General features: G+C 39.8%; 1 protein-coding gene across 2 annotated transcripts; it reads right to left on the reverse strand.

Moving 5' to 3' along the window:
• Positions 1–25,992: 25,992 nt before the first annotated feature.
• Positions 25,993–111,769, reverse strand: TLK1 (tousled like kinase 1). 2 transcript variants are annotated; one of them, XM_081313328.1, is made up of 21 exons: positions 110,250–111,769; positions 81,713–81,831; positions 80,341–80,412; positions 75,412–75,487; positions 74,011–74,057; positions 67,035–67,121; positions 62,689–62,778; positions 60,170–60,262; positions 59,722–59,832; positions 58,811–58,947; positions 58,069–58,257; positions 56,567–56,633; positions 50,472–50,569; positions 40,232–40,313; positions 39,085–39,176; positions 38,909–38,998; positions 38,594–38,763; positions 37,009–37,144; positions 32,122–32,233; positions 31,544–31,651; positions 25,993–27,188 (listed from the first exon to the last, which is right to left on the reverse strand). In XM_081313328.1, exons 1-21 carry the CDS (start codon positions 110,434–110,436, stop codon positions 27,012–27,014), a joined length of 2,340 nt encoding a protein of 779 aa, XP_081169454.1. In that variant the 5' UTR covers positions 110,437–111,769; the 3' UTR covers positions 25,993–27,011. The 2 variants fall into 2 exon arrangements, with proteins under 2 accessions (XP_081169454.1, XP_081169455.1); XM_081313329.1 differs by lacking the exon at positions 110,250–111,769 and adding an exon at positions 83,649–85,681.
• Between the last annotated feature and the right edge of the window lie 32,410 nt (positions 111,770–144,179).

A 144,179-nucleotide genomic window follows, 5' to 3' on the forward strand; every position in this document is an offset into this window, starting at 1 on the left:
CAGGGGCATGAACGGCGGTCGCGTCTTCCCATGTGAAGTCCTCCGGCCCGTACCCTTTCCACTCGATCAGGTACTGGAAGCGATCTTTCAGCCAGCGGGAATCCCTGATGCTGGCGACCTCGTACTCGGGGGTGCTGCCTCCATCACGAGTTCCTGATGGGGGAGGTTCCGCTTGGCGAAGTGGACAGGCCGGTTGTTCGGGGACCAACAAGGACCGATGGAAGACGGGGTGCACGCGCAGGGAACGTGGCAGAGTTAAACGATAGGCGACCGGGTTGATGACGGCCTCGACTGGGAACGGTCCAAGGTAACGGTGGTCCAGCTTCCTCGCCGGCCGAGTGGATGGTAGGTTCCTGGTGGACAGCCAGACCCGATCCCCCACCGATAGTGGAGGCGTATCCCTTCTCGACCGATCGGCGAACCTCTTGTAGTCGGCCTTGGCCTTCTCCAGCTGCCGTCGCACCAACCGATGGATCGCCTGTAACTCCGCCATGAATTCGTTCGCTGCCGGCTCCGGTGAGTCCACGGGAGAAAGAGGGAAGAACCTGGGGTGATAACCCACGTTGGCCAAGAACGGTGTCATCTGCGTGGAGGTGTGTTGCGAGTTATTAAAGGCAAACTCGGCTATGGCCAAATAGTCCACCCAGTTGTCCTGCTGCAGGTTCACATAGCAGCGCAGATACTGCTCTAAGATGCCGATGACCTTCTCGGTACCCCCGTCGGTCTGAGGATGATGCGCGGACGAGAGGCAAACCTTAATGTCCAACGCCCGCATCAACTCCTGCCAGAAGCGGGCTGTAAACTGGGCCCCCCTATCGGAGACGACCCTGTCGGGAAGGCCGTGCAGCCGGAACACCTGTTGGATGAACATGCGACTAGTGGCGCGAGCTGACGGTAAGCCGCGACAGGGGATGAAGTGCGCCATCTTGGTCAACATGTCCACCACCACAAACACTGTCGTGAAGCCGGAGGATGGGGGTAGATCCGTCAGAAAGTCCATGGACACAGCCCCCCAGGGTCTCTTGGGCGTTGGCAAAGGCTGCAGTAAACCAGGCGGGGCCCCTGTCGCTGACTTGGCCTGCCTGCATGGGACGCAGGAGGTGACATAAGACTGGACATCGTGTCGGACTCGGGGCCACCAGAAAGTACGGGAGACCAGGTTCAGAGTCTTGAACAGGCCAAAATGCCCCGCAGCCGGGTTATCATGACATTGGCTGAGGACGAGTCCCCTGAGTGGCCCTCCTGGAACATAGAGCCGGTCACGATAATACAGGAGTCCATCCGTGACCGACCAAGGCGAATCTGGCCCCACCTCTTCCTTCCGCTGAGCCACCCACGCCTCCTGCTGCTGCGCCTCCCGGATCCGAGCCCGTATATCCACCGGCTCCCGTACCGCAGCAAAAGACTCGACGGGGATCACTGTCCTGGGCGGAAGCTTGTCTTCCACTCGGGTGTACTCGGGCTTCCTGGACAGAGCATCCGCTCTCTGGTTGTGCCCGCTTGGTATGTACCGCACCCGAAAGTCAAACCTCGCAAAGAAGAGGGACCACCGGATCTGGCGTTGGTTCAAATTCCGAGCGGTCTGCAGGCTTTCCAGATTCTTGTGGTCCGTCCGGACCTCGATTTGATGCCGCGCCCCCTCCAGATGATGCCTCCAAGCCTCGAACGCCGCCTTGATGGCCAGCAGCTCCTTCTCCCAGATGGTATAGTTGCGCTCCGAGGGATTCAATTTCCGAGAGTGATACGCGCAAGGGAAAAGGGTACCGTTGGGCGTCGCTGCCTGGAGTAACACGGCCCCAATGGCAATGTCGGAGGCGTCCGCCTCCACGACAAACGGCCGTTGCGGGTCAGGATGCTTCAAGATGGGCTCCTTCATGAAGGCGTCCTTCAAAGCTTGGAACGCCTGTTGTTCGGGGGCGTTCCACTGGAACCGAGTCTTCTTCTGCAGGAGCCGGGTGAGGGGGGCTGTCAAGGCAGCAAAGCCAGGGATGAATGTCCGATAGTAGTTGGCAAATCCAAGAAGTCGCTGAACATCCTTCACGCGACGCGGGGGTTGCCAACTCTGCAACGACTCAACTTTACTTGGGTCCATGGCGATGCCCTCAGGAGAAATGCGGTGGCCCAAGAAATCAATGGTCACCTGATAGAACTGGCACTTCTCCAACTTGGCAAACAGCCGATGTTTCCGGAGGCGCTGCAGGACCTGACGGAGATGCTGATGATGCGCTTCACGCGACGGGGAGTAAATCAGGATGTCGTCCAGGTAAATCACAACAAACTGGTCCAACAGATCCCGAAAGATGTCATTCATAAAATGCTGAAACACAGCGGGGGCGTTGGTCAGGCCAAACGGCATCACCGTGTACTCGAAATGTCCATAGCGAGTACCAAACGCTGTCTTCCACTCATCACCCGGCCGAACCCTGACGAGGTTGTAAGCTCCACGCAGGTCCAGTTTCGTGAAGATCTTAGCCTCCCGGAGTCGGTCCAAGAGCTCGGGGATGAGGGGCAGCGGGTAGCGGTTACGCACCGTGATAGCGTTGAGTTTCCGGTAGTCACAGCAAAGCCGTAACTCGCCCGACTTCTTTTTGACGAAGAGCACGGGCGCAGACACTGGCGAGGACGAGGGCCGGATGAATCCACGAGCCAAGTTCTTTGTCAGGAAGTCCCGCAATGCGGCCAACTCGGGCTCCGACATGGAGTACAAACGCCCCACTGGGAGAGGCGCATCAGGGACTAGGTCAATGGAGCAGTCGTAGGGCCTGTGCGGGGGTAATTGGTCCGCCTCTGACTCGCTGAACACGTCAGCAAAGTCGGACAGTACGGGAGGCAAGGAAACCCCTGAGGAACCCTCCACCTGGCCGGCACAGATATGGCGGGTGTGGTCCACGCACTGCAAACTTGGGAAGGTGACCAAGTTCTGAGACCAATAGATCTGTGGATCATGCGCCCGGAGCCACGCCAGTCCCAAGACCACGGGGAAGTGCAGATCCGAAGTGACGTAAAACTGAATGGCTTCCACATGGGTACTGATGGCCATACACACGGGTTGCGTGGCGGCCGTGATAGGCCCGGACAGGAGCACTCGACCATCGATGGTCTCCACAAGCATGGGCGGATCCACCGGACACTGGGGAACAGCCCATTTGGCCACAAAGGCCGAATCCATAAAGTTAGTGGTAGCCCCAGAGTCAATTAAGGCATGGACCGGAATCCCCTCTGGCTTGCCAGGAAGGATCAGTCGTGCCTCCAAAATCAAATGCCGTGGAGGTTCACAGGCACCGTCGGAACGGCGTCGCTCGGCGTGATCGTTGTGGGTCGCCCGATCTTTCACACCGTCTAGATCGGGCTCGGGCCGTTTCCCGATAGCAAAGCAGGGGACTTTCTCGGAGCAGGCTTGGTCACTGACGCCCGCTGACGCTTCTTTGGGCAAGAAGCAGCCAAATGTCCAGGGTCCCCACAGTAAAAACACAACCCCTCCGATCGTCGTCTGTCCATTTCCGTCACCGATAGACGGGACCTGGCGGCACCCAGCTCCATTGGCTCCTCCCTCTGGACTGGGGGCTCACGCACAACAGGGGCGGCAGGGGTCTGTGGGGTGGCACGGCGACTCTTACGCTGCTGCAGCCGGGCATCGATCCGCAGACAAAGATGGATCAGCCCATTCAGATCTGAGGGAATGTCCACGCGGGCCAGCTCATCCAACATCTCCTCTGACAAGCCATCCTGAAAGGCATCCACGAGCGCAGCCTCATTCCAGGCGGAATCCTGGCTAAGCAGCCGGAAATCGCTGATATAGGCCTGTAGGGGGCGCTGACCCTGCCTCAAAGCTTTCAGACGTCGGGTGGCGGTCTGCGCCTTAATCGGGTCCTCGTACATGAGGCGCATATGGTCACAAAACCCCCCAAAGTTATCCAACAAAGGGCTAGGCTGTGCCAACAGAGGCGTGCCCCAACGAGCTGCATCTCCCGACAGAAGGCTCAACACGAATCCCACCTTATCTCGGTCAGTGGGGAAATCAGCTGCTCTCACGCTGATATAAAGCTGGCATTGTCCCAGGAAGGCAGGAAACAGTTCTGGTTTACCAGCAAACTTATCCGGCATAGCTAACTGACATTTCCTCCTGGGTGGGGGGGGCAGCATGTACCTGAGCCTGCAGTTGTGCCACCTGAGTGGCCAGCAAGGTGAGTTGCTGGTTGAGCTGGGCATTCTCGGCAAGAAGCTGCTCCATCGTAGTATTAAGGGGTGAGTGGCTGAAAGCAAACTGTTCTGGACCAGCTCTCTTCTCCCAACCCCTAATTAAGAGACGAGTCTGGAAAGCGTCCAAGGCTAAAAGGCTTCTGCCAAGGTTTAATGACGCAGATAACAAAACACAAGAGCTTGTCTTCTCAAACGAAAAAGTTGCTTTCAGCAACTAGCCCCTCCCCAAACACTTCTTTTATAGAGAGCTCAGGGCGTGGTCTCCCTGTGCCTCCTCCCGAGGAGTCCCATAGTCTTTCTTTGTTTGTCCCTGCTCGTCTGCCTCCTACGTCGGGCGTCCTTGAACAGGGCCAGCTGTGGGTCATCATCCTCCGCACTCTCGGGCTCACACAGCTGAGAAGAGGTCCCCGGCTGAGGACTCTGCAAAGCCTCCAAATCATCATCAGCCGGTTCGTTTCCCTCCTCCCCCACATCTGAGTCCTCCGATACATCGGACCCGGCTGTCGGACCCACCGGCTGGCCCTGAGTCACAACAATATGTTTGGTGTGGGGGGGTTGATGACTTCTTGCTTTGCGCTTCACCCTGCAAAATTGAGACATCATAGTGTTTAAGCTTAATGGAAAGAGGCCTAAACATCTGATACAACTGCTTTATGGGATCTCATTGATCGGAATATGATTGCAGATCTAGATTCACGCCTCTGAAATATTCATCCCACTAACTGAAGTAACGTCATCCTGTTACTTTTAAATGAAGCATACAGGCTAATTTTAACAAGGAGAAAAATCTCTCTTAATAAGCTGCCATTCCCCTTTTAAAGTTTTTAGGGGCAAAGGCTTTACCGAATATCTGAAAAATGCTCAGTTCAGCATTAGCGGGTGAAGATGGACTGGATCTCCTTTTTTTGCCAGCTGAGAAGCATCTTGATTCAGATAACCCAAAACTGGGCTGCAAAAAAAGTTAGATAAATAAACAAACAGAGAGCAGAGGGGGGGGGAAGAGAAAAGAAAAAAGGGAAAAGAAAAGTCTCATGGTTGCCACTTAGTGATAGGTTGTCTTGGTTTTTGTGGTTTATATGATAGAGCTACTCTTTAAAAACTTCTTTATACAAGGGAGCCATGAAGTTGATCAAACTTTAATTTTTTAAAATTTGGGTTATATACACTGCTGGGCTATGAATTCCCAGGATAGCTTCAAACCATTGTTTGTTTGTTTCTTTGTTTGTTTGTTTCTGTCCATCTCAAATATGGGACTCTATCACCATCGCCATCATTTCAGTGTATTATGGTTGATCGCACAGTCAGCCAGATGTTTAGATTGGGTCTGGCAGTTTTGCCCACCTATCAAGTCCTTCCCAAGGACCTGGGATAGGCAGGTGTTGCTGTTTGCAGGTGTTAAAGGTATTGTCACAGAGCAGTTCTCATCTGTCCTATTAATACTTTCCTTCCAGATGTATAATAGCAAAGGAAATCAATTGCCCAATCTTTACCATGTTACTGAACTTCATTTTAAGGCTTATCTTTCCTGAGGGGAAATATGCACAAACCTCTCCCCCCCCAATACAGATTTTGCTACAAACTTTTTAAAAAGACCTTAATTAATTCAGAAATAGAATAAATGGAAGCTAAAATTGAAGTTGAATAAGGATAAAATGACTTTGACAGATTTATTCCTGTCCTTTGCAACCATCTGCTCTTTGGCCAGGCCTTCCTTTCTTGAAAATCTAGGGTCACATGGTTCTCTGCAAAACCATGGGGAAAGACAGGTGCTCTGCTGGAAGAAACCACCTTAAGCTGGTGATTTTATTCAAAGCAGTTGTCTATTGTTATGACTCAGTGAGGTTTGTGGAATTTAATGTCACAGTTCCTCTACTTCTTTCTCAAATGATCTTCGTAGGCTAATGTGCCCATGCAAATTTGTGTTCTTCTGCCTTAGAAGGCAGAAGGCAACGCGTACATTGGTAAATGTGCAGTACTTGTTTTCAATGTTTATAGTAGGTCAAAATGCAGAAGAGAGCCTGTGGGAAATAATACGGATTAAACTGACGAGATTTATTCATTTACTTCTTAGAGCTGGAATTGAGACCTAGTAAGTTCAAAGCAATGGCCAGTTATATTATTAGGTGGTCTGAGTTCACTATTGCAGGCCTAGGATTGTTGGTCAGGGTAGCATAGTAGCATTATTAAGTAATTTGGGCTGTGTTTGTATGTGTGTCGGTGTTTGTGTGTGTGGAAAGATGAGTTCCATCTGAGGATGGAAGATGAAATTGAGAAATGTTCTTCTTTATATATCAAACAACGTGGCTAGTGTTTGGCTCCATACATTTTGACTTGAGAGAACAGAAACCATTTGTCTTAAGCAATTCTGTAAAGCAACGTTCTTAGATACTGCCCCACTATCACATTCCATCTGTGGCTTCTTTGCTCAAATGAGGACTGTTGTCTTTCCACGAAGCTTGAATTTGGGGGCCTTTCTACCCTGAGATTCCAATAATGACATCACAGGGTTTCTATGTGCATGCCTGTTTACATGCTTCTTGTTCAACTCTGTGAATCAATCAGTTGCATGGATTTGTTCCAAATCTTGTACTCCTAGGATTATGCCAGATGATTTGTCAGATGTTTGATTTGCCTTCCAGGATTGAAAAATTATTACCCAAAACTAACATAAAAGGAACAGGTGGAGATAGGGTGAAATTTATGCAGTTTTCATATGAATGTAAATTAAAATTAAAACAAAAGACAATCAGTCTCTAATGCCATTCTCCAGAGTTTCCACAGACAGCAAGATGGGTAACATATAAATTTAATAAATGAATAAGTAGTAAACAAAGTAATAAAAAATTCATATTAAATGAAGACACACACAGAGAAAATGTGAAATCTCCTTCGCCAGTATTAACAAAAGTTTTAGGAGTAATTGACGTGAAATTGTTATGCAGTCTAAAGAATAATCACAAATATAGAAAGAAATCAAAACAAATTTGACAATAGAAGAATAGCAAAATGGAAAATATTATAATGGTCAGATCTTTTTAATTTTAAGGAATAATATGCTGCCAGGAAAAATAAAGCTCCTAATTAGACAATATTTTCTTTTAGGACCATTCAAATTTCCCCAAATAGTGAGCAAATTCTCAAGAACTCTTATTCAGGTGAGATGGTAAACCAAATGAATAAGAGAAAGAGAACAACATGTAAAGCTCGTTTGAAGCTGAAAGGGCAAAATGCACCATTATGCACCATTATGTTCTTAATTATGAAGTGAAACTCAAATTACAGCTGGGGTAGCTGAGATAAATAAAAAGCTAACACGCCCTTTCTACTCTGAAAATATATGAAATAATAATAATAATAATAATAATAATAATAATAATAATAATAATAATAATAATAATAATAATAAACCTTTATTGTCAAAGTGCAACATGTGTACATTGAGATTAGCTGAGCCTCCCCCCGTGCTCTCTCCCCCCAACACACAGTGACAACAAATGCAGCTTCAGTCATAAGCCAAGTATAATCCTTCTATATGGGGTAGACAATATAAGAGAAGAGAAATAAAGTGGCTTCCTGTTAGTAAAACTAGAGATGAATGGAAAAAACTTCAGGAGAAAAATAATTATCAGTATGCCAAAGAGCAGAGTTGTGTGACTGCTTTTTTGTCCAGTCAAAACTGTCCAGTTTAAACATGCTGTTAAGAGTTCAACAATAAAACATTTACAACTTTATTGTCACTAGAAAAGGGATTGAGGATCTACAGCTATTCATGGGATATGATGTGGTACAGCAGGTTCATCTTCATCCCTTTGCACTGTCCACACACTGAGAAGTCAGGAGAGCGTATCTAATTAAAATCTAGGATTTTTAAACACATGAAGAGCCTACATGAATAGAGTTATCATAATATCCTTACAGTTCTATGCAAAAGTAAAAGGCTTTCAGGGTCATAACTACTAACAGGGTGGAAAAATGTATGTTTACAGCTAAAAATCAGCTGTCATAAATCTACAGATAGCAACCTGGGTACATTTTGCAGAAGCAATGTATTTTGCTTTTATAAGACTATGCTTTGTTCTCTAACTGTGATTTTTTTACTCCTGAAATCAAGAAACAAAGAGCCTGGCTTTCTAGCAGGAGAATAGAGTGAGGAAATTAAAAAGATGGCTTTGAAATCTCAATATGCCGATGGATGAAGGACCCAGGGTGAGAAATAACTTTCCTAAAGAACAAAAATTTTGCTAAGAAACAGATTGATTATGGTTGTTTCTGTGCCACCAAGTTGTTGTCAATTCTCGGCAACCATATAGATAGAGCTTCTAATAGATGATCTGTCCCCAGCCTGGTCTTTCAGGTCTTTGTTGAGTGCAACCACTGAATCTATCCACCTTGCTGCTGGTTGTCTACTTTTTCTCCTCCCGTCCATTTCCCCCAACTTTTTAAACTAACCAAGAAAGGTAAGGTCTTTGCATAACATGTCTAAAATTGTCTGATCAGAGGTAACTTTAGAGAAGACAATTGGAAACTGAAACTCTGTACAGCATCCCCTGTTGATTATGAGGGTTGTTGTTTTTTTTAAAAAAAGGATGGAATTCAAGGAAATCTAAAAGAAGATACATTAATTAACAGGAAAAATATAATAGGAATAAAACCCTAACATTTCTAATCTGTGATGCTTCTCCAGCTCACTATATGAGAAGTAATATAACCAATTTGTAAAAATTAAAATCTACTTGAGAGCTTTTATTAATTACGGGCTATGTGCTGACACTCTCTATAAGTGGGGCAAAACACCATCACCAAATTGTGACACTGGGGCCAAAAAACAAACTATCCAACATATAGTGACAGAGTGCCAAAACAAAGCCTACAATGGAGACCTTGCTTTCCTGGCTGTGACAAAGGAAGGGAAAAAAATACCTCTAATCTAAACATACATTTATAATATTTTATATTTTTGTCCCATGTGTTTTCTTAATCAAAATGTGATATGAATGTGCCATACAATACAATACAATACAATACAATACAATACAATACAATACAATACAATACAATACAATACAATACAATACAATACAATACAATACAATACAATACAATACATCCATCTATCCCTGAAAGTGTAAGAAAAGAGAAAAAGAGAAACATGTAAGAAGCCACAGAAATCCATGGCCTAATTTCAAGACCATCACAAGATGCAAGAGAAGAACTGAATGCTCAGTCAGTTGTCTTTAACAGAGCAATTATTAGTTATTTTTGCGTGTATTATTGTTGCAAAGAAACAGTAGAAATTAGAGAAAGCTGAAGAAATCTCCTCTACACATGTGTGGCTCAACACCTTGATAGAGGCTAGATAATGAATAGCCTAAAGGTCCCACTAAATTGGTGTCTATAGCAGGGGTGTCAAACTCAATTTCATTGAGGGCCGCATCAGCATTGCGGTTGCCCTCAGGGGGCCGGGTGGGTGTGGCCTGGGTGGGCGTGGCCTACTGGGTGGGCGTGGCTAGAGTGTGTATGGCCTACTGGGTGGGCATGGCCAGCTCTACATCGTTTGCATCAAGGGTGCCTATGGGGGCCTGGGCAGGAGTGGGACAGATCTGAGGGTCTCTGGCAGAAGGAGGGTCTCTGGGCCAGGGTCAAGGCAGCGGGGGCCGTTCCCTTACTGTTTCCAGGATGGCTTCGCGGGCCGCATGAAACCACTTCGCGGGCCGGATCCGGCCCCCGGGCCTTGTGTTTGACACGTCTGGTCTATAGCCTCTATTTCAAGTCATTGCGGTCACCAAACTGCTCCCCAAGTAATGGATAGCAGAGATTTTACACATCATGGAGATGTTAGAAGCTGGTATAATTAAGGAAAATGTAGGCCTAGCTCACTGGTGGGTGAGGGTGTCAGAACCCTAATTTTTAAATTCTCCTTAATTCCTTTGTTTAAACTGTCCCGGTTCTGCCATTCCCCTAAGGGGGGAGGGGGAAACATGTATCGCATGTAGGAAGCTTCCTCTATCTGCTTTGATGTATTCTCTTCAGGGTGTGAATGGAATGCCTCGGGCCATCTGCCTTATCTCAGTGTGGGGGAGGAAACAGTGAAGATATAACAACCCTGAGAGAGGCACCTTATCAGCTCGTTTCCCACAGCATGGTGTCACCTGTGGATTGGCCTATTTAAATCGTCCGGATGGACAGTTGGGGTGGGGTTTCTATTGCGTGGTTTTACCTATTAATTTGGGCAGGAAAGCTCTCAGATCCTGCCTAGATCTCCTGCTGTCTGCACCTGCCAATAAAAGTTCCTGTTGAAATGATGCAAATTTCGAGAGTTCTGCTTTCTTGGTAGGGGCAACGGAGGCAGTTCCTTACATTGGGCAAGAATGAAATATTACAGAGACACGGTAGAAAAAGAGATTACAGGCAGTCCTCAAGTTATGATCGTAATGGAGCCTGCCCGTTACAGTTACAAGTCGTGATGGTTGTTAAGTGAGGTACCCACTTGTTTGCCTTGCTTAATGACCCCTACTCTCCCCAATGAGGTTCTTAAATAATTGTGTGGGTCACTAAGTGGGGCATGGGGTATCTCAGGGTTAAAATAAGGCCTGGGAAACCTAGTACAGGCCCAGGTTAAGCTGTCCAGGGCATCCCAAAGCTTCTGTCACCCAGGAGGCCTCCCATGCTCTGCTTCCCATTCCTCCGGGTCTTTGCAAAATTTGAGCTTCCTTCCCACCCAACCACTCAACCATCAGGGGAGCTCGACCAGCTGCGGAGCACACAAAGTGGCTGTAGCTTGCAGGCCTTCAGCTTTGTTCCCACTCAGCCACACGGGGACTTGCAGGATTTGGCCTGCTCTGGGACCCAGCAGCATCCAACTTACCCTTCTATTTTTTGCAGCTTCTGAGATAGGAAACCCAGCCAATACAGGCCCAGCTTTCCTACAGAGACAGACTCATGGCAGATTTGTGCTACTCGGCAACCAGGTGCTATTCTCGTCATCCTGTAAGTCCTCCTTAAAAAGGGAGCCCCCTTCAGGACCTGCTTGCTGAATAGCACAAAGTTGCCACATGCACTGCAGCCAGCCTGAGTTCCGCTGGGTGAATGAATGGTTAGGCGGGAAGCAGGCCAAGAGCCTGCAGGGATAGGGGAGATAAGTAGGGGAGATAGGTGGGGGGGCACTGCAGTGTCCCCAGGGTTGGTCATAAGGATGAATGACTGTGGGGGTGCTGCAGTGACACTAACATTTGTTGAAAGAAAAATCTTCAGGGTCCAGTCCAAGCTGGGAACAAACTAAATGGAGGCTGCTTAGGAAAGAAGGTTCAGTTTATTGAAGAACAGAACAGCAACAGCATGCAGTTCTGGGAAAGCTGACAAAATGGAACTAGGAGTGGTGGGGTTTTATACCTTCTTTGGGCTTTGTATTTTTTGTTCTTCCTGTTCCTGTGGCTTTGTATTTGAGAGGTTCTTCCTGTTCCTGTTTAATGAACTTTGACCTGAGGTTGAGTGTGCCCTTTTGGTATTTTAATAGTGGTGGGTTAATAATCCTCCTAAAAGTCATGTTCCTTGGAGTCTTTGTTTTTCTAATCCCATTAGCACAAACCTTCTCGGGCTATGGCTGAAGGCATTTTGCTTATGAATAGGTGGCCCAGTCTTTCTGAATAGGATTGTCAAATCTGCATTTCTACAGAGCTGGTTTCTGCTTGGCGCAGGGAGAGGGGGTTGGGTTTCTGGGGGCTGATTTCTGTGTAAGATTTTCTATTATTCCTTTGGGGAAATATAATATTCTGCTTTTTTTAATATCCCCCAAAATATTTCCTTCTCTGGGCGGGGGAGGGTGGGAGGGTCTGACTTCCTACACATTGAAACAGGATTGTAACTAATTTGGTGGGGGTGTCTGTCATAACTTTGAGTGATCACTAAGCAACCGCTCATAAGTTGAGGACTACCTATATTAGGAAATCTCAGTGCCATGGTTAGGTTCAAGTGGAAAAAGACCCTGAAACTTTAGTAGTAATGCATATTGCACAACAGTAGTCTCACCAAGAATAAACATATTAAGAGGTGTTTTTTTAAAAATTCCATTTATATCCCGCCCTTCTCCGAAGACTCAGGGCGGCTTACAAGCTTAGCAGTAGCCTTCATTCTATGTATATGCCTGCTTATTAGGGCTTTCACCACCACCCCAAGCGGCATTATTACAAAGTCAGCTTAATTGCCCCCAACAATCTGGGTCCTCATTTTACCTACCTCGGAAGGATGTTTGCCCCATTTGCTCTAATCAAGACATATGTTTCCTGTCCTTCCCCAGCTGTTTAATCTCATCTACATTACTTCTGAAGCATCTCACGTTCAAGATTTCCATCCTGGATTAAATTTTATTAATGAAAACATAAAGGTGATACTTGCCTTTTCTGAATTTCCCCCCCCCCCCAATCTTTATATGTAGTTATCAGATTATTGATGTCTTTGCAAATGTGTAAATATTGAGTTTTATTTCAATTCTTTATGTTTTAATTCTAATATATGATTTCTTTCCAACGTCTTTACATTTCTGAATAAAGTTCATGTCCAGCAACCAATGATTCAACATTTAAAGGTGTCACGCCTATATTCTGGATTTACTTACGAATGTACCACACGTCGCAGTATAGATTAGGCCCTGATGTAGATTAGGCCTGGAAAGATGGTGACTTCTTATTCATTTTTTTATTATGTACTATGAATAGATTGACATTTCTGTGGTTTATATTGCTACACACTTTCCCTATTTGTTTCCATAGCTGCTTCGGGTATTCCCAGAATTCACTGCTTCTAAGCACATCCATAAATATCTGAAACCCCTGCTCAGTTTCATAGTTTGAACAGAGCTGAGTTTTCAGAATTTTCAAACTATGGTTAGGACACTATAGCAGCTGGGTTTTTGCAATGGTCTTGATGGAATAGCTTTTCAGACTAAAAATTTTAGCTCAGTAGCCAAAACCAAGGAGGCTTTCATCTCACAAGTGGCTGCTATTACTACAAATTAAGGACTAGGAAGTCCCTCAGCAAAAATCAAGTGGCCACTCTGAGCAGTTTACAATCTACATTTAGGAGAGAAATAAAGGAAGGGAGAGGGAAGATGGAGCCCACCATAGTAACAAAGTAAGATTTGGGGTGCATTTATTCTTACCCCATAAAATAGGTTAAATGACACCAATGTCACATTAATAATGAGCTGTCAACTGAGTGCCAGTAAATTAATGATTACAATGGTTACATATGCTAGCTGGATCAACTATTCTATAGGTATTTTATCTTAGGCCACTAATTTATGGGGGGAAAAATGAACCAATGGAATAGCTCAGGGTCCTAGTCTTTGTACAGAAGCGGGCAATTTTCTCTAGATGAATTCTGTAGACAGATAATCTTGCCTTGTCAGTGAGAGGGGCGGCATATAAATTTAATACAGGCAGTCCTCGACATACGACTATAATGGAGCCCAAATTTCATGTTGCTAAGCAAGACATTGGTTCAGTGAATGTTGCCCCATTTTACAGCCTTTCTTTCCAGTCGTTAAGTGAATCATTGCAGTTGTTAAATTAGTAGCATGGATGCTAGGCGAATCTGGTTTTCCCACTGACTTTGCTTGTCAGGTCGGAAAAGGGGATCACATGATCCCAGGACACTACAACCGTCGTAAACGTGAATCAGTTGCCAACTGTCTGAATTTTGATCATGTGACCCATGGGGATTGCTGCAATAGTTGTAAGTGTGAAAAATGGTCACAAGTCACTTTTTTCACTGGCATAACTTTGAACAGTCACTAAATGAACTGTTGTAAATCGAAGACTACCTGTACATAAATAAATAAAATAAAAATTAATATTTTTTTTCCTGCAGAGATTTTGAGTACAGCTGTCAGTGCAGAATTGGCTCTATATAGGAAAAGATCCTGAGGTTTAAAATGGCTGGAAATCACTTTTTTTAAAAAAATCCAGAAGTTTTTTCTTCTCATTGTACTTTTGGGTTGATTGATTTGAATATTAAGTGATGAGGAAAAAGGGGATCAGACCGTGCTTAGGGCCATTGCTCTCCATCCAACCTGCAGAAAAAAAAGAAAAAAGTCTCATCAGAGAGATATTTGGAAAAAAAATCTTTGTAAATCAGAGCATTGACTTTCACTTATTATCTTATTTTCACAAAGATAAATTCTGCAGCAGCTTTTCATTTCCAATTATATTAAGACAAGTCTAATTACAAACCAAAACCCGCTGAGTGGGGAAAGCATTAGTTTAAAAGGCATCATTTCAGTATTATATTTGTTAAGCATTTAATTATCAGAGATTTCACAACCAATTTTGCTGATTAGTTGTCCTGCCATCCAAGCAGATTATTGCCCAATTCATGAAGTCTGAGTTTCTCAAGTCCATTTACCTTAAAAGGAAAAATGCACTGCTGGGTAGGATGATATTCTCTATGTATTATTAAATGCTTCACAATAATCAAGTTTAATGTTTTAATTCTTATTCCTGACCATTTTAAATGTTTTTCATGGATTAGTATTGTGTTTTTATTATGTCAGCTGCCCAGAGTTTCCTGGTAATGAGATGGATGGCCTATAAGTTTAATAAATAAATAAAACTATCAGAAAAATCTTTGTGCTTTGTAGATATCACTTCTGATAAAACATTCCATTATTTATGCTAACGTGTGTACTTTAACCTATTCCTATACCTAATCATTCTATTGAAGCCTCCAAGCTATGATGCCCTGAAATGACAAATTTGTAGAGCCGTGATTAGAATGCAGAATTGCAGGCTAAATCTGCCAATTGCCAGCAGTTCGATCCTGACTGGCTGAAGGTTGACTCAGCCTTCCATCCTTCCGAGGTCAGTAAAATGAGGACCCAGATTGTTGGGGGGCAATATGCTGACTCAGTAAACCCCTTAGAGAGGGCTGTAAAGCACTGTGAAGCGGTATGTAACTCTAAATGCTATTGCTAAATGCTATTGCTATTTGTGGAGAAGGGATTTAATCTATCTAAAGCAGAAGCTGAGTTCTCAATTTACCTGTCTATTGCTGATCTGTGTCTTTCGAATCAGTATGGCAGAGTACTAAGTAAGGCTACCAAATCTCTGTTGCAAAATTGTGAATGACTGGGCGATGGTAGCAAAGGGTCAGAAGGAACTCAATTCTCTGCATCATTTAGCAGCAGTCATTGCAATCTTTGTAGCACATTATGGTAGTCCTAAATCTTGCCTAGTTGCTGATTTTCAGTAAATAGTCGTGCAAATGTCAGTGACTATAGACGAGATTATAGTAACTGAATAATAAGCAAAAAACAAGATGAAAGGAGAAATTTAAAAAATAGATTAGATTATTTCCTGAATCATAGTCAGAAAGTTAATCAGTAAAATAGAACTTTATTTATTTATGATGTCCCGTTGCCTGGAGGCGGTCCAGGTCTGGATGGGGAGAAACAGGCTTCGTCTCAATCCTGCCAAGACTGAGTGGCTGTGCATATCGGCATCTTGGGCTAACCAAACTATTCCACCTTTAACGATGGGGGGTGAGGTGTTACCCCCCATTGATAGGGCTCGCAACTTGGCCGTCCTCCTGGACTCACGGCTCAATTTTGAAGATCATATAGGAGCCGTGACCAGGGGGGCTTTTGCCCATATTCGCCTGGTGCGCCAGTTGCGACCCTATCTGGACCGAGATGCCCTACGCACAGTCACTCATGCGCTCGTGACCTCCCATTTAGACTACTGCAACGCTCTCTACATGGGGCTGCCCTTGAGGACCACTCAGAGGCTTCAACTGGTGCAGAATGCGGCCGCGCGAGTTGTGATGAGGGATTCCCGATACTCCCATGTAACACCTCTACTCCGCGAGCTGCATTGGCTTCCGGTTGCCCTACGGGTGAGATTCAAGGTGCTGGTGATGACCTATAAAGCCCTGAATGGCTTGGGTCCGGGATATTTGAGGGAACACCTGCTGCCAGCATCAAGTTCCCTTCGTCCAGTGCGCTCCCACAGGGAGGGTCTTCTCAGGGTGCCGCCAGTAAAAGATTGCCGGCAGATAACACCCAGGGGGCAGGCCTTCTCTGTGGGTGCGCCTGCCCTCTGGAACCAGCTGCCCGTGGAGCTCAGGACTGCCCCTGACCTGCGTTCATTCCGCCGGGACCTGAAGACTTGGCTCTTTGAGCTCTCCGGCCCAGGCTGAGAATTTTTAACTGGGGTTTTTATTTTCAGGGATAATTTAATCTTTTTAATTGTTTTTTAACTTTTGTATTTTGTATTGATGTGATTTTAAAATGCCCTGTAAACCGCCCTGAGTCCTTCGGGAAAGGGCAGTATATAAATCTAATAAAATAAAATAAAATTAAATTAAATTTATTTTAAAAAAGCAAGCTTACTACAGGGTTAACTTAGGAACGTATCTCATTTCAACCCCCTTCCCGCCCCACAAAAGGGATATTTCACAGTTGGAATTCTTTCCTGACTAAATGAACCTTGATCCAGCAACCATACTGCAATAATTAATTTACTTGTACTCAGAGTTAAATTTATTTACTGAGAGGTTTTTTAAAGAGAAATGTTCACCTGCATGGAATAAAAATAATTCTGATTAAAATAAAACATGAAAGACCGTTATGACTGGAAAGTTATCAAAATGATAAATATAGTTTTAGGATGTAGAACGGCTATGATTTGGTATTATTTTTTATTTTATTTTATTTTAATCCCATTTATATCCCGCCCTTCTCCGAAGACTCAGGGCGGCTTACAATTTAAGCACAAACCAATGTGCTTAGCAATAGCCTTCATTCTATGTATATGCCTGCTTATTAGGGCTTTCCCCCCCCCCAAGCGGCATTATTACAAAGTCAGCTTATTGCCCCCAACAATCTGGGTCCTCATTTTACCTACCTCGGAAGGATGGAAGGCTGAGTCAACCTTGAGCCTGGTGGGATGCGAACCTGCACTAATTGCAGGCAGCTGGTGTTACTTAAGGAGGCATTAGCCCACTGCTCCACCAAGACATTATCAAATGTCTTACATTGATTAGGGACAGTTTTATATGTTTATATACTGATTTTCAATTTGTTCTCAATGGGATTTTTATTTTGTAAGCCTCTCAGAGTTGCTTAGCTGATATGGGTGGCTTTATGAATTGAATAAATAACATAATCCTTCCATGGATACTCTCTTGTCATGAGGGAGAGGCTTTGGATGCATCCATCAACCTATTTATTATGTTAAGAAAACAGGGAAAAAATCCTATACTGGATTGGTCAATAAGGACCATATCAGGTGTTAGAATTCCTAGGGATCTGTCAACAAATGGATAATGGGATTCAGGAGCAGGGCAACCAGGGCTTAGCTCTGTAAGATTACTGGAAGAACAAAAAAACTATAGAAAAGACACAAATTTACAAATGTGGCTTACTACCTGAATAAAAAAGATTAGGATTAGGGTTAGGATTAGGGAACTGAAGGCTTGATTTTGGCTGCACAAGAGCAAGCTATTAAAACTAATGCCAGAATCAACACCAGAATTGAAAAATCATCAAATGATTCAAAGTGCAGATTGTGCCAAGAAGCAGAAAAAGCAGTAAAATCATAAACTTAGCTCTTGCAAGAAAATCACACAAACTGATTATAAACAATGACGTAACGCAGTCACCAAAATGATTCCCTGGAACACGTAAAAAATTTGGGCCGGTAATAAAAAAAAAGTGGAAACATAAGAGTTGAAAAAGTAATCAAAATTGAACTGGTTAAAATATTGTGCTGTTTCCAAGCCCAAACCGAGAACGTCTTGGCTTGGAACTACACCAGCTTTAACTGTGATTGAAAAGAAGACACTGTGATTAATTGATGTGGCAATATCAGGGGACAGCAGGGATCTCCGTATTTGACAAACTGATCATTCTCACTCCCTAATTTATAAAAAGCCTCAGTGTTTAGTCAAAGGAAACTTTATTGTACCAGATATGCCAATAGGAGAGAATATTTGTAGCTCGGGGTTGCAAGCGCGGGGTCCTTGCTGCTCTCGTAGTATCAGGTATAATTGCAGAGCAGATAAATTGCATAATTAATGAAACTGGGAAGTGCTGGACAGTTCTAAAATTTGATTTATTATGCAGTTCACTTCTACCCATAAAGTGCACTACAACAACATTTGGACAGGAAGCCAGCTGTGCCAAAACACTTGGTGTCAACCTTTCTAGCATGGAGCGTTTGGGGGGGGGGGAAACCAAGGCTCACCTTCTCACCTCTTTATTCCTAGTCCTCCGCCGTTTCTGCACTCTGTTTATTTGGCATTTGCCTATGGAGTGGCTGTACAGAGAATACAAAAGCTTGCCAGTATCATTCCCCTGGTGCGCCAGTTGCGACCCTACCTGGACCGAGATGCCCTACGCACAGTCACTCATGCGCTCGTGACCTCCCGTTTAGACTACTGCAATGCTCTCTACATGGGGCTGCCCTTGAGGACCACTCGGAGGCTTCAGCTGGTGCAGAATGCAGCCGCGCGGGTTGTGATGGGGGTTTCCCGATACTCCCATGTAACACCTCTACTCCGGGAGCTGCATTGGCTTCCGGTTGCCCTCCAGGTGAGATTCAAGGTGCTGGTAATGACCTATAAAGCCCTAAATGGCTTGGGTCCGGGATATCTGAGGGAACACCTGCTGCCAGCATCAAGTTCCCTTCGTCCAGTGTGCTCCCACAGGGAGGGCCTTCTCAGGGTGCCGCCGGTAAAAGATTGCCGGCGGGTAACACCCAGGGGGAGGGCCTTCTCAGTGGGTGCGCCTGCCCTCTGGAACCAGCTGCCCGTGGAGCTGAGGACTGCCCCTGACCTCCGTTCATTCCGCCGGGACCTGAAGACCTGGCTCTTCGAGCTCTCTGGCCCAGGCTGAGAATTTTAATTCTAATTTTAATTGGGGGTTTTTACTTTTTCAGGGACTGTTATAATCTTTTTAATTGTTTTTAATTTTTGTATTTCTTGTTTTAATTACCCTGTTAACTGCCCTGAGTCCTTCGGGAAAGGGCGGTATACAAATCCAATTAAATAAATAAATAAATAAATTTTAACATGATGGAGTCCTAGAAGAAAACTACTGTAATTTTATGGAATTAGGGCGAATTAAAATAAGAGATAAAATCCACTATTTTACATTTTAAAAAGCCTGGGGCAATAGAAAGATCTTCAGTTGCTGTCTGTGTGTATACCAGCCTGGTGCTACGGGAGCCTTTCTAAATACAACCTCTAAATCATCTTTTTCCAGATATGTTCCATCTTTTAAAGAGAAAGTTAATTCAACTGTTAACATTACTTATAATTGATCGTTCGCAGAACGTTTACAATGACATTAACTTTATGGGAATTTCTCCTAAATGTCCATATTTTTTCATGAGTCCGACATTCCCCTTCTCAATAACTTGCATCCTAACTTCAATCCTATAAAAATCCTTCCTCTCCTTGTGCAATTCATTCTACTGTCTTCCAGTTCTCTGTAAGTATATAAGCGTTTGCCTTGAATCCAACTTTCATATGCTTGCCTTTGGTCTCATTCTACAGTTCATGCGAACAAGGATTAAGTGGATAGCTTCCTTGTCTCCTTCGGCATGGTCTGTCTTTAGTGTCTGTCACTTGCAAAAGAAGTGATGTATCGAAACATGGTGAAATATTAATTATTCCAAGGTTGACACGGTCAAGCTAAGTTTGTCTGGTAGATTTTTCCAGTCTATCCTACAAGGAATGCAATAAGATTAAGCCTGCCTACATGCTGCTGAGTCAAGTCAACCAAAAGTGAAAATGACATAACCAAATGGCTTAGTTTCTCTTCTAAACTGTTTTGTGTCCTAATTTTTCTCACCTGTTACAGGTAGGACATAGGATCAGCAGAACACTAGGCATCAAGAAGGGGAGTTGAAACTATAAGCCTGCCTAAATGCCACTTAGTGGGCAGAATTCCCTCATCCCCATGCTGATCAAAGTAAAGAAATAAAAGGTAAAGAATGAGTAAAAACAAAATGCATGTTTGTCAATTACATACTGTGTGTGTCTGACTTCGTCAGTTATTTTATGACAACAGGTAGGCCAAACTTTCTTTAGGGAAATGGGCATTTACTTCCTTGTAAAAAGGCTATTCAGCTATGAAACTGGATGACTGGATAATCTCTGGATTGTACGGTAATCCAAATTAAGAGAAAAAGAGAGATAGTTGTTGGATACCTGCTCCCAACTATCAGGCTATAAACATAAAATATTTTAAATTCTGTAATTGCCCTTGGTCCTAAATATGTCTGCCTCCTCAACAGGAAGGGTGTTCTTCAAATGATGTTCTTGTTAGTAAGATAGGCATACAGTATATTCCTATCCACCATAATAGATTCTCCATGCTCATCCTGGAGATTCGTTTGGAACTGTATCTTTGCCTCTTCCATCTTCCCAACAAAGCATACTATTTCATATAAAGTGGAGGCTGAAGATACATTGCAACTCTTGTATATCGTTACTGGATCCCAAGCTAAAGATACTCAAGGGTGACAATGTATATGGAAAACTGGAAAAGAGTATGGCTGAGGTAGTATTGCTTGTATGGAGTCTCTGGACCAATTAAAGGACATCAGGAGTCTTGGCCTTCCATGTTTACCTCTGTGGACAGTATGTTTTGCTGCAGTAGTGTCTTGCCTGCAGAACGTGTTCTCAAAGAAGCACTCTGATGGGCAAAGATGCTTTGCTTACTTTCATAAAGCAGTGGCTGTGCATGGAAATAACAGCAAAGTATCCTGCAAGGTCAACAGTGGAGACATCTATAGATTGTGGTGCATAGGACCACAAAGCTTAAGGCAAAAGTTGGCAACTTCATGAACACTGGGCATCATTGTCAGCCACTTGAACAACCAAAATCTTGTGAAAGAGTCAAGTCTCATGAGATCTTGGTGATTTGAGTCATTGCACGAGGTGGAGCCACCAGAAATTATGGAACAAAAGGAGTGACAAATATAGACAGAAAAGTCGCATAGGAGAGCAGAAAAGCAATCAAAACCACTCAGTTTAAAGATATTTTTTTTATGGTTTCTAATTGCTGCAGTGATTAGAACAAAAGACTCAAAAGCAAATAGAGTGAGAAGCTTCTATCATCAGTTAAACTTCCAAATATTGTCTGTAGTATGCAATGTACAAAAACGCACATACACTTACACAAGACAGAGATACACACATACTGTATGACAGTAAACAAAACTGCACAATAAATAGAAAATTCCCATTCTAAGAAGGCGATATAATCCAGGCGAGATGTCTAATGTCCCATCTGGCCTGACTGTTTGGGAAAAGACATGCTGCTGAATTGGAGAGATGACAGATCCCTAAAAATCGGACAGAAGGGCAACTGTGCTTGATAGCAAGACAAAGAGAAAAGTCACGGTAGTTGATGACTCACTGTTACAAGGTAGTGAAGCAAACAAATGTGAACCAGCCCCCTCAGCTTAGGAAGTGTGCGGTCTGGCAGGAGAAATTTTAATGCTACGAGTACAACTTCCAAGATCTATCACGTCCACTGGCAATTATTTCTTACTGCTGATGTACGTGGGGACAGTGCTACAAAGAACAGCCATAACAATGTCACTAGCAACTCTGAAAGTCCCAGATGGAAGCTCAAAGTGCTTCCATCCAGTTCATTGAAGAGGAAAGAATACCACAGCCCACCACTGTCTGTGTAAGTGGTGGTGACAGAGAGATTTGTTTCTGAGACTACGACCTCCCATGAGCTGAGTTTCACCTCACAAATAATGACAAAAATGCATCTGACCCAAGCAGAATGAGGTAAATTAGAAGAAGGCGGTAGAAACAAACTTCTTAGTAAAGACCTGAGTAAGAATCATAAAATGAAGACGTTAATGAAATCTAAAGCCCTAAATGGCTTGGGTCCGGGATATCTGAGGGAACACCTGCTGCCAGCATCAAGTTCCCTTCGTCCAGTGCGCTCCCACAGGGAGGGCCTTCTCAGGGTGCCGCCGGTAAAAGATTGCCGCCGGGTAACACCCAGGGGGAGGGCCTTCTCAGTGGGTGCGCCTGCCCTCTGGAACCAGCTGTCTGTGGAGCTGAGGACTGCCCCCGACCTCCGTTCATTCCGCCGGGACCTGAAGACCTGGCTCTTCGAGCTCTCTGGCCCAGGCTGAGAATTTTAATTCTAATTTTAATTGGGGTTTTTTACTTTTTCAGGGACTGTTATAATCTTTTTAATTGTTTTTAATTTTTGTATTTCTTGTTTTAATTACCCTGTTAACCGCCCTGAGTCCTTCGGGAAAGGGCGGTATACAAATCCAATTAAATAAATAAATAACTGCTTCTGAAAATAAAATAAAAATGCCCATTTAGGTTTACAGCCCTCATTATCTATACATTAATGCTCAGAATATGGGAAATAAGCAAGATGTTTTTGATCGATGCACACAGAAGGGCTTCCATGACCAAAATGTAGAATTCTGCCATTCTCAAAAGCATCAGGAAAAAAAAATGCATGGGAGGAGTTGCACCAAATGGTTTCTTTCCTGCTCAGAAGTTGAAATGAACGATTGGGCAATGTTACAGAGTATGAGTTAAAAGAAATGGCAGAATAAACAAAAGCAGTATGCACTCCTATCAACTATCACCCTTCCAAGGAAGAAGATGTAGATTATGGATCTTTCAAAGAGGCAAGAAGTTGCACGAGGGGAAGGGGGAAGTTATTTCAATTTTCCTGAGATCTGTTAGAAGACGAACTCCACAGAAGATAACCTTAAGGAATCCCTCACTTTTCAAAAAAGAAAGAAGCTTATTAAAGATCTGCAAAGGATAAATGCTGGAAATGGATAGTGAGATGAGTCACAAAGGAAGAAAACAGAAAGCTATTTGTGAACTGTAGAATTGATGAAGGAACTCAAAAGACACTCATAATGAACTGAGTGAAGGGTGCGGAGAATAGCAAAAAGGACTTCCTTAGATATACTTGTAGTCCTCGACTTACAACCATTCGTTTAGTGACCGTTCGAAGTTACAACGGCGTTGAAAAAAGTGACTTATGAACGTTTCTCACATTTATGACCATCGCAGCATCCCCACGATCATGTGCTCAAAATTCAGATGCGTGACAATTGATTCATATTTATGACAGTTGCCCTATCCCGGGATCATGTGATCACCTTTTGCGACCTTCTGACAAGCAAAATCAATAGAGAAACCAGATTTACTTAACAACCGTGCTGCTAATTTAACAACTGCAATGATTCACTTAACATCTGTGGCAAGAAAGGTCGTGAAAGTGGGCCAAACTCACTTAGCAACCATCTTGCTTAGCAACAGAAATTTTGGGCTCAATTGTGGTCGTAAGTCGAGGACTACCTGTACTCCAAATAAAAGAGGTATTGGCAGATCAGCTGCTAAATGAAGAAAGCAAAATGTTGACAGGCAACATAGCGTAGAGCTCCTGAAGTACTAAAGGTTGTTTCCTCCAACAAAAAACAGGCATGTTACTTAAGGAACTAGTGAAGCATAGGACGACTAAGATTGAACCTGGAGATTTATAGAAATGCAATCAGGAACTATTTACTTAGAAGGAATTTATGTCTCCAGGCACAGATTAATTGCATCCTAAGGCAGGGGTCCTCAATCCCAGGTCTGTGGACCGGCACCAGTCTGCGGTATGCCAGAAACCGGTCTGTGCAAACAAGTGACGCCCCATCTGCAGGATGTAACAGCATGCAAAACCACTCCCCCTCCGGTCCGTGAAAAAAAATCTCTCCATGGAACCGGTCCCTGGTGCCCAAAAGGTTAGGGTCCTCTTTCCTAAGGGACCGAAGGAATTAGAAGGTAGTACTGTTTAGCTGAACTCTTACCTGTTATCTTTGAGAAAACTTTGAGAACAGATGAAGTGACAGATTACTGGAGATGAGCAAGTATTATCTCTGGCTAAAACAATGAAGATATCCATATAATTACAAATGAGAGACTTGTGTGCAAAACTTGAAAAGGTAAACAATGGGACGTTTTAGCTGTGAGCTGTTGAAGAAACTGAATTTAGCCTGGTTCACGCTAAAAGCTGGAAAACATGCTTTATATGAGCGCTAGGTACATACTAGTTACAGCTTATTATGCTGGCCAAATAACCTAACTATTGTTTCTTAATACTTCCCCCCCACACTTCAGCTTAGGCACTACACTCTTTTGTGCCGATGTTCATTTTAATTTCCGCAGAAAAAATAAAATGAGTTAATGTGGAGCAAGTTGTGAAAAGTAAGAAAGGTTAAAAAGCAATAATACAAATGCTGAAAAACAGAACTGGTCACAAACCAGAGGATTTTCAATGTTCTTGAATAACAGGAATCATTTCACACATTACTTAGAAGAGATGTAACCCTGTAGGTGCACTGGTATGATCAAGCACACATACGTTTCACCTATTTTAAGATGAAGCTTTTAGAACTTGTGGCAAAAAATAATGAAATCTTCCCTTCATGTGCCATTGCAAAAATTATGGGGCTGTTGCTCTGATTGGGTTGGATAATGTCAAGCACCAGAGAAATCAGGTGATTCAGGCAGTTCAAATGAGTATGAAGATTTATTTTAAGCTTAAGTTCTCTACAAGAATCTGACAAAAGAGTCTGTCAAAGGAAATGAGTGGGAGATTAAGAGGCCTCAAGGGGGGGGCGGACTTAGATCTCTTGTGGGCACATAGGGACTCATGACTCATGACACATTTGACCCCTCCCTCGGGCTCAGCCTGGTCATCTCCTACCGATAGTGTGTCACAATAAAGCAAATTTTTCTTAAATCCCCCCAATCCTCCTAGGACTGCATTGGAGGACTGTAGGGCCCTCTAAAATAGTGTAGGGGGCTTCAGAGATAAGGAAATAAATATACAAAATAGACTAGATTGCTTTTTCATCCAATGGGATGCTTTTACTAATTTATTTTTTCTCTCTATTAGCAGAAAGAATCCTTCAATTTGTGATTAGGCAATTCGAAATTTGGTGCATTATCCTACATAATAGATGGACTGGTTCCAAGACAGAATGTAGTGGTCTGATTAAACACAATGGACAGAAAATAATTGGTTTTACATTGAGTGACTTAGGGAAACTATTCCTTGCATTATGAATAAAAGATATTGTTACTGTCTTTTATATTCCAAAAGAAGACCTTGAAAACCAGTTTAAATGTCAACTCTCATTATTTTATTACTGTTTTGGCTACATTCTCTACAATTTCAGCAGCATTTTGAAGAGACAGTTAATGTATCCTTATGTACAACAAAAACAAAATGGCTTGCAACATCAGAAACAAGAGCCACATTTTAACTGTACAATATTAAATGAAAAACCGGTGGTAATGCAGCCTCCCCTTCTGCAACATGAACAAAGTTACATACAAGTATTCAGTATTATGAATATGACGAGAGGAATCTTGTATGGAAGAGAGATACTGCATTCGGAAAAAGAAAAAACCTTACCATACAAGGCAGTTAGAAAATGTTTCACATTTTAAAATATCTGTACAAGCCACAAGAGACATCTCTTTAGAGGAACATCTTCCCACCTTGTAGACAGTACTTCCAGAAACCGAGAATAACCATAAACAACTTCTACATCTAGTATCCACGTGCTCCAGTTCAGGAAACTGACTTGAACTGTACTGTACAGTTCCAACACAGATCGGTTTGACATGCCTTGATTGTTAATGAATTATCTACTTTCAGTCTCTCTAGGACTTTCAGCTGACTTGCACCTTAAGGAGGTTGTTTTGATTTTTTTGTTTTTGTTTTTTGCAAAAGCAAAAGCAACATCATTTAGCAGCAATTAAAAGCGCCTTCAATGAGACTTAAAAAAAATACAATATCCAATTAGAAAAAGCCATACTTTTAAACATTTGTACAGAAATAAGTTGCTGAATTTTTTTAAACTGAAAATATGACATCTGTACAATACATTTACAATAAAATTAGAAGGGAATTTGTCATTATCCTGCATAGAAACATTAAACACGACCAATTTGCTTTTGGTTACATACATGGCCTAGTAACTCCTCCACAGAAAGCCAGGATAGCAGAGATCAGCTGACAACTCTGCTAAATATCAAAATGCCACTTAAATAGTTGAGCTAGTTTCAAACTAGATTTTGCTCCCTCACTGGAACTGTTATTTTTATCCCTTTGAAAATACAGTCATTCAATCAACAAACACATTTTTAAAAACTTCGCACCAGCCCTACCCCCATCCCACCCCGATATTAAATCCCTTCTATCCACTGAAATTAAGAAACAAAGCTGTGTCACTCAACTTGACTTTGGTTTTTGAAATGTTGACTTCTTGGGAAGAAAAGATTCTTTTATTTAAGCTTTTTTCTTTATCTTGTCCAGGCACTGAGTTGTTGTTCTGTGCTCCATTTTCTTCTTTATTGAAATAATGAAAACTACACCCCTCTTTATAAGAACTCTCCAGTATCAACCAAAAGGGTTTTTTTTTAAAGTAAAAAGATTATTTACAGTATTCCCTCCCTAGAAGTCCAAACACACATTTTCTTCAGTCTTAATAACACAGTACATCTGGTTGGGAGGCAGCGGGCAATGCTGTCCTTCCAAGTTTTCAAAGTGAACGTCTAAAATAAAGGTAACCCTTCTCAGATCATGATCCAGTCTCCTCAGAAAAAACAACTTTTCTTTGAAGGACCACAGTATAAAGACACCATTGTTAAAATTGTCCTGCCGTAAACAAGGCTAACAGGATGCTTTCAGATGAAAGTCCACTGCAGCTAAATATCATGAAGGTGTCAAGCAAAACCATCTCGGTGAAGAAGCTTCAGTAAGGAATAATGCTTGATATAGGTGGTGTGGGAGAGGCTGCCAGTCCAGTCATATGCAAGTTTCCTGAAGAGTTTGATCTTCTCATGTGCGGAAGTAGGTAAGCATCGTTAGCCAGCTGATGGACATCGAATCGATCCTCTTTACGATATGCCAAGCAACGCCTGATAAAGGCCTAGAAGGGGGAAAAACAGACAGCATGGTTGTGGAATTAAATGCAGTTTGCTGATGGAATGTCAACCAACAGCTTGTATTCCTCCTTTTTCTTCCATTTCCCAAATGTGTCCTAGAGGTTGGGCGACCTCAATTTGAAGAACATGTAGGTGAAAATCCCACTGTTCTAATGGAAACCCATTCTCATAAATGATGAAGTAGCATAATATAAAATTTGAAGTCTCTGATTCAAATTTCACTTTACATTAATTTAGCAGATGTTTTCAATAAGCCATGCTTGGCTAGATTTGTTCAGCACCTCCTAACAAATTCAGAGCCTGTGTTTCATTTATAGTTAAGTATAATATGTTAAGTAATCAGAGATGCTAATTATCAGCAACATTTTTTAAGTAGGAAAATACAAGCAGGCCATAAATGAATTGCTCAACAATGTCGTATTAGGTTATTTTCAACAGCCACATTATAATAGTGGGAGTAACGTTGTTCTAAAATCTACTGAATTCTAATTTAAGATTAAATCATTGCAAAGGGATGAGAAATCAAAATCAGTTACTGACGTACATAATAATATATATTGCCAATTAATTTTTAAAAAACGTTTAATTCTGTGCCATTTCTCCCTGATCTTTCCTTTTAAATGTATAATCTTGTTATTGGAGACAGAAATTACTTATTTCTCCCAATCATTAGTATTTGCATAATAATCTTCGATAAAAATATAGAAAACAAACTCAGAATTAGTGTGCATCTAATGATCCTTCCATTTACATAAATCTCTTTGATTCAGGAGAGGCATCAATATGTACCCAGGGAGAAAAGTGAATACGCTGATTCACTTTCCTCTCAGGAACCTCACTTCCTTCCTGGAAGATTTCCCAACCCCTAGAAACAAATATGGAGAGGCAAAAGAGAAGATGAATGGATGAAAATAACATTTATTTAGATATTGGGCTACTTGATGCCAAAGCAACTCTTTTCTTCCTGTTCTGTTAATAACGTTCCAGTTTTCTAGCTGAGGAGCTATGGCAGGTTAGACATCCCTGCAAGCATCCCTATGAGCAAGGAGAGCACTATGGCCAAGCTTGCCAACCAGATAGCAAGTTCTAACCAACCAAGTTCCCTCTGGAGAAGGAGATATTGGGAGATTGCCCAGTTATAGTCTGGATAATTGCTCCTCACAAACAGATCACAGAAATTGAGTTTCTTGTGGTCAATCACGATTTTAGTGGCTTAGGAGACATTGTGTTCAAAACTACTGTGTAGTCTTTATGGACATATAACCAGCCAAAGTCTCACTTTCTTAAACCCTTCTGGGTACAATTAATGTGACCTCGGCCTAGTCACTCTCTCTAAGCCCAATTCAGTTCACAGAGTTGTTGTGGGGAAAATAGGAGGAGAAAGGTGTGTTAGATATGTCTACCTTGAGTTATTTGTAAAAATAATGCAGGGGGAATACAAAGCAACAAACAAGCAAACTTAAGAGGGATCTTTGGAAAGACAGGGAAGAACAAAGGCACTTGGTAAGTCACCTTTTTGCAATTAAGATGAAATAAAAGCAGCTTAAAATATTTTGACTTAAAAGAAAAAGAAAACAAAACAAAACTGTCAATAGTTTGGATGCTTTTAAAAAAGTAGTGGAAGAAGGATTTACCAGGATTGAAAAAGGATATGAAAGAAGTTAAGAAGACTGAGAAATCTGTAGGACAACTGGCTGAAAAATGTAAAACAAATTAATGGCAACACAGAAGTTATAACTAGAGAGGTGGAGAAAGATTTAGACAACATGGCACAACTGGAAGTGAGAGAAAAAGATTTTTGTTTAAGATTTAGAGCAGATTTGGGCATTCTATGGCCCACAGGCCACCTCTGACTTTGGGTGTTTCTACGAGACCCGTGATAATTCATGGGGAAGATATCAAAGAAAAAATGGTTACATTTCTTACTTTTTAGATTGGGATGATGACACAGAAGCAGAGATTGATAAGGTTTACAGGATCAACACATGATTTGCAAAATGAAACAGTGTTCTAAGGTATGTGCATGTTATCATGAAGAAGGCTAGAGACCATGTTTTGCAGCAGCATTGTAATACTGAAGATTGATGATGATAACACAGATATAGTTAAGGAAATTCCAATTAGAATACTATGTAAAAAATGAAGAATTTGGGAGGGAGGGAGTTTCTGGTGTGATTTATAGTGAATTATATCTTCAAAGGAGTGGAGATGGCATTGTGGCAGAAATCAACACCCAGAAGGTCAACAACGAACAATGAAATCTCTCTGAATAAAGGAGAGATTGTGAGATAACCCACTTGTTATCTCACAGCTGTTCCCTCATAGGTAATCAGTGGGAAGAAATTTTTTTGCATTTTGCTTGCTGAGCTAGCTGAGCAGCTGGAAGGCATGAGATGCATGTGATAGAAAAGAGAGAATCATGATGTAATCTTAAGACAGGTTTGGTTAGAATTGTACTATAGCTGCCAAGAGGAAGGTTGGAAGCCATTTATCTGTATTCTCATGTTTTCTGTTGTTTCTCCCATCTCCTTTTTTTCATAGTTCTTTTTTCCATGGTCACATTTACTATACTCGTAATTATATTTTGCTTTCTTTGAACGTATTTATTATCAATGTAATTTTTTTCTATAAAAACTATGTTTTGTTTTGTTTTTAAAAAGTCTCTGCATTCCATCAGCACTGTTTTTATTAGATGCAAGTCTCCTGTAGTGATTGACTTAAGAACTGCATTTTCTTGGTTCAAAAACCTTACTTTTTTCTAAAACCTGAAAGGTTTGATTCATTAAGAGGTTCTGTATCATGCTCTCTTTTATATGTATTAATATTATCTTCAGAATTTCTCAGCTCCAAAAATCTATCCAATCAGTACAATTATTCAGCGATTTGCATATAGTTTACTTATTGAGATGGGATAATGTAAGTGTGGGGTAAACACAACTCCAAATATCAGCCTGTTTTTACTTTAGATTATGATCATTCTGGACTAGTAAATTTCCAAATTTAGCATTCACTATACTTTACATGTTCTTAGATGTGGAAAGTTGTTGGTGATAGAATACTAACAATTTTGTCAGGAGCAAAGAAACTATAGAATGAAAGAATGGAAGTATGGATCAGGTTAGATAATAGGCTACAGTGAAAAGGATGACGCAGTTGGAAAGAAGTAGCACTATACAATATAAAAAATATTTAATCCAAGCCCAGAAGCACCAGGCAAGCCCAGTCTTGCTAAGCTCACAGAACTTGTTTAACTTGGATGGGACTACCAACAAAAATAGCGTTCCTGGACATATTCTTCTGTGGAAAGTAGAGAGAAAATGCAGTATTCTCCCTTCATGTGTAGAGGCTTTATTAACATGGAAAATTAAGCTAAATATGGCAGAATTCTACGAAGAAGTTTCCACTTGACTCCACACAAGGACTAATGGTTAAACAAGCTAGAAACAAACTATTTCTATTTAGTCAGAAATTATGGCTAAACCAACCAGAAATTGTCTCCGAATGCCATGGCTGATGTTTCTTTTCAACATAAACACCATTAAAACATGCCATTTCATTAGGTTAGCTTGGAGGAAATAAAGCTTGTTCTGAACTATTTACATAAGCACATCAATGAGCTAAAACAAAGATTTAGATTGGATAATCCCTTCTTTCTATTTCAGGAAATTTGCAATTTTTTTTAAATCAGAGATTTTTGAAATAGTCTTATGATTAAATTTTAAATTAAATTTTAAATTTAATTAAACTAAGATTTATAATGCACTGCTTGAAGCTGGCTTCTTGGGAAAGTAGTAGTGTTCATTTTAACCACATGCTTGATTTAACATTACATAATGCCTAGTTCACAATAGCAAATATAATTTTAAACAAGTGACAGTGATATTGTAATTTAGGATTTAGGACAATATAACTGTACTTTAGGATTTTTTTTCTAGAATTGAAGATTACAGAACAAAACAAATTGGCTTATCTAGTTAAGACTTCTGCAATTATTGATGTTCAAAGTATTTTTAATGCCGCTCATCTTAACATTTAGTTACATTTATTATTTATTCAACAAGATCAATGTTTCAGGATTCCAGAGAATCATTTTCAGTATCTGATAGGTTTTTTCCAACATGTGATAACAGATTTACATAAATTGGGGAAACACAGAAACTGTTTGGAAAAAAATGCATTTGCTTTTAAATCTATGAATTCCCATGTGAAATTAAAAAACAATTCTTACAAAAATTTAAATACATTTTGTTTGTAGTTAGCTTTAAATGTCTTGTCTGACTAAACCTCTTGTGTCAAATATATTACACTCTTATCAAAATTGATGGTTGAACTCTTTTACCTTGGCTTCATTGCTCACAACAGGCTTTACTGGGAACTGTACTTCAGTGGCTTTTAATATTGTGTTTTCTTGAAGTATATCTTGTTGTGATTGGTTATGGCCAAATGGCTGGAAAGAGGTTAAAAAAAAGTTCAGAATTCATTATACCATGCATATATTTGTTTGAAAAAAGAAACCTTATTTTGTAAAATCTAAAATCATGCTACATTAAAATATTTTGAAGTATTTCAGAACAATGGGAAATGAAATTATGTGTAAGTTGAATGGAGAGCCCTTTTGGTGCAGTGGTTAAAGCATCAGGCTAGAAACTGGGATACTGTGAGTTCTAGTCCCACCTTAGGCACAAAGCCAGCTGGGTGACCCTGGGCCAGCCAACTTTCTCAGGTCTAGGAAGCAGGCAATAACAAATTATTTCAAAAAATCTTGCCAGGGATTTGACCAGGAAGTCCCCGAGATTTGGACACGATTGAACAGAAGAAAAAATAATAATTGTATTTGCCTGTACATATTCTTGATTAATGGAATTATGCTAGTCAAACTTTTCTGTATGGAAAATTGCAGTTACCGTGCATGCTTACCTTTCGGCCATACAGACACTGGAAAAAGATTACTCCAACTGACCACACATCCACCTTGTTGGAAATTTTTGGTGGTTCTTTTCCTACAACAAAGCACTCTGGAGGCAAATACCTGAACGAAAACAAGAAAGGAAAAGATTCATTCAGGGTAAACAGGCATGCTGTCCACTAGAAGATTGATATGTTAAAAACCTAGTCAAGAATGGTTAAGCCCAAACGTAAAAATGGCATGTATGTTGTTAATGCAATTCATAATAACCCTAAGTTATTTACTTGGTTGGTTTATATTAAGTTTATTAAAAGCTTTCAGGACCCAACATTGTTGATCTAAGAGTTTATTTTAATTATTATAAAACTGTCTTAACATTAAAACCCTGAAAATTTGCATCTTAGGATCAGTTATATCTTTCTTCTCTGACTTGTGAACTACACTACTACATAAAATTTTGCTACTTTTATACATATCTCAATGTCCGAGCTATAAAGTAAAATGAAGCAAGCAACTCTTCAGTCTCACCCAAATAAGTTATGAAATGTGGCAATTAGTATGGTGAACTAATACTACACTATTGGTTGCAAGGCTAACAGTACAGAACTTTGGAGCACATGGTTTACTGTGCTCTACTGCTCCAGATCCACAAGGGTAGACACTCTAATTGAATGGAAATTTCCTGTTTTCTGTACAGCCTTGCAGAGGGTCAGCCATTTCATCTTACTAATGAGTGTGCTCTTCTATGTGTAGGAGTTGTTAAGACATAAACACACTGTTGGTTTATGGCAGCAATTTATTTCTTCGAAAGCAACTCAGAAGCAAAGAGGTCTATTTGGTGCTCTGAATTCCTGACTCAAAACAAGAGTCATCCTGATTAAAAGCCATATGAATGAACATCATGAAGGAAAACCAGTGTTAAGGAACCAAATTCATATGGCTAGACTTAACTATTCTCAAGCTATTCTCTAAAGCGCCCGAAGGCAGGACAAGAAGCAACGGATGGAAACTAGTCAAGGAGGGAAGCAACCTAGAACTTAAGGAGAAACTTCCTGACAGTTAGAACAATTAACCAGTGGAACAACCTGCCTCCAGAAGTGGTGAATGCTCCAACACTGGAAGTTTTTAAGAAGAGACTGGACAGCCATCTGTCTGAAATGGTATAGGGTTTCCTCCCTAAGCAAGGGGTTGGACTAGATGACCTCCAAAGTCCCTTCCAACATCATTATCATCGTCACCACCACCACTACAACTACAACTACAACTACTTTAACAAACATAAGCATACAGTCCAAATCCTCAGCTCTATCTTCACTAGCCTGGATGTAAGACAGCACTTGAAATGCATCTGGGGTCTTGAAAAAAGTTCTTACAATTCAGATTGGACCAACAGAGAAGTTAGAATATAAATCACACTGGGCTCCACAGAGAAGTAAGGTTGCAGGAATGTAGGAGCCACCTCTAGTTGAAAAGAAATCCAGTACTACGGCACTGATGTACTGTACATTTTGACTCACATATTTGATATGTTTGTTTCAGACTCTAGAATGAAGAAAAACATTCCCCAGATGCTTGAAGGTTTGGACCTGTACAATATCTACTTCATTTATAAACTAGTAATGACATTTAGGTCTCTACAAAAAGGAGTGCTACTGATTTTGAGTTATTAATCTCCATCTCAATATCTGTACTCCATTGTGTAAAACCATTTAACTCCTCCAAGTAATTTCTGTTCTACTACAAATGATATTATGAGTAAGGAATACGATTGCAGCATATTTAATAGCGATTTTAGCGGAACAAAAATCCCATCTTTTTAATTTTTCTGGAGTACAAAGACAAAAATGCATGTGTTTTATTCTTCTCAGTGTAGGAGGACTAGTAAGGATATATCATACTACCTTATTACAAGTATTGGTTTCTAGTTCTGGATTAGCAAACAAACTCAAATTTACTGAATTGTAACAAATTATGGTAGACCAAACTAGAAATTGAATTGATACAGAATTCAAAACCCAGGTGGGGAGTTGGTAAGATACATAACTGAGATGAATACAAGCCACTCTGAATGCTCACAAATTACAACTTTACAGACCAAATACATTCAAAACATGGCCACATCTTCATGCACTTGCAATCACACACTTTGCTTTTTTTTTCCCTATGAAGGGAAATGGCTTGGCCTGCACATCTCGTTTACGCACAGCTTACAAAGTTCTAAAGTCACAATGCAATGCTGCTTTAAGGATCTGAGGAAAAATCCTGTCCTTCATATACTCGTTTGTTGCAAAGCATTTTTCCTGAAGTATCTGCAGAGTGCTAATACTGGTGAAACTTTGATGATTTCAGCAGTGAAACATTTAATGATCACCACAATTCACAAATCAAATGTATGTGTTTACCTTCTTTTTTTCAACAGAACCAATGTTTTACATTTTAAAAATACATAAAAAGAAGATGGCTATTTGTCAGCCTGAATGTATATGTTGAATACTGAAATGCCTTCAGTGAATACTTCTCAGTTTGTATATGCATATCAGGTTTTTATTAAGCTCAGCATGATAAAAGATAAATTCTATACCAGGGGTCGGCAACCCAAAAAAGGAAGAGAGCCACTGGGAACCGGTTCCATCACACACACATAAAAGTGGGAGCCGCATGCGTGCGTCCATGCACGCGCATGCGCAAAAAAACGTCTTGCGCATGCGCAAACGGTTTTTCTTGCGCATGCGCGGACACCCACGGTTGCCACCTTCCTGTGTGTGTGATGGAACTGGTTCCCAGTGGCAGCGGCGCCGCCGCCTTCGGCAGCCTGTAAACGTGCCGCAGCAGCTCTCCCAAAGAGAGGAGGGCGGCGGCCTGCAAACGGGCCGCGGCGGCTTTCCTCCTCTTTGGGGGAGCTGCCGCGGCACGTTTGCAGGCTGCCGAAGGCGGCAGCTCTGTAGGCGGCCCGCGGCAGCTGTTGCGGCCTATGGGCGCGACATTCGGCAGGGCCCCTCTTCGCAGCACGGCGCGAGGCCCTCACCCCCCACGGACACGCCCTCCTCGCCACGGGAGCCACCCCCGCCATCCTCGCACACCACTAGCGCAGGCCCACCTCGTCTTGGGGGCCTGCCCTCCGCACGTCGGCTGCATCCTCCGATCGACCGACGCCGCCAGGGAGACTGCCCGGTGTCGGGCTCGACACGCCCGACACCCGGCGAGGCCGCGGAGGGACTCACCGGGTCCCGTGACCAGCTGCCGGCATCTGTATGCAGCCCCCACATTACTGCGGCCTTCCACCGAGCCGGGGAAGAGCGCGGCCGCCGGGACGACCCAGCAGCCACCGGCGCCTCTCTCGATGCCCCAGCAGCCACCGGGGCCTTCCGGCAGGCCGGGTAACAGCCGTGGAAACGCGCAGCCGGCTGACATGACCCAGCGCCGACGCAGTGGGCCGAGGAAGAGCGCAGGAGTGGGGCAGGAGCGAGCGTGCCTGTCCTGCTCCTTTTCTCTTCCAAGCGGCGCTGAGATCTCGCTTTCCCCCCCTCTTCCTCCCTCTCTCGTGCTTTACATACACACACACACACACGCACGCACACACAAAAGCACAGAGTTCCCCTTCCCCCTTGTACAGGAATGAAAGGCCCCCCGAAGGAAGCCCGGCCTCTTCACCGGACCGATCAGCTGAGGAGGTTTTTGCAAGCGGGAGACGGGCAGAGCAAGATAGCCAGAGACTCTTCAGACGGCGCCGTCTTTTTCTTCCCCTCCAGCTGAGTCTGGCGGCCGGGAACTCTGCTTCCCCTGTTTGGCAGAGCGGACTCGCTCGCTCCGAGGCGAAGTGGCGTCAGAGCCAGGCTTCAGCAGCCTGCGCGGCAAGGAATACCCTGTGTGGCCGCGGCTCTCGGGGAAGCCCTGGCTGTCCGCTTCCTCGCTCCACGCTGCCATTTGGGGCCCACGCGTTCCCCGGGCAAATCGCGGCGCCCAGCAGGCGAGGAAACACGCCCGCTCCAGTCGCCCCCCCTTCCCTCAGGAGACGCAAAGCAAGTGACCGCCCGGAGCGCGGGCTCTCCGGGAGCCGCCTCTGCTGCCCCAGTCCTTGCGGTTCCCGCTTGCTCGGTAGGGATCTTTCCCGGGACTGGCTTTTCCCTCTTAGCCAGACATTGTGGAACCGCTTTCCTCCTCCTCCTCTTCTCCAAAAAGGCCTGTTGGAAAACTGCACAGAGCAGAAGCGGCAGCCAGGAGCCCACCATCTCTCCTCTCCCGCTCGCTCTCGCCGGAGCGGAGCAGCCCTGGAGCAGCCCTGGAGCAGCCCTGGTGAGCCAAAGAGACGAAAGGCCCCGAGCGATAGGAAGGGGATCTCTGCCCTAGAGCGGGGGGGGGGGGGAGGAAAGGCCCGATCGCTTTGTGTTACCTGCCATGAAACCAGTCCTTGCAGGCGTCGCACTCGATCATGAAGCGGGTTACGTCGTAGGGCAGCCAGGCAGCGGAAAGAAGCAGGCAGGCAGGGCGCCGAGGTACGGAGACCTGCCGATGTTTGGGGAGGTTTGGGGAGGTGCGCGCGCACCTCCCCAAACCTCCCCAAACTTCGGCAGGTCTCCGGACGGCGGCGGCTTGGGAGAGGTGCGCGCGCACCACTGCCCGTTCGAAGAGGTGCGCGCGCACCGGGCGGCTGGGAGCCGCAGGAGACGGCTCAAAGAGCCGCATGCGGCTCCGGAGCCGCAGGTTGCCGACCTGTGTTCTATACCATTAAGATGTAAACTGAATTAGGCGCGATACCTGTCTTTTTGCTACATTTGTATGGCAGCTGTACATAAACTTTGTTATTCATGAGAATAACTAAAATGTCATGTAAAAAACTTTATTTCATCTTTTTGTTTAACAAAAGAAAAAAAAAGTTTGTGAAATGGAAAATAACATACCAGTAAGTCCCAGCTCCTTGTGAAGTTAGGTCCATTCCATCAACACCATAGCTATCATCATCCATTATTTTGGACAGGCCAAAATCTGTGATTTTTATTTCTCCACATGCTGTTCCATCAACCAAAAGGATGTTTCCTATCAAAAGAAGAAAAAACAAGTCTAGCCCATTATAGTTTCTCAACAACATTTCATTCAGATGATGAGAATGTAATCGTTTTTAGGGCTGAACAAAGGAGTAAAGATGTGTTTCATGATTTGCAGGAGTATGAACAAAGCACCTCTCTTTGAATCATTCAAACACCCACATCTTTTGTAGAGCTCATGTGGCTGTTTTAAAAGTTGCTCCAATTCTCAATGCATATACATACTTGCTTAGCTCCTTTGCTTCATTGGTGGACACAGGGAAAGTGTTGTCTATGCTTACCCATACCCACGGAGTTAACAGAGCACAGCTTTCAAAGCAACCAATGAGCTTTACAGCTTCAGTGAATTGCTTATTCCAATACTCTGCTTTCAATTGCATTGCACAGACCTAACGATTTTACAGAACTGAAATATCGTTACATATTTATAGAACTATCCCATGTAGCACTTGAAACCTGTGAAAGGCAATTTATTTACTTTATTTAATATATCTGCTGCCCATCTCACCAGTCAGATGACTCTGGATAGCTTACAACTGGTAAGCTTAATACCATCTTAATGGTATAGATAAAAGTTCCTGTATCTCAAACATATTTAAAGTCACAGAATGCATGCAGACTTAAGTTAATTTACAACTAAACCTACACAAACTTTACATAAAGATTAGTACACATTTCACAAATTCAAATCCAAATGATAAGATTTTTAAATAAAGAATGCACTTTGGGGTATTATAATAATGTCATGCTATTTGTACTGAATTTTATAGTTTTCATGTATTAAATACTTTATAGAAAAACAAAAGCTTCAAGAATTGGGCAACAATGCCTGCAATTACATTTGCATTATAATTTTGTTGTATTTCAGTTTTTCTTGATTGACTAAGCTCTGTAGCTGCTGTATTTTGTTATTTCTATTTGTACATTATACTGAGTATCCACTGAGAATCAACCCAAAAATAAAGCAAGAAAATAACATTATTTCCTGCCTATTCAAAAACATACAGAAATTAATAAGTTTCTACGCAGTGGAAGCAAATTAGACTAGTTATTTTATATTCCAGAATAAAAACCGTAATGTTGAGTGTATTACACAATAAAATAAGCAATACATTAACTCTATATATACATTAAGTATTTCAATTTAGATCATAATTTCACTCAGCAGCCCCTTCCAATTTTTTCCTATTACAACTACTCTGCATGGTAAGTTGGGTTGAGAAAGAAGGATAGGGCCACGTGAGGCTCAATCTGCCTCTTCTTGTCCTAATCTAACTTTACTTAAGCTTTACTCCGTGCTACCTCTTTTTAAGCAATGCAAATCTGATGGATTTAATAAGGACAAAAATAGAAAATTGGCTTCTTAATAAGCATGAAGTGAATGATATATTTTACAGAAATGCTATATAAAAAGGAAGTTGTATTAGTATTTCTGACTTACCTGGTTTAAGATCATAATGTATAATGGGCGGTTTAATTTCATTGAGATATCGCAGTGCATTTACAATCTGCATTACAATGGACCTAGCTTCCTTCTCTGTCATTAGTTTATGTTGTTTGAGATAGAAATCCAAATCATTACCTTCACAATATTCTAACACTGTACAAAACCTATAAGAGAAGAAACAAAGATAGTCCAGGAAATAAAAAACGATGTATTTATTTAAGCACAAAAGAAAAATGTGAAATTAATTGGATATTAAAAGTATTAATCCAAACTGCTCTTAAACAAAGAAGCATGATTTTATATACTTACGTATCTGTATCCAAGGAGAAGTAATCATAAAGTTTTACTATCCGTGGATGATCCAACTCTTTGTGTATTCTGTACTCTCTGCAGGCATGCCTTTTGAAAAAAGGGAATCATTAATCGTGGGTACTGGAGTATCATTTTAACTTGCCACCAGAAGAAGCGTTTTTAAAAATGCTTACTTGTGGTAGTTTTCCTTTTTCTCATCTCTCCAGCTTTTGTTAAGTTGATGTATCTTCACAGCGGCATATCTTTGCTCATAAAGATCAAATGCCTGCAAGACCCGTCAGATGACGTTAGTAAAAAGAGAAATACTGTTTAAGTTTCAAGTAAACAACAACTTCTAACACTTCCCTGTGTCATGTGAGTCTATAGACTTTATTAATTGAAACATGTAAAACAGAGATAAGTAAAGCTTGAGAGGTCATGTATTATGGGATTAACATTTGAATTTGGGATGTTGAAAGTGCTTGAGATATTTTCGTCCAGCAATTGCCCAGGTTGACAATTAGCCTTTTTTTTCTCCTTGTACTTATGGTGATTCATCATAAAACACAAGTTTTTCTAAAGAAAAATTGATGGGGTTAAAAAAAAGAAATGTAGCACAAAGTTGGATGTAAAAAATACATTCTAATTTCTGTAAATATTCTGGGAATTATGCTAAAGGCAGTCAGTTTATTTGAAGCATGACTACTCCGAAGTTTAGAAATATTTTTTTAAAAAAATCACAAGAACTAGGCAATTCAGTGGACACTATTTGAGTTTTCTACCAAGGAAACACTAAATGATGTTTACAATTTGATTTTATTTATTTATAGGCCCGGTTTTGTAAACTACTTTGCAACTATGATTTTTTTCCTTTTAACGACCCTGTAATCCCTTGCATCGGGGTGGAGTAGGGGTGACTTTGCAATTACCATCAATGTAACGTTTTATCCAAGATCATACATAACCTTAACTCTAATTAACTGAAACAAGGCAATTTTATAATCTATGGTACACCACTTGTCTTAACAAACCATAGCTATACCACTGATAGCAGAAACAGCATGTTGTTAATACAAATAAAAGTAAAAGTTTCTAAACTTCGCACAATAGTGCTAGAAGAAACGTATTGCTTTAAACATATTAACAATGCCTTAGGTCAGGGGTGTCAAACTGCCGGCCCACGGGCTGGTTTCATCATACCAAAGCTGTGCCCACCCCATTGCCGGCAATGCAAAAAGAGTCGCGATACGCCGCGACACATATCAATGACACCCATGCCTTAGGTGGATTTCTTTAGAAGTGTGTTGGCAATCAGTGTATAACAAAAAATAAATAAATTACCTTATATACTTCACTAAATCCACCTCGACCAAGTAAATGAAGTAACAAATATCTCTCATTTAATGTTGGATGGTCTTTGAACCTTAAAAAAATGAAGCACAAAGGTGGTTTACATACAAGACAGAGCTTTAAAGTTAGCGCTATCTACAGTAAGTGTTTAAAGAAGCAAGGGGGAGAAAAGAAAAAAAAGAAAGCTACTTATTGGAACTATTTCAATTCCTGCTAGCAAAGGACCATGGTAAGATGCATGCCCACATTCTGCCCATTTCCTCAAGCACACAAAATTTCCCCTGCAGAGGGATAATCGGCTCCCATACTTCAATACTTCTAAAACGGGGCCCTCGTGAGCATATATATTTGAAGTACTGAAACCCCCAGTAGTTCAGGCAACTCATCTTGGGGGGGGGAGAGAGTCAATATGAATTCATGTTAATGAATACGTTTTTTAAAAAGAACAAACAAAATGAAATGAACAGAGAAATTCAACTACTGCTTGAAAGGAACTTTCAGAAAATACTTGCAAAATTACTACTATTGTGGGAATCGATGGGAACTGAGGAGACAATAAAAGGCACCCCTTACCCAGCAAGTGAAGTGGAATGAAAGAGCACTACCTTCAACTAAGAAGGACAAATTGACAAATAACTATTTAGCTTCTGTTTAAACATTTTGAGTGAAGGAGAGTTCACCACCTCCCAAGACTTTTTTTTATGTCATTAACTGTGCACTTGGTACTTTTTTAAAAAACAAAAACAGATTTTTAAAATGAGCAAGTCAAAGTCAATTCAGACTTGTTTCCAGGCCAGTAAGATTTCTAACTGGACTTGAATGGAAACATTTAAGACACTATGGAAGGGGTCCCAAATAATTGCTTCATGAATTACTTCTACTCGTAGAAAAAGCACTGAACTTTGGGAATCCAAGGATGACTATGTTCACGTTATAGAATAACCAAGGTTTATCAAGACGTACAATGCCTGTAGATTTGACTGTTTATTCTAAAAAAAAACAAAAACCACCCCACCTTCAGATAGTCATTGCTATGGGTAATCCTTTCTACAAAAAGAACAGGATGCAAGTTTGTGGAATATACCGTATATACTTGAGTATAAGCCGAATTTTTCAGCCCACTTTTTGGGCTGAAAAAATCCACTTCGGCTTATACTCCAGTCAACAAAAAAAAAAGAACTTACCGAGGACTTGCGCGCGGCCGAGCTACTTTGCCTGACGCTGCTGGGGTCGCCCGGGCGCCTCTGCTCGCCCTCAGCAGCACCTGGCCCGGAATCACATGCGAAACAAGCCCGGCAGAGGAGCCGGAGCGGCGAGCAGAGGCGCCCGGCCCAGATCCTGCAAGGCCCGGCCGAGACGCGCCCCCAGCAGCGGAGCTGCTCCGGCTCCTCTGCCGGGCTTGTTTTGCATGTGAGCTACTTTGCCTGACGCTGAGAAGACCCGCTTGGGCACTCGGGTTGGTGTCAGTCTCCGCAGGCCCTTCTCGTTTCCAGGAACGTCAAGCGCGCTTGGCTCCCCACCCCCACGGCAGGGCAGGGCAGGGCAGAGCAGAGACTTGCTCGCCCTTCTGACGGCCCTGAAGAGAAACGAAGGGCTTGCAAACTCCCCGCGAGAAGCTGGGCGAAGCGCGCGGCTGGGCGAGTGTGTGCCTGCGCGCGTATTTACGAAAGAAACGCTCCGAGAGTTCTTCTTTCTCCGCCCCCTTGGGGGGAACTCTAGCGACTGCTGTAGCCGCGCTTCTCTTCTCGGCTCCGAAAATAGGGATTTCTACTCTCTCTCTCTCTCTCTCTCTCCCCTCCCCACCCCGCATTCTCCTGCCTCTTCGATTGCGACAATAAAAGGGCGAAGGGTGCGCTGGTTTCTTCCTCCTTCCTCCCCCCCTCCCCTCCCCTCCCCGATTGTCAGGTGAGGCAGCTGGAGGTCTGGCCGGGAGATTGTAGCCGTTTTGAAACGCCCGATCAGCTGATTTTCGGGTGGAAGAGCCGCGGCTTGAATCTGTTTGCATCTGCCTGAATTAGACCGAAACGGCCTGAATTTGACCAGAGTTGCTTTGTAATGGCTGAAGGAACTGCAGAGGAGGTCTTGCCGGGAGATTGTGGCCGTTTTGAAACGCCGCGGCTTGAAACGCCCGATCAGCTGATTTTCGGGGCGGAAAGAGCCACTGCTTGAATCTGCTTGTATTTGTTTGAACTTAACCAGAAACGGCTCGTAATGGCTGGAGGAACTGCGGAGGGAGTGAATGCTCCAGCCTGGAATATTTGGAAAGGCTGGGGGAACCGGATGAACTGCAGCTTAAGCGACTGTTGCCGGAGGAGCCATGGCTTGAAATGCCCCAGTTTTGGGGCAGCGTTTGCTTGTTCCCTCCCTCCCTCCCTCCCTCCCTCCCTCCCTCCCTCCCCTCTAAATCCTTCCTTCCTTCCTTCCTTCCTTCCTTCCTTCCTTCCTTCCTTCCTCCCTCCCTCCCCTTTCCCTCCTCTCTAAATCCTTCCTTCCTTCCTTCCTTCCTTCCTTCCTTCCTTCCTTCCTTCCTTCCTTCCTTCCTTCCTTCCTTCCTTCCTTCCTTCCCCAGCCCTAATCCGGAAAGTGGAAGGAAAGAAGAGTAAAGGCTGGGCGGAGGAGGAGGGGAAGTTTAAAAAGGGGGCGGCGTTCCCTTTAAAAAGCCGCCCGCCACGCCGCGCTCCCTCGCAGCACTCGCGGCGGCTGGCTTCTTGGCTCCCGGTCTCCCCCAGGCTTCCCGGCTGTGATTGGCGAGCGAGCCTCCCGAGCTCCGGCGGCCGTGACATCAGCAGAAGCGGAGCAAGCAAAAGCGAAGGGGGAAGTCTCCCCTCGTCCCGGGAGACTCTCGCTTCCCCCCACCCCCCACCCTCCCTACATCCCGAGCCTTCCAGATCTTCGCCTGCCTACTCGCGAGCAGGCATGTTTTCCAGCCAATCCGGGCCTGGGAGCAGGGCGCCGGCGGCACGTCCACTTTCCCCGCACTCTCCGTTCAGACGGCGCCCTTTGAGCCTGGAGTGATGCGGACGTCGGAAAAGGGCGCCGGGCGAAAGCAGCGAAGCGGGATCGCCGCGTGCCCCCCACTCCTCCTCCTCCTCCTCCTCTTCTTCTTCTTCCTCCTCCTGGTCGGCTTGACACCCCCATTTCGGCTGCTTCGCAAACTGCTTCCTCCACCCCACCCCACCCCACCTCACCCCTCCCCGCAAAAGATGCCGGGGTCGACAGCGTTTTTTCTACCCGGAACAAGCAAACACGCAGGCAACCCTGCACTATTCAGCTCAGTGAAGTCACGCTTGAAACGGCTTGAAACGCCCGATCAGCTGATTTTCGGGGCGGAAAGCGTGCGGTGTTGTTGTGTTTTTTTTCCTCCCCCCGAAAGTGAACGGCAGCTTTCCGTACTAGTGTATTGGCATGTCAAGACACCAGCACAAAGACCAAGGTACAAGGAGCCCTCCTTCAGTCATTATTGAAACATTTGATCAGCCCAACTTCTTCTTCTTATTATTATTATTATTAAATCTGTTTTTTAACCAAGCGTGACTTCACTGAGCTGAATAGATGCCGGGGTCGACAGCGTTTTTTCTACCCGGAACAAGCAAACACGCAGGCAACCCTGCACTATTCAGCTCAGTGAAGTCACGCTTGAAACGGCTTGAAACGCCCGATCAGCTGATTTTCGGGGCGGAAAGCGTGCGGTGTTGTTGTGTTTTTTTTCCTCCCCCCGAAAGTGAACGGCAGCTTTCCGTACTAGTGTATTGGCATGTCAAGACACCAGCACAAAGACCAAGGTACAAGGAGCCCTCCTTCAGTCATTATTGAAACATTTGATCAGCCCAACTTCTTCTTCTTCTTCTTATTATTATTATTATTAAATCTGTTTTTTAACCAAGCGTGACTTCACTGAGCTGAATAGTGCAGGGTTGCCTGCGTGTTTGCTTGTTCCGGGTAGAAAAAACGCTGTCGACCCCGGCATCTATTCAGCTCAGTGAAGTCACGCTTGGTTAAAAAACAGATTTAATAATAATAATAAGAAGAAGAAGAAGTTGGGCTGATCAAATGTTTCAATAATGACTGAAGGAGGGCTCCTTGTACCTTGGTCTTTGTGCTGGTGTCTTGACATGCCAATACACTAGTACGGAAAGCTGCCGTTCACTTTCGGGGGGAGGAAAAAAAACACAACAACACCGCACGCTTTCCGCCCCGAAAATCAGCTGATCGGGCGTTTCAAGCCGTTTCAAGCGTGACTTCACTGAGCTGAATAGTGCAGGGTTGCCTGCGTGTTTGCTTGTTCCGGGTAGAAAAAACGCTGTCGACCCCGGCATCTTTTGCGGGGAGGGGTGAGGTGGGGTGGGGTGGGGTGGAGGAAGCAGTTTGCGAAGCAGCCGAAATGGGGGTGTCAAGCCGACCAGGAGGAGGAAGAAGAAGAAGAGGAGGAGGAGGAGGAGGAGTGGGGGGCACGCGGCGATCCCGCTTCGCTGCTTTCGCCCGGCGCCCTTTTCCGACGTCCGCATCACTCCAGGCTCAAAGGGCGCCGTCTGAACGGAGAGTGCGGGGAAAGTGGACGTGCCGCCGGCGCCCTGCTCCCAGGCCCGGATTGGCTGGAAAACATGCCTGCTCGCGAGTAGGCAGGCGAAGATCTGGAAGGCTCGGGATGTAGGGAGGGTGGGGGGTGGGGGGTGGGGGGAAGCGAGAGTCTCCCGGGACGAGGGGAGACTTCCCCCTTCGCTTTTGCTTGCTCCGCTTCTGCTGATGTCACGGCCGCCGGAGCTCGGGAGGCTCGCTCGCCAATCACAGCCGGGAAGCCTGGGGGAGACTGGGAGCCAAGAAGCCAGCCGCCGCGAGTGCTGCGAGGGAGCGCGGCGTGGGAACGCCGCCCCCTTTTTAAACTTCCCCTCCTCCTCCACCCAGCCTTTACTCTTCTTTCCTTCCACTTTCCGGATTAGGGCTGGGGAAGGAAGGAAGGAAGGAAGGAAGGAAGGAAGGAAGGAAGGAAGGAAGGAAGGAAGGAAGGAAGGAAGGAAGGAAGGAAGGAAGGATTTAGAGAGGAGGGAAAGGGGAGGGAGGGAGGAAGGAAGGAAGGAAGGAAGGAAGGATTTAGAGGGGAGGGAGGGAGGGAGGGAACAAGCAAACGCTGCCCCAAAACTGGGGCGTTTCAAGCCATGGCTCCTCCGGCAACAGTCGCTTAAGCTGCAGTTCATCCGGTTCCCCCAGCCTTTCCAAATATTCCAGGCTGGAGCATTCACTCCCTCCGCAGTTCCTCCAGCCATTACGAGCCGTTTCTGGTTAAGTTCAAACAAATACAAGCAGATTCAAGCAGTGGCTCTTTCCGCCCCGAAAATCAGCTGATCGGGCGTTTCAAGCCGCGGCGTTTCAAAACGGCCACAATCTCCCGGCAAGACCTCCTCTGCAGTTCCTCCAGCCATTACAAAGCAACTCTGGTCAAATTCAGGCCGTTTCGGTCTAATTCAGGCAGATGCAAACAGATTCAAGCCGCGGCTCTTCCACCCGAAAATCAGCTGATCGGGCGTTTCAAGACGCGGCGTTTCAAAACGGCTACAATCTCCCGGCCAGACCTCCAGCTGCCTCACCTGACAATCGGGGAGGGGAGGGGAGGGGGGGAGGAAGGAGGAAGAAACCAGCGCACCCTTCGCCCTTTTATTGTCGCAATCGAAGAGGCAGGAGAATGTGGGGTGGGGAGGGGAGAGAGAGAGAGAGAGTAGAAATCCCTATTTTCGGAGCCGAGAAGAGAAGCGCGGCTACAGCAGTCGCTAGAGTTCCCCCCAAGGGGGCGGAGAAAGAAGAACTCTCGGAGCGTTTCTTTCGTAAATACGCGCGCAGGCACACACTCGCCCAGCCGCGCGCTTCGCCCAGCTTCTCGCGGGGAGTTTGCAAGCCCTTCGTTTCTCTTCAGGGCCGTCAGAAGGGCGAGCAAGTCTCTGCTCTGCCCTGCCCTGCCCTGCCGTGGGGGTGGGGAGCCAAGCGCGCTTGACGTTCCTGGAAACGAGAAGGGCCTGCGGAGACTGACACCAACCCGAGTGCCCAAGCGGGTCTTCTCAGCGTCAGGCAAAGTAGCTCACATGCAAAACAAGCCCGGCAGAGGAGCCGGAGCAGCTCCGCTGCTGGGGGCGTGTCTCGGCCGGGCCTTGCAGGATCTGGGCCGGGCGCCTCTGCTCGCCGCTCCGGCTCCTCTGCCGGGCTTGTTTCGCGTGCGAGCTACTTTGCCGGCCGCTGCTGAGGGAAGATCTCTGGAGAGGAGCATAAGGTGAGCTGCTGCATTTCCCAGCCTCGGCTTATACTCGAGTCACCAACTTTTCCCACTTTTGGGGGGTAAAATTAGGGGTCTCGGCTTATATTCGAGTCGGCTTATACTCAAGTATATACGGTAGTTTTCCCATAGTCTCCTCTGCAACCTCTACAATCTGATGACGTTTGGGAGCCCTGTACATGAAATCGGAGGAACTTAATCCAGTCCTTACATGAAAGAAGGAGCCATTCCTACCAAAATCAAACACAGATGGCAAAATGCCAAACCAGTTTGGCAGTAAACGAGGACTATCTGAAAATAAGATATTATTTTCTACTACTTCAGAGGACTCTTGAGATGCATGAAAAAGAAATTGGAAGCCTTTTTTAATTACTATGAACTACCACACAAACTTTTAGGCTATAAAGAATTTAATGGGGTAAGGGATATTACAAGGGGAAAAGGAATGAATTGGCTTGTTAAATCTCCTAATAGGGGATTTTCAAGTATCTTGAAGGAGGGAGGATCGCGAGGTAAGAAAAGCCTGCTCCCTGCATTATTTATTATTATTATTTTAAGATTGTAAGAATACAAATGAACAAGAGCACATTTTCCATTTTTTAAAAAATCAGCATTAATAAGTGCATTTTGCTTTTTTAAGATAAAATCCTCAGAATTACCTTAGGAATTATACATATATATATATATATATATACACACACACACACCTAGAACCCTCAGAACAGAGTTCCGGCACCTTTTTTTGATGGACTTTTTTCAACTTATGCACAAGCTATGCTACTCCCTCTACTGGCTTTTGAAAGCCAATAAGAATTGCTGCTGAGCGCGCCAAAAGACCCAGCCAGTAGTGGTAGTCCTGAAGATACCTGGAGGAGATGGGAGCGGCAACACCACGGTGCTGTGGGAGCCGCGGGGCCTGCTCTACACGGCGGGGCTGTGTGAGGCGGGCGGTGGGGCAGAGGCGGCGCTGGTGGGGCAGCTATGGATGCTGGGCATGGAGGTGACATACATGGGGCGCGGTGAGTGGCTGACCTTCCATGGGCAGGCCAGCTGGTGCCCTACCCGGTACTGGACATGCACCACCGCCTCGCCCTGTGCACCTACGTGGCCGCCCTGGAGCACCTGGCCTGGCTGCCACCTATGCCCTCCTGCTGCCCCGCACCAGCATCTGGCTCAGTGACTGTAAGCTCTGTGCCATCAGTGTGCATTGCGGCTGGTGCTGTGGAAGCCGCGGGGACCGCTCTACACAGCGGGGCTGCGCAGGGCAGGCGGAGGCAGTGCTAGCGAGGCGGCTGCATGCGCTGGGGGTGGTGGTGTGCGTGGGGTGCAGCTGACCTTCCATGGGCCGGGCCAGCTGGTGGCCTACCTGGTGCTGGACCTGCACCACCACCTCCTCCCCCTGCGTGCCTACATGGCCGCCCTGGAGTGCCTGGCCCGTGATGCCTGCCACAGCCTCAGCCTCCCACCGCCCCGCCCCGGCATCTGGCTTGGCGACTGCAAGCTCTGCGTCATCAGTGTGCATTGCGGGAGACATATCACCTTGCACAGATTGGCCCTGAATTGCTGCACTGACTTAACCTGGTTTGACCACATTGTCCTGTGTGGCCTGGAGGGGCTGGGGTTCACCTCCCTCAGTCAGGAACTGTGTCTCATGGCTACTATTTTAGTGGTTATCTGGATTCTTGCAGATTTTGTATGTCTATCTGAAGTGGTAATCTTAAGCATTTTTTTCATGAATTACTTTGTTGTTGTTGTTAGCTGCGAAGTCGTGTCCGACCCATCGCGACCCTATGGACAATGTTCCTCCAGGCCTTCCTGTCTTCTACCATCTTCTGGAGTCCATTTAAGCTCACGCCTACTGCTTCAGTGACTCCATCCAGCCACCTCATTCTCTGTCGTCCCCTTCTTCTATTGCCCTCAATCTTTCCCAGCATTAGGCTCTTCTCCAGTGAGTCCTTCCTTCTCATTAGGTGGCCAAAGTATTTGAGTTTTAGCTTCAGGATCTGGCCTTCTAAAGAGCAGTCAGGGTTGATCTCCTCTAGGACTGACCGGTTTGATCGCCTTGCAGTCCAAGGGACTCGCAGGAGTCTTCTCCAGCACCATAGCTCAAAGGCCTCAATTCTTTGGCGCTCGGCCTTTCTTATGGTCCAACTTTCACTGCCATACATTGCAACTGGGAAGACCATTGCCTTGACTATACGCACTTTTGTTGACAGGGTGATGTCTCTGCTTTTTAGTGTGCTGTCTAGATTTGCCATGGCTTTCCTCCCGAGGAGCAAGCGTCTTTTAATTTCTTGGCTACAGTCCCCATCTGCAGTGATCTTGGAGCCCAGGAAAATAAAATCTGTCACTACCTCCATTTCTTCCCCATCTATTTGCCAGGAATTGAGAGGGCTGGATGCCATGATCTTCGTTTTCTTAATGTTTAGTTTCAACCCAACTTTTGCACTCTCCTTCTTCACCCGCAACAAGAGGCTCTTTAGTTCTTCTTCACTTTCTGCCATTAGAGTGGTATCATCTGCATATCTTAGGTTGTTGATATTTCTTCCGGCAATCTTAATTCCAATTTTTGATTCATCTAGCCCTGCCTTTCTCATGATGTGCTCTGCATATAAGTTAAATAGGCAGGGCGACAGTATACAGCCTTGCCGGACTCCTTTCCCAATTTTGAACCAATCAGTGCTTCCGTGTCCAGTTCTCAATGAATTACTTAAGGATATGCAACTATATTTTCTCATATTTATCTAATGTTAGTTTTGGATCTACTTTTTCCAATCCATTTTCTTTCTGTCATTAATTCCCCAAGAATAAGAAATGTAAATTGTAAGCTCCTGATAGCACAGTTCTATATCATTGTTAAAATACACTGGGCAATTATGGACATATTCATTCGTATTCATAAATAGATTGAATTGTAACACTTTCTCCCTCACCTAAGCCTGTTCTGTTGTGTGTATAATTTGAACACAGCCAGGCCATTTTTATCAGCAGTTGTAAAGAAATAAAAACAAAATGTTTAACTTATGTATTAATAACAATTTCTTTACAATTCATTATCTTGTCAGTAACATGACTCCATCAATTAAACACATATATGTTGAAGGCAGCATATGCACTTGTATTAGACATCTATTATCTCCCACTGCTAGTCCTTCCAAAAGGAACTCAATATATGTCATACTATATATGCAAAAGTTGTCTCCTCTATTAAAGTGCAACACATCATTTTCCAAGTAGACAAAAATAATTTTCTATCTTTACTATACCCACCAGCTATCCCACAATTTTTCACCCCTATGGCAGCCTACTATGCTGTCTTCATGATAAATTTGATAAAACAGAACTTAGTGTTATAAGTTCATCATGAACTAAGTCTGATGAAAATAACTATTTTGGCAGGGATGAATTAATAGCATGCATTTTGAGTTATAGGAGCATCTCACTCACTTGAACCAATGTAATCATATCTTTAAAATGGTATGTACAAGCCATCAATAATGTGTTTGCTAATATAGGTAGGTCCGGCTTATGAGCTATTTGTATTTAAGGAGATGCTCAGAACAAATTCTAGTTTATTTGGTGAATGCCTGAAAGATGCATTACTTCATCTAAGCCAAAAACAGATGAAAAAACTAAAGGCAATTATGAACTAAACTTGGCTCAAAGCTCAAAAATTTGCCAGACGAAAATTGGACAAAACTTTGGAATTTACTATGTACATTTGCCCTAAATACAATAAATTAAGTTCATGTTAAGAATTGAATATATAATTTTTTAAGTGTATTCGAGTCTTTTACCGTGTAGGAAAATCCCACATGGGAAAAGACCTGAATACGTCAAGACACACACACACACATAGTTTTTTTTATTTTTATATATATGTGTGTGTGTGTTTGTGTGTGTGTCACATTTTACCTGGAGCCAGTAAAGATTGAGAAAATGAATATGTGAGATTAAAATCTAGAACCTTACTGAGAATTATCTTCATTGTTTATTCTTTTGAGTTCTCGTATATGAAGATTTCTAACTCTTTCCAAACGTTCAAGTTCTGCTTGTATCTCAGCTTCTTCCTGCAGAAAATATGTTACAAAAGTGAACAAGGGAAAAAACAACAATTATTTTACCCACCTCTCAACTGTAGCGATAATTTTTTTTTAAGTAGCAAATTTCTACTTCCATTTGTTGGATCCATTTTTTTTACTGATCCCAAATAACAGCTTTCAACCAATCACAGGACAAATTAATGGCAATATGGACTAGAGGGGAGCTGAAGTTCTTATCTTCAGAAAAAAAAGGTGGGAGAAAGTAGGACAAAGGAACTGTAGACATCTCTGCACTGAGACCCAGGAAGATTCTAAAGTAAATAATACTAAAATGGTTCTGTCAGGAACCATCTTGTTTTTTAATCAAGAGGGAATGCTGGAGACATAATATAACTGCCTTTAGCCAAACTTCTGTCAAATGCATATGACATACTGATTAGTAGACTAAGGAAGCTGGTTGACATAAGATTAAATGGATATAGACATCTTAGAAAAATATTATATTTATATTTTACATAAACACACACACAATCATGTGTCACGTATTTACATTGAACTGGAACAAAAAGTGGAAATGAAGTGCCACAAGATTCTATCCTAGATCCAACACCCTTTAATATTTTTATGAATTATATGCAGGTGGTTGAAAAACCTCCTGTCTTATTTACAGATGGCATAATTTTTGGTGGAATAGCTAATTTCTTAGAAGACAAAAATAAAACTTAAAATTGTAATATGGGTAAAAAAAATAGATTAAAGAGTTCAAAATAAAACAAAAATAAAATAAATGTAAATAGCAACTAATGCAAAATTCCTTTAGGAAACAAAAATCAAATGCATGGTTAGAGAATAAAGTTAAAGGTAAAGGTTCCCCCGCACATGCGTGCTAGTCGTTTCCAACTGTAGGGGCCAGTGCTCATCTCCGTTTCAAAGCCGAAGAGCCAGCGCTTGTCCGAGGATGTCTTCGTGGTCATGTGGCCGGCATGACTAGACGCCAAAGGCGCACGGAACGCTGTTACCTTCCCACCGTAGTGGTCCCTATTTTTCTACTTGCATTTTTACGTGCTTTCGAACTGCTAGGTTGACAAAAGCTGGGACGAGTATAGGGGATGCTTAATAGTAAATTACAAAAAATATTGAATAAAGAAAAATATGATTATAAAAAAGGCAAAACCAATTTTAGTTGTATCAAAAGAAGCATACAGTGTATTCAGAAAGTATTCAGACCTCCTTCACCTTTGTCAATTTTGTTATGTTGCAGCCTGATTCTACAGTTGAAATTCTTTTTTTCTCTCACTAATCTACACTCAGTAACCCCATAATGACAAAGTGAAAACAGAACTGTAGAAATGTTTTGCACAAGTTGAGCTGCACGTCCGCGCTCCGGCCAGCCACTCACATGGCCCAAGTCCAAATAGGCCACGGCCTGGTACTGGCCCATGCCCCAGGGGAGTGGGGCGCATGTTCTAGTTTATTCTGTCTAGATCATTCCTCCCCCCCCTATGAGCTTTGAATATTATCTTCAGTTCTCAGGATGAAACTTGCAAAGGATTCTAGATAAATAGATCTAGAAACTAAGGTACATGACAAAGTGAAGAAACCGAGAATGTTGATAAGGAAAGAATGAGAGGGGATATGATAGCACTTTTTAAATACCTGATAAGATTGTTACATAAAAGAAGATCAAGATTTTTGGGGAACATGGAGTAATGAATTTATCTAGATAAAGCTAAATTGCAACAGATTGTTAGTAAATGTTTTCTAACAATAAGAGCAGTTTTACTTTTGAGCAAATTACAGAGAAAGAGTAAGGCACTTGTTCACTAGATGTGTTCAAGCAGATGTCAGACAGCATCTGTCAGGAATATCTTAATTTAGATAGCTGCATTGAACAAGAAGGTATATTAAATAGCTTAAATTATTTTTTCCAGCTGTATGGCTTTTTTTCATAGTACAAACTGAAATGTAGCTAGTTGTAAATGAAAAGCTTCCCTGACCGACCAATCAAAATTAGTCCTACTCAATGACAAGCATATATATACATCGCTATATGTATCAATTTCTCCAGCATATTTCTCATTTACAATCTTGGTATGACAGAATTGATAACCAATATCTACTTTGGACCTCAATCCAGATAATACTGTAGATATACAGTACCACTCACAGCTTAAAATTAATCAAGATTTCTTTGAGAAACTAAAAATTAATCATTTTCAAACAATGAAAAATATAATTGATCTCTTTTAACTATTTTGTTTAACCTTTTCTTTGGATGTTGCTGATTTTAAAGAGCTCAGATAATATAAAAATGTAACATTAGTTAGCAACCTTTTATTCTTTCCACAAGCAAGGATACTGTGATGGCCACAACTTTAAGGTCAGGTTATAAGTAGCACTCATTCAGCACCAATGTAACCAGTCGCTGAACAAGTGGTTGCTAACTGACTACTATCTGTAGAGCAATGCACATATCTATTGTCAACAATATAGACCAGGGCTTTTCAACCAGTGGTAGGGGTACCACCTGTGGTACATTGGCACCTGGCAGGTGGTCCGCGACCATACTAGAAAAGTAGTAGTGGGGGAGGGGAATGAGCTGAAACGGTGGCAGCACCGTACAAGCCTAAGCAAGAGATGGCTGGAGCTGCAGGGCTGTCATGGCTCAGTGTAAATGCCAGGATCAGCGCCAGGCTCCAGCTGGAGCTTGGCACTGATCCCGGCGCTTCTGCTGGGCCCAGAAGAAGCGCCAATCAGCTGGAATGTTGCAGCATCTCCAGGGTCTTGTGATTTACATTCAGATGCTTGGCAACTGAGTCATATTTATGACGGTCACAGTGTCCCAGGATCATGTGAAGTGACCAAAACCTGCCACAAACACCCAGCAAACGGGGGGAATAAAAACCAAGCACCCCCACCCCACCCCCGCTGCCAATCCTCAACAGAAATGCTCACAACAATGAAAACCTCGGACAGGAGGAAGAGCGCTGCGGGGCGGGCAGGCAGGTGTCTTGTTCGGCTGTGGCTTGGGGGTCACTTTTTTCAGTGCCATTGTAACTTCGAACAGTCACTAAGTGAACTGTTGTAAGTTGAGGACTACCTGTACTTCATCACTTTTTTTTTGGGTCATCAAGTTTTTGACACCTTGCTAGGCAACTGGTGGTACTCGGATGTTGCCATATCCTAAAAGTGGTACAATGGGTGAAAAGGTTGAAAAGCCCTGATACAGACTACATCTGCACCTACACAGAAAACATTTATGCTCCATAATATTAAGTGGAGAGAAAAGGGTTTAGTTACTCTGCAAGTTAAAATCTTAAGCAGCTGTGCCTTATCTAGGAATGGGAAGAAGGAGATCGATGAACCCAAGCCTGCTATTCCAACTGTAAATAACCATGCCAGCTCTGCTAAGTAATGTGACTGGGAACTGGGAAAAAATACAAATAAATGCTAAAGAATTCTAGCTTTTCTGACTCTTTTGTATAAAATCTTGAGAACTTACAGTAAACCCTTATGATAAACTGTTTTGTGTTTTTCAGTGCTGTACTATGTTCACATCCATCCTTTATTTAATTTCATGTATTCAGGTACCAATTCTCATATTTGAATATATTCATATTAAGGATGATTTGTGTTATCTATCATTCTTAGTTCTGAATATTCCAAAATGTTATTCTAACATTAAAGATCATTAAAGATGTGCTTTGGAGGCCTAGAATATCATCTACAGCACATTTGGGATATACATTCAAGTTGGAGGACAGGAACAAAAGAAAACATGCAAATTAAAGCCCATTCAAACAATTTAGTTGTATATATCAGGGACTATGGAACAGGTATACAATCACCATGATTATCAATGGTACAGGTATACAATCACCATCATTATCAATGGTACAAAGAATACCAAACAAATCCAGCATGATTAGTTAAATTCTGCAAAACGTTTCATAATTTATTTATTTTAAATATTGAAGGAACTTTAACAATGCTTATCCAGCTGCCTGCAATTAGTGCAGGTTCGCATCCCACCAGGCTCCAGGTTGACTCAGCCTTCCATCCTTCCGAGGTAGGTAAAATGAGGACCCAGATTGTTGGGGGCAATTAAGCTGACTTTGTAATAATGCCGCTTGGGGTGTGTGTGAAAGCCCTAATAAGCAGGCATATACATAGAATGAAGGCTACTGCTAAGCTTGTAAGCCGCCCTGAGTCTTCGGAGAAGGGCGGGATATAAATGGAATTAAAAAATATAAAAAAAATAAATGTGTAGTGATACAAAACAGCAGAAAGAGAGCGGAAAATGCACAAAAATCCATTTTGATTTGGTTTGTGCTTTTTCTTGTTTTGTTTTTTGGTTTTCTGTTAATTCAGATTAACTACACCAGCAACTACTTTTCTGCATTTTTGAAAAATATGCACTACCCAGAGACTAAAAATCAACTAATACAAATGAGACTTTTACTTAAAAGAAAACTGATATAATTTGAACAAATGAATATGAAGTAGAATATTAATATAAATAAAATGGATGTAAGAAATCACTGATATAAAATTATGTAGACACACACACATACACACACAGTATAGTTTAGCAGTGTAATAGTGGAACTTGTAAAATGGCCCTTGATTTCTTCTCAGACAGAAAACCCTGAACAAGATTTAGAAGCATGCTTTAATGGCAAGTAATAAGAACAAAAAATATTACTAATTCAGTAAACTGTTCAATTTTGGGTATTTCATGAACATATCCATGTACTTTTATTGGCATGGATTTGGTTTGTCATTGCCTTCCTCCAGAATGCTTCTTGACCTTGTAATCTACTTTATAATCGGAGTATTCCTTGGTAGTCTCCTGCCCAATCCTAGCCTACTTAGCAACAAAGCCCATAAAAGAGGACTTATATTTTGCCAAACTGGAAAAGGTTTTATGTATGCTAGAGGCAGATCTGTACTAATTCTTTGATTTATTCTAATACTTATACATAATTATTTATAAAACAGAATCCTGGAACAGTAGCTGTGGCTAGGAACACACTGGATCTCCTTAAAAGAGATCCATGCAAATATACTGAAAAATGGACTGTCTGAAGTAAAAATACTTATTAAGAAACTTTCAAAGACCAAAGGAAGGCAAGTCATAATGAAACCATTATGAAAAATTAAATCAATATGATTTTTACATACTTAAATTTCTTTTTATTATTCTTTTGAAGCAACTGGACAACTTACAACAGTACAATATTGTTATATTGTGATTTTACATATATATACTGGGAATGAAAATAATCATAGATCTAAAAAAAATTGCTTGAAGCAATTGTGAAAGAAAAGACAAGTGAAAAATCCAGTTTTTAAAGATTAGTTGTTAAAAAATTGCAGCACTGACCACACACAAAAAACAATCTTTTAAAAATAATCAGCTGAACAAAAACATTGTTTAGAAATTCACTGCAACTGGCATTTAAGCAAACTAATTAATTCAAATGTGCATCTTCCTTAAGAATTCATTAATGTATAAATATCAGCAATTCTAGAAAATAATTACTGAAATCGTTTAAGGAAAATGTATGGCTATAGATGACTAATAAAAGACTGATTAAATGAATTTTGGAAAAATGTGAATTAGTATAAGTTCAAAAAAAAGAGAAGTGTATAACATGAATTTCAAAACCAAACATTTTCTTTGAATTATGGAAGATGTATTTTCATAAAAAAGTAGCTTTTTAAAATTATTTAATGAAATCAAGTATCTATCAAACACTGTAGGTTGGTTTGGTGACATTTATTTTTACTTGTGTATGTTCACTGTACACAGTCCTATGGATAATTGTGCTTGTTGATACATAATAATGATGTTTTTTACCAGCATTTAAAATGAAATAGCTATTACATGCACAATATAGAATTAAGGGAACAAAGAAACACAGGAGATGAAGTTTAATAGGGTGGTTTCTTGTATGATTATAACACTTCAAGGTAATCAAAACTAAGAGAGGGTTAGGAAAAACTGATTACATTACATACCTTTTTGAGATGTCCTAATCTAAGCTTGAAAATTTCTTCTTGTTCATGATATTCTGCTAGTGTTAGCCTACAAGGGTAAATACAAGTAATAAAATTTTTAAAATCAAATGAAAAAGAATTGCATATAAAAGACATTGCTATTCTAAATATAAAGAAGCCTGTACATGCTTTGAAAATGATAAGTAACAAAGCTTGTGCTTTGATCTGACACAAATGCTATTCAATAAAATAGTTTGTCATTTTTCGGACTTTTGCATGGGTCCAGCAATTGTTTTAAAAAAATCTATTTACTGAAGTTCAAGCAACTTATAAAGCAGCCATAACTTTTTTTAGGTTCACCTAGAACTCTGAAAAAAATCAATCTGCTTTGACAAACCTGAGACAGCTATGCTTCCCCTCCCCCCAACTCACTACTGAAGCGTACCCAGCCCTATTTTGCAGACTTTGCAGAAACAATTGGCTCTTGAATAAGCAAGAGTTGAATGTAGAATTGAAGTATTTCCGAATCCAAATTAATTCCTCTCTCTCTCTCTCTCTCTCTCTCTCTCTCTCTCTCTCTCTCTCTCTCTCTCTCTCTCTCTTTTTTTTTTGGTCTAAAGACCTTCACATGTTAGAAAAAGAGAAGTGGTACTGGAGTTCTAATAACGGTGACACTAGACTCTTAAATGATTTAGAAATGATCCTGGAAATCCAATAATACTGGAGATCTAATAATGTGGGATTACCCATTAAGAACTATGCTTTATTTCAACACTAAACCACTGATTATCCTAAAAATAGTAGTTTCTAAGAGATTAAACTTTACAGATCAGGAACAAGATTTTAAGACTCATCCAGAATAAAATCTTTCTATGAATTTGTTTTAAAAAGTATATTCAGATGCTGTACTTAACTGCATCAACTTAATTTATCCATCAATAAAACCTAGTCTAATCTGAGTTGTACGTTTCCATAAATATGGGTATTTATAGAAAACAATTTTATTACATGTCTGCCACCAAAATGATCATGTAAGAAACATGTTCTTTTTCAGAGGGGTGGGAGAAGCTATAATTAGCACGATCAAAAGAATTAGTTCCTAGTCTCTGAGTTGTATGTGGGAGAGCGAGTAACAAAAATGTTGTTACTCACACAAATAACCTTAAAAATAATCTTAGTGCTCAGTACACACTGAAAATTGGGAGCAAATATAATTCCACTTTCTATACATGGCCCCATTCACTTTAATACTAATGAATTCCCACACAAAGAAGACTTGAGTGCTGCTTTATCTATTTATACTGTATGTATTGACACATGAACATGTGGAGTGTATGTGTGTCAACAATATCAAAACTATGGACATGACCAGATGATCAAACACCTTTCCTTTTCTAAAGATTGTTAAAGGAGGGAGGGGACACTTTGATCTCTTGCTCATGCCTGCCATTTGGCATTGTTGACCCTGCCACAGATGCCTCTATATACATCCATTTGTCTTTAAGTAAACATTCTGAGCTTACAGTTGTGGCAAATTGGGCCTAACAAATGGATCATTTTCTGCTCCATTCACGGCTTTGTTTTTCCTCTGTTTAGGCTCTGAATTGGCAGAGGGTGCTTGAGAATTATTTGTAGATGGAGGTTTCCGTTTTGCCAGAAGCTTTCTTTGTCTTTCAATATCTTCTCTTTGTTGGTTTACCCACTCCTGTTGTCTGCAAATCAAAACATTGTCTTTAAATTGCAGAAATTGTACTTCTTAAGAACAAGTTACATGTTTTAATAACTTCTGCCTTACTTGTTGCTTTTGGTTTATTTGCACCATGCAGACTAATTACGTACAGATACACTGTATTGTGGATTTGAGATTTTTAACAAAAGACCAGCAAGTTATTTATAGACAATAGACAATCTGAAATCTGTGGTCTATGTTTATAATAATCTTTATAGGAAGTGGTCAATATTATCCTTTTGAATTAGACTCAACTAACTGTGGGTGGGAGGGAGGGAGGGAAGGATGGAAGGAAGGAAGGAAGGAAGGAAGGAAGGAAGGAAGGAAGGAAGGAAGGAAGGAAGGAAGGAAGGAAGGAAAAAGGAAGAAAGGAAGGGAGGAAGGGCAGTTGATAAGTACTTTGTTTCTTTGATTTTCAAAACAGAATAATACGGCGTATAAAATCAGTCGTAGCACTAGCTGTCTGAATTAATATAAACCAACCACTCCAGGGAACTGATGATTACTAGCAATTTAAAAACAAATCATTGACTAACTTTACAAGATTCTGAAATGCAAAGCCATCTGTCCACTGTTCAGTAAACGAAGCACCATGTCGAACAGTTGTAAAATGCCCAAGGCGTAATCTGTCTTGCATACTTTTCTCTCTGCTTGCCAGCTTTTCTTGTGTGCTCTAAAGAAATGAAAATATTCAAGAGGTGTGACTTAACTATTTCTGAAAAGGCAATTTTATCTACTAATAAAAAATGATATAGATATTTATTTTTATTTTATTTTATTTTAATTCCATTTATATCCCGCCCTTCTCCGAAGACTCAGGGCGGCTTACAAGCTTAGATATGTTCCACTGTGGCATTTTTAAAGCATTTTGTAATGTTATAAAATTATTATTATTCCTAACATATTAATTTTAAATGCTATTATTTATTGTGTAGGACACAGTAATCTTTATTCAAGATTTTCTCAGATTAGAAACAACAGCTTGCTTCTGCCACTTAGTATATCAGTTGAAATTACCAAAGCTAAATAGATTATCATGTTTTGGTATCACAAGTGCCATACTACAGGCTCACAAATGTTTTTAAAAGTTAAAAACTTCAAAAACTGAATTGTTAAAAAATAATTATGGATTTCACCACTATATGGCTGTCATAGGATACCCATTTATTCAGTCAAGGTAGCCACAAAGTGTTTTATTCACTGATTGGACACTGCTCCACCTATCAGCTATTCTGATCTTAGAGCATCTGTCTTACTACAGACAGGAAAGTGGAGAGCTCTCACAAGGTGTCAATCACAGCAATTCTGTCAGTATTTTGATCTAAGGATTCTCTTACTAACTCAGTACTGGTTGAACTACTTCTGGTCCCATCCTCTATTTATAAGGTCAAACCAAAGTGTTCCCTCCATAACATTCTAAATACAAATAAAATACAATCCAACTTACTTTTTCAATTAAAAGTTTCTTGCTCATTGAAATGCATTTATTTAATCTTTCTTTATATTTTTCAAGTAACTTTTGTTGTTCATCTATTTGCCGTCGTAAATCACAATTAGCCTAAGGATTAAATGAGAGTATATACATATTATGAATACCAATTATAAATTGCATATAAATAAAAGTACAGTTGTATCTTCTCTTTAAAACCTTGGCGTTTATTTACAAAATAATTTGCAGCAGAAGTGAGGCTAAAGAATTCATTTTAAGCATATGGAAATGTGGGAGGACATTATATTTAGAACACGATAAGCAAATTTTATGCCATTTTGTTTTTGTATTTTGAGTCAAATACAACTATATAAGTTACCATTTTAAAACAGCATATATTTTCTCCTATTCCATTAATTCAGCACATGTAACCCAATATTTCTATTGATCTTATTATCACATTTACCCTGAGCAAATCATCTATACGACCTTCTTTTTTTTCCAAGTCTTGATTTTTATTACTTTCAAGTGCAGTTAATTTCAACATTGTGAGATCAGTCTGTATAAAAAAATAGGGGTGGGGGAAGAGAGATGAGAGAATGTAAAAACCCAGCAAATTAAATGCATATCAAAACAGACCATTCTAAATCATTACTGGTCCCTTTCACCCAAGCAAAATAACAATTTCTCATAGGAAGACAGAAAAAAATGAGCATATATAAATTTGTGTGTTTTATTCAGAGAGCACTGACTGATATTTTGGTTATCCCTATGCTTTAAAAACTACAAGCATCTAAAATTTACAACAGAAAGTCCAAAACCTTCCAAACACAAGGAAAAGAAAGGGCAATCAGTCTCCCCACCCCTATTAGTGCAAATATATCTTAACAGCTTGCTTTTATTATTTGACTCGAAGTAAGAAACAAGTCAATGTGCCATAAATAATTTGTGTCAACAAAAAATCAGTTCAAGGTCCAGTCAAAAATTTAACTTTAACAGAAATTTCAGAGATAAAAAAACTCAGATGTACTAATAAAGAGGACAAAATGTCCATTGACAGCTTTTTAGGTCTTGATCTTTACCAAAAATGAAACAGCCTTATAATCAGAGCAGTGTATGCTATGCAGAATGTGAAAGTAGATTCTCAACTCTGCTTTCTAAGAATTTTATATTTTAAAAAAGTTTCTATCTAGCTGCATTGGCTTCCGGTTGCCCTCCGGGTGAAATTCAAGGTGCTGGTGATGACCTATAAAGCCCTACATGGCTTGGGTCCGGGATATCTGAGGGAACACCTGCTGCCGGCATCAAGTTCCCTTCGTCCAGTGTGCTCCCACAGGGAGGGTCTTCTCAGGGTGCCACCGGTAAGAGATTGCCGGCGGGTAACACCCAGGGATAGGGCCTTCTCAGTGGGGGCACCTGCCCTTTGGAACCAGCTGCCAGTGGAGCTGAGGACTGCCCCTGACCTCCGTTCATTCCGCCGGGGCCTGAAGACCTGGCTCTTCGAGCTCTCTGGCCCAGGCTGAGGATTAATTTATTTTAATTGGGGTTTTATTTATACAGGGATAAATTTAATCTTTTTTAAACTTGGTTTTTTTAACTTTTGTATTTTTGGTTTTTAATTACCCTGTAAACCGCCCTGAGTCCTCCGGGAAAGGGCGGTATATAAATGTAATAAAATAAAATAAATAAAATAAAATAGGATAGTGAGTATCTATGGAAATTTCCAAAAACAACAAAAAAAAACAGACAACAGAAGATGACAAAGTAAGATTTTCCAGTATTGAAGGAAGATTCTTGCCTCTTTCCATCATTATGTCTGCACTTAAGGTGAAAAAAAATTAACTTGTCTATATAAAGAGATAGAGGGACTATAGTTCTATAGCTCTGCATCCCTCACAAAGAAGGTTCAGATTTAATCCATGGCATAACCAGGTACGGTCAAAAACATCACTGTCTAATCCCACAGACAGCTCCTTCCTTCCTTCCCTCCCTCCCTCAGTGTAATAAAACCAATTTCAAATTTCAAGATCCAAAGATATTTACCTACCTACCTACCTACCTACCAATCAATCAATCAAATTTATCTAGCCACTCATCTCATTAAAGGCAACTCTGGACGGTGTACAACAAATATATGAAATATATAAAAACACGTATAAAACTATAAAATCACATAAACAGTAAATATAACAAAACCAGACACACAAAATCTAGACAAAGAAAGAATAAAAACAGCCAGCTCAGCAATGGAGCTATCGAAGCATGACTGGCTACCAGGTCATAGGTAATTTTCTGGAATATCAAGAGATGGGATTACATTAATTTCAGGGGAATTGAATGTTCTGGAAGACAGGTGATATGGCACAGAAAGTTTGTGTTGTGTGGAACTCACCAAATATAGGTCCCTAATTGATGATATCCCTCAGATAACCCAATCGTATGCCATGAAAAGATTTATAGATCAAAACCAGCATTCTGAATTGAACTCGGAAGCAAACTGGCAACCAATGCAGCCCACAGAGCAGAGGTATAACACACACTGTACTAGGAGTGCACCTAACTGCCCGTATTGCTGCATTCTGTACCAGCTGAAGCTTCTGGGCATTCTTCAAGGGCACATTGCAACAGTCCAATCTGGATGTGACTAGGGCATGAGTGACTGTGAGCACAGCCTGCCACTCCATGAACAGGCGCAACTGGCATACAAGACAAAGCTGTGTTAAGGTTCTCCTAGTCACAGCTGCCACCTGCTCATCAAGCAGGAATTGTGAGCCAAGAACGACCCCCAGATTGCACAATGGGTCTGTATGGGGCAATGTGACCACGCCCAGCACCAGGGATGGCATAGTTTTGGTATCTATGGATCCCAAAAAATCTAGAGCCACTCAGTCTTGCCAGGATTCAGCTGAAGTCCACACAGAATGCCTTCATTCATTCATTCACTTACTTAGCACCAAATAGATAGTGACAAGTCATGATACATACCTGAGTGATTTTAAATGATAACTGTTTGGGTTGCGTAACAGGGTGGTCCCCAAAAGACAATGCCGTAGGAGAAGGGCTGTTTTGCCGAACCTAGATATATAAATAATATTTATCATATATCAGAAAACTGGGAGATATCTTTATAAAAATGTTTTGTCTGAAAGGGGAGGCTGCTTGGACAGATATCAGCTTTTCCCACCACCACGTTTTGGTAAAACAAATAAAACCTTCCGTCCCTTTTCTCTATTAAATAGTTCTGTTTTAGTAACATAACTACAGTGAGGGGAAAAATTATTTGATCCCCTGCTGATTTTGTACATTTGCCCACTGACAAAGACATAATCAGTCTATAATTTTAATGGTAGGTTTATTTAACGGTGAGAGACAGAATAAGAACAAAAAAAATCAGAAAAATGCATTTCAAAAAAGTTATAAATTGATTTGCATTTTAATGAGTGAAATAAGTATTTGACCTCTTCACAAAAACATGACTTAGTACTTGGTGACAAAACTCTTGTTGGCAATCACAGAGGTCAGACATTTCTTGCAGATGGCCACCAGGTTTGGACACATCTCAGGAGGGATTTTGTCCTACATCTCTTTGCAGATCCTCTCCAAGTCATTAGGGTTTCGAGGCTGACATTTGGCAGCTAGAACCTTCAGCTCCCTCCACAGATTTTCTATGGCATTAAGGTCTGGAGACTGGCTAGGCCACTCCAGGACCTTAATGTGCTTCTTCTTGAGCCACTCTTTTTGGTGCCTTGGCTATGTGTTTTGGGTCATTGTCATGTTGGAATACCCATTCATGACTCACTTTCAATGCCCTGGCTGAGGGAAGGAGGTTCTCACCCAAGATTTGATGTTACATGGTCCCGTCCATCGTCTCTTTGATGCTGTGAAGTTGTCCTGTCTCCTTAGCAGAAAAACACCCCGAAAGCATAGTGTTTTCACCTCAATATTTGATGGTGGGGGTGGTGTTCTTGGGATCATAGGCAGCATTCCTCCTCCTCCAAACACGGCAAGTTGAGTTGATGCCAATGAGCTCGATTTTGGTTTCATCTGACCACAAAACTTTCACCCAGTTCTACTCTGAATCATTCATATGATTACTGGGAAACTTTCAGACGGGCCTGTACAGGTGCTTTCTTGAGCAGGGGGACCTTGTGGGCGCTGATGTCAAGTTTCCGATATATGTGACTCTGAGGCATTGTTTACCTTGAAAGTCCTTTATTAGCCTGATACACCGGCAAATGCTTGCTCGAAGGAAGCTGGAATCTGAAATCTCCTCCCCCTTGCACAATATATTAAAACACAATTCTCCACCTTTCTAATTTTGTCATTAAACATATTCTCCAATTAATTTAAAGAACCAGTTTCCCTTCCGTTTGAAAACTTGCCAAGGTCTTATCTTCTTTAGTTAGAGATGGCCTTGAAGGTACAATCCTCCTCTTTCCCCCTCCCAACTTTAAACTCAATCTCTTAAAGCAATACACAAGTTTAACATATGAAATGGCTACATGTCTTGTCAAGCAATAACATTCAATGTTAGCAGCTTTGACAGCTACAGGATTTCAGTCCTTCACGGCATATCGTGTTACCAATTGTTTTCTTGGTGACTATGGTCCCAGCTGCCTTGAGATCATTGACAAGATCCTCCCGTGTAGTTCTGAGTTGATTCCTCACCATTTTCATGATCATTGAAATGCCACAAGGTCAGATCTTGCACGGAGCCCCAGACCAAGGGAGATGACAGTTATTTTGTGTTTCTTCCATTTGCGAATAATCGCACCAACTGTTCTCACCTTCTCACCAAGCTGCTTGGGGATAGTCTTGTAGGCCATTCCAGCCTTGGGTAGGTCTCCAATCTTGTCCCTGACATCCTTGGACAGCTCTTTGGTCTTGGCCAAGATGGAGAGTTTGGAATCTGATTGATTGATTCCTTCTGTGGACAGGTGTCTTTTATACAGGTAACAAGCTGAGATTAGGAGCACTCCCTTTAAGAGGGTACTCCTAATCGGAGCTCATTACCTGTATAGAAGACACCTGGGAGCAAAAAAATTTGGAACTCTGATTTTATATATGGTGACGGCAGCAAGATTGCTCTTTGCATAAAAGTGGAAGATGCCTCAATTCCTACCATGGATGAATGGTTACAAATGCTGATGGAAGTAGCAGAGATGGCCAAATTAACCGTATTGATAAAAGAAAAGAACGTAAGTACTTCTGTTTCTACTTGGAAACTGCTTCTGGACTTTGTGCTTGAGGTGGAAAAAAATGTTATCATGATTTTGGATTTTACCGATTAGACCCATTTGCCGATACAGAAATGGCTAGTGCATACTATTATAGAAATGTAAAAAGTTGAGATTTGATTTTAACGTCTGATTTTACTGCAACAGAGAGAGTAAGAAGTCAATGCCTTTTGTTTCTTCCCTTCCCTTTCTTCACACCTTTTTTGTTTTCCCTTTTTCTACTGTTGTCCCCTACTATTTGCTTTGGTATTTTCATATTTTATGTTATAAATGAATAAAACTAAATAAAAAAAGACACCTGGAAGCAGAAATCTTGATGACTGATAAGGGATCAAATATTTATTCCACTCATTAAAATACAAATCAAATTATAATTTTTTTAAAATGAGTTTTTCTGGATTTTTTTGTTGTTATTCTGCCTCTCGCTGTTAAAATAAACCTACCATTAAAATTATAGACTGATCATTTTTGTCAGTGGCAAAACGTACAAAATCAGCAGACAATGAAATATTTTTCCCCCCTCACTGTAAGTCATGTGACTCCTGGTGTAAATCAATCAACCCATATGCAAGCTGTTGAAAGTTATATATCTGCATTAAGGTTTTCAATGGGTGACAATTAGACAACAGGCAAGAATTTTATTTTTCATCCTCTAAGGTATCCATGATGCACAAAAAACCGTAAGATATTATTGCAAAGTACATTGGGTTTTTTTAAAAAAAAAATCAGTAAAAATAAAGCACCTTAGAAATACCACAGAATATCAAGAAATTTACTTGATTTTTCTTGCACTGAATATAATCACTCCTGAAGAAAGAAACACTTTACACATCACTATATAAATACAATAACTATGCCATGAAAATTCCAAACTGTTGGAAAGATGTTCCCATGGTACTGTTTTTTGTTTAAAAGCTAGTTGACTTACATTTCCCCTACTATAAAGAGACACAATGGAAAAAAAACACTGAGAGCATTTGCTAGCTTCAAATTCTTCCAGTAGCAACTATTGTCCATTACAGCGAGTTGAAATTGTGTTAAGTTTCAATAAGCAACGCAGCAACTTCAAGTAACTAAAAATAGATGTGGGATGAAAGGCATTTTCCACACAATAATCAGGAAAACGTTACTGCTATTGATGAACTAAGTTGATTTATCCATTTTTAGCTGTCTGAAGCTTTATGAAACCCCAGCCAAAGGGACAGATAAGGACATCCAGAGAATTCACCAAAGTATAAATGCTAGTCACTTTGCTAGATTGTTGGCTAGAAAAGATGCACTATCCATGGTTACGGTTATAGATGGTAACAATTTGTCTGGTTTTAAAATATCTGCTATTCATGATAATGATGAAAGTGGAAAACTTTTATCAGTGCTGAATAAAATGTCCAAGAAAAGAAAAAAAATGGGATGGGGATTTTTCTCAATGAAATCTTTTTTCCCAAGTAAAACTGGCAATTACAATTATTATTATTTTTTTAAAAAACAAACAAACTGGGTACTTTCTCTTATATATAAGTGATATAATTGCAAAGACTGTTTACCTCCCTTGGATATTGCAGCTTCTCTCCCTGAATTTTAAGTTTTTTTTATTTTTAAATAGCTTATAAGTGTTTCCCTCCCAGTTGATGAAACAAAAGCAACCACAAAACTCCTCAGTAAAAATAAGCTTTCATCTTCCAAGATTATGCCACTGTGAAGTAGTAAGACTCAATGGACCACATTTGAACATTCAGGAGTTTAAATTTATTTAGGTTGTGGAACATCTAACATTTTAGTTTATTTTTAGACTTCTTTCTTTACATTTCCTTGCAATGGCCCTTCATAATATGAATTTTGGTGTTTCTTATAAGCATCGACTTATAGGTACCTCCTGTTAACTTCAACCCAGACATTACAAACAAAGGAAATTAATTATATTTCTGTACAGATTTATGGCCAAATAATTAATCAGTAAAGACATAAAACAACAGGATAAACAATTTTGCTCAAACAATGTCATATAAAAACAGCCTCTCTAATACTAGTTTCTAAGATGCACGAGACATTCTACATTGGATGCTGACCATAATGATGTCTATAGATTAAACTTACAGAAGAAGGGGCGGAATGTGAATTTTGAGGAGAACGAATTGCAGGAGGCATCCCTCTTACTGGACTAGACCCATTTCCACCTTGATACTAAGAAGAAAAAAAGATGTATTATTTACTTAAGCATCAGTTGATGGCAAATAATCAACTCTTGTCTCCCCATTATTAGTTAAGGCAAAATTGTTGCTTCCCATGTACTGTTGGCTTTATTCTCAGTAAGTGTGATTATTAGATTATTACTACTGATGTTAAATGCGACAAAAGTAACACCAACGACGACACGATCTGAAAGCTAAGAAATTGCTTTGAAGAAACAAATATTTTCTCAAGAGATATAAATAATCTTTTTTTTCACAGTTTGTTTGGTTTAGGTGCTGTCTATATCTGTGTGTGTGTGTGTGTGTGTGCGCGCGCGCACACACACTTCTCACAATGGGCCTCAGAGACTGTAGCTCAGGGCACAGGGTTTAAGCCAGATCTTTAAAGCCCTCTGGAATGCAATCAGTTCCAGTTCTTGCATCATGTAACACTTATTTATTTAAGAAAATTTGCATGGCTGCCTACTCTTAGTGACTTTAGGCAGCTTACAAAAATAAAAACCCAATATACAAACAATAAAAAAAGAATAACTCCCTCCTCATACCTCCCCCAGCAACAACAATTAATCAGACAAGCCACTTGATGGGTTCCATCCCAACTGTGGGTTCTCTAGCCCCGTTGGCACTAGTGGGCCATGAGCTTTTTGCAACTGGGCTGCAGAAACGGTGAGCGCGTGTTCATGCATCCCCATGTGCATGAGAAGGCGGCAAGCATGTGCATGCATGCTCCATTTGCATGAGCAGCAGGCATGCATGCATACCACGCTGCACACACATGCATGCTTGCCAGCTGCTCGTGCGGAACCATCTCCTCCCCCCACACACACACACACACCGGCAAAGCCAGAAAGGTTGGGGAACCCTGCTTTAAACTATACGTATAGTTTAGATCTCAGCGTGGCTTGCCAAACTTTCCGCTGGCTTAACTTTATCAGTGCTAGCATAGGGGAGCCATCAAATGAACATCCTTTCAGTTCTACGTCTTAACTTCATGTATGCTGAAAGGGCATCAATAACACAAATCAAAAACTGCGTGGTTAAAAAAACTGAACACAAATTTGCCTTTCGGAAGCTAATATAAACTCAAGAAAGCCTTATTAAGGTTAATATTAGATGCCCCAATTAATTTTTCTTTATAACACTAGTGGGTAAATCAGGACCTATAGTTTTAGACTAATTTCTGACATCAAGTACCATCTGGATATGAAAGGAGCACAATGAAAATGAAGCTGAACTTTAATGACTAAAAATATCATCACTGGCATCCATCAGCGGGAACGTATTCCCAGTGCCTCCCCCCCAATCTCTACTAGATGTTAGAAAATCTTACAGAGCTGATTTCAAGGCACATAGAGAGAGGGAAGGGAGCAGGGGAGAAAGATTAAAGGAAAACCACATAGTGCAAAGGGAAGTCTGGTTATATACTACTGGATTCAGCCCAACACTATTACCTATCAATGACTAAATGGAAAAATAAGCTATACATTTTTAATGCACACTCCTCTCTTAATGTAGGCACAGGAAGTTAACAGGAAATTTAGCTATGCTAATACTTTTTTGACAAACTATTTGTGTATTAGTATTGGTACAGCTGCAGATTTCTAATTAAGAAGTTGTGTTGATTTAGCCAGCTTCTTCACCAAATATACAAAGGTTTGCCTAATATGTATTAGAATGCCTAATATAACTTCAGTTTTTTTTCCAGCTGTAATCATTCAAAGCCTAGGGTAAGAGAGATGATTAAATGAAAAATGAGTTCTATCTGTCTGGAAAATGTTATGCCATAATTAAATAAGAGAAGCCATAACTTTCTCAGGTGAAAAAAAATACAGCTTGATCCCTAAATTGCTATAAGGACCTACTTTTAAACAGAATAAGGAAATGTAAGAAAATACTAACTACTGGGAGAGAAAACTGAGAACATGTAGCGAAAGGGAAGGCGTCAACAATTTCCAGGAAAAAATACACAAGCTCTTAAACTGTTATTCTAGCATAACTTCTAAACCAAGTCAAAGAAACTCACTATATAGGATAATTAAGATTACAGGATCCTTGATTACTGTTTGCACAGAGGGATGACTGAAGGAAAAAACCCAAAACTAATAGTAATAAGCAAATCACTATGGTTTGGCTTCCGTATGTTTTTTGTTGTCTGAAGGGCCCAAGACATGTATCAGCAAACAAACTGATCTGAAATACCATATATTTGCAAGAAAATTCCACTACTGGCTTATTATTATATTGATTTAAAAGTAGATGACTACTGTAGCAACAGTAATGATTCAAAATTGAAATCTGAAATGTTTTCTTTTCCTTGAAATGTTTTATCTGAGCCTTGAAATACATATCTCTTGTTCCAATCATACCATCTATTGTACTATCCCATTTTCCAAGCATTTTTATGCAGAAAAGATTGTCTGTAAGTAATATAAGTGATGAAATGAAGACAGATAAGCAAGTTTGTTATCTTTTCCAAGCCTCCATAGTTGACTTAAAAATAGAGTGGAAGTAGAATTGATAGTCATTTTAGTAAGATCAGCATAAAACACCAAACTTTTAATCCTCCTTTTGAAATTTGCTATTCAGACCAAAACAAACTATAAAGCAGGTTCTAAATTGGCTACAATTCCTAAAATATCTCTCAACTATGCAGCCTAATAATACAATCTGAGATTGAGAATACCCAATCCACTCTCATCTGTTTTAGCATTATGTTGTAAGAAAGCCTTAGTTTGTCTGTTTGAAAGCCAAAAATAATTTCACAATTTTGCATTGTGAATGAAGACAAATTAATTGAAAGAACCTGAAACAATTATTTCTACTAAGGGATCCACTGCTATTATAAACAATAATGGAATGCAATAAATTATATGCTTATTATGGAAAAGTCATTAAAATATAAAGGTAAAGGTTCCCCCGCACATGTGTGCTAGTCGTTTCCGACTCTAGGGGCCGGTGCTCATCTCCGTTTCAAAGCTGAAGAGCCAGCGCTTGTCCGAGGACATCTCCGTGGTCATGTGGCTGGCATGACTGGATGCCAGAGGTGCACGGAACGCTGTTACCTTCCCACCGTAGTGGTCCCTATTTTTCTACTTGAATTTTTATGTGCTTTCAAACTGCTAGGTTGGCAGAAGCTGGGACGAGTAACAGGCGCTCACTCTGTTACACTGCACTCGGGATTCAATCCGCCAAACTGCCGACTTTCTGATCGACAAGCTCAGCGTCTTAACCCACTGAGCCACCGCGTCCCTACCCATTAAAATATACCAAGCAGATATATTGGAAAAGGATGGGGGTGGAGGATATATACATTGCTATTTAAATTCAAAGACTGTGACTCTAGGCAGCTTGAATAAACCAAAAAAAGGTAAACAACACAAAACAACAGATAGCCCTTAGTTGGCAATCGGCAATTTTAAAATTATTATTTTAGGATGGGAAATCCAACCATCCTGACTCCAATATACAAGGCTGGGCTTAAAAGCGTCTCCTAATGGCCAAAAGAGTTGGGATCAATTGTATGTCGGTGGAGGAGACTGTTCTAGAGCAGAAATCCCCAGCCCCCCGGTCTGTGGCCCATTGCCAGGCTGTAGCCCACTCGGAATTGGGCTGTGGAAGTGGTGGGCGAGTGCCTGCAAAACTGCATTTATGAAAGCGGTATGCACGTGCGAAACCATCTCCTCTCCCCTCCTGCCACCGGCAGCAGTCCACTGAGCTGGAAAGGTTGGAAACAGCTGTTCTAGACAGCAGGTGCCTCAACTGAAAGAACATGCCTCTTACGTTCTACCAGATGGCAGTGTTGTAAGGAAAGGAACTAAAGAATGCTGACAGTTGACCAATTCTGTTACAGTATGGCCATTTGAGAGATGTAATTGTACCACTAGGTTCGTAGGAGATACTTGACACTATTGAAGAAAGAACCCAAAGAGGGGCTTAAACAAATATGAGAGCTTTATTCTAGTCCTTCTGCTCTGCTAATTACAATAGGATCATTTCCCTTGTAATTAAAATGCAGTGGGGAACTCTTCAAGATCTCTATTCTCTCCTTTTAATATTTAATTTGGTAGGGAACCTTTGGCATCCTTAGTAAGACATTTGGGTAACATTGAGGAATTGAACATAAATTGTTGCTTATTTCAATTCTCTCTTGGCCCTTTTTAATAATTATCAAAGATCTTAATACAAATTTGTTTTCACAGTAATTTTATTTACAGTTAAAAAGATACAAACTAAGAAAGAAAAATAGTAAGTGGAGAAAAGAAAAAAGAACAGAAAAATAGAATATAAATGAATTACTTACCCCTTCATCACAAGTATAAACAATTTTAATAATTTATCACCTTCTCTTAAAATACAACAAATGATCTTTTCTTCCCACATTCCAACTCTTATCTAAAAACAAGTCCTTGTTCAGTCCTGATCATAAAAAGTCCATTAAAGGTTACCCAGAGATAAAAACATTAACTATTATAACCTTAATCAGATAAACCAACTTTATATTCCTTCTTTTTACTTTTAATAACCCTGATGTTTAATCTCTTCAAATATAGTAGAACTTGATTTCATTTTTTCTTTTTCCCTTCTCACAAGATACTTCAAAGTTTTAGTAAGTTTCTTTTTGTAAATTAAATATAGAAAAGTTATTCAGTTCACTCTTTTGGCTTGTTATTTGAATATCCTTTTTAGCTGGTTTTATTTGTATATCCAGTGTAGCATCTTTTTTTCCTAATGTTCCTGTAACCAATCATTTTAAAATCTACTTTATCAGTTTCACTCCTCTGATAAAACTTGTTCTTCTTCCAAAACATCTTTTAAACACAACCTGTCTATAAAGGCAAATACCCGTAAGATTAATTTCTGAGTCCATTGTTCAAAAATATCCTTTAATTGGTCTTCTCCTTTAGCAGAAATCTTTAGTTCCTTCTAGTGTTCTTCTCTTTTAACAGTAATCCATTAGCCCCTTTAGAGACTTTCTTCAAGATCTCATCCTATCATTTTTTTAAGAGCATTTTGAATTCCAAATCCATCTAGACTCTTAAGTCTGTTTGCAACTTTCCAAAAGAAAAATTCTAATCGTCATTTCGCTATTTATTCCAGAAAAATTGTAAAAGTCCAAAAGTCAGTCCTTTAACTTGCATTTAAAATTCCTTTCACCAACATCGAAGGCAACTCACCCAGTGTTGTAAAAGCTATTGACTCTAAGGTGCTCAACAGCTGAAAAGCGGTTAGGAAGCAATTTCCAAAAGTGATCAGAAAAGAAAATATGCAAATGTAGTGTCTTTTTGAAGGCACTGACTGTGGTTGAGCTAAAAGATGACTTTCTCTTGTCCCCCAGAACTCTAAAGCCACTGGAGACCATTATGTCATGGTCTCCTCCTGAGAAGTAAACATACACCTGGGGGGGGTCATCTCAACACCTCTCCATGTTCGGAGAGGAATTACAAAGAGCCAGGCTACCCAGGCTATAGTCATCATTCTATTTGTCATTTCAAAATGAATAAATGGATACATTAAACAGATTAGGTTTATTTTTCTCTGAGGAAAACACACTGAAGTTGAATATGGGTTTAAGTTTAAATACATATCAAGCGTTAAGTCCATGGTGGCTCCCTCCCTGTGGAACATCTTCCCTGCAAAGATAGGATTGGCCCCCACTCTGACACTCTTTCACAAGGCCTTGAAGACATGGCTCCGCCAATGGGCCAGAATGATGTGGAGCCCATCAAGTTGCTCATTTGATTGCTGTTGCCAGAGGGAGAGTTATTGCTTTTCATATTGTTTTTGCATGGGGATTTTATCCTTGTATGCCGCCCGAAGTTATTTCTTGTATAATAAATAAAAATAAATGTGCTCAGGAATCAGACATTTGGCTGGGAATATTAAGAAATAATTTTTAAAAATCTAGCAATTTGGTGATTTAATGTGTTGGTAGCAGCAAGAAGGGAGATAATCAATAACTAAAAGCCTCAACTTTGACTCTTAAGAAGTGAGTGGTAGAATAAGCTTTGGTATATAGCCATGGTAGAGAAGACAATCTAGGCTCTATTCCTTCTTTTCGATATGACGAGATTTAGTAACTTTTTTAAACCAAGAAACTATGGTAAAGAGTGCAGGTAGTTCTCCAATTGCAGCCATTCGTTCAGTGACTGTTTGAAATTACAATGGTACTAAAAGTGACTTATGCCCATTTTTCACACTTACAACAGTTGGAGCACGATATTTAGCAGAGTCAATTTAGGGAGCAAAGAAAATGTTTTGTATCATCAATATCATGGTCACATGATCAAATTCAGGCGCTGAGCAATTGATAGGTATTGATGATGGCTGCAGTGTCCCAGGGTCATGGGATCACCTTTTGCAACATTCTGACAAGCAAAGTTGATAGGAAAGCCAGATTCATTTAACAACTATATTACCAACTTAACAACCACTGTAGTGATTCGCTTAAGAACTGTGGCAAGAAAAGTAGTACAGCGGGGGAAAACAAGTGTATTGCTTAGAAATGGAAATGTTGGGTTCAATTGTGATTGTTAAGTTGAGGATTGCCTACTGTGCTTACTATTTTCTGATATGGCACAATATATGTTAGTAATAAAAGAATTTAGAGCCAATAGGCAATAGTTTTGAAGCCAGCAGGCAATGGTTTGGATTGGTAATACTTAAAATAATAAGTATAATTTTGTATTCTAGGCACTTACTGTATATGAATATTTATGTATGCTATGAAAACTATATTATGAGCTCCATTTAGAAACTACTTTTTAAAAATAGATACCAGGCAATTTCCTATCAAATGAAGTACACTTTAATGTACGAATACTTTTCATCAGAATCAAAATAAAAGATTGTATCAAAATAATTTATATTAAAATTGAACTTACCTCAAAATAGTCACTAATTTTGTGCCCACGTCCCCCAATGTTTTTCCCTGAAACAAAATCAAGATTAAGAAAAAATAGTTAAAAAAACATAAATAATGTAGTTATATTTCCTAAAAAGTTTCCTTACAGCATATTCCTTTTAATTTGGCAAATATTTAAATAAAATTTGTCTACATTTATCTACTTGAGAAAGGGAAGTATGAGAAAAAAATCTATTTTCCCATATTTATTCTTACTACTGACTTAAATATAATAAAGTTTGTAAGATAGCACCTTAACGGGACCTTAAAACATGGTTGTTTGATCTTGCTGGCCTGGACTGAGGGGGGTTTAATTTAATTTTAATTTTAATTTAATTTTAATTTTAATTTAATTTTAATTTTAATTTAATTTTAATTATTTTAATTTTAATTTGTTTAATTGTGGGCTAGTCTTATTTAATTCTATTTTAAAGTGTACTTATTTGTATTGTTTTAACTCACCCTGTGAACCACCCTGAGTCCTTCGGGAATAGGGCGGTATATAAAATCAATTAAATAAATAAAATAAATAAATAAATTAGTTTGCTGCAGAAAACAAAACTGCAATTCATGACTAACAGATTTATAATAGCATGAATTTTTTATATAGTGTAGCTTACTGTTTTTATATGTTCTTGTTATAATAATTATATTTAGCTTTTATTCATATCTTTTCAAACTGATTGTATGATTTTTCTATGATTCGAAATATATTTAGCAGAATCAATTTAGGGAGCAAAGAAAATGTCTTGTATCATTTTTCACTATTGGAGGAAACTGGAAGCAGGAAAAAAATGGATTATTTATTGTTATGGCTCTTAAAGACTAAAGCACTGTAATTTTAAAATATTATTTACCAATTATAAAAATAAAAATGTCTAATCAAAATCCTCAATTTGAAAATATTTTCTTCTGATACTTCCAAAGGAGTTCACTTAAAAGGCCTGAAAGTCTATTATTACATAAGAACAATCTTTACTTGAATGTCATCCTGATAAGCTTTTTTCTTAAGTTAACATTTCATTTTGTCTCACAAAAGATTTAAAACACTTGAAGGAAAAATACGAGCATAATGTTAAATATTTATTAAAATAAAGAGCTATTCAAACAACTATCTTGTTCAAAATACTATTAGGATTAATAACTTAATAACTGATAGGTATCAATCAGTTCTGTTATAATATTAATTACTGGGGTTTTTGTTTTTTAATTTTGGCAATCCAACTATGAAATGTGGATAATAATTAAAGGAACCATGAAACAGAGACTCACAACAATGTCTAATATTTCAAAAAGCTGAACCTTTACTGAATGTGGCATTTTAATCATCTGACAACTTTCATTCATATTATCAAATTGATTCCATAATAATACATCTTACCTTGACTACTTTCACTCTGGTTTTCTGCTTTCCTTTTTCTACCCCTAGAAGACTCCAATTGTTTTTTCTCAGGAGTCTGGCAAAAAAATTAAAAAAATGTTTTTTCAACAAATAAGAACAGTTAGCAATTAATCTACATATTGTATATCTGTATCCAAAAGAAGCAAAAATGGGTAATTTACTTCTATAACTCACGTATTACTTTTGTAAGACAAAACTATGTAATTACCTATTTACCATCTGTGAGTAATTACATAATTACCAAGATGATGTCATTGTATTAGCACACAGAATTTATCTGAGAGAATTTAAACAAAAAATAAAATGCTTGTATAGAAATACCAAAAATATACTTAAATATCGGTATCTAAACAAATACGTCTACTCTGTTATAAACAAAAAATAAAACATTAAGTGCCTTTCCACATAGTTCATTTAAAGTCCTTTCCATTTGTTAATGAAATTATATATTAATTTTGACCAAGGAAAGAAAAAGTGGAAACATACCATATGGCAAAGAATGCGGCACCAAAATAGGGGTATCAACTGCATTAGTCACTCTTGCTTACCAGCATACAGACTGCTGCATTTTGTACCAACTAAAGTTTCTGGATAGTCTTCAAGGACACCCCTAAGTCAACTGCACCACACATATCAAACTACAAGGTAATGAAGGCATGAATCACTGTCCCCAGCTCTAAAAATGGACATAATAGGCAGACCAGCTAGAAATAAGCAAAGTGTTCCATAGCCACGGTCTCTACCTGGTGCTCCAATAGGAACCATGAATCCATGAGAACCCTCAAGTTATGCACCTGTCCCTTTGAGAAGTAAGATACAACTTACTTACTAGCCAGACTATAGTATACAAGCAAACTTCCTAGATGAACCGCAACTTCAACTTTCTGGGACTTAGTTGCAGTTTCATATTTTACACTTTCTAGATAATAAATCAAGAGATCTACTGTATCTCCTGCTTGGCCTAAGTTAAAGATATAATACAGGGTATCATCAGCAGACTAAATAATAACTCACCCTAAACTGATGGATGACCTATCTCAGCATTTCAACATAGCTTTTAAAAAACACAGAGAGCAGAAAAATAAAACTCCTACAGCAGCTCATGTAGGAGCAGCCAAGGTCTTGTTCATTCATCCATCATTAATACTGTCTACTCAGGTAAGAGTGTAATCACTATAAAATTATACCAATCTCAGCCCTTGCAGCTGATCCACAAGAATACTATGACTGATGGCACTGAATGCCAATGAGAAATCTAATACCGAAATAGCTGTACTCCCTTTTATTTGGGTCTTGACAGAGAGCATGAACGAAAGGGAGCAAGGTACCTTCCATCCCATATTCAGGTCTGATATCTGAATGCAACAGATCAGGGTAACCTTTCTCATCCAGCACTCATGTATTCACATTCCAAATACCTTTTGCAAAATCTTCCCTAAAAAGGGATTCGGAGCATTGCACATATTGCCCTGACCAGTCAGATCTTTAGATGTTCTCTTCCTGAAGAGTGCACCCCCACATCTTTCAAGGCTATAATATTCCTTCCTTAAGGAGTCATTACTCATGTCCCCAAACCAATCATTTCCGCAAACTTTCACTGCTTAACAGAGCCAAGTGGCAGGTTCCCATCCCACCCGCCACTAAATTCATAATTCATCACAGAATCACCCAGATCGGCAGTCAAGGAGAGAGGGCACAATTGGAGGTGGAAGGTGAAGATGTGTCAGATTTTATTTACTTAAAAAGGTTTTGTAGGGCGGCCTGTTTTATTCAATATAGTGGATAACAACAGCAACACAGAAATATAAAGCAACAATTCTACAGAATGAAGACCAACAAGGCAACACAGCACTCCCCTGCTTTGTAGACGAATTGTAGAGAATCAAGTAAGATGATCTTAACAGACCTAAACAAGAACAATTACTAAGGCAAAATGACTAAACTATTTTTTAAGCCCAGAATAAAGAAACAACGTTCACAAGCAACTCAGGCAGGCATCTCCCTAATTCACTGGAGTATATACCATACGGTATGTATACCATAATCAGACTTCCATTATTCCATCCAATCACAGTAACAGTAGTTCTAGTCTTCTGGTAGAGTTTTCCTGGTCTGGTATGTCTGACCTGGGCTCCACTCCTACCCTGAACAAGTGTGTGTGGGAAGAAATTGTCTTCACATTTCAGAGGTCAACAATTATTCATGACAGAACTACCTGTCCCACCTTAGGCACGAAAGACTGACGGGTGACTTTTGTTCAGCCACTCTCAGCCCAACTCATCTCACAGGGTGAAAATAGGAGAAGAAATATTAGGTACGTTTGCTTTCTTTAAATTACTTACAAAAGTATTAAAGGAAGTGTCAGATCTGCTATCACACCACTTCAGCCAGCTTCGCTTTGATGGCAGCCTGCCATAAAGTATGGGAGGAGAGAGGGAGGATGTAGGGAAGGGGAATGATAGGAACCAGAAGTGCCAACCAAAAACAACAGTTGAACAATCCAAGGACACACGGATGGGAACGGAATGCAAACCAGAGGTGCCAAACTTTTAAAATGCTATCCAAAACAACCAGTTCAAACTTCACTGGACATTAGCACAATGACCAAGGGATGGGGGGGCTGGGAGAAGGGGAAAGAAAACTTTACGCGGGAATCCTCAGATCTGGCTTTACATACACTGCAACCACTTGGCTTTAGTAAAAGTGTACATTTTGCTACAAATAGAGTCCAGGGTCTTTCTTTCCTAAACCCCCAAGCTGGGACAGGTCTAACAAGCAGGATAAAAATAATCTTTTAAAAATCCCCAAATGCTGACTGGAACATAGGAGTTCTTTAAAAAAAAAAATCAAAGCCTCCCAAGCCAACTGGTTTCATTCTTCAAATGCAGTCATTATCTGCATTTAATTTTCAGACAGTTTGAACATAATCATAAGTCATCGGAAATTAATGTTCTTGCCATTTTCAAATTACTACTGTGGTTTGAATCTCAATGTTTCAAGCCTCTTTTTCCTACAACCTCACAAACAACATCAACATCTATTCCTACAGGATTTGGGAATCTTTTAGAACAGAGGTGACATGATAGCAGTGTTCCAATATCTCAGGGGTTGCCACCAAGAAGAGGGAGCTATTCTCCAAAGCATCTGAAGGCAGGACAAGAAGCAACGGATGGAAACTGAACAGAGAGAGAAGCAACTAAGAACTAAGGAGAAATTTCCTGACAGAACAATTAACCAGCGGAACAACCTGCCTCCAGAAGTGGTGAATGCTCCAACACTGGAAATTTTTAAGAAGAGACCAGACAGCCATTTGTCTGAAATGGCATAGTGTTTCCTGCCTGAGCAGGGGGATGGACTAGATGACCTACAAGGTCCCTTCCATATTGTTGTTATTATTATTATTATTGATCATCACACAGTCAGCCAGATGTTCAGACTGGACTTGGCATTTTTGTCTACCTATCGAGTCCTTACCAAGGACCTGGGATAAGCAGATGTGGATGTTTGATGGTATTACAGATATCGTCGCAGGATGGAAGCAGTTCCTAGTAAGGCTGCCTTTTGCAATTGACTAATGGTGAATTTGTCAATGCCAATGGTGTTCAAGTGGTGCTTTAGTTGTTTTGGGATTGCACCCAAGGCGCCTATTACTATTGGTACTACCCTTCCTTGCCTTTGCCACAGTCTTTCTATTTCTATTTGTAGGTCTTTGTATTTTGTTATCTTCTCCAGTTCTTTCTCATCTATTCTGCTGTCTCCAGGCACTGCCACATCCACTATCCAGACTTCTTTGTCTTTCTTATCGACAATGGTTAAGTCTGGGGTGTTATGTTGCAGGTGCTTGTCTGTTTGAATTCTGAAGTCCCAGAGCAGTTTAACTTTATTATTTTCTATGACTTTCTCTATTTTATGATCCCACCAGTTCTTGCTTACAGGCAAATGATATTTCTTGCAGATCTTCCAATGCACCATTGTTGCTACTTTGTCATGCCACTGCTTGTATTCAGTCTGTGCAATCTTCTTGCAGCATCAGCAGATTATATTATTATTATTATTATTATTATTATTATTATTATTATTATTATTATTATTATTATTATTATTATTATTATTATTATTATTATTAATCTGGAATAGAGGAACAGGAAGAAGAAAGTCTACCAGTGACAGCAGCCTGATTTTAACATATAACTCCAACATACATGGTCAATATTTAAATAAGTTGGAACCATTTATTAAACAAACTGCTTAATTAAAACATTTTCAGTAATAGTACCTTGTTTAAGGTTTTAGAAATGTGAAAATGAAGTTCCCTGTTGTTAATAGATTGAAAAAAGTGTCAAATCATCAAAACAACAGAAATGCAGAAATATAAAAAGACATGACCTCTCTTATTTACAATTCTTAAGAATAAAAATGTTATCAATTATCTCAAATCTAATAACAAAATTTTCAGGTATTTGATCAGACTGGATTTTATCCATAACAGTCCCTGAATAAATCAGTAATCTTGTAAGCAACATATTCTTTTATTCACCTAATAGGTTAAAACAAGGCTAAGATATATGGCTTATTCACCTTATTCTCTCCCGCCTGATGTGTGTGTATATTCTTTTCTACATTAACTGTTAAGAAAATCTGAATGGCTCATAATTTTATCCAAAAATTTCACTTGCTTAAAAATAATCAGTTAATTCACAATGAAGCAATACATCATTTTGAAATAATCTTCCTCTAAGTGCATCAATTCTGACAGGACGTGCAGCAATTTTCTCCATATCTTTAATGCAAATATTCTAATTATAATTAGACAGGAAACCCTCCTAAATGTGTCTATCTTCTACTGAGCTCAGTAGTATAAATGACAGATTAGAAATGCTCACTTAAATATTTTTAACTACTTCATACCTCAGATTCTTTATCACTTAGAGATCCCAAGCTGCCAAAACTGTGGTTAGAACTCTCATTATTAGTTGAGGCCTAGAGAATAAATAAAAGAAATAAAAGCATCAACTGTGTGAAATTGCTTATTATATGCCAAATAATCCATTACTAATAGATTTCATGGTTTGAAAAATGAATGATTATACACACATACTCTGGTCATCGCATATGACCAGTTGTGGAACAAGCAGTCACAATTGCAACTATTTATAGATGTTTACAAATGTGAGAAATAAGATTCTATATGACAAATTTAGTAACGTTTATATTTTACACTATTTTTCATTAAAGAAGGAAAATTGTGTATAATAATGATGATAGGTATAGTGAAATATTGATTACTAACAATTAAAAACTAACAGTTTAAAACCAACAATTAAAAATAAAAAAATTGTGGCAATGAATACGGCTAGGTACATAAAAACATTTTTAGCTTCTTGTGAAAATACTCCATAATAAAAGCAAGCTTAATCTCACTGGAATTTTATCCATTAAGTTGAGCAACAGGAAAGAGAATAATGCCCTCTCTTCAACAACCCTTGTTTTGGGCATCAGTGGAGTCTGCAACATGCCAAAATGGTGCAAAAATGAGGACACACACACAATAATGTCTGGATAGACAACCGCACTCTTACATATTTGTGCAGTATTCCATTATCTGACACAAGTATGAAAGTGTGGCATTTGTGTTATGATGCTCAAATGATTTCATTATTTGCTCACTTTACTGCTGTCCTACAGAAACCAATGAAGATCATCGGATAACACACTTGCTCCTGAAGAGGAAGTGTATGTCTGAATGTGCTTCCTGTATCAACATTATGCAGCTGATCCAGGATGCCATGGTTGATAGTATTAAAAGCTGCTGAAAAATTAAAAGAAATACAAAGGTCACAATCTTCTTAACTTCCCCCACGAAAGCGAGGGGTTGTTGCTCGTTGTATCATTTTGAGTGATACACAGCAAAAAGTGTTGCTAAATCTGCCTATATGATAAGACCTGATAATAGCAATAGCAATAGCACTTAATATACCGCTTCATGGTGCTTTACAGATTCTCTACGTGATTTACAGTCAGCATATTGGCCCCAACAATCCGGGTCCTCATTTTACCAACCTTGGAAGGATGGAAGGCTGAGTCAACCTTGAGCCCAGTCAGGATCAAACTCCTGGCTTTGGTTAGAATTAGCTTGCAATATGCATTCTGACCACTGCGTCACCACGGCTCAGTGTTAGTTGCAATTACATATTTACGCACATACATAACTGTGCGTAATCCGTATTAATTTTTTTAAAAAATCAACCCTCTGAATAAAGTTGTCCACATTCCTTTTTACCTTTGCTCCAACGCTACAGCTTCCCGTACTTCCAGTACTGCCACTCACAACTCCAGTAAATCTAGCCTCTAACAGTTCTTGCCTTCTTGGATCCAGGCTGTGAAGCTCATCCATTGCACCTATAAAACATGTTTAATTTGTTACACAATTGCAAATGATTTTATGTAACCATGAATAATTCTACTATTTCCCCCCAAATGTAAGTGGAATTTTGCATTATGTAATTCTCCTCCAGAAATATCTTTTTCCAGTAAAAATGCATCTGTGTTAAATGCAGAACACAAAGTTTCAGAAAACAAAACAAAAACGGATACAAAGGGTAAAGAAGAAAATTCATATGAAATTCATAATAATATGAAATTCAGTAATTTATAAATCTTCAAATATATCAATAGTGGGAGGTAGGCAGTTGAACCAAAAAAAGCAAGACTGTAGGAAAGTTAAGCACATTAACTGCATTTGCCTTCTTTGCAGAAAATGTAGTAGAGATCTTTAATTACACAAATAATTGTTTTTTTTATCAAAGAACTCCAAGGTAAATAATGCCTATAAAGTCTCGAATTTACTGACAAATTGAAAACAAACTGGGTCCAGATGGAATCTATTCATAGTTCTAAAAGCATTCAAACACAAAATTGCTGATCTAATAATTTGTTCAAAATGTGTTGTTGAGAACTAGAAAGTGATTAGTATGTCAAATTTTAAAAAGGAATCCAGGAAATTACAGGCTGCTTAGCTTAAAAATAGCTTTTTCATTGTGATTCACCTAGTGGTCCACTATGTACTGTGCACAAGTTTACAATTTGAGACCCCACAAATTAATGACCCTCCCAAAAATCATGGAACACATCTCTAAATTCCAAATGTAATTTTTAATGTGAACAAAAAGAAAAATTAACAAAAACATGAGAAACAATTAAACATTAGCTAAATTTAAATAATGCAATGTCTTATATCTCCTGTGCTTCCAACTTAAATCTATATACCTCAATACAGCAGTCAAATATATTTTCAAAGGAATAGAAACATGATCCACAAGATAACTTTTATTGACAAATGTATACCCTCTTTAAGCTAAATGCTTTCATATATCTTAATTTTAATCTCTTAAAAATATAATAAAGCCATCCATTTCAGTTTTAGGAAAGAGTGTGTGTGTTTGTGTGTGTGTGTGTGTACACACACACACACAAACATACTGCTCAAAAAAATAAAGGGAACAGAAAATAAGACATCCTACTATTAAATACAGTACATTGTGTATATATATCAGTGTTCCATTATAGAAGTATCACTGCATCTGAAGCACTTAGGAGAATTTACAATAATTTAAAATACCAACAAGTCTACATTAGTTATGTTAGTATTACTAGTATTTTCACTAGGCACTTTCAAGTTTCTAAAGTTTATTCTTTCTTTTTTTTGCAATTGTTGAACTGTTATTTAATATCCAGGGTAATGAATATTTGTTTTACAGAAAACTGTTTCAAACATTTCAACATCTAATTATTGTCTTAAGACCACAGATCTGCATTGGAACACACAATGTTGTTTGTACTAAATTTTCACACCATAACACCTTGATTAAAAAAAACTTCGTCATTTCTTTGAATTTATACACACAAACCCAAGATTAAAACAGACAAAACTTTTTGTGTCTCACCTGTACCTATGCCAAAGTCTGTCTCTCTGTCTCTGTCTGTCTGTCTGTCTCTCTCTCTCTCTCTCTCTCTCTCACACACACACACACACACAGAGTACATATACTGTATATACCAGTAGCCCTGTAGCAAATAGTTATTTGAACAAATACACTTATTTATTTTTATGTATGCTAGAATTATATCTTAATTTTCTCCCATGAGCTTAAGGCAATGTACATAGAACTCCTTTTCTATTTTTCTCTCTACAATTCTGAATAAGATTGGTGCTGCACCTGTTGCTCTGCAGGTTCCTCTGCGGGTACTCCTCGCCCGATGCTTCTGTTGCAACTGGCTGGAACATCGGGTTGCGGAGTGTCCAGTTCCCGTTCCACGGGGGAATCCAGGGACTCCTGGGAGAGTCGGAGCCACACCCAAAGAAGACCCCAGAGAAGTCGAGGGCTGCGCACCACGCAGAGGGTCCTTGAAACTCAATTTTTGCAAGCCACATATACCCAATAAATTCAGGAAACAGGGACCACGTGGATTTCAGAAAGGCATATTTAATGCTATTTAAGGAGGAAAATAATATTAAAATCTTCCCCAGGCTATCCTATAGCAAGTGAATTAAAGTCTCGTTGAAATGTTTCCTCCTCGCAGCCCACCTCTCAATTATGCTGCCTCTTTAAACTGCTACTGAACTTGTTCTCTCATCCCTGCTTCCCACCATCTCTCACACCTAATGTGCTTACATGGCTGACTGGTGCCATCAGACTGATGTTAATTCTTGGTAATCACATATAGAGAGCCCTTTGTCCACAGTCTGGCCCTTCAGATTTTCTAATAGGACACTCATTGTCATAGTAAACAAGCCCATCCACCTTGCTGGTGGTCATCTTTCTCTTTCCTTCCACCTTTTGCAGTATTATGATTTCTAAGGGGTGTAAAACTAGGTCTCGCCAACCATAGACCAACATCCAGTCTGGCAGGCTGGGCATGTCGAATTCTGTCAACTAAGCAATGCATACTGGAAAGGCACAGAAGACTTTTCTGCCCTGGTGCCCACAATTTGGAACATTCTCCATCTGGAGATTATATTGGTCCCAATCGTCCTGTACTTTCATAAAGTCTTGAAGGCCTGGCTTTGGGTTCAGGTCTAAGGCCCCCAATAGGTGAAGAGACTTGTCTCCTGGCTATGTGGATAATACTTAGTTTTCTCAGCAGCTGTGCATTATCTTGGGTGCTCATAGTTTCCTGGTTGAACTTATGGTTAGGTCTGTCCATGTGCTGTGAAATTAAGGATTTTTTGCCATGTCTTCTGACCGCTATTTGGCATGAGTACCCTAGACCAAGTCCAGTCCAAAACCACTAGAAAATTTCTAGAAGCCGGGCATTCAGACAAAACAAGTCATCAACAGGCACACAGGGATAAATAAATCTACGTATCCATTCAAAAGAGGCAATCAAAAAGCCAAAAAGGAAACAAAAAGACCTAAACATCTCTTCACCAGCAATCAACACTCAGATGAGCAGAGATTAACAAATAAAAGTAACACTAGACCAACAATCAAGAACTAAATAATACCCCCATCAAGGAACTACCAACTTAGACAAGCAGGCTAACAGTTAACAACAGCCTAATCAAAGAACCAGTGAAACCATTTGCACCAATGCTGGAAGTGCAAGTCACTAGTATATAAAAATGAGAGCAATCCCCACCCCCTTTCTAGCACTGATGTCACTGGTGGTAATGAAACATCTACAAGAAAACAACCGCATTCAGAGAGCATTGAGGACTCCACAATTATATTAAGGTAAAGGTAAAGGTTCCCCCGCACATGCGTGCTAGTCGTTTCCAACTCTAGGGGCCGGTGCTCATCTCCGTTTCAAAGCTGAAGAGCCAGCGCTTGTCCGAGGAAGTCTCCGTGGTCATGTGGCCGGCATGACTAGACGCCAAAGGCGCACGGAACACTGTTACCTTCCCACCGTAGTGGTCCCTATTTTTCTACTTGCATTTTTACGTGCTTTCGAACTGCTAGGTTGGCAGAAGCTGGGACAAGTAACAGGCGCTCAACTGTTACGCGGCACTCGGGATTCGACCCGCCAAACTGCCAACCTTCTGATCGACAAGCTCAGCGTCCTAACCCACTGAGCCACCGCGTCACTTACAATTATATTACATTAGCTTTATTTAGCAATAGCAATAGCATTTACACTTATATGCCACCCCATAGTGCTTTATAGCACCCTCTGGGCGGTTTACAATGTAAGCATTATTTGTATACTGCCCCCAACAATCTGGGTTCTCTTTTACCAACCTTGGAAGGATGGAAGCTAAGTCACCCTTGAGCCCCATCACAATTGAACTCAAGGCTGTGGGCAGAGTTTGCCTGAAATACTGCACTTTAACCACTGTGCCACCAGGGATTAAACGTATGTAAATATTATTTAAATAATGTTTAAATGTTACCAAGATCTATCTGAAAGACAGCACTGCATTCTATATCATTTTTACAGGCTTACAAGAAATAATTCTTGAATGCTCTGGCTCAAATGGAAAGTATCTTCTCTCAATCAATTTTCTTCCAATCATGACTTCTTCTCACTTCAGAGGCCCATAATCACTGAAATGCGAGGCTCCAATAAATGAATCAATACTGCTTTATTTTTATGTATCTTCATGAAACTTCATATGTATCACTTCCTCTTCTGAAGCCCTCTAGCCTTTGAATGTCAAAAAAGTAATATTGTGCAGAATGCCTCCTACATATTCCAGAATCCTACTTTTAATGGCTCTGCTTTCATTTGTTGATTTTTCACCTACATTTCATTTTCAGTATAAAAGTTATTCTGTCTTTCAGTATTTTTAAAACAGTATGGCTTCTTTCAAGAGATAATACTACTAAACATAAATATGAAACATTTCTTATCAAATCAGAGTCAACATGAAACACAATGAGGTATCAGATTTACAGTACTTGAATATTTTTTCACGCGTTCCTGCTAAATATGCACTTGCTGTAATAAAACTGCAGAAAGTAAGTTGTGTTACAAAATAAAGCCATTTTGATATAGTGATTAAGGCATCAGGCTAGAAACTGTGAGCTCGTGAGTTCTAGTCCCACCTAGAACCGGTCAGCTGGCTGACCTTGGCCCACGCACATTCTCTCAATCCTAGGAAGGAGACAATGACAAACCATTTCTGAAAAACCTTGCCAAGAAAACTTTAGGGACTAATCTAATCCAGGCAGTCACTAGAAGTCAAAAACAGAATTGAAAGCACCACTATACTGTATATCTGTATATCATACCTATATAAAAATTAGTGCGTGCATGAAGCTTGATATATTCAAAAACGTTAAACTCCTAAATACTGTCCTAGCAATCTGAATAAGTATAGTTGAGAATTACATCAATTTTCACAAGATGCTAATGTAGCAACTCCAATATTATTTTATTAGGCTGTACAGATATTTTGTGTACACATCATCCAACAAAGGGAATAGTCCATGCTCAAATCCAGGCAATGTGTTTGGTTTGTATGTGGCCTAAAAAATGTGTGTGTTTTATCCAGGCTTGAACCAAGAATACACAAAGGAGAGAAAGGAGAAAAAGTAATGGTAGTAACAGATAGAAAGGAGAAGAAAGCATTCAGAAGGTTGTGGGTTAGGTATGCTATGCTTGAATTCAAGCACTGCAATGGTGGCTCAGGAGAAGGAAGATATTGTCAAGGCTGTGGCGAGGAACAGGTGGGACAATCAATTATGCTGCACTGGAATTCAAGCATGGAAACTAAGCAAAGGTGGTGGGAGAGGTACAAAAGCCATCTAAACACGGCAAGGAGAAAGGGGTGATGTGGATCAGTCTTGTGCTAATTGCCCTGTTAAGACTCTTCTGGGTTTTGACTCAGCTGAAATCTGGAACCACCAAATGCCCTGGCTTTTAGTTTCCTGGACTGTGACCCAGCTGGAACGCCTGGCTTCACAGTGTATTTCTTCTGTACACGAATAAGCATATTTACCCACGGACAAACTTATTATTTTAACTTCAATTCAATAATTCTTAATTTAGCAAACGTTCGTTCTGTGGCGCTTTTGTGCAATTACCAAAGAACACTATAGTAGTTACTGCTCATCTACGGTATATCCATCAACAGTCTCTCATCCCTGTGGATAAATGGTCTCAGAAACCTCTGGAGTAGCGTAACGATCCATCGGAACTACCTGCCAGATCAGCTATATCCAAATCAAAAGGTGACAAGGTATTTTATCATTATGCTTTATATCCACACGACCTTAAAGAGTAAACTGTCTCTCTGAAAGAGCAGCTTATTTATAGCATTTTTATCCTGCTCTTCGGGCAGAAGTGCTCTCAGAGAAGCTTATATAAAAATCAATGGGGGAAAAAAAACCTAATTCCTACCAACAGGGATATTATTTTAAGAAACATGACACAAAAAAGAAAAGAAATGAGGGAGAAGGAGAAAAATAACAAATTCAGGTTACAAAGGGAAATGTTAGTTCTTAAACAATACCCAGCTGCTTATATAGTTCAGGGAGAGGCCAAGCCTGAGGGAGGTGCTTATATCTGTAAGCCTGGAGAAATCTTTCCCTTCCCAGGTGATTTCTCTCCCTCTGCAACTAAAACCGTTACAGCTGCTTTGTACTATAACAAGTGGATGTTGTTTCAATCTTGACAAATAAACCACTAATATACATGTGTTTTTCCTGTCAGGATTTGCCACACTAATAGTTTCACAGTACCACTACCAGGTGTGGCACAAAAATGTAGCAATGAGTAGAATTCTCTGTCTTGGATTAATCCTCCAGGACAAAATGAGATTTAATGTGGAGCAAAGCGTTTGCAGACAGGGTTACAATGCCAAGACTGGTTATGTTTATGGCTGACCTCTCGGCAGATATGGTGCATCCAGCCTTGCCCTTCTAGATCTCTTTGATACCTCTTTGATGACCTGGTATTTAACGCTGGGAGTTGCCCTTGAAGAATACTCAGAAGCTTCAACTGGCGCAGAATGTGGTCTTGCACAATCTTGGGAGGCTTTGAAGTTTGCCCATATAACACTACTAGCATTATTTCTGGGTAGAATTCAAGATTCTGGTTATTACTCTGAAAGACTTACGTGGCATGAACCTGGCTACTTGCAGGTCTGTTTCTCTGGAGGTTTCTGCACATTCTTTCGAATCTAACAGAGAAGATGCCCACCAAGTCCTGTCTCTTAAATAGTGTGATCTTCAGATAGGTTTATCACCATGCAGATTTACTGTAATTATCATTGTTTTCAGGAGAAATTCCAGAGATGTTTTCTCCACAAAAATGAACAGATGAGGATTTCTAAAACATTCTCAATGATAAAGTATACATATGAACCTATTTATTTTTATGCTAATTACATATTTAATAATGTGAAGCTTCGTTCTACTGATTCAATTTTTACTTGGGGCCCAACAGTTGCTGGACAGCATACAAATTTAATGAATAAATTTAATAAATAATCCATTGGTTTATTCCAATTCTGAGCTAAAGTTTATCAAATTCTGGTCACTATATTTTCCAGATTTGTAAAATTTTTATTAAATCATCTGACCATATCAAATATATAAAATGGATACAAAAACACAAGTTGATACGAAGAAAACAATAGGACATGTTTATTTTCGAGACATGGATAAAATGGTGCCTAAAGCTTTTGCCAGCTTTCATACACAATTTTCAAGTATGGTGAGCATTTAATTAGTTCAGGTAGAGAACAAGATTTAAAGGTTACAGTAATTTTTATTTTAACTATACAAATAATTGGCAGGGTTTTCTTAGTAGTAATTGGTCTAGAACAGGGGTCAGCAACCTGAAACAGTGAAAGAGCCACTCGGAACCGGTTCCCTCACAAAAGGAAAAACTGGGAGCCGCAAAAAATGTGTGCGCATGCGCGTAGATGCACGCATGTGCAGAACAGGGTTTGACTGAAGAGTGGAGACAAGGCGAGATATGCACCTACCCTGCATATTTGAATTGATTGGTTGAACTTTTTTAGTCCCACTTTTTTTTTTTGGACTGCACATGGCAGAGGACTGGGAGCCGCAGGAGACGGCTGAAAGAGCTGCATGCGGCTCCGGAGCCGCGGGTTGCAGACCTGTGGTCTAGAAAAATTGTGTTCTCATTCACCAAAGATTATCACTGCAACTTTTTCAAAGTTGTTGACAATTTCTGTTCTTACATTCTAAGAACTCAGAAAATCTTAGCTTCTTCGCAGCTAGCTGATTTAAAACAAGAATTGTATTGAATTAAGTATGTCCAAACTTCAACCTATTTTCATTGTAACATTTTCTAAATGCGTGTTATTGATATATACATACTAAAATTTTCTGAAATCTGATTCATAACCAGATAATGCAGACAGAAGCAGAATTTGAAAGCTTACTGAATTATCTTGGAATGTTTCCTAGCCATAGAGACTGAATCATATGTTTGTGCAGTTGTATGATTTTGTCCCAGAACAGCTTGAGCATAAATCCATGGTTTCTGCTTTCATATAATTTGCAATATGAAATATTCCAATGTTCATTATTCAGAAAAATACTTTTTTCATAAGAACAGCTAAATAAGCCCTAAGGTGCTCCATCTCAAGATACAGCTGAGATGATTATGTCCTAAGGCTACTGCTGTTGGGAGTGAAGAAAAGAAAGCTACTAATATTTTCACTAAGGAAAAGGATATCTTCCATGTTCCTCGAAGCTAAACATTGACCTAGGTTCAATCCATGACCTTTGCCATTATTTCTGTATGTAAGATTTGGTTCCTTGCACTCTTCTTCACAGCTGGTTATGTCAGGCATGAAAGAAGTGAAACAATTATTGTACAGACTGTAAATAATTACTGCCGCATTAACTTACAAGAAAAGAAATGTAATTCCATTCTTGGAATACCAAAGAGTATATTGTATTCTTTCCTGAAACAAAGTATAGTGCTTCAAATACCAAACAGTATTTGAAAGTGAGTTCCCCTGTGTGCAACAGGATATTCTGAGGTAAGGAAGGATTAAATATTATAAAGAATCAGTGTAGACATTTTAAATTCTAGCTAGCTTTATACTGGTAGAAGCTAATTTATATTTGCCGTTCCTCCAAACAGAATACATATTTAAAATGTTATGTAGTTTTCATATAACTGTTTTTCCTAATTTTATGTATAATACCATGTTTTCACAGTCTTTCTATTGTTTTTATGGCTTTGAGTAGAAATGGATTTACTGTTTATATCCCGTCTTTCTCTTAAGACAAGCAAAAAAAAAATTAAAAATAAAGTAAAATAGGAACTGTGGTGAATGTACTCTGGATTCCCAGGAGGGAGTGACTGCATTCCAGAGGACCAAGACAGAGCGAAGTTTAGATAGTTTGGTTGGGAGAAAGAGAGTTAAGATAGCTCTTCTATAGAAGTCTCAGAGTGTATCTTTAACGATGATGTAGTTGCTTTAATTTGGCAAGGTTTCTATCAATAGATGAGAAACAATAAAGGAAACTGCTTAGAAATAACTCTGCATGTCTTTCTTGTTATTTGGAACCTGAGCAAATCACAAATAGTAACCAATATCAGTCTTTTATGAGGACATGTGTAGTCATATTCCTGGGCACAATTAACAGCTTACTTCATATTCTGAATCAAGAAAAGCTCCCAGATAAGCTTTTAAGGAAACCCTTACACAGACTGAGTTATAGTAACCTAACCCAACCATGATAAAACCGTATTTGTGAAGAAACTAGTAGTAATAAGAGGTAAGGAGGAAACCAAGAAAAAAGCACGTAAGAAAATTAAGATAGAATAGTAACAATGCGAGCTTTTCAATTTCTTTCTAAGTCTAAAAGAAAGCACGGCAAAGATTACAATTTGACTCCTAACAGCTGGAGTAGCATTTGTAAGAGATAGTCATTCATCTAACATTGAGCCCTTGTTTGTTTATCATCGATATTTCCCTTTTCGTCATAGATAGGGCAGTGGAATGATGTCCTCCACAGGGCTGACCCCATCGGGCAGAGGCAGTTCCAATGAAATGTTTACAAAATCTCCCTTCAAAGTATGTGGTGGCAGATGGTCTGAAAGTAAAGAAAGGTAAAATCCTTCTTCAAAGAAATGCTGGAGATGGTGACCCAACACTAGGAGAGGCTTCTGTTTTTCTTACAATGGTATCAAGACGAAAACTTGGGAATTCTACCAGCATCTCTACAGGTATCCCATTCAAAAAGTTTAGCTCTGATGTACAGCTTTAAAACTAAGCTCTCCTAAAGGGAGACAAGGAGCCTTTGAAGTCTAAATCAGTACCAGAGGCACAGACTAAACAGTTTACTGATATCCAACTAGGATTCCATCCAGAGCATAGGGTGCTTCTCTTTCTGAAAACCATAAATATATATATCCCTTATTGAAAACTGGTCTTTGTTCAATTAGCTTACAGTAAGAATTACCTCGATTTAGATGAAGGTCCAGCAGCTCTCATATGTAAATTTTCCTTCATATTGCTGTTTTTTCTTAAACAGTGTTTTCTCATTTTGTAAAAACTACTATATTTTATTTTGTTATGGGATTATTAATATTCATGAACAGCTGTGAAGGAAATCAAAGGGAATCAGCTGATAGTTAAAGGGAAAAATGGCTAAATAAATAATTTTCCTGGACAGGGTTTTAGTTTACTGCCACCGAAGAAACTGGTACAAACCTTAGAAACCAAAATAGTTATAAAAAGTCCTGAACAGCTTGAGGTCAGGATACCAGGGGAAAACGTTCCCTATATAGATCTGGAATACCATTCCCTAAAAAATAAAGTATACACTGACTGTTCTAGAATCTAAACCTATGCCAAAATAATTTTATTCACCTTGGCATCTATCTGAAATTCCGGCATGAGGCAACAGAACTAATTATTACTATTGTTATGTCTGCTTTTTAGTGTTGTCATATTATTTTATTTATATTTATGTGCAATTCTAATTCAATATTCTTCTCAATACTGCATGACCAGTAATATACAATTTACATTAAAATATACTAGACAACCCTTGCCCCATTGAATCATCATTTTAGAGATATTTCCTTACCTAAATGACCAAAGACAGGCAAAAAAGTAGCAGGAGTAACTTCCAATTTCCCCATTGAATTTCTTTGCAGAAAGTTGGAAGGGGTGTGTGTGCACAGATGGGCCGCACATGTCAGGAAGGTTGCCTAGGGGTACCCAAGTGTGTGTAAGAGGTTTCGTAAGAGCCAAGGATGGCACATGGGAGAGCGTGGAGGGCACACAGGGGGACAGGCGGCACAGGTCAAGGGTGCGTGAGAGATGACATACAGATCAGAAAGGGTATGCAGGGGTGCACTGAAGATGCCACACAGGTCAGGGAGAATACACAGGGGTAATGCAGGTCAGGAAAGGTCCACATGTGTATGTTCAAGAGGTATCACACAGATCAAGGAGGGGAGAGGGGGTAGCGTGGGCTAGGAAGGTGCACAATATTCCCTCCCTCCCTCTTCCTCCTTCCCTCCCCAGAAGACAGGTAAGCAACTACTGTTGGGCAGGGAAGGAAAAAAGGAAATTTGTGAGTGTTTGGGAAACATCAGGAGAAAATTAAAAATGATCATGTTGTTGCAGCAGCCTAAGAGCACTGAAGCCACAACTTTCCCAAATTTCATTCCCTCAGGAAGAATGAATCCTGACGTTCTGTAAGTCAGCCTATTTGAGGTACCTTTGTTGACAGTTTTCGCCTATGATGCACCGCTTCTCCCAGTTTAAGATTATGGACCTGATAGTTTTAGTACTGCATAGATACAATAATTCCTACGTATTGTTACTATTGTTCATCTAGCCAAATCTCAAAAATATTTTTCAAAGATCCAGGTCAAAGCGAGCTTCAAAATATTCACCATAGTATACTGCATATTGTAATTTAACTTTAATAAATATTATCTAAATCAGAGAATCATCTACCAAGTTTAATTACTTCAATAGAACATTAACTACACTGTTCTTCCTAAAAATCAAGTAAAAATTGATTCCTCAAAATTTTGGCCTTTGTTTTATGATCTCGTTTCTAAAACAAAAAAAAAAAAAGGATTTAAATATTTTGATAACAATGTAATTGCGTGCTGTTCAGATCAAATAAGACCATAAGACCAATTGTCCCCAAAATAGAACACATTCTCTCATGTATAAGAAGCATTCAGAGTTAAAATTTTATTTCGTTCAAACTCTAGGTTCTCTTTACTTAACTCCCAAATTTATTCTATAATGGAAAGGTATCCTAATTAGTTATGGAATAATTTCAATTACTTTAGAAGGCCAAAGATTGTTTACACTGGCTGGACAACAATTCCAGAAGGCACTGAAATGCTGTTTCTTCCACTTACCCATTCTACGATAAGTACCTCTTTCACCCACAGACATCTCTACTGGGACAGGTAATTTTTCCAAGCAAACATTTGCATGGTGAATATGCTGTTGTCTATAACCATAACAAGAGGACTGTGATTCTATTACATCTTTTGTGACAAATAAAATAGCTAGTTTGGATTTGCTGTCTTCTTAGAGCTACACAGATAACATGGTGAAACCAAATCACTATTGTTTCTCCAAGTTGTAAAAATTTTATCTGGAATTCTGGGCAAGCCAGTACAAGCTTGACTACACAGCAAGTTTAGCATAACCTGCAAAAGCACTTATTATTTCCCAGTTTTTGAAAACATGGAGTAATATATTTCACATACTGTGTCTCATAGGAGAAGCCACTGATTAATATTTATGTTCTTTGATCTTTGAAATACATATTTCCAAAGGAAATAATTGTAACACAGGGTAGCGATGGTTAAGAATGTTACATATCTCAAAGATAACTGCTAATTGTATTGTAACTTTTCTTGGCTGTGTGTCAGGCAAAGAGCTGCAATCTAGTATTGGCTTCTTCCTGATTTAACCATTCAGTCACATCTTCAATACTGCAGTAATTATCATAGATAACTAATGAGATTTCCCTCTATAGTTTTTCCTCTGTATTTTTTTATTTTTCTTTTCCAAACAGATATTTATTATTATATTGTAGAGCATCAATGCAGCTACTAAATAGGTAGTCCTCAACTTACAACAGTTTATTTAATGACCAAAGTTACAATGACATTGAAAAAAGTGGCTTATGGCCATTTTTCATACGTAGACAGTTGCAGCATCCCCATGGTCATTTGATCAGACACTTGGCAATTGACTAATATTTGTGACAGTTGCAGAGTCTCAAGGTCATGTGATCACCTTTTGCAACCTTCTGACAACCTTCTAACAAGCGAAGTTAATGGGATAGCCAGATTTACAACTGCAGTGATTCACTTAACAAATGTGGGAAGAAAGGTCGTAAATTGGGGCAAAATTCACTTAAGAACTGTCTCACTTAGCAACAGAAAATTTAGGCTCCATTGTGGTTGTATGTTGAGGATTACCTGTATATATGTTCTAGATTCTATACTGATAAGCAATTATCTTGCTTTGACTATTTTATAACCAAAGACTACCAAACACAGTAAGTTTTGATATGGTAATCACACCTCAAATAAAAGACCTGTTCAAATACAAATCTATTGCCTCTTAATGTAAATTCCTTTCTCTCAATTACAATTCCTAGTGTAGAGAGCCAACCCTGATTTTGGCAAAGAATTCTATCATTCCATTTGTTTGTGTTTCCTTGACAATCTTTCAATCTGAAAGTTACAATAAACTTTTACTGCCAATTTCTTCACATTTTAAACATGACTACTATTTAATAAGCCAAACTGATCAGTAGAAAAAATACTTCAGTTTGTACTTCTCGGCATTGAACAAGTTTTACCTTTTCTGTTTAATGTGCATAAAATAAGTCAAATATTTCATACTGATGGAAGACAAAAGTGATTTTTGTCCTTGATGTGGAAGACTGTTAATTTGGAAGACTGTTTTAATTTTAAAAATAGTCAGAAATCTTAATGGTTATTGTGAGAACTTGCAAATGAAGGTGTATGTTACATACTAATATGCAATGTATTAGTATATTAAAGTATTGAAAGTATAAAGTGTAAAATCAAGATTTGTAAATTTAACTCATACATTTTAATTCATAAAGAATATGCCAATTTTTGAGTATTATCCATTTCTGTATTCATCCAATTTTTTTAAAATGAATTGGAGTCATCAAGGTTAATAATTTTATTATGGTCAATAAGTAGTAGATAAATGTTTTTAGTTTCTTAATGCAGGTGATATCAAACATCTAATTTTCATCTGAGCTCATGATTACAGGTACATTTTATCTACTGTTTGTAACAAAACAAAATTCCATAGGTGCATAGTTGAATTGCATTAATGAACATAAGATATGCATGACTGAGCATACTCACTGAAAAGGTCCTTTCATCCAATGAAAAATATACTTATTCCAAGTATTGGAATTCCCTAAGAAAATCATCCAATGGCCATTTCAGCTGTTGGGCAAATTTGTAAAATATAGATTTAGAGATCAAAACCTATTAAATGTAAAAACAATTTTAAGAGCCAATTATATTTAAGTACTGGTCAATGCATGATAATTAATTCCAAGTTAACATAACTGCTATATAGTGAATTATTTTTTTTCACCTCAAAGTAGATGCTCTGACTCCTTCAAAACCTTATTACTTACCCACAGTTTCCCAATATTTTCTTAATGGAAAGATAGCTTTAAACTAAAATTGGAAGCATATTTAACTATTAAGAAAATTACTTTTATGTTCTTGTTAGGCAAAACAGTCCATGGCAATAGCTCATACAAAAGACTCATCGGTTAGTTTCCTTAGAGCAAGGGTAGGGAACCTTGGCTCTTTTATAACTTGTGGACTTCAACTCCCAGAATTCCTGAGTCAGCATGGCTGGTTCAGGAATTCTGGGTATTGAAATCCATAAGTCAAAGAGCCACGGTTCCCTACCCCTGCCTTAGAGGTTGGGGCATTTTTGCTGGGGGGTTTTTGTTATTATTTGGGTTATTATTTGGAGAGCCAGTTTGGTCTAGTGTTTAAGGTACCAGGGTAGAAAGCAAGAGAGTTGTCTGTAAAAATGATAAAGGCAACAAACAAACAAACCAACACATATTATATGATATTTTATACAAAGATGAAACCCAATTACCATTCCTAGCAGAATTCAAATGAAAAGAAACAAAATCAAATAGAAGGTAAATCATACGTGATACATATATTTTGGATGCCCAACTGCAATTCTTGTTCTAGTGATTTCCTCATCCACTTCCAAAATTTAATTAAACAAAAAAAAACCCTGTGAAAATTACACTAAGGTATTCTTTTTAATGTTTCAACTGTTTATCAAGAAGCAATGTTTCTAATATAATGTTTAGAATAAAAAAGGGCACTAAGATGTTAAATCTCCAAAACAGCATTATAAAATTTATGCAAGCCATCAAGAAAAAGAAAATTCTGGCACCTTAAATATGATTCAATTGAGATCCAACTTTGATCCATGATACGGTGCTCTAAAGGGTCCTAGTGGACACTTCCTTAGCTTTTGGTTTTCACTCAATCATGATTTGCTGAAATATTAAAATTAGCTACAGCTTCTCAAGTTTTCAAATGACACTCCATATAGCCATTTTAAATATGGATTGCAAAAGCCTAATCTTAACCTAAAAGAAGAAAGCAGCATTCTAGGGAAGCATCCCGAAGAAACTATCTGCTCTTGAAACATTTCTATTCCTACAGGCAGAATTCAATTTAAACATTCTGCATATACACAATTCTGATGTACAGCTTTATCCTACTACACTAATTCCCATGGTCTTCATCCTGTTGCTTTCCAATGTTGAATTTTAAATTATAACTTCCTCAAGACAAGCCTGCATTTTTACTGATTCCGTAAACATATTCTATAGTACAGCAGCATTTAAAGCCATCAGATTGTTAAATATAACTTCAGATGATCTAGGGGTAAACAATAAAATGTTGACTCTAAGAATTTAAGTAAGCAACATAAAAAACTTCAAAAATGCTATACACTAACCTCAGTATCTGATGGCATTCACCATGCATATTGTTCTATTGTTCTGAAAACCATGCAAACCACCATAAAGTTTACATTGTGTACTAAAATAGCACACCTGTAGCCAACTATCACAAAGATAAATTCCCTTCACTGAAATTTGCATTGGGTAATAAGAGTTTAATGTGCTGACATCACAATGCTCTTTTATGACATTCATATCTTTTTGCTCTTTCAGGACACACCAAATATTCAGTAGTCAGAACTAGGTCTATTAAACAATTCAAGAAACGTGCCACTAACTGAAAAGTTAATTGTAATAAAACTCCCCTTAGTATGGCATACATTTTTTAGACTATAGCACAATTGCATTAGATGAGTGAAATGCCTATCTTAAAGAGTATAATCTTTCTTTGATTAGGAGCCGCAGGTGAGAAACAGACGTAACAGGATCAGCAATGTAACTGCAACTTTAGTAACTTTATGTTGTGTCAAGTTGCTGGTCTTACTCAGAATTTAAGACTAAACTCCATAAAGTCAGATATAAGGATTAATTCCAATTCAATACTTTTCACATTAGTGTCTTGCTCCAGGACAGAACAGTAGTTGCTCATGTCATCATTTGTTTTAATCTGATAACACTATTAGCAATATTGCATAATGCACCCCTTTCCATTTTATTAAAAATGTGTCTGTATGTTAAAATAGAAAAGATGATCATTATCAAATATATAGAAGTCACAGGCCTAAATATTAAGTCATTAGATATTTAATCCTGATTTACTGTATAATCCATAATTATACAATTATTGAGGTTATTACATGTTAAATCAAAATACAGTTGTTTGGCTTACAGTATTATATGAATCAAGATTAAATATTTCAGATGAGAATTTTTCCTAATCATTCTAACTACTTGTCCTCAATTGTTCCCTATATTTGACTTGCTTTTTCTTTTTTGTCTATGAGTTCTCTACTATTCTATATCAGCATCTGGGACCCTATAAAAGTTTTGGATCACAGCTCCTGTCATCCTTAAATCAAGCTGAAAGTTACAATCTAACAGAAACATAGCCACAAGTTTATATCTGTCATGAAGGATAAATGTATGTCTATTACAAGCAGCAGCAGTAGCAGCAATGGTCTTTCCATTGTTAAAACTGAACACTGTGAAAGAGGGAAAGAAGATAAAACACCTTTATATTATGAATCTGGAGATTATTATAGTCATTATCAGTACAATGGATTCTAAGTAGAACCAGTGTGTCAATCCTGGAACAAATAGAGACTGGTTCTTCTTTTGCAGGGATGCTCAACAAGCAGAAACTTATAGATTCTAGATTTGTGATGCAAGCAAATAATGGACTAAAAGGTTTAGCAAAGATTAGCAAAGTAAGGTTTAACTCATTGACTAATAGAGTATGCTGGAAAATGCAACCATTATAGCATTTCAAATGTAACAAAATTCAATAGATTAGATATACTGAAAGTAATAAAATCTGATATACTACAAACATGGATTAACTCAAATAGGACAATTACAAACATAAAGGAAAAATACTGATTTAAATGTAGATATTTACAATCCACTAGTTTCTACAATCAAGGTATAAATATTGGTTTGTACCAATAATCTAAGATCTTTGGTTACGCGGTTCAAGTATCAATTGTACTGGAAAATTTACGGCAGCTTAAAAATATTCATTTCACATGAAGCAGACATCCAAAATGACAGGGCCAAAGGCTCACATCCCTTTTACAGCATGATAGCTCCTCTTCCATGGTCTGTCTCTAGATCAGGAGTGTCAAACTACCGGCCCGCGGGCTGGTTTCATCATACGGAAGCCACACCCATCCCATTGCCGGCAATGCAAAAAGAATCGCGATACATCGCAACACGTCAAGTGGCGAGTTTGACACCCATGCTCTAGATGTTTCTGTAACATCTTATATGTCCACACAGGAAATTATTTACTTTGGCCCTAATTGGCGCAACTGTGGGCAGACATATAAACATCCCAATTAAAAGCCAACTTGTTTCTGTTCAGATTCTACACCTGTCTCACAAATGCTATTAAAAGGTCCATGGTACACCCAAATGGCAATCAATCAATCAATTAACATCTCTAGTTGCCATTGTGACCAGGAGGCAATTAACTTTCTTCTAAGAAGGTTGCCAATTTTTTAGCAACAGCAAAAGATGTTAGAAACCATCTGGTTCTTCATTCATGCTATTAACTGTTAGCTGGAAATGGCTTTAGGATTTTCTTGCAATTTTAAAATTTCCTTTTATAGTTATTTTGTTCCATACTGGTCTTTTATTGTATTTGGTTTTGGACCATAAATAAATGTTGCACAGAGATATTAAGAGATTTTAATATCTTACAATAATATGAATAGTTATGCAAAAATATTAAGCAAAATCATCAATCTGAAATCTAACAGTAGTTTTATACTGTACATATTTATTTCTAAACAGTCCCCAATGAATAAAATTAAATTTCTGCACACAGATAAACATAGCTAAGTCATCAAGAAGACGTTCAAGAATAAAGAACTGCTAATTATTGGGTAAAATTAAAAATTTTTGTCATAGGAAAATATATCCTTATAACTATATTAATTTGAAAAATGACTGTGTTTTATAAGGCATAACATAAGAATATCAGAAAACATATGGCCTAATTATATTAATAATTTCAACCTGCAATTAAGGACCATTGGTAGTCTACAGTGATCCAAGAGGTGGGGGGAAGAGATAATATAATACAGAAGGTAATATAGGCTGTAATTTATTTGTGCTAAATTCTTGGTTTTTTTCCTAAGCTCGTTAAAAATGGTTTCTTTTAAGTAAAATTTGTAATGAATCCCATTTAATGTTTAATATTAATGACTATTATCCTTATGAACTAATTCTACAGCATTTTGGGGTACTTAATTCTCCCAGGACCAAAAAAGTCCAGCACATTATATTATATCCATGAAGAATGAAAAGATCTGCATATTTTCCCTCCATGCATGGCAACCATTGAAACTAAAAATATAATAGTCCCAACTGTGTTCTTTTAACTAAGCAAAGATCATCAACCAACCTAGCAAATCTTCTTTGCTTGGAACCCAAGTTTAAGAGGGCAATAATCAAGAATTTAAACAACCTATGGTCATGTCTACCAATGTTGGGAGAAATAAGCAGAGCCAGTGGTCCTCAAATCAAGGCTGGCATCATTCTACCGCCAGCTGCTCAGCTTCATGAGCTTCAGGTGCATAACAAAAGTCCATTAAGTTGTAATAAGAATGGGAAGAAAAAAAAAACTAGTTTGACCTTCTGTGTGTATATGAATACAGAAGCATAAGGCAGTTATTCATACAGGAAATGGGCAATCAATTGTTTAGTTTGGCTTTATGCTTGTTTGCAACAAACCAAGCTATGTCTGAAAGACTTCAAATGAGTCCCAATCCAAGAGCCTAGTTCAGGCAAGTAAAATCAGGAGGTCTATGAATTATTGCCAAGTCCCTTGTCTGGGGAGGCTATCATAGTACTAAAATCTGAATCTATCAAATGTAAGAATTGTAGCAATGGAAAGTACATTGAGTAAAAATAAAGTGCATATTTCTGTGAAAAGAAATACACCGGATGTATTTTAAATGTAAATGACTATATTCTTGTTTTTCATTAAGAAAAAAATATTAAAATATGCTATTCTGTAGATTCAAACTCTGTATACAACCATTAGCCAAAATTGTTCTGAGAGCCCATTCTGAGTTCCGATGTTATAATTGTTCAAAATTCAAATTATGCAGCATCACATCAGTGAATTTGATTCAGATTTAAGTCTAAGCAAAGATAATAGGTATCCTGCTATATTCTATAATCTTTATTTGACAGGCAATCTAAACAGATAAGTGCTTGTTTACAAAAAAGCAACCTGAAGAGCAATTTATAGAATTGAGATAGGTTTTAATATTTTTAAGAGAAAACCATATGCCCAAGATATAGCAAGATTTTTCCATAAGTGATCGTGCAAGTAGATTCACATGCTATACAACTTGGGTTTTCAAGCTAAATAACAATGGACTGAGATCACACAACATATTAAACCGTTAAATATTATTTACAAATCATGATGGTTGGGTTAACCCAAGACTCTAAGCCAAAACTAACCAAGCTATATTTCAACTTATTGCACCATGTGATTCAACCAACATCTTGCTTAAATAGATTTCCTGATAACAAATTAAAGGAATTCCTGTGACTCCATACATGAAATGTGAGGTGACTATTGCAATATAAAGTTTAATAAAGAAATGTATCTAGTAATCACAACACAAAAATGTCAGTCTAAATTCAAGATAAAAAGATTCTTAAAAAATTCTGAGATGTGCTGCATTTTAATGTTATACATTTTTCAATGTCACAGTTATAGCTTAACAATAACAATTGTTAAACCTTCCACCCAAGAAATATATACCAGATCCCAAAGCAAACCACAGTTCATTAATACCCCACTCCTTTCTGATCAGTAATCCAAAATCCAAAAAACTTTGGTTTGCCTGCACTCTTTTTTCACAAATATCTTACTTTTCAAAAATCAACTAATGTAGCCTGTGATGGCTTGGTTGGCTGAAACCACCTCCATGACAATTTGGATAAGGAAAGATTTGTTCTTCACTCCAGCCCCTTTGTTTGTAAAACAAAACCCTTGCATGTCATGTCCATGGGGAATGAAAATAAAGTGGGAGCAGCAAAGACTTCAGTTACTCATGCAATCTATGTGGATTTCCCAGTGGACTAGTGATTGCTTAACCACAAATTACTATTACTCCAGATTTAGATGACATACCAGAATAAACAACATACAATAAGGTTATGCTCTATGGTTAAGAAAGAGTATGTTAATCACAATCTAACCTGTGGTTGAGGTTCATATGCCATGTTAAGGCTAACTAAAACATAACCTAGCTTATTGTGTGACCTTTGGTTACAGGATACAATTCAGATACCACATCCTATTCAAAAAGACCCTACACTTATACCATTTTGCCATGTATCTGTGAACACAATCTGTGGTTCTAGTATTACAATATGTGGCCAGCTTCTAGCCTCCAAACCAGACTGGAAATACAGGGCAAGAAGTAGCCTTGAGAAATCAAGTCAAAAACTCCAGCTTTTAACCTACGGTGAATAGTTGTCAACAACAAAATTTATTAACATTAATAACCTTGTTTTCAGATTATCATCTAAGTAAACTTAAGATAGTGTTGTGGACACAATGATAGAGTACAAGATGATAGTGCATAATTATTAACTTGGCATTTCGCTTAATATGTCACACTGACAATAGGAAAAACACATATTTTGCATTTTCCCAAAGCATTAATATGGTTGCATTTTAGATCTATCTAGTGAGCTACCCAATGACTGGGTTTGTACAGCCTACTAAGTAAAAAATAAGTCACATTATGAATTCGTCATATAAATTATTTTCACACAAATTTGATGTGTTAATATATGTGTAAGTCATGAAATTGATTCACATAGGTTTAGTACAGCAATTTTACCCTCTCAAAGATGCCTAAACTCATTACAAATTTATTAATTTTAAAACAGTGAAAGTTCCTTCACATATTTAAATTTCATTCTTTCTGAAATTTTGTTTTGTAAATTTCTAAGTTTGCCCTTTTATTTAAAGAAATATCAGAAGCTGCTGAACAATATTTTTAAAAAGTTTTTACAATTAGATATTTCTTAGCGATGAGAATCAACTTAATAATGAAATTGATTCTCCCTGCTAGGCAGTATCTAATTGTAAAAACTTTTACTATTATTATCACCCCAAAATGCCAATGACTGAAGAGGGGGACATGTTTTAATCTCTCACCTATCTCAGCAACTTGTGCTTGGCAGATCAAAGACAATAAATATCCATACAGAAATACAAGCAGTCCTCAACTCACAACAGTTCATTTAGTGACCATTTGAAGTTACAACTCTGAAAAAAGTGACTTATGACCGTTTTTCACACCTATGACCATTGCAGCATCCCCATGGTCACATGATCACAATTCAGACCCTTGGCAACTGGCATGTATTTATGGCGGTTGCAATGTCATGTGATCAACTTTTGCAAACTTCTGAAAAGCAAAGTCAATGGGGAAGCAAGATTCACTTAACTATGTCGCTAACTTAACAATTGCAGTGATTCACTTAACAACTGTGGTAAGAAGGGTCATAAAATGGAGCAAAATTCACTGAACCAATGTCTCGCTCAGCAACAGAAATGTTGGGCTCAATTGAGGTCGTAAGTCAAAAACTACCTATAATCACTTTCAGTTAATAGCATCCCTCTTAGCATCACAACTAATCCTATGCAATTCCAGCATTTTGTTTGCAGACATATAAAAACAGACACTAGTTCTTAATCCTGATTATAATTAGTTTCAATTCCCGTTTTATAAAAATATCCTAAAAATATTAACATTTTGAAATAAAATTGCAAGTGTTGAGACAGACCACTAGGTCATCTAATCCTAAATCCTGCTCAGTGCTGGAACTCAAATATAGCATCCCAGATGCTGTCTGGCATGCACCTGAATGCATCCAACGAAGATGCATCTACCATCTCTCTGGATAACTGGTTCCACTATTAAGAAATTATTTGCCTTCCTGTAATTTAAATCAATTATTTCATATTCTGCGCTCTGGGGCTAGAGAAATCCAGTCTTGACTTTCTTTTATCTACTGTAACATTCTTTCAAAGACTTAGAAGTGCTATCACATTCTGCTCAGTCATTGTTTCTCAAATTTAAACATGCTCAGCTTCAACCTCTCTTCATAAGACTTATCATTGAGCCTTGTAATTATCCTTGCTGCCCTTCTCTGCATATATTCCAGCCTGAGTCCTTAAAATATGATGCCCACAACAGAATTAATATGTAACACGCAAATCTAACTGCAATACAATATAGAGGAACAATTACTTCTTATAATTTGGAAGTTCTTTTTTGATGCCAAGTGAAATCGTTTTGATCCTTTTTGCAGTCACCTCACACTGCTGGCTTATATTTACTTTGCAAATCAACTATTATTCCAATAGTATTTTTCTCTCATATTCTCTCTCTCAGGTTACTTCCTCTTCTGTATTTACATATTTGTTTGTTTCTTAAGTGAAGAATTATGCATGTGCCTCTTTTTAATTTCATTATATTACTTTCAGGTTATTTCTATAAGCTATCACAATTATTTTGAATTTTATCAGTTATAGAAATGAGTACTCATCAGGAGGATGTCCTTGAAAACCATGCAGAAAGAACAACTGGTCCAGTATAACGCAGTGTGTACAGTTTTGGGTGCCCCAACTTTGCCCATGTTACACTGCTGCTGCGCAAGTGCACTGGTTTTCAGGTTTTTTTCTGGGTGCAATTCATGGTACTAATTTTCACGTTTAAAACCCTGAATGGCGCAGGGCCAGGTTATTTGCGGGACCACCTCCCCCTAAGGTTACCTGCCATTCTATCAGATAAGATAGTATGGCCTCACTCCTGGTCCTTTGCCTTATATATTGCTCTTTTATAACATTGTAAGCCACTCAGAGTCACTTAACAGTGAAATGGGCAGTATATATACTTTTAATAAAAAATAATAAATGTTGCCATCTAGCAAGACCTGGACAACATGCCTGCTTGGTAATGTTCTCTGCCTTTTTGGAACATCATTTCCCTTGAGATCTGGGCCTTCTGATAAATCCTGAAGGCCTGTTTTTTCTTATAAATACTAGGGTACTATATGGCTGGAGCCCAGAAAAATCATTTATAGATAAGAAGGCTGGGTTGTTTGAGGGCATTAGGAGTTTTAGGCTGGTTCTATGTTTTTACTGTTGTCTGTAAATTGCCCAAGATTATGTTGCATAAGAGCGAGGTTATATAAATTTTTAAAAATAATTTTTTAAAAATTACAATCCATAACACAAAATATCAAATAAATGTGCAAACCATTTTTACCAACATTAATTGCTAACCTCCTCGTGGTGCAATGGGCATCAATAATCAATTCATTGATAGCCTCCTCACGGTACAATGGGTATCACTAATCAGAAGATTCACAACAATAAAAACAATACAGTTGTCTAATCTTAAATAAATACAGATAAATGATAAAAGACATACTGTCCCTTACTAACAGGCATTAAGAGAAATTTTATAGCGGTAAGAGATGATAAACACTGGCAGACTCTTCCTAAAACAATGAACAACAGCATCTATGTACACAGCAATTATGTCAAAATGACATACATGTGGGGATGTCATCATAAAAGCACCATGTGCTTATATCCTGATGTCTGAATTGTCATGTTTTGCCATTTGTCCACAAATGCCCATAGGAAATAATTTGTCCTTGCAGAAGACTTTCAAAAAGTGGATGGATGAACCAATAGAGATGGTTCAATCAATTTCTACCCTGGACTAGGTGAGCCATGAAGACAATTTAAAATGATGCATTATATAATTTTGTAATATAAGATACAGTAGTTCTAACTACGGCTTACTGTTGGCCATGCATACTACATAGCCTTAATAGAAACCACATTCCCTTAAAAACAGTGGCACTAACTTTTGAGTAATCATGCACGGGGTTAGTATATAATAAGGGATGGCTCGTCAGAATCCCAATTCTGACATTCAGTGAGAAAGTGGCCCATTTTGGGTAGCATGATTTCATTTTCTTCACAAATCAAGAAATTGGTGTGGAACTAAAGGTCTCTGAAAGGCAAACCACTCATATATTTTCCACTAACTTGCCCCCACAAAACATATCTAAATCATACCAAAATGTATCATTTTGACGTGCTTTAAAGGTGAGGACAGAAGCAATTTACAACCCACTTCCCACTATACCTCTAAATACCACCAAGAAACCTTCCCTCAAAAATCAGATAAAAAATACCAGGATTAAAAAACATATCACTGGAAGGCATCCTGTGACACGCCAACAGGTTGAGTTGCAGGCCCTAATAAAAAATGTATTGCATTCATAAAATTGTATATTTGATTTTTTTTCAACAATAATCTCACTTTTTGAAATACTGCCTTTCTTAAAGTCTGATATTTTACAATACTCAATACCTCATGTGGCTCCAAGAATTACAAATATTTAATGATTTTTAAAAATCTTTAAATGAAAGCTATGATTTAGATATAGACAGATATATAAGTTCATTTTTGTTGCATATAGTCCTCAAATTATGACCACAATCTAAATTTCTGTTGCTGAGCAAGGTAGTTTAAGTGAGTTTTGCCCCATTTTGTGACCTTTCTTGCCACAGTTGTTAAGTGAATCACTGCAGTTAAATTAGTAAAAGGTTATTAAGTGAATCTGGCTTCCCCATTGACTTTGCTTGTCAGAATGTTGCAAAAGGGGACCACATGGCCCCAGATACTGCAACCCTCATAAATGAGTTGCCAAGCATCTGGATTTTGATCACATGACCATGCAATGGTTGTAAGTGTGAAAAATGGTCATAAGTCACTTTTTTCAGTGCTGTTGTAATTTCAAATGGCCACTAAATGAATGGTTGTAAGTTGAGGACGACCTGTATATATCTGTTTTAACTGCATTGCTTCAAATGCTTGAAAAGTGAATACAGAGTTTAAAAATATAATAATAATAATAAGTTGGAAGGGACCTTGGAGGTCATTTAGTCCAACCCCCTGCTAAGGCAGGAAACCCTATACCATTTCAGGCAAATGGCTGTCCAGTCTCTTCTTAAAAACTTCCAGTGTTGGAGCATTCACCACTTCTGGAGGCAGATTGTTCCACTGGTTAGTTGTTCTAACTGTCAGGAAGTTTCTCCTTAGTTCTAGGTTGCTTCTCTCCTTGACTAGTTTCCATCCGTTGCTTCTTGTCCTGCCTTCAGGTGCTTTGGAGAATAGCTTGGCTCCCTCTTCTTTGTGGCAGCCCCTGAGATATTGGAACACTGCTATCATGTCACCCCTCACCCTTCTCTTCATTAAACTACACATACCCAATTCCAGCAACCGTTCCCTATATGTTTTAGCCTCCAGTCCCCCAATCATCTTTGTTGCTCTTCTCTGTACTCTTTCTAGAGTCTCGACATCTTTTTTATAGAGATATGTTGCCTATTTTAAAAGTGACCCAGGAAATTCTTTTTGTTCAATGGGCACTTCCTCTGGAAGTGATCTATTGAGGACAGCATGTCAACAGTGAGGCCTAAGCAAGCAGTGGGCAGGGCCTAAAACAAAAGTTGGGGTTATCTATTTCTAAACCTATTTTCTGTTTCTGATGTCCAATTTTTTCTTTTTAATATTTTATTCTGATTTTTTCTGTAAACTCCCCCCCCCACTCCATCAATCTGCAAGTTAGGACAGGATGCTCTTTTTATTGCCACAGTATGGAATGACTGGTTGTAAAGAACTTTTGAATTTTATAGAAGTTTTGAATTTAGGCGAACAAATTAGAGTAGACTTACAGCTATCCACGTAGCCTGTTTTATGTTAGTGAGTTTTACTATACATTGTTAATTGACCCCAGTAAAAAAAAAATATTTCTTCTTCTAGGACAAGGCCTTCATTAAATGAATCTGAGACCCATATATGGCCCTTAGTTCTGTTGATTGTTCACCCAGCTCTACAGTGTCACTTTTTTTTCCATAAGGTTTATTATTTAAATCAAAGATGTAAGGGGAATTCATAGGTTTATAACAAGTACTAAAGGTCAGATGAGAGTGGATTAAAATTAAAGTTCTCATGTGACATGGAAATTATCTTTGTATCGCTGAAGTAATATTTCTAGCTCCCAATGCCAGATAAACTTTAACGCCAGTAAATTGTCTTCTGAAACAGTTACTGAAGCAATTACTATACATGATGGCCTTGCAAGTTGAATTAACAAAATGAGAAAACCAACATCTCAGCACAGTAGATAAACATTAGGTACAGCAAGTAGTGCAAATAGGAACTGCAGCCAGAAAATGGGTAGTCTATTTATATATTTCAAACAATGTAAACAAGTAGTTAGACAGGATTATTTTATTTGATCTAAAAATAAAGACTGACCCAATATTAAAGATTACTGTACATATTAATGGAGTTAACCAGTTAGCCAACTGTGCATTAGCGGCTTAATAAACCTGGTTCAAACTGATGTATACAACTTTAGCTTTTCAAAGTTTAATTACCCCAAAGAAACCAGAAAGAACCAAATGTCATATCATTCAGTGTATTAATACATAAACCAAACAATTTCAGGTATTTTCTATACTACCTTCATTTCAAACAGGGCTTAGCATTTTCAGCTTCCTATCTTGTGCAAAAATGACATAATTCATACAAGTCTGAATGGGGGAAACAAGGTAAATATTTCCACCATGTATGGCCAGGATTCTAATTATTTTCAGATCAGATCTTTTAAAAATCAACAATTTTCTTTATCGCGGAAATGTATTTTCAACTGGAAACCTCTAGTTTCTCAAAAACAACGTAATATTTCTCATATTTAAAGTTTATATACTTCTCAGGAACTGCTTATTTTAGAAACACGCATATACAACACTAACAAAAGGGGGGAAAAAACCACTGAATTCACTGGAGTAAGCACTGTGGTCAAAGAGCTATCAAAATCCAAAAATCACGAATATGCAGTTATTCATTCTTCCAGTACACCATATGTTGTTGAATCAAAGTTCCTTTATATCCCCCTGCTCACCAACATTTGGAAGTAAAATTAATCATTTCGCAAAGCAGTATAATTGCTACATCTTGTGGCAACACCGTTTAATGCAAGAAAGAGGGGGGAGAATGGACAAACAATAAAAAAGACTTGTTTGCACATAACCTTCATACAGATATTCCCTGCAAACACCCACAACACACTGCTCTCTCACTGTCGTTCTGCTAGGAGAGGGTGGGGGAAGGAAAAGAGGGAGGGAAGAAAGGGGGGGGGGCAAATCGTATAAGATGCAATGGAGAAAAGGGGGAAAGTTGCAGTTATTCTCCCCTGGTTTTTTTAACACATTTCCCTCACTTCTGGCGAAACCTAGGGCTGGCGAAAGTGCCTTCCCCGTATCAATAAGTGCGTCGATCTTTGTCTCTTTTCCACCATCCTGCACCTCCATGATGCCAGAACGCTTCGACTCTTTTTTTTTCATTTAAGCAACAGCCACGTTCATCACCATTATCACCATCAGCGGAAGGGGGGGGGGTTGGAGAGAGCCGCCTTTTTTTTCTTTCTTTCTTTCTTTTTTTTTTGTAACAAGAAATAATCAACTACCGGGGAGGGGGGGGGTAAAAGAAATTTGCAAAATATTTCCCTTTTGTAAAAAAAAAAAATTTTTTAAAAAGGAAAAGGGATCAGTTTAAAAACAAAGAGGAGGAAGGTTATCAATTCGAGACCCCTTCCGCCGGGGATTTGCCAAAGGAACTGTGGCGGCGTTAAAATCTGCCCTCTCCTCCTTAACAAACCCCTGAAAAGTGAGAGGGTGGGAAGCATTAAGTCGAGCCCGAGCGGCGGCGGGTGGGTTGAAAGAAATGGCTCCATTAGGAAGGCCGGAGTTTTCCTGAGGTGCCCGCCTCGGGGAGGGGGGGGCAGAGTCTAGACCTTCCACCCTCGGATGGAGAAGGCAGACATTTCTCGCCTCTTTCCCGCTGCCCTCGGCCCCGCGAGCCAGGGACTGGCCTCAGGCGGCGGCCAAGGCTGCTGATGCTCTTGACACTGCCGTGCCCCTCCCTCCCTAAGGGCCCATTCCCCACATCAGCCAGCCAGCCAGTCATCTTCCTCCTCCTCGCCTCCCCTTCCCCGGCCGCCGAAGCAGAGCCCGAGCGCTTTCTCGCTCCCTCGCCTATTTACCTTCCTTGAGCGGCGCGTTGTTATGGAGCAGGGAGGCCGCCGCTGAGGCCGCCACGGCTGCCGCCGCTGCCGCTGCCGCCGCCGCCGCCGCCGCCGCGGAGCAGCCCTGCAGGCTCGGTGGGGACGTGGAGAGCCGGGACCAAGATGGCGGCCCCTCCAAACTTCCACTGCTACTTTGGACACTCATCAAGCTACTTTCTTGGAGCCCGGCGGCAGCCGCCGGGGGCAGCAGCACTTGGGGAAGAGGCGGCGCGGCGGCGGAGACGCGACCAGCAACCCGGCCGCCACTGCCACCGCCGCCGCCGCGGTCATGGCCGGGAGCGGGACGGAGGAAGCGGGGAGCGGGCACCCCCGGGCGCGGGAACACGACGGCGAGGCTGCGGGGGGAGGCCGCCGCAAGTCCGGGCAGACGGGCGGGAGCTCCCGCGCGGCGGCGGCGGCCGAGGAAGCGCGGAGGCGGCGGCTCAGGCCGGAGCAACCTGCCCACACCTCTGCACTGCGTCGCTTCGGAGCAGCCGCCAATGTGGAAGACGGAGGAAATCCTCTCTCCGCCTAACCTTCTCCCCTGCTAGGGAGCGGGCGGCAGGGAGGGGTCATGCGCAGACACGATCGCGGGCTGGCAAATGGTGAGGGAAAGGCGACGCCGGCGTGCCGCTCTCGCTCTCGCTGGTGCTGCTGCTGCTGCTGCTGCTGCTGTGCATCTCGGCGGTAGTGCTGGCGGCCCCTCCAGCTCGCCTGGGAGAAGGACGGCGCACGCAGTCGGCTGGGGCACCTGCTCCTCCCCCTGCTCCTCCATACAGCAGGCCGTCGCGCCGCCTGCGACGCGCCCTCTTTGGCCTGGTGGAGAGCTCGGCTCGGCTCGGCTCGGCTGCTGAGACGGTCCCGCAGAGCCTGGCCTGGCTCGCCTCCCACCCGGCGCGCGTTGCACGCCCCTCCGTTCAGCCGCCGCAGCCGGAGCTGCCTCCTCCTGCTAGACCTCACCGAAGCAGCCGGTCACGGTGTTGCCCCGCGCGGCTCTCCCGCGGGCAACTTTGGCAAGTCGCCTCCCATAAAACGTGGCCGCCCCCACCAGGGTGTTCAAAGTTGCTGTCCACATGGAGGAGAAAGTATGTTCCAGAAAAAAGAGAAATCGTTTTTTTAAAAAAAATAAAATAAAAATTAAAACATAGAAACAGCCATAGGGAATCTTGCCTTTCTAGAGATTGAACTTGCCCGGCTCTTTGATGAGACTTGGATGTCCAGGAATTTTGGAGGGCTGCAGATTAAAACGAATTGCACAAATTAATAAAAGATCGATCATGAGTGGAGCGGCTATGTTCAGGAGCAATATACCTTCGAATGCCAAATGATATGATCAATAAAAGCAGGTTGCCATTTTCTCTGCTTTCTGGCCTCTTAGGAAATCTGTATGACAACTGCCAGGAACAGTGTGCTAAATTAGACTTTGGGTCTTACCCAGGAGGACAATATTTAGGATCCTCTTGACGCACACTAGTGTTTTGTTTTTGTTTTTTAAAAACCCAACAGCTTTACCTCGATAGTTACTTACCGTAGATGTATGAACATTACTCAGCCAACCTTTCACCTGATAATTTAGAAATCGCTGCCATAGATGGCTATGAATAATCTGGCTGATTTTGATTGGGCAGATACGATTCTCAATCACATTGTTCTGCAATAATTAACTTGGAATACCAGCCACCTTTTGCGTTTTCATGATTCAGATTTTTACTCACTTTTGTGCCTATGTTGAAATTGGAAGATTTATTTATGTGCAAAAATTGATGACATTTTTCCTGTACCTATTAAAAACCACTGAATACAATAGAAAATGGAACAAAAGCAGCTGAGAATATTTCAGGGAGATTTTTTTGACAGAATCATACAAAAATCATTAAATGCTCATGATAACAGGAAAGATTTTGCCGAGTGGCTTAAAAATAGTAATTAATATCCCAGGTAAGCATTTATGTTGCATTACATATGTATTAGGAAATAATATTAGAGACCACTATACAGAATATTTCTCTAAAGTTCTGTTGCTTTGCCAAGCTTCAAATGGCAGATCTATCCAAAGAAGGAGAAGTGATATATATAACACAGGTAGTCCTTGACTTAGGACCACAATTGAGCCCAAAATTTGTTGCTAAGCAAGAAATTTGTTAAGTGAGTTTTGCCCCATTTTATTACTTCTTGCCACATTTTGTTAAGCGAATCACTGCAGTTGTTAAATTAGTAACACCTTTGTTAAGTGAACCTGGCTTTCCCATTGGTTTTGCTATCAGAAGGTCACAAAAAGTGATCAAATGACCTCAGGACACGGTAACCATCATAAATATGAACCAGTTGTCAAAGCATCCAAATGTAAATCATGTGACCATGGGGATGCTGCAAAGGTCATAAGTGTGAAAAATGTCATAAGTCACTTCTTCAGTGCCGTTGTAACTTCAAATGGTCACTAAACCAACTGTTGTAAATCGAGGACTACCTGTAGTGCAAAAATGTTTGAACTGTATTCCCCAACATATTTTTCACAGGGTCTGCTGGCTAGGGCAAGCTCAATTAATCATACCTCATTTTAATGTTTAAATATGAGATTAGATTCCATCCAACGTTACATGGTCGGCTTATATTCACAAATCTTGGAAATCCACTTCCTCTCATTCCCTGTGCAATCTCGACATGCACTCCAAATAGGCTCCCAAGAGTCCCCTGAAAGATATGTGTGTCTTCAGGGAAGAGAAGGAAAAAAAAATAATTGCTCTACCAGTGAAATCCATTATACTGTTAGAAAGAGAATTAAATTGGATTTAAAAGCAGTAGGTCACAAAGATAGTTGGTTTATTTATGAGCCATGAAACTAGGGCTACCTGATTTGGGTTACAAACATCTGGATGGCTACTTTCTTTGCTGCCATCTAACTGTCATCCAGATTTTCGCAGCCCAGATTAGTAGCAAACAAATCCCATTAATATTGCTGCCACATTTTAGACCAGCTGCAGTTTTTGAACATGTCTTAAAATGATAATATATAGCAATAGTCTAATCTAGATACTACTACCTAGTATATAGATGAGTAAAGTAAGAGAAGTCTCATATGATGTACAAGCTCAGGTAATAAACTCTACAGGCTACTGATGTTATTTGAATATCCAAAGCAAAGCTTTGCCACTGTTATCACCTTTATAATAACAGTTGTTAAAACAAATTATAGGGCAGGAGTCTGTAAAATTATCTTGATTGTAAACCTGTAGACTCTACAACATGTTTGCGATTTGTTGTCCACAATTTGTTTTTTGATTCTGTTACATATATTCACTTTCAAATAGATTTGCCCTTTCTTTTTGTACAACCAGCATAAATTAGTGCCCATGCTCCCATACAAATAGTCCAGTCTCCCATTTTGAGGTAGACATATCCACTTTTCCAGTTATTTGGATGACCCACTAAATGAATCCATTCTAAGGGCTTCCACAACTTGCTGAACTGCTAACTCCTATTGATTTCCAATACCATCCTGTCTGCTACATTCAGAGCCTTCTATAAGGCCTATAACAAGGTCTCCCATTTAATCCTAATTGACAACATGGTAAAATGTGGGCAAAACAAAATTAGTTTTAGGTTACTTTGGATCAACCTGCCAAAAGTTCTTAAATCAAATAGATTCTGTCCTTTTCATAAATGTCAGGTGTGGGTATAGAGGCAATGTTTATTAAATGTGCAGATTAAGCAAAGCTGAAAGGAAATAGTTACTTGGAAAACTATTGACTAATAGAATACATTCATTTGTCATAACAGGTTTTAAAAAAATCCCTGCCATGCTATGTCTAGGAATAAATGAATTTAATATACAGAAAATTAGCATTTCTCATTGCCCACAAGATATTGTCATGGAAATATTCATGAAAAATATTTTCTTTAGTTCTGGATGCAACTTTAGGATTTGGATAGATTCCTGAATATTAAAGTGGGTCAAAGACATGATCTTTAATACATATTTGTAGGACACTATTTTCTTGTGATGTGGTTTGCTTTAAAATTTGCTCCAGAAGTATTTTACAGAAAAGTACAATATATGATGAGGTTCCAGCTGTGAGGATAAATATATTCTGGTAGAAGCTAAAGTAAAGAAGAATATGATCAGATGTTATAACAAACTCTAGAGAGGGCTTGAGCAGACAATCTGAAATTTAAAAAGCAGGAATGTACATTCAGAATAAAAAAGACTCACCTACTTGGGGGAAATAATACCTGGGAAATGGGATGCAAATTGATCCAGTGAGAATAAGAGTAATCTGGAATGCATCACCCCCAGCAAGTGGATATATTGAAATCCTGGCAAAGCACATAATAACCTTAGAATTCTCATTTAAAGAAAGAAAGGAAGGAAGGAACAAAAAAAATCGGGATGGATGCAAGAGGCTTTTGCAAAGCTAAAAAAGTTATTTGAAACAACTGCCACTCAGGCATTTTGATAGCAATAGCAGATAGATCAAATTGTCCTCTGTTCTTTAAAAATAGTTTTCAAATAACATTCATGTGTAAGTGATTATTGGAAGTTTGTAACATGTACAGAAGTGTCACAAAGATGGAAACATGGACAAAAATGTTCAAGCTCAAACTATAGATGGAAAAAGCATTACGTTTGTGTAGTCAACTTTTTACATATTCAAGTTTGAAAATGGTCAAAACAAGCCTTTGGTAACTAATGGTTAGAAAATGTCTAGCTAGTATATATGTCAGATTTCACATAATGTTCTTCTCAGCTGCAATTGCAGAAGCTGAATTTTAGTCCTGGTAAAATTTGATGACTGTGGAACTTTGCCCAGTGCAGTTGACCAAATTTATTGATTCTTACCAATATCCATGACCAAACTATTCAGTCATATTTGAAGTAGGTTTAAATTTGTTTAGAGTCATCACTATAGCTAGCCAGGGTATTGTCTCTATGTTCTGTTTTATTATGCATTATAAAGATTGGTAAAATGTTTAGTTAACAGAAGATAGGATGGGTGAGTTTCAATATGTTACATCCCAAATTGGTAAGAGAAACCAGATGATATATTCAGGAGGGCTATCAAGATTTTAAAAAATACAAAAGGGAGACTCAGTCTTATACTGACCAAACATGAGTACTGAATTTGAACATGTTTACTAATGTAAAATATGCTGAATATATCAACCCTAGAACAAAAAAAAGGTTAGTAGGTGATACAATATAAGAACTATTGTATATAATTATTGATTATATTTACTCTAGCAGAAAAGATTGTTCTAGATTATTTTTATAACTATATTAAGATCACCTATTACGATAGGACAGTGAGATTCTAATTACAGCTTAGAATACATTCAGGCATTTCCCCCCCCCCTAAACCTGGGATACCTTACAAAATTGGTTTAGAGAAACTCTATAAATTAAGAATGTCACAGTGTTCCTCTTCACATGACCCACTTGATTGGGAGGTTAATGTGTTGTACAAAAAAGAAGAAAGGGTTGATTGATGTATCCACTATCCCCACAGAAGTTAGATTTTGCTTCAAATAGACACAGTTTCTTGGAGGTTAAAGTAATTCCCCACCCCACTGAATAGCTGTAATACAGACTTGTGTTTAAGGAATTAACTAGTTCTTAACTGCTTCAGAAATCAAGACAGCGTCCTAGAGAGGCTCCATAACAATAAGCAATAAGAGCATAATCTGTACTGCCATTGTGATTTTTACCTCCCTGTAAACTCTCTGGTGAGGAGACTGGAAAATGGACAGCAATGGACAGAAATAGAAAGGAACCACAATTGTGACAGTGTTTTTATGATCTTCGAGAAAAAGAAAATACAATCAGGTCAGTTCAGATCAGATCAGAGGGATGTGAACCAGAAAGCAGTGGCTTTCTAGGATTCCGTAGAACATAGCTAGAAGCACTATAAAAGTGACCAGCATTCAGAACCCAGGTGTATCTGGACTTATGATGCCTGTTTACAAAAGTGAATGAATTAACTAAGAGCGGAGTGAGTGGATCATTGTGTCATGGGGGAAAGAACCACTGAGTGCAAGATATGCGTAATCTAATCTGTAGCTTATTGAAAACAAGAGTCCATTTTTTAAATAATACTGCAAAAAGTTACTGCTTTGAAGGACTAACATTAGCTTTAATATATATTTATATAAAGAGGGAGGGGGAGAGATAGCTCAATTGCAATGATATATAGCTCAAAAGCTTTTTGAAATGTTAAAAAAAATCAGGGTAGACCGAAACAGATAAAATGCTTTATATAGGTATAGGATAATAAATCAGGTGAAACAAAAATAATCCTTTGATAATTGTTCTGCAGTATTTTCATGTATTAAAAATCAGTTATATTCATATTTTCAGAGGCAATTCCTTGATTCAAAAAGCAGATGTGTTCTGTTAAGAATGTTCCTTCAATTTATGAACTACTAATTCAGACTGGTGCTTCTGTTGATACAGCAAAGGTATTTGTAACTTATTCCTGAGGAAAATGAGACCTTAAAAAGCAACAACAAACTGGATGAGAGGCCTAAAAAAGGGTGAAACTATTATTAGAAACCAGTCTTGATTGGTTCCACAGAGATCAAGCGCAATATGCAGAGTAGAATACCAAATTACTAAATACTTTTAATGTCTGTTTTACTTTTTTAAGGAAAGATATAAAAACAGTACCCTGTCCCTTTAAAACCTGAGCATATATGTATTCGTGAGAATTGATCAAGATTGGTTTTAGAATCTAGCTGACTAAGAGACTCCGTTGGAGAGTGGAAATGACGTATTATACTAAATGCAATGTAAAGTTTGTAATAAGGTTATTTCTTTTCAAAACTCATATATTGTTGTTGCTTCTTAGGAAAACAGTACATCATACAAAAAACAAGTCGAAAGGAAGCAACATTTTAACTAAGCATTAGGGAAAATGTATTAATATTGAGCACGGTTTGACAGTGGAACAGACTGCCTCTGGAAAGTGCAAATTTTTCCTTTAGTTGAGATGCTTAAGTAGAGATTAATTACCCAACTGCCAGGGATCACTTTCTCCAACTGGGTTCATACATTTTGCTAAGCTTATACCACAAAAACCACATTATGGCTTTCACACGAATTCAGTTTCTTTCTGTCAATTTCCCTTTTTTAAAAAAAATTCACAAAAAATCTTCACATTAAAACATCCCCTTAGCAGAGGAATTGCCTCTATATAGTTCTGATGACCAGTCCTCAAGGGAATCAGCCAATATTAACTCCTTATGAGAAAATATCAACTGCTGGCTATTAACATTCAGTCTTCTAAATAGAACTATAACATTTTGCATGTATTCTCAGAAATTTAAGTTCTGTTACAACAAAGTTAGCTTTTCCTGAGCTAGTAGCAGCAGGAACATCAAGGACAAGGCTCAAAAGGCTTAATTACTTCTATTGCAGTAACAAGAAGTCCCAATAATAAAGCAATTCAGCTACTGTCAAATCCAGCTCAGTATATACAGTATAACAGTTTCAGGGTTTAAATCTCACTCTCTTTTTTTCCTGCTCTTGTGTGGTAATGCATTTCCTTCTTTCTTGACATGGAAGGCACTTGCATTATGTTTTGAAAAGATCCTACCTGGTCTTAGGCTCTTCATTCCAGCTTTGTCAACTTAAGCCTTTACAATGTTGTTTCATCTGCTAGTTGCACATTCAAAGTTTAAATACAGAAAGAAAGGATGTGAAGGGAGTAATTGTAAGCTAGAGGGGCTGCAACTTAGCTGAGAGCAGAGGAAATCCATCCCAGCTTGCAATGGAGGACAGCCTGCGTAGAAAAATGCAAACGGGGCAGTCTCCTAACTGTTGGACTCAGCTCCTGGTGACTTCATAGGAGATGAAGATTCCTTGAAAACAGTACAGAAATAATTGGCCATTGCCTTCATCCAGGATATCTGACTTTCTCACAGTAACTGTGAAAGGGATCTTGGAGTCCTAGTGGACAATCAACTAAATATGAGCTAGCAGTGTGCAGTAGCAGCCAGAAAAGCCAATGCAACCCTAAATTGCATTAACAGAGGGATCAAGATCATGTGAAGTATTAATACCACTCTGTAAAGCCTTAGTGAGGCCACACCTAGATTATGGCATCGAGTTTTGGTCACCACTCTATAAAAATGATGTTGAGACTCTAGAACAGAGTGCAGAGAAGAGCAACAAAGATGATTAGGAGCCTGGAGGCTAAAACATAAGAAGAAAAATTGCAGGAACTGGGCATGGCTAATTTAGTGAAGAGAAGGACCAGGGGTGACATGATAGCAGTGTTCCAATATTTGAGGGGATGTCAGAGACAGGAGGGGGACAATCTATTTTCCAAAGGACCTGAAGGCCAGACAAGGAACGATGGATAGAAACTGATTGAGGAGAGATTCAACCTAGAAATAAGGACTTTTCTGACAGTGAGAACAATCAACCAATGTAACAGCTTGCCTTCAGAAGTTGTAGGTGCTTCATCACCGGGGGCTTTCAAGAAGAGACTGGACAGCCACTTTCGGAATTGGTATAGGGTCTCCTGCTTGAGCAGAGGGTAGGACTAGATGACCTACAAGGTCCCTTTCAACTCTGTTCTTCTATATTCTGCTCTAGTTCAGGATGTGGCATTTCCCAAGTGTCCCTTTCAAGTGTTTAACCAAGTGTTTAATTTGGCTTCTCTCTCCAGACATAGTAAGATGTTGGGATACAAGGTTGGCTCTGTGACTGCTATCATCAAGAGCTGGAAAGAACTCTTGCTTAACTATGTGAGATGTATTATATATCAATAGATTGATAGAAGGGAGTGGAAAATGTACTTATACGTTTGTGTGGGATAATTGTGTGTGACTGGTACATTCAGAGGGGAGATTAATTGCATATACGCAGATATTTTATAGGCAGGTCGCTTTAATCAATAGTTTCTTTTTCTGATTCTTTCCTTTTTAAAAACCGGCTTCTAGTCACTGTTCACACACACTTATACAGCCACAGGTTTATGGAGAGAGGGAAAACCCGAAGATTATTTGGGTTGGCTGGATTTGGCAAATTTAGGTTGACAAGGTGGAAGAACTGAGAATTTTCTTGGTGTTTATATCATTCTTCTTTGGGGGTATTTTTTTTTAAATGCTCTTAAGATTGTCTTTTTTATGTAATTGTTCAGCAGAAATCTTTGAATGCAGTGTAGTATCTTTATAGAAACCTCCCTATTATCGGAGTAAATAGGAAACCCATCCTGAAATGTAGCCCCACCTATAACTGAATCAAAAGATGCCTCTACTTTGTCACACAATTCAGAACTATCTTTACCTAAAACCTGGTAGGAATTGCTATTGTTTTATATGTGGGTTGAATGGAAAGTAATGCCTCCACATACATAATTTGTTTAAATATGGAGATTGTAATAAATGAAACCAGAAGACTGTCCTTGAAATGAAGTTTTTGTTACTTGTATCTACTCCATCATCTGTCACCCTAAGAAATACAAGAACTCTACTTTATTGATATAAGCTATAATAAAAGAATATTGAAGGCTGTTTTGTTGGCTGTCAAAATGCAGTAAAGAAATCTCTTAACTGTATAACATAATAATTGCTGACAAATTTCAGCTCTTGAAGGTTTCACTTCTGCTATCAGCATTCAAGGAACATATCTTACAAAAACCTTCCAAGATTGAACAACATCAATGATGTATAGGTCCTTCTTGACTTAAAAACAGTCACTTAGCAACCAAAATTACAACAGACCTCCAAAAAATACTTATGATCTGGTTCCAATGGCCGTTGCCACCCCATGCAGTCATATGACTACATTTTGGACATATGGCAATCTGCCTTAATTTATGCCTGTAGTCACATGACTGCAATTTGCAAGGTTTTTGCAAAAGAAATGGCTTATACTTCCAGTTTTCAGCAAAAAAGCCCCACAAAGAATGGGTTTGCTGAAGGACTGTGATAAAAGTTGTACAACAGGGTTGGTTGCATGTTGACTTACTTTGCAACCATCATGACTTAATGATCATAATGGCAGGCTGTATTATGGTCCTAAGTTGAGAACTTCCTGTAACCCACACCTTACTGTGAAAAGCCAAGCTTCATAACACTTTCCTTCTGAGTGAGCTACCAATTCTCCTTAATCAGTTTAACAACCTTTTTCACATCAACTCATTGGCTGCTCTCACAAATTATTTAATTCATTCTTGATAATGTAATCAGGTCTTTATATTTTTGGCCTGGGAAAACACAGTGTTCATGTCTTCATACTCATCCCCATAGACCAGTGGTGGCGAACCTATGGCACGCATGCCAGAGGCAGCACTCAGAGCCCTCTGTGGGCATGCACACCACCGCTGCCAGCAGCTTGCGCAGGTCCATTAGGCCGCCACCGCTGCCAGGAATGGCAGCCCCACTCAGCACAAAGGAGGCGAAGCGGCCAGCTAGCAAGCTCAAGTAGAGATGGTAGAGCACCCCCACACCCAGCAAGCCAAAGGCCACCCCGAGCAGGGAAAGCCGGATCCGCATCGGTGCCATGGCCCCCCAGTCCTAGCTAGGATTGCGTGCCTCCCCCCATCTATGCTGGGCCTCTTGCCCACTGTCCCACCCACCAGAGACCCCCTGGATCTCCCCCAACCCTGCCCGGCCCCCACAGGCATTCCCCCCATGAGCAACATCAAGGTGGCCATGCCCACCCCTGCCACGCCCACCCAGTCTGCCGTGACAACAGCAGCCATGCCCACCCAGTGGGCCACACCCCCATGGCCCCCCTGAGGGCACCACAATGCTGATGCGGCCCTGGCACTTTGCAATAAATAAGTGGGTTTGGGGTTGTGGTTTGGGCACTCGGTCTCTAAAAGGTTCACCATCATTGCCATATTCATGGGTGAATTTCAGTTGGAGGAACTGCTTTGGTTATCAATTAAATTGCAGTGTGTTGCTTAAGGTACACTGGCAAGCACTCCCTGTAAGCTTCCATATCACAAACAATAGCAACACAATGTTTTCTCACAGCAGTTTCCTGCCAACTGAAGTAAAAGAACAGATGTAAAAAAACTCATCAAAGGTTCTAGTGCAGGAGTAGGCAACCTTGGCTCTTTTATGACTCGTGGACTTCAACTCCCAGAATTCCTGAGCCAGCACTGGCTCAGGAATTCTGGGAGTTGAAGTCCACGAGTCATAAAAGAGCCGAGGTTGCCTACCCCTGTTCTAGTGCATCAGCTGCAAATGTATAACATCAAAGGTATTACTTTTCATTCAACCTTTATAGATTATTGACCTGGTATTTAATCTGTATGGATGCAAGAAGATTCAGATATATGGTATAGCAAATTGGAAGCAAGCAAGATGTAATTTTTTGGCATTTGATTTTCTTTAGCATGTGTTAATAAATTGATGCCAATCTTAAGCAATTAGTTACTTCCTCAAGCCTGTAAGATAGATTTTTAGCTCATCTTGGAAGCATCTTGTCATGCACCTTAATGTAGGAATACACTAAGTTATCATAGTGTTCCAATCATTTAGCATGCTGAGGATCTATTTGAATTAATAATGCAATTTTGGACCACTATTTCCTACACAAACTATTTTGCAAACAAAACCATAGACTTACATAAGCAACAATTTAGGTTGTTTTTCAAAGGCATCCAAGTTTTTCAGCAATTATATCTTCCTATTCTTTGTTTCATTCAATTATTTTATTATCCAAAAGTATAAGAGGGCCTTCCTCAATTCACAAGTAATTTTTAAAAAACCCTCATATTTTGGAATTGGTACTATCCTTTTGAGAGCCATTTGGGTGTAGTGGTTTAAAACAGAGGTCCCCAAACTTTTGGGCAGCAGGGACCAATTCCATGGAGAGAGGTTTTTCCATGGACTGGAGGGGGCGTGGTTTTGTGTGCTGCCTGCATCTCACAGATGGGGCTTTGCTTGCTTGTGTGGACCGGTTGCTGGCATGCCGCGGCCCGCTATTGGTCCACAGACCGGCAATTGGGGACCCCTGGTTTAAAACATCAGGTTAGAATTTAGGAGATGAGTTCTAATCCCATTTTAGGCCTGAAGCCAGTTGGGTGCCTTTGAGCCAGTTCCTCTCTCTCAACCCTAAGGAGTAGCAAACCAAAAATCTTAGTAAGAATACTGCAGGGACTTGTCCAAGCAATTGCCAGGAATCAAGGCTGACCTGAAGGCATAAAAAAACTCATCATTGCTCTACCTTTATGCTCTTTGGTGGTGTTATGATTGATTTGTAAGTCCAAATCATATTAATGGATCTTCTGTAAGCATTCACGCCTTATTTGAATATTGAGTTGTTGCTATTATTGTCATTCCACGTTACTTTTGAACAATTTCCTCATACCAGATGAATCATTGTCTTCCAACGGTTCAAAATTGTTACAACTGAAAAGGTTTTCAGGAACAAAAGATGCTTATCATCATAAGCATTGTTACCAAGATGTATAGAAAGCTTTATGAAATAACATATCTGCAAAATAACATCTTACATCATTGTTAAACTCATGGTAAAACACCAGATTACTCTTAATATGAAAGCGGAAACAGTTACTTTAGAGATGCTGGTTGTATTTTAACTGCTGCAGCCGTTAGTCCTAAATTGCAAGCCTTAAAGGAAGATAATAATGTCTTGAATTCTCCAGTTTGTAATCTGAGTTGGAATTAGATCTAATAGATTCTCACTCGCTGTGTTTTCATCACACACTAAGCCAAAAAGCTCAATTAAAAAGTATGTATACTGTTATTTTACTACCATCTCATCATAAATTGTCATTGCTTCAGATTTTGATAAGCTAAAGTTACCATATTATCAAAATCTGGACCAACTACAGTTTTTGCTTTATGGGAACTGGAATTTGGAATCAAAGTTTATGGAACGTTTAAAACCCAGAATAATGGTTGCTCTTTATTTTACTGAGATAATAGTCCTAAAACTCTGAATTATAAATAGTTAAAATGGCAGTGCACATGTGCTTGCTAACTGGGTTGTGGGACATATTTGATTATACATACATAGCCACTTTTAGGCCAGTTTGTGAGTGAACAGAGTGAAAACCTTTTTTTAAAAAAAGGATACATTCACTTACCTTTCCTTCCTTCCAGGAAATAAACCATCACAATTGATGGTTCTTATAAAACTCTTAATCTAATCCCAAATAAATTTTAAATACAGGTTAAGAATTGTAATTATTATCTAAGGGAACACCTGCTGCCGGCATCAACTTCCCATCGTCCTGTGTGTTCCCACAGGGAGGGCCTTCTCAGGGTACCGCCGGTTAAGGAATGCCAGCGGGTTATTCCCAGGGGAAGAGCGTTCTCTGTGGGCGCGCCGGCCCTATGGAACCAACTTCCCAGGGAACTTAGGACTGCCCCTGACCTTCGTTCATTTCACCGGGACCTGAAAACTTGGCTCTTCGAGCTGTCTGGCCAGACTGAGGGGTTTTAATTTTTAATTGGGTTTTAGTTCAAAATTTCGGGGACTTGAATTAATTAATTAATTGTTTTAACTGATTTTAATTTTTGTATGTTATGCTTTTAATTTTCCCTGTAAACCGCCCTGAGTCCTATGGGAATAGAGCGGTATATAAATTTAATAAAATAAATAAATAAATAAATGCTAAAAAAAGCTTTTTGCTGCTTTGGCTGAGTTGCACACTGAAGTTGTGAGTTTGTGTCCTCACCTAAGACCTCTTAAACTAGAATCAAAAACAATTTTTACCTACATTTGTGTGTGCACTTGTGTGTGTGTTTTAGCCCCTTCTCCCCTCTAAATTTCAAGAACCTTTATGTTGGGAGAATAATTCTAGCCGGAGGATAATATATAACAATTAAAAGATGGATAATAGAATTCTATAGAATAAAACAGACGGAGCTATGCCTTATCAGAGCTGGGAAGTAAATCTGCAGAAGGGAACCAGGAGAGATTTGTTCAAGGTGAATTAGGATCATTCGATTCCTAAACATGCCTTCTTTGAGTAATGTGTTGTCTTGATCTAGAATGTGGTCTGAAGTTCACTCTTCTATATATGAAAAAAAACAACCACCGAGATGGTTTAATGTTCAGTCTAGGTCCCAACCCTTTCTCTTTTTCCCCAGATATCAAATGTTGAGTGAATTCATCAACTTAATTTGGCACTGTTTTTTAATATAGGCAATCCATTCCATGAATATTTCATAACATTTGTTCTTATAACTCCCAAATAGCTGTGCTTTGGAATGTCAAGTGTTTTATTGTCTGTAAAATATTGCTAAATGCTTTCCAAGTATTCCAACTAACAATTAAATTCTAATTCAGCTTCCTGCTGAAATTGGGAAGCCTACAAAAAGGGAGCTATTTTGCATGCATGCTTTGAAGGGCATACATGTATAAAAACAACATGTATATGCACATCAGGCACTTGTCATGCTTTTGTACTGACTAGATTCATAATACAAATGACAGTAAGGGAGAGATTTCTAACTCAAAAGAAAAAATCTGTGTCCATAAAAGTACGTTTTGCCAGAGGGACAATACAAATCTGCTTTTAATTATTTGTGTAATAGAAATTTTATATGAATAAGAATTCTGGTCAGCTTTTGAAATTGGCACACTGAAATTCTACAAATGGCTCCAGCCCAACCTGATTTCTCTCTGCCAGCAGGAATAATCTAAAAACATCCTCAAATTCAAGCAAGAAGTATCTATTTTTGGATTAATTTGCCTCTTGCTTCTTCATGCTAGCGTTGAACTAAATTTGGTTCATTTTGTGATTTCACTCTTATTTCCCTTCCAGAAATCAGGTTCTAAAGTTCTTTTCATTATAATTAAATTGTGGAATCATTTATGTAAAAACTGGAAATCACCTGATTCCATATATTATTTGAGGTACTTTCCTGGAATAATATGCAAAATTAAAAAAAGAAAGAAAACAGGGCCAACCAGACACCTGAAGACTGCCCCAGTATCAATTCTGTGAATGCATTATGGACGTGCAAGAATATAGTCTGTCAGTAAACACCTGTTAGAATCATCTTAAAGTAGATTCAGGGAAGATTGTGTGATAAATAGCAAAATCTTCCTCAAGTGCCAAAATAGGACAGGAGGAGAAAAAATATATATCCAAAGGGAAAGATATATTACAACATATTATATAAATTGAAAGATATACTTCCGGTATTTGAAAAGAAAAAAAGGAGATGTGCAGGGTGAGCCACTGAGCATTGCAAGACTTCAGTAAGACATCTGGTAGCACCTTTTTCAATTAATATCCATATACTACAAGAAGTCTCATTCCCATAACATTTAACTGGGTAAAAAGGTGCATCATAGGGCAACAATTTTTAAACCAAGGTACCTCAAATGAGCTAGCTTACACAATGTGTCCAAAATCCGAGACCTATGACTCCTGTGGGATTGAAAATTGGCAAACACTATATGACCTAAAATTACCATAAAACAGTTTATGACATAATACAAAATGCCATAATTTCCAATGCTGTGTTTGTGCCCTACAGTTCAACACAAATTATTTTCAAAGCAGATGCATCTCTGAATGTATCCCAACTTTTCCAGGAAAGGCAGTACATTAGAAGTCTTGTCATTTGTTCAAGGCATTGAGGAATCTGGTAAGGAAATATCTCTGAAAGAATGACTCAACAGCTCATGAGTTGTCTATTTTGATTAAAAGGCATAAGCTTTTGTGAGTTGCAGCTTGGTTGGTTATTACAGATGCAGTGGACATGTGAGACAGATTACAAGTGCCTTATCAGTGTCTTTTAATACAATTTGATAATCCCCAAAAGTGCTACCAGACTCCTGATGTTTTGCCATCATAGACTAATAGAGGATTCCTCCTACAATAACTTATACGTTGCCAAAGAAAAGGAAATGCATCGGTAAAAAAGAATGGAGATTAGGCTTGCTTAGATGTGTTTGTATATATTCATTTATAACAATGCACCTAGATAAACATTTAACAATAATTAGCAGAGTTTAAAAAACAAATATAAAACAAATATAAAAGTTGGGTAAGAGGGTGACCTTTGTGCTTGGCTAATTGGTTGTCTATGTTATATTGTTTGTTAGAAATTTCAGGAAAATAGATCTCCCTCCTTATAATACTTCATTCTAAAATCCCATTTGCCCCAGATAGTCCTTTAAATATAGGATGTCTTCAAGCACATGACTCTTCTCTGATAGGCATTCAAATAAAAGACCATTTCCAGTAAAATGTGACATATTGCCATCACAGTCAGAGAAATGCACGATAGGCAAGGATATAATAACTGAACAGTTTTCAATATCTATTACAATATGCATTTTTTTTTCTTTATGACCTTTTTCCTTTTTAAAATTCTCTATAGGAAAACAAAAATTAAAATCAAGTTTAGAAGGTAGAATAATACATAAAAGAAGTCTTCATAACCAAATTATTTTAGAAATTTAGGCAGATGATGCAAAATATTAAATAGGATCCAGATAAGATAATATTTGAAATCTAGTAGGCCTGTGACCATTTTTTTCCTTTGGAGAAAAATAGGCTGGCTTTCATTTTCCATAATTCTTTGACTTAGAAAAAAAGAAATACATTGGGAGAATTCTTCCCCCCCCCTTAATTTTAAGATGAATAGATTTAGATCATGAGATAATGTTTCACTGTTGGAAGGGAAAAATTGTCACTGAGATTCTGTTTATCTAGGAAAAAGCTTAATTAGAATCGTTTGGATGACTTTCTCTTAGTAAGCATATAAAGAATTGCACTGTGAAGGACTCATATTCAAATTTACTTAAAGAAGTCATTTCTAAAAAGAAGATATTTTTAAAATAAAATATCCTCCCGGGTAAACCAGATAGGAGACATGACTAGATGAACAAAATCTACTTATAAGTTTACATTAACAGAATCTTGCAAATCTGAAGGTACAAACTTCAGATTACTGCTAAGCTTGTAAGCCGCCCTGAGTCTTCGGAGAAGGGCGGGATATAAATGTAATAAAAATAAAAAAATAAAATAAAATAAAAATAAAAATAAACTCCCTCCAGCCACCACTTTTAACTGGCAGATCAGTTAGGGTGGGTTCTTCCTAAATTCATTTCTCTGACAGTTAAGAGTCTTGGTGGAGCAGTGGGCTAATGCCTCCTTAAGTAACACCAGCTGCCTGCAATTAGTGCAGGTTCGCATCCCACCAGGCTCAAGGTTGACTCAGCCTTCCATCCTTCCGAGGTAGGTAAAATGAGGACCCAGATTGTTGGGGGCAATAAGCTGACTTTGTAATAATGCCGCTTGGGGGGGGCGAAAGCCCTAATAAGCAGGCATATACATAGAATGAAGGCTATTGCTAAGCAAATTGATTTGTGCTTAGATTGTAAGCCGCCCAGTCTTCGGAGAAGGGAGGGATATAAATGGGATATTTTTTTTAAAAAAAGTGACTGCAGTCTCCTCCCTCTCTCATCTTGATTGTTCCCATCATTTTTCCTCATCCCCCAAGGTCATCCACACATTCCATTTCACTGGATGGATCAAAATAAAGGCATATCCAAACTGGCCTTCTATTTTTATAAAACCAACCAAATGTAAATAGGAGTAGTAACTATGTATACACAGACCACACAAATCAAATCAATTGTTTGCATTTTGGCTAAACCCCTTCAGAGTGCAGACATGGAGTAAACTTGAATAGATCTATATTCCCTACAAAATAATTTTACAAATCTTTCATAAATAACTACTTCAACAAGCCAAGAAAATAAAATTGTAGGATTGAACTATATCTCAGAATTATAATGCAAATCTTATAGTAATGTAATTAGTCAGAAGGGATTGTTTTTTTAACCTTTAAACGTTAAAGCCTTTGAGTCTTATATGGTTAATTGAAGGCATCTTTTAACTGTACTGTATGTACCTGACTATATAGTAAGGTAATTGAAAGGGACTAGTGTCTCATATTTGATTAAGGATGTTTCCTGCAATAGCCTCATCCCTCTGGAATTAGTTGCCATCTGGGGCCCGTTAAGTTTCATCCTTATAGAAAAGATGAATATAAAAAATCTCTGGATAGGAATGAATGCAGTGGATGGAAACTAATCAAGGAGAGAAGCAACCTAGAACTAAGGAGAAACAGAACAATTAGAACAATTAATCAGTTAGAACAGAGGTGTCAAACTCAATTTCATTGAGGGCCGCATCAGCATTGTGGTTGCCCTCAGGGGGCTGGGTGGGTATGGCCAGGGTGGGCGTGGCCTACTGGGTGGGCATGGCTAGAGTGCATATGGCCTACTGGGTGGGCGTGGCCAGCTCTACATCATTCGCATCAAGGGTGCCTATGGGGGCCTGGGCAGGAGTGGGACAGATCTGAGGGTCTCTGGCAGAAGGAGGGTTTCTGGGCCAGGGCCAAGGCAGTGGGGGCCGTTCCCTCACTGTTTCCAGGATGGCTTCGTGGGCCACATGAAACCACGTTGCGGGCCGGATCCGGCCCCCGGGCCTTGTGTTTGACATGTCTGAGTTAGAACAATTAATCAGTGGAACAACCTGCCTCCAGAAGTTGTGAATGCTCCATTTGTGAATGCTCCATTTGAAATGATATAGGGTTTCCTGCCTGAGCAGGGGGTTGGACTAGAAGACCTCCAAGGTCCCTTCCAACTCTGTTATTCTGTTCTATTATTCTGAATGGATGAAAGAATGAATACATAATATGCTTCTCTTGTTTTTATCTTAACAGTTCTGCTGTATAATTATGCTAGAATTCTTTCATTGGACATTTGTTTTTCATTATTTATCAGGAATTCACCAAGGAAAACTAAGGCTGTAGGTTAAATTAAACGATCCAAAAAATATCCTGCAAAGCCATTACCATATAGTTAAGCTACCAAAACCAGGGGAAAAAAACTAGACTGAAGTAAAGAGGCATAAAACTCTCGTTACCACTCCTGACTGGGTCTTCAGATGTTTGTAGCCCAAAGCTGGAGGTTTTTCTATTGATGCCAAAAAACCCATACAATAATGTGTCCAGTCACCAGGAGTCAAGCTTGTTTGAGAGAAGATTTGACTTTGACGTTCATTACTACCTATTTAGTAAGATGCTGGACTGCCATGTAAAAAAATTGTAAAAACATGTAAAAAATTGTTAACAATTGCTAGTGTATAATGGGACGGTAGGTTTAATTATGGTTTAAAAACTTGGCTAGAGATTTGTGTAACCTTCCACAATTCTGTGCGGTGTTTTTAGTATAACATTTATTTTGGCTTTGGCCTGTTGAGGTGTTCTACAGTCATGAGATTAGACATTCTGGGGAGACTGGAAAAAAAAAGATAATAGAAACAGTTGATGGCTCTAACTAGACACCACCTGGTTAGGATTCAGAAGAAATACCAGAGACATACTTCTAACTTGGTAGTCCTCGACTTAAAATCTTTTGTTTAGTGACCATTCCAAGTTACAGTGGCAGTGGAAGAAGTGACTTATGACCAGTTTTCACACTTAGGACCATTGCAGCTTCCCCATGGTCATGTGATCAAAATTGGGGTGCTTGGCAACTGGCAGATATTTATGCAGTGACATAGCGTGGGGGGTGCAGGGGGGGCCGGCCGCACCAGGCGCAACATCTGGGGGGGCGCGCTCGCACTCGCAGCTCTCTGCCCCTGCCTGGCTCACTCACTCTCTCTCACTGCAGTGCTGGCTGTGCGAATCCGATCCGAGCCGCCGGGTCGCCGACCACTGTGGAGGGGGGGGTGCCAGGCGTGCGGTGCGGAGAGAGAGCGAGGGACTATCTGGGGGAGGGACAGTGCAGCGGCCGCCCAGCGCACTGGAAGAGACTCGAGTGCTAAAATCCACGGGTTAGGGGGCGCAAATTACTTGCCTTGCCCCGGGTGCTGACAACCCACGCTACGCCACTGTATTTATGACAGTCGCAGTGTCCCAGGGTCAGGTGATTACCATTTGTCACTTTCCCAGCAGGCTTCTGAAAAGCAAAGTCAGTGGGGATAGCCAGATTTGTTTTAACAAAACTGTATGATTCATGTAACAACTGCAGTGAGTTGCTCAACAACGGTGGCAAAAATGGTAGTTCAAATGAGACACAACTCAACAACTGTCTTTCTTAGCAAATTTTGGACTCAATTGTAGTCGTAAGTCTATGTAATATCTTATTGCATGTAATATCTTATTGCAGCCTGTAATAAGATCCTAGATAAGAACCAATGGCAATAAAAATGAAGCAAACAAAACAGTTTATTGACCACGGCCTGTGTAAACTGATTCTTACATCCAAAATTATTCAAACCTGCAGGCATTTTTTTGTAGTCCCTCTTCCCCCCCACACACACACATACTGGTTGTGTCTGCAGAGGTGTGTATAAAAGAAAACAAGTTGGCATTTGTGGCATGGTGATGGAAGACCTGCCTTTTTTGTGCATGCACTGCATGCTTGTAAAAAAGGGATGGGGCTTCTATCACAATGCTGCCATCACCTCTTTGCCTTTTTTTATTCCCAGGCTCCCCCTGAATTAATGGACTCGTTCATTGCATGGTGCTTGGTGGCTTTGAAGCTGAGCAATTGTCCAGTGTTTACATAACCACTAATTCTGCCCTGAGAACTGTTGGCTCTCAGCCTATTTCTTAATACCAGCCATTTTTCTTGTGTAAAACTTAGATCCAGTATTTACCACCAATGCAAAGCACTGCCGGCAATAAAAGCGGAGTTATTTTGCCCCTGCAAAGTCCAATATTGCTACTCATTCCAGGTTCTTTACCCCTATTTTGAATTAAAACTTTTCCTCCAGACTTTTTCCCAGGTGGGTACTCTTACTATCTAGAATACTTTAGTGATATATTGAACTTTGGGTGTTAAGTCCAAAGAGTGTGTGTAAACATCAGCTTTTATCATTGTCAGGTTGAGGAGCAGAATTTAAAAGGAGGATTTCTGTTAGCATTTACAGGATTGAGACTTTGTTAAAAACATAGATATTCCATATGATGCCTTCCCTCAATTGAGTGCAAAAATCTGTAGATAAAGAAATATCAATGGCATTTTCCGTTGCTTCTTGTTGATAATGTAGGTGCTTCCAGTTATTTTTTGCATCCCAGAGTGGCAATTAAGTCTCCAGATATTGTTGTGTACATGAGGAAGCAAATATGCTATCTTAAGGGAATAATAATAAGAGGATTGATAATAAGCACTCTACTCCTTGTTCACATAAACACTCTTGTCAGGAATTAATAACACCTGACATATAATAACAGTTTTATAATTTAAAAAAGGCCCAAGAAAGAGAAATCTTGTATATAAAAGGTTGTAAAAAATTTAAAAATAAAGTAAAAATTGAGAAACATTCCGGGTGTTTTCACAAATCACACAAGTGACAAGTTAAACAATCAAATTACATATTCTTGCATGAACACTAAACTTAATGGAAGGTCATAGTCAACCTTAGCTGATTTCTTAGTCTTACACCTGTATAATGTTATCAACTTGCCAAAGTTACCTACTTAAATCATTTACACATGCTCAGTATAGTTAAAATTCTCTCTCTCTCTCTCTCTCTCTCTCTCTCTCTCTCTCTCTCTCTCTCTCTCTCTCTCTCTCTCTCTCTCTCTGTGTGTGTGTGTGTGGTGTGTGTGTGTCTTTCTCTCTCTCTTTCTGTGTGTGTGTTGTGTCAAAAAGCTCCTTGGAAAATATATCTTTAGCATATATTATACCAGTCACATAACATGTCTAAAATACTACTAGTAGAAACCCATTTTTTTTACCTTTTTGCTATGAAACTACTGGGAGGAAAGGAAATTATAATAGAAATAAGAATGATGCAAATAAGAAAATAAAGGGACCTGCACATTCATCACAATTCTAGGTTTCCATTTTAAGAGCTAAAAGAACAACCTGTAATTTGAGACGTGTTTTTATAAAAACACATTTATCGTGGTTCTGACAGTTAAATAGCCCTTCCCAACATATTTTTCTATGTGGACCCAGTACATTGTCATCTAAAACATCTGAGAACCAGCAAATAAGCAGGAGTTGGTAGTGCAGTTCTTGTGGGCACCATGGCACAAGGAACCCACCAAGAGTTGGCACTCCTTTATAAACCCTTGCATGATCCTGAGCAACAACACCAAAAATCTTTCTCAAGGTTTGACAATATCATGAGATTTTGCTACTTCAAACACAAGCTAGTTCCAATAAAGAAGAATATTTGTAGCTGAGGGTTGAAATGAGGGGGTCCTTGGTGCTCTCTGAGCTTGGCTGTTTTCTTGCAGACATTTCATTACCAAAACTAAGTAACATCATCAGTGCTAGTCAAGCACTGATGATGTTACCTACTTTGGGATATGAAACATCTGCAAGAAAACAACCAAGCTCAGAGAGCACCAAGGACCCCTCAAAAGCTGTTTATGTTTTCAGATTTTCACTTGTACCAACAACTACTTGCGGTAGCTGTCATGAAAGCATAAGGTGGGAAATTTGTTGTTGTTAGTTGCGAAGTCATGTCCGACCCATCGCGACCCTATGGACAATGTTCCTCCAGGCCTTCCTGTCCTCTACCATCTTCTGGAGTCCATTTAAGCTCACGCCTACTGCTTCAGTGACTCCATCCAGCCACCTCATTCTCTGTCGTCCCGTTCTTCTATTGCCCTCAATCTTTCCCAGCATTAGGCTCTTCTCCAGTGAGTCCTTCCTTCTCATTAGATGGCCAAAGTATTTGAGTTTTAGCTTCAGGATCTGACCTTCTAAAGAGCAGTCAGGGTTGACTGACCGGTTTGATCGCCTTGCAGTCCAAGGGACTCGCAGGAGTCTTCTCCAGCACCATAGTTCAAAAGCTTCAATTCTTTGGCGCTCAGCCTTTCTTATGGTCCAACTTTCACTGCCATACGTTGCAACTGGGAAGACCATACTGATCAGTAAAAGAGCAAAATCTGTTCCCTGCCTCTGTGATACAAGTACACGTGTGATTTCCTTTCTGAATGAGTGGTAAATGCAACGCTGTATTTTATAAATTTGGATGGATCCTTTCTGATAATCTCATTGATGGATAATTTGTTCAAATCTGAGTTTTTCAGAATCCATTAATATAACATGCAGATTCTATTCCTGTGTAGGAATAGAGAAGCAGGCAGAAAGAAATTAAAAGAATTCATCTTCGACTTGTCGAGTGTAGTATTTATATACTTGGAAAGGTGGTTTTTTAAAGTGACTTACGGATATAAATGTAACTCCAGTTTTGTGTGGCATCTATTAAGCCCCACATCTAGTACTATTCCCATTATCTTGCAGGAGAAAACAATGAACCATTTGCTCCTTTGCATGTAGAAAAATAGACCCCGCTTTGTCAAACAAGAGAAAAAGGCAAAATATGGGTCCATTTGAGGGAAAAAGAGAGCCTCACTTGATGTCCTGAGGGGGCAGTTGTTCCCAATCTGTAGTTGAAGGCAACTAAATTATTGTGAACTTGTATACAGCTTTCAATACGTAAAATAAATCAAAGGTCTTGAAAAATCCTGACCTTTGATCCCTCTTAATCGTAGGGTTGAGGGCAAGAGAAGAAAGGGACGACAGAGAATGAGGTGGCTGGATGGAGTCACTGAAGCAGTAGGCGTGAGCCTAAATGGACTCCAGAAGATGGTAGAGGACGGGAAGGCCTGGAGGAACGTTGTCCATGGGGTCACGATGGGTTGGACACAACTTCGCAACTAACAACAACAATCGTAGGGTGGATGGAGTAGAAGGGGATTGTATACAGTTCTGTATTCACAGAAGGAAAGAAAGTAATGGGCCTAGATCTTTTTAGTGAGCAGATAGGGCCTTTGCTCAGGTCCATCTGGTGTGCTAGTTGTGCCTATTCCTAGAGTGAGAGGTCCTTCAGGCAGTCATTCATGCCTTAGTGACCTCACAAATGGATTTCATGGAGGGACTGCTGCAATGCACTCTACGTGGGATGGCTTTGGATACCACTCAGAAACTACAGCAAGCAGTGATAGACATACTGTGTGTGGCATTATTCCTTTTTAAGCTTCTAGATGCAATTCAAGGTATTGATTGTCACCTATAAATCCTTCATGGCATGGGGCCTAGGTATGAAAGACCATTTGTGCTGCAGATCCCTTCAGTTAAATAGTATAATCTGTCAGGACCTAAGAAATACATCTTCTCTGTCATGGTGCCTGCCTTGTGGAACATCATTCCCCACAGAGCCATGCAATCTCCACCCTGCGGCTGTTTTACAAATCTTTGAAAACCTGGTTTTGGTCCCAGGAATGATTGTTGAGCCTCCATTAGTTTTCTTTTGATGTGTTGGATTGCCTGTTCCAGACATACTTGTCTTTTTCCTGTCATTCAGTTGCTCTCTACTTTTCTGATGTAAGCCGTTCAGAGTCATTGGGAGTTGACTGGCCTCTATAGCCAATAATCAATAAATAGCCTGCCTTCCTTTCTCATTGAATCTAATTTATTACATTGCCAATTAATGAGGTCTCTCAAAGGTTTTCAATAGAATATAAAATCAAAATAACAGATTTTAGAAACACTGTACAATTAAAACTGTTTAAAGAATATTGCCTCAGACGCTAATTTAAAGAGGTGGGATAATAAGTTTCTAACCTCTGATATTTTCCTAGACATTCCTTCTCTTTTCTTTTTTTCTTATCCCTAAGAAATTCATTTGGGAGGAAAACACAGAAGGTTCAGCCTCACATTACTTAGGCCATTCAGCTAAGTCAGGGGTCTTCAAACTTGGCTCTTTTATGACTTGTGGACTTCAACTCCCAGAATTCCTCAGCCAGCATGCCTGGCTGAGGAATTCTGGGAGTTGAAGTCCAGAAGTCATAAAAGGGCCGGGTTTGAAGGCCCCTGAGCTAAATAATGAGAAAAGCAAGCCTGTTTTGCTTTTATTAAACTGTCCTAAAGTTTGGGAAGGGGTATCCAAACTCATGCCAGAGTTAACAGCATCTCATTCCACTTTCCTTCTGGAAATGGAGGGATCAGCAGCTCAACCTTTGTCAAAATAATCCCCGGAAAGTCTGAAAGAATAGCTGCATGACAATAATATGAGGAGTTGCCCTCTTGAAAGCATCCAATATTACATAGTTTAGTCACTACTAGGTGGCATTGAAGTCAGCGTTGCAGAATTGCAGGAGAATTGGGTGTCAAGTATTTCCTGTGCCTATTTTGTTGAAGAACAATACAGCTCCTGGCTGGTTTGTCCTTCAAGTTTTTTGTGACAGTTGCTGTCAGAGGTCCTAATTAAACAAGATCTCCGTACGTACTGCAAGAAGGAAAAAGCATTTCTTTTTCCAATTTCATTTAGCTGTAGTATGTAAAGGTTAACTATATTCTTAAGCACCGTATTCAGACCACTTCTTAAAGGTAGAGATGAAACCTATTAATGCATGTTGAATCCGCCTGGAATCCCAGCTAAGGTAAGATGGTCATTATAGCTACAAACGAATGACTAAGGAAATGTGTCGCATTCAGTTCAGAGTCCTGCACGACTACCCTATTATGCTGCATTGACATGTATTACATGCCAACTAGTTTCCAAGGGTTACTCTTTCATTTGGGGAAAGGACTGCAGAGGTTCAATCCGTGCAGCAATCGCCAACATCTAAAATGGATTCAGTAAACCCAATTAAACCAAAAGGACCACTCTCTCTAAATGCAAATTATTCAGGCTTTATTTGAGCTCTTTTAAAATTAGTTCTAGGATCCCTTTTCTCACTGATTAATTGGAATATAGGAAAAAGTGCAGAATTTGTGTTTCTAGGGATGGGAGGGGGAGGAGGGGGTTAGATCATCCTGCTGTTGCTACATTATACCAGACTTTTATCAGCTGCAGTTTTATAAGCTGTGATGGGTCTTTTTGCAAGATCATTCCTAAGCAAAGGAAGAAAAAAGGGAAGGAAAGGATAGCTTAAAATACTACTGCATTACCAGATTATGTTTATTTATTTATACTTATCCTGCTTTTGTTATTTTTATAAATAACTCAAGGCTGTGATCACATCTAGTGTTTAGTCTTTTCCTCACAACAGCAATCTCTGAAGTAGGTGGGGTTGAGAAAGGTGATTTAGCCTAAAGTGAGATTAGAACTCACATCACCTGGTTTCTAGCCTGGTGCCTTAGCCTAGCCCAGGGGTAGGCAACCTCGGCTCTTTTATGACTCATGGACTTCAACTCCCAGAATTCCTAAGCCGGCTGGCTCAGGAATTCTGGGAGTTATTTATTTATTTATTTATTTATTTATTTATTTATTTAATTATTTAATTATTTATTTAATTTATTTAATTTATATACCGCCCTTCTCCCGAAGGACTCAGGGCGGTAAACAGGGCAATACATAAAAACTAGATACAAAAATTAAAAATTATTAAAACGTAATTAAACAATGCCCATAATAAATTAATACAGATTAAAAATTGAAGTCCATTTATAAAAATTGTTGAAGTCCATGAGTCATAAAAGAGCCGAGGTTGCCTACCCCTGGCCTAGCCCAAACTGGCTTTTCAATGGATGCTCTTGCCCATACTGATCTGTTTCACACATTACTTTAAGCCATAATACATTTCCTTTGGTTTTAGATTAGTATATTGTATTGTCTAATACAATCTAATATTGTCTAATACTATACTATACTATACTAATCTAAAACCAAAGGAAATGTATTATGGCTTAAAGTAATGTGTGAAACAGATCAGTATGGGCAAGAGCATCCATTGAAAAGCCAGTTTGGGCTAGGCCAGGGGTAGGCAACCTCGGCTCTTTTATGACCCATGGACTTCAACAATTTTTATAAATGGACTTCAATTTTTAATCTGTATTAATTTATTATGGCCCCTTCATGGATTACTGCCTTGTCGTGGTGAAGGGGGTTGCGTAATTCAATGAAGCTATGAGCTATGCCGTGCAGGGCCACCCAAGACGGAAAGGTCATAGCAGAGAGTTCTGACAAAACGTGATCCACTGGAGAAGGAAATGGCAAACCACTCCAGTATCTTTGCCATGAAAACCCTATGGACAGTACCAAAAGGCAAAACGATATGACGCTGGAAGATGAGCCCCTCAGGTCGGAAGGCGTCCAATATGCTACTGGGGAAGAGCAGAGGGCTAGTACTAGTAGCGCCAGAAAGAATGAAGTGACTGGGCCAAAGCCGAAAGGACGCTCAGCTGTGGATATGTCTGGTGGTGAAAGGAAAGTCCGATGCTGTAAAGATTTTTTCTCCATAGGAACCTGGAATGTAAGATCCATGAATCAAGGAAAGCTGGACGTGGTCAAACAAGAGATGACAAGACTAAACATCGACATCTTAGGTATCAGCGAACTAAAATGGACAGGAATGGGTGAATTTAATTCAGATGACCATCAGGTATACTACTGCGGGCAAGAATCCCTCAGAAGAAATGGAGTAGCCTTCATAGTCAATAAAAAAGTAGGAAAAGCAATACTAGGATACAATCCTCAAAATGACAGAATGATCTCAGTTCGAATCCAAGGGAAACCATTCAATATCACAGTAGTCCAAGTCTATGCCCCAACCACCGGTGCTGAAGAGGATGAAATTGACCGGTTCTATGAAGCTCTACAGCACCTTATAGAACTAACACCCAAAAATGATGTCCTTATCATCATGGGGGATTGGAATGCTAAAGTAGGAAGCCAAAAGATAACTGGAATAACAGGCAAGTTTGGCCTTGGAGTACAAAATGAAGCAGGGCACAGGCTGATAGAATTTTGTCAAGAGAATACGATGGTCATAGCAAACACTCTTTTCCAACAACCCAAGAGACGGCTTTACACATGGACATCACCAGACAGTCAACACAGAAATCAGATTGACTATGTGCTCTGTAGCCAAAGATGGAGAAGCTCTATACAGTCAGTAAAAACAAGACCAGGAGCTGACTGTGGCTCAGACCATGAGCTTCTTGTTGCAAAGTTTAGGCTTAAATTAAAGAAAGTAGAGAAAAGCGCTAGGCCAGTCAGGTATGAATTAAATCATATCCCTGTTGAATATACAGTAGAGGTGACAAATAGATTTAAGGAATTAGATCTGATAGACAGAGTGCCTGAAGAACTATGGACAGAGGTTCGCAACATTGTACAAGAGGTAGCAACCAAAACCATCCCAAAGAAAAAGAAATGCAAGAAAGCAAAATGGCTGTCTGAGGAAGCTTTGCAAATAGCTGAGGAAAGGAGGGAAGCGAAAGGCAAGGGAGAAAAAGAAAGATATGCCCAATTAAATGCAGAATTCCAAAGAATAGCTAGAAGAGATAAGAATGTCTTCTTAAATGAACAATGCAAAGAAATAGAAGAAAACAATAGAATAGGGAGGACCAGAGATCTTTTCAAGAAAATTGGAGAGATGAAGGGAACGTTTAATGCAAAAATGGGCATGATAAAGGACCAAAATGGCAGGGACCTAACAGAGGCAGAAGAGATTAAGAAGAGGTGGCAAAATTACACAGAAGAACTATACAAGAATGAGCTTAACGTCCCTGATAATCACAATGAGGTGGTCACTGACCTCGAGCCAGACATTCTAGAATGTGAAGTGAAGTGGGCCTTAGAAAAGCTGAGCAACAACAAAGCTAGTGGAGGTGACAGTATTCCAGCTGAGCTATTCAAAATCTTAAAAGACGATGCAGTAAAAGTGCTACACTCAATTTGCCAGCAAATTTGGAAAACTCAACAGTGGCCACAGGATTGGAAAAGATCAGTTTACATTCCAATTCCAAAGAAAGGCAGTGCTAAAGAATGTTCAAACTATCGCACCATTGCACTCACTTCTCATGCTAGTAAAGTTATGCTTAAAATTCTACAAGCTAGACTCCAGCAGTATGTGGATCGAGAACTACCAGAAGTACAGGCAGGATTTCGAAGAGGCAGAGGAACAAGAGATCAAATTGCTAACATACGCTGGATCATGGAGAAAGCTAGAGAGTTCCAGAAAAACATCTACTTCTGCTTCATTGACTATGCTAAAGCCTTTGATTGTGTGGATCATAACAAACTGTGGCAAGTCCTTAAAGAGATGGGCATACCAGACCATCTTATTTGTCTCTTGAGAAACCTATATGTGGGCCAAGAAGCAACAGTGAGAACTGGACATGGAACCACTGATTGGTTCAAAATTGGGAAAGGAGTCCGGCAAGGCTGTATACTGTCGCCTTGCCTATTTAACTTATATGCAGAGCACATCATGAGAAAGGCAGGGCTAGATGAATCAAAAGTTGGAATTAAGATTGCCGGAAGAAACATCAACAACCTAAGATATGCAGATGATACCACTCTAATGGCAGAAAGTGAAGAGGAACTAAAGAGCCTCTTGTTGCGAGTGAAGAAGGAGAGTGCAAAACTTGGGTTGAAACTAAACATTAAGAAAACCAAGATCATGGCATCCGGCCCTCTCAATTCCTGGCAAATAGATGGGGAAGAAATGGAGGTAGTGACAGATTTTATTTTCCTGGGCTCCAAGATCACTGCAGATGGGGACTGTAGCCAAGAAATTAAAAGACGCTTGCTCCTTGGGAGGAAAGCCATGTCTAATCTAGACAGCACACTAAAAAGCAGAGACATCACCCTGTCAACAAAAGTGCGTATAGTCAAGGCGATGGTCTTCCCAGTTGCAATGTATGGCAGTGAAAGCTGGACCATAAGAAAGGCTGAGCGCCAAAGAATTGAAGCCTTTGAACTATGGTGCTGGAGAAGACTCCTGCGAGTCCCTTGGACTGCAAGGCGATCAAACCGGTCAGTCCTAGAGGAGATCAACCCTGACTGCTCTTTAGAAGGCCAGATCCTGAAGCTAAAACTCAAATACTTTGGCCACCTAATGAGAAGGAAGGATTCACTGGAGAAGAGCCTAATGCTGGGAAAGATTGAGGGCAATAGAAGAAGGGGACGACAGAGAATGAGGTGGCTGGATGGAGTCACTGAAGCAGTAGGTGTGAGCTTAAATGGACTCCAGAAGATGGTAGAGGACAGGAAGGCCTGGAGGAACATTGTCCATAGGGTCGCGATGGGTCGGACACGACTTCGCAACTAACAACAACAACAACAATTGTATTGTCCCAGCCTTTTTGTGGTTTATAACCCTTGGTTTAAGGCTTACCATGTAGTATTCCAGCCAGCTGTGTGTTAAGTAAATTGATCACCCATACTATAGATTAGTGTGATATATGATTCCAACAGTAATTTTATACAGTAGTTGGATTTGCACATCTTCCTAAGCCACACGTTGAAATTATACCATATTTCACTGCCTAAAGCATAATAATCTAATACATGTGGAAGATATAGGCCATTATTTATAAACTGCAAAGATTGGGACCACACAACGTACTAAGCCAAGTCATACAAGCCATCTTATGACTTTACAGTTAGTAGGCTTCAATCTCTCAATCCTTAGGATCTGGCCCTGTCTGACCTCATAATTGGGATATATCAGGATAAAATCGTTCCCTTTTGTTATTTTATTGCTTAAACTCTAAATGACGATAATTAGTGAATTGGACTCTTTGGAAAATATATTACCTGATATTAAAATTAATCATAGTTGTCATAGCCAGTGAGCCCCATACAGTGGTGGGATTCAGCGAGTTCGCACCAGTTCAGCAGAACCGGTAGCGAATTTTTTTGTTGCCCAGGCCCTGAATGGACTTCCGGAAGCGGCATCCACACAGAGAACCGGTTGTTCACATATTTGAATCCCACCACTGGCCCCATAGTTATCATCTAAAGCATATGGAAGGTGCCAGTTTAGGAAAGACTGCTCTGGAGCTATAGGAGAGAAGTGAAGTGGGGTCTGCAGTGAAGAATCAGCTAGGATTGCCCACCTCACTCTTTCTTCCAGTTGGGATCCTATATTGATGCTTTGTGTTTTTAATGGTTGGAAAGGTATCTTGATCAACCCGTTTTCATTAAGGCCTGTAGTTGTCAAACCACACTTTGTCAGAAGTTTTTGATAAAGCAAGCAGTTAGTATATCAGTTAATGAAACGAAGAGGATGAAATGCTGGGAAGGAATTCTTAAGAGGCTTGCTGCTAGAGAGGGACTGTCAGAAGACCCTCCTTCTCAGCCACCCATCAAACTTCATAGCAACCTAGGCTGCCCCACCCCCACCCCCAAAATTGCTTGCAGACAGGTTACATAAACTTCTATATCCCACTTCCTGGAAGTGAAGCTTCAATAATACCATTTTTCATTCCATATTGTGGTGGCTTTCCTCTGATGCTTATGTTACTCTGATTTAACTGAAGATTCTGATTTGGCTTTTCATTTTGTAAACTTGGGACGTCTTGTGGTTAAAAAAGAAAGAGGATGGAAAGGTTGAAAAACAATATTGTTGTGGCTTAGCTGAGAGGGCTTTCCATTTGCCAGGATTTGTCCATTCTTCCTTTTCTGTGCTTGTACATCTCAGATTTAGCAATACCAGTCATCCCACGCAGGCAACAGAAGGCACACTGTTTCTAGAAGTAGAAAGCAACAGCCACGTTGGTTTTTGCTTTTCTTTGTTCAGTGGCATTGCTTCATACTCTTTTGGCACAGAGATATTTCAAGACAGCTCACTGGGTAAAATATGCCATGTACAGAACTTCATTAACCAAGACATTAATATTTCCACTGAGCTGCATAGATCAGCAGTAAAGAGTTTGGAATTCAGCATGGAGAAATCGGCTCACATTTCAGCTCAAGGCAGTCTGCAAACAAACTTCTTCGCTACTTATAAAGTCTGTCCTTGAGACCCTGTATATATTATGTGAAGTAAATAAATCCAGCGGAATTCCTTAAGGATTTTGGCAAAGGATTACCAGAGATGACTTTCTTCTTATTCTGAGCCTTTGATGAAACCATAAGGACGAATTATTATTTTTCTTCATTGGTGCAATCATGAATGGTGATCATGTAACAACGAGTCAGTTTTCTTTTAAGTTTCTTTCATTTATTTAAAGCATAGCATACAGTATTTTGTTATGCTAGGTACATTCCATTAAGCACTGCTAATTCACTAATTGGTGGGGCCAACCCTTTCCTCTTTTAGCTGCTTTCTACACTTATATATACAATGCTGCCAGTATGTGTTGCTTGGGTTTTGAAGATTTAGCCTACGACTCATCATACACTGCTGAACTGTCATTATTGATCTGTCGGATGACAAGTACAGTTATGTAATATAATAATGTTCCCTTTTAGTGGCATGCATTCATTTTTAATTGTTCATCACTCTAGAGAAGAAACTATATATTTAGTTCCATCCTTGGTGAGCATAGCATTTTATAAATCTAGAAGACTAGGCTTCTGCCCACGTGAAAGAGAGAAGGAAGGGGGGGCTTTTAATTTTATCAATCAATCAGTTGTAAAATCATGGATTGTGAACTTTCTAATTCCAAGAATAGAAAAGACAAGTAAACGATGATGATGATGATGATGATGATGATGATGATGATGATGATGATGATGATGATGTTGGAGGTCATCTAGTCCAACCCCCTGCTCAGGCAGGAAACCCTATACCATTTCAGACAAATGGCTGTCCAGTCTCTTCTTAAAAACTTCCAGTGTTGGAGCATTCACCGCTTCTGGAGGCAGGTTGTTCCACTGGTTAATTGTTCTAACTGTCAGGAAGTTTCTCCTTAGTTCTAGCTTGCTTATCTCTTGGATTAGTTTTCATCTGTTGTTTCTTGTCCTGCCTTCAGGTGCTTTGGAGAATAGCTTGACTCCCTCTTCTTTGTGAGATATTGGAACACTGCTATCATGTCACCCCTTGTCCTTCTCTTCATTAGACTAGATATGCCCAATTTCAGCAACCGTTCCTTATATGTTTTAGCCTCCAGTCCCCTAATCATCTTTGTTGTTCTTCTCTGTACTCTTTCTAGAGTCTCAACATCTTTTTTACATCATGGTGACCAAAATTGGATGCAGTATTCCAAGTGTGGCCTTAACAAGGCATTGTAAAGTGGTATTAATACTTCACGTGATCTTGATTCTTGTTGTTAGTTGCGAAGTCGTGTCCGACCCATCGCGACCCTATGGACAACGTTCCTCCAGGCTTTCCTGTCCTCTACCATCTTCTGGAGTCCATTTAAGCTCATGCCTACTGCTTCAGTGACTCCATCCAGCCACCTCATTCTCTGTCGTCCCCTTCTTCTATTGCCCTCAATCTTTCCCAGCATTAGGCTCTTCTCCAGTGAGTCCTTCCTTCTCATTAGGTGGCCAAAGTATTTGAGTTTTAGCTTCAGGATCTGGCCTTCTAAAGAGCAGTCAGGGTTGATCTCCTCTAGGACTGACCGGTTTGATCGCCTTGCAGTCCAAGGGACTCGCAGGAGTCTTCTCCAGCAGATCTTGATTCTATCCCTCTATTAATGCAGCCTAACACTGTGTTGGGTTTTTTTGGCAGCTGCAGCACACTGCTGGCTCATATTTAAGTGATTGTCCACTAGGACTCCAAGATCCCTCTCACAGTTGCTACTATTGAGCAAGGTACCACCTATACTATACTTGTGCATTTGGTTTTTCTTGCCTAAATGTAGAACCTTACTTTTTTCACCAATGAATTTCATTTTGTTAGATAGTTCCCAATGTTGAAATCTGTCAAGATTCTTCTGTAACTTAAGCCTATCTTCTGGAGTATTGGCTATTCCTGCCAGCTTGGTGTCGTCTGCAAATCTGATGAGTTCCCCATCTATCCCCTCGTCCAAATCATTGATGAAGATGTTGAAGAGCCCTGGGCCCAGAACAGAGCCCTGGGGCAGCCCACTACATGATCATCTTGTTTTCTATCATGTGCTAGCATGTACAGTTTATTTAGCTATGGTGATCTAAATTTTAGAACACCAACCCATTATCTAGAAAGCTGACATCCTGTATTCAAGACCCAAGTGCCATGCGATGAGGTGAGCTCCCTTTACCCATCCCAGCTCCTGCCAACCTAGCAGTTCAAAAGCATGCAAATGCAAGTAGATAAATA

The sequence above is a fragment of the Vipera berus genome (genome assembly GCF_964194415.1).
Source record: "Vipera berus genome assembly, chromosome: 1".
NCBI lineage: Eukaryota > Metazoa > Chordata > Lepidosauria > Squamata > Viperidae > Vipera > Vipera berus.

Bases quoted from the DNA above. Each gene is read 5' to 3' on its own strand.
- TLK1 (XM_081313328.1), bottom strand. From the start codon at position 110,436: ATGAGTGTCCAAAGTAGCAGTGGAAGTTTGGAGGGGCCGCCATCTTGG. The intron at 67,122-74,010 runs GTAAGTTCAATT...TTTTCTTCTTAG, and splicing joins AAATTAGTGACTATTTTGAG to TATCAAGGTGGAAATGGGTC. The intron at 32,234-37,008 runs GTATGTTATTTT...GTTTTCGTTCAG, and splicing joins CAAGGAGCTGGGACTTACTG to GTATTTGCCTCCAGAGTGCT.